Source organism: Hyla sarda, chromosome 10, assembly GCF_029499605.1.
Source record: "Hyla sarda isolate aHylSar1 chromosome 10, aHylSar1.hap1, whole genome shotgun sequence".
In the NCBI taxonomy this organism is placed as follows: domain Eukaryota; kingdom Metazoa; phylum Chordata; class Amphibia; order Anura; family Hylidae; genus Hyla; species Hyla sarda.
The window spans coordinates 13,629,176-13,745,437 of NC_079198.1; the positions used below are offsets into that span (position 1 = coordinate 13,629,176).

A 116,262-nucleotide genomic window follows, 5' to 3' on the forward strand; every position below is an offset into this window, starting at 1 on the left:
TCCCCAAAGTCAGAGTCCCTAGGTGTAGGTGGGGTCCTCATCCTTAGCTAGCCCCTTGTCACCCCTTTTGTAATTAAAATTATTTAAATTTAATGTGTATATATTTGTATAGTAAGTGTACTTACCTAGTTAGTGTCGCAGGACCTGCGGGTCACGTGATGCGTTGTAAAGACTCTATGGTTTCTGTGTATAGGACCTTTGGAGGAAGTCAGGTGTTCACCCATCAGGCTATGTAACGGTGACAGCTGACCATGGACCAATCCAAAAAGGCCCCGCCCCTGCCCATATAAGGGCGTGGTGGCCATGGCTCGCTCTCTTGTTCCTGGGCTGTTGACAGGGAAGGAACTGCGCTGCTGTCATCAGTGAGTTTAGGCCCGAGCCTTGCGGCGACAGCTGATCTTTACTAAACTGTGAGTGTAATCAATCCCTAAGCACTCTGCAAGATCACCGGACCATATCTAACCCCTAAATCCGGACGGATCTTCGCAAATTACCCTAAATTCTGAGACTTATATAAAAAGTCAAGGTCCGCAACAACTGTCAGTCACTGAGGTGTATGGAGACTGTATGAATGAGACTGTTACTGTTCATTGGATGTACCGCAAGTCTTTAAGTAAAGTTCAAGTACCTTGTGGACCTTCAGTCATTATTTGCATGCACCTATCGTTACTGGGAAGGGCGGCGATAGGCCGGAGAATTACCTCAGCATAATAGCCCTCAGCCTGGCGTCACGAGTGATAGGGTTAACCTTAACCCCTGATATACTGAAGCAACACCCTGACTACACTACCCCTACCCCAGAGGCCTACCACAGGTCTATTACAGAGTCTGGGTGAAGCGGTTCCCCACTCCCTCCACAAACCACAAAAATACTTATTTCAGTCATCTGTATAATTGCTACTTGTAGATCGGAATGGGGAAGAAGGGACTATACGTATCAAATACATGGAAAAAGTCCTGTCATGGCAGTGCACGCACAATAACACACGTAGACAATGGACTCTATGTTTTATTTTATAATAATTGCTAAAAATAAAAGTTCATGGACGGTCTTCTGATCAGGGAATCTCATTGTCGGACTGGAAAGAGAAGGATAAAGAGTTATGTAGGTTCTGCTACAAATTTGTGGTTTCGATGAAACTTGGTACACATGTTACTTACATAAGAGCTAAAAATATAGTACAATAATACAACCCTAACTTTCTCTGAAGTCCCATGCAAGCCTACAGGACTTCTGGTACACTTGGGCGGCAGGGATTGCCCAGGACTTTTAAACATCCTGCTGCTGGACTGACGTGATGGTAAAGTATGATTTAACTGTCTGGCAGGCAGTTGCAGAGAATAGTAATGTCGAAGATGGGATATATGGACAATATATGAGGTTGGTATATGAGATCCGGATATAAGGATGGGATATGAGGAGGACAGGATATGAGGACGGGATATGAGGACAAGATATGAGGATGGGATATGAAGTTGAGATATAAGGTCGGGATATGAGGTCAGGATATGAAGTTGTGATATGAGGACAGGATATGAGATTGCAATATGAGGTCAGGATATGAGGATGAGATATGAGGTCGGGATATGAACACATGATATGAGAACGGGATATGAGGATAGAATATGAGGACAAGATATGAGCTTGCCATATGAGGATGGGATATGAGTTCAGGATATGAGGTCGGGCGGGATATGAGGACAATATATGAGGTCGGGATATGAGGACAATATATGAGGACGGGATATGAGGTCAGGATATGAGTTCGGGATGTGAGGTCGGGCGGGATATGAGGACATGATATGAGAATGGGATATTAGGTCAGGATACAAGTTCGGGATATGAGGTCAGGAAACGAGTTCGGGATATGAGGTCAGGATATGAATTTGGGATATGAGGAGGGGATATGAGGTCAGGATACGAGTTTGGGATATGAGGAGGAGAGAATCATTGCTGCTATTTCTCACCCACAATGTTTAGGAAGGAAGACCGGGAAACGCCTGGTACTCTGCTAGTAAATCATATAACACACCTCTCTATACAGTATAACTTACCTGAAGGCGGTGGTACACCCAGTCTAGGAGAGTGGTGAGATTGGTGTAGACTCCTGGCCGATTGGGTCTCCCACAACCTTCTCCCCAGCTCACAATGCCAACCTGCCACCATAAGCCGCCTTCCTGGCAGACAAGAGGACCCCCACTGTCTCCCTGTGTAGAAGAAAAATAACATCATAGCAGAAAATCTGCAACATTCAGATAAATCACATTACTTTGGCATTAAAGTATTTGAAGAATTGAATCTCAATACGAAACAAAATATATAAAATCTTTCTATAGAGGGTGCTCCAGACTGCTGTTATAGGGGCAATCCAGACTACACAGATTATATCCCATTACTCCTCTATACGCTTTGTCTGTTTTAAGAAATAGGAATTAATATTTTTAGTTTATATAGTGCAGCATAGCCTCTTATTAGAGAACAATGTAGATGTTCGTGTATGTGGGTTTTGCTTTCCTGTTTTACCTAATGTGGCATGCATGGGTTTTAAGCCATTTCTAATTGCAAATCATCACTGAAATGACTTAGAATGATGCCTACATTTCCCATTAATCCTCTGGATGGGGGTGTGGTGTTTGATCTCTGCACCTGGTCATCTAATCAGACTGATGGTGCTGGAGAGGTTACCCAGTTGAACTCATTAGACTCATAAATATGTTGGTGTCAGTTCACATTACATGCAGTTTTGAAGGGTTTTCTTATTTAAATTGTGTTTTTTACAGAATTATAATTATAGTTTTTTAATGAAGATTTAAAGTCTTTAGGCTATATCTGCACTTTTCTTCCTTTTTTGTATGTATTTGAAGAATTTTTACTCCGGTTTGCACAATTAGGGTAAAATTTTGCCTTTTTTTATGCAATTTTGGGAAAATCATGGAAGAAAACAGAAAAAAACAGGAAATGCAATGTGTAAACACAACTATATATCTTGATCCCATAGAGATAGCAGCAGCAGTATACAGATAGAGCTGGTAGGGCAGGTGTATATATGATATATATCCAAATCCCCTAGAAATATCAGAAGCAGTATACAGATAGAGCTGGAGGAGAGGTGTATAACTACAATATTTCCAGATCCCATAGAGATAGCAGCAGTTTACAGATAGAGGTAGAGGGGAGATATATAACTACTATATATATCCTGATCGCATAGAGAAAGCAACAGTATACAAAGAGAGCTGGTAGGGTAGGTGCATACGGTATGTGCTATGTATCCTGATCCCATAGAGATAGCAGCCGCAGTATACAGAAAGAGGTGGAGGAGAGGTGTAAAACTACTATATATATATATATGCCCGGTTCTGATGCCGGTCCTGGTCAGTCACCTCATGTCTCCCAATCTCATGCACTTGCAGATATAACTCAACATACAAGTATCATAACCTTTCTGTATACATAGTTTATACCTATAGCTGATGAACATTATTTTACTATAATATAACAAAATCGCTGGAAATTATAATCCATGAATTGGCCCCTATTTCTCCTGTTGTTAAAGAGGTACTCTGACCCTAGACATCTTACCCCCTATCCAAAGGATAAGATATCTGATAGCGGGGGTCCTGCCGCTGGGGACCTCCGCAATCTCGGCTGCGGTACCCCAGACATCCGGTGCATGGAGCGAACTTCGCTCTGTGCCGGATGACTGGCGACACGGGACAGAGGCTCGTGACGCCACGGTCACGCCCCACTCGTGACGTCACAGCCATGCCCCCTCAATGCAAGTCTATGGGAGGGGGCGTGACGGCCGTCACGCCCCCTCCCATAGACTTGCATTGAGGGGGCATGGCCGTGACGTCACGAGCGGGGCGTGACCATGACGTCACGAGCCTCCGGCGCTGAACCCGACGCTTTAAACGAATGTCGGGTGCAGCACGGAGTTCGCGGGGGTCCCCAGCGACAGGACCCCAGTTATCAGACATCTTATCCCCTATGCTTTGGATAGGGGATAAGATGTCTAGGGGTGGAGTACCCTTTAAAAAAAAATCTATATAGCTGTATCTATTTCTAGGAAAGCTGGGTGCGTCCTTATATAGTCACCGGTACAACGCACCCAAAGGTTGTCATCCAGGTTACTGTCACGATGCCGGCTGGCAGGTAGTGGATCCTCTGTGCCAGAGAGGGATTGGCGTGGACCGTGCTAGAGGATCGGTTCTAAGTCACTACTGGTTTTCACCAGAGCCCGCCGCAAAGCGGGATGGTCTTGCTGCGGCGGTAGTGACCAGGTCGTATCCCCTAGCAACGGCTCAACCTCTCTGGCTGCTGAAGATAGGCGCGGTACAAGGGAGTAGACAGAAGCAAGGTCGGACGTAGCAGAAGGTCGGGGCAGGCAGCAAGGATCGTAGTCAGGGGCAACGGCAGAAGGTCTGGAATCACAGGCAAGGAACACACAAGGAACGCTTTCACTGGCACTAGGGCAACAAGATCCGGCGAGGGAGTGAAGGGGAAGTGAGGTGATATAGGGAAGTGCACAGGTGTAAACACTAATTGGAACCACTGCACCAATCAGCGGTGCAGTGGCCCTTTAAATCGCAAAGACCCGGCGCGCGCGCGCCCTAGGGAGCGGGGCCGCGCGCGCCGGGACAGAACTGACGGGGAGCGAGTAAGGTACGGGAGCCGGGGTGCGCATCGCGAGCGGGCGCTACCCGCATCGCGAATCGCATCCCGGCCGGAGGTGGTAACGCAGCGCCCCGGGTCCGTGGAACCGACCGGGGCGCTGCAGTGAGGGAAGTGTAGCGAGCGCTCCGGGGAGGAGCGGGGACCCGGAGCGCTCGGCGTAACAGTACCCCCCCCCTTGGGTCTCCCCCTCTTCTTGGGGCCTGAGAACCTGAGGATCAGACTTTTGTCCAGGATATTGTCCTCAGGTTCCCAGGACCTCTCTTCTGGACCACAACCCTCCCAATCCACTAAAAAAAAAGTTCTTCCCCTGACCTTTTTAGAGGCCAAAATCTCTTTGACAGAGAAGATGTCCGAGGAGCCGGAAACAGGAGTGGGAGGAACAGATTTAGGAGAAAAACGGTTGAGGATGAGAGGTTTAAGAAGAGAGACGTGAAAGGCATTAGGGATACGAAGAGAAGGAGGAAGAAGAAGTTTGTAAGAGACAGGATTAATTTGACACAAAACTTTAAAAGGACCAAGATAGCGTGGTCCCAACTTATAGCTCGGGACACGGAAACGGACATATTTAGCGGAGAGCCATACCTTGTCTCCAGGGGAAAAAATGGGAGGAGCTCTTCTTTTCTTATCTGCGAATCTCTTCATGCGAGAAGAAGCCTGTAAGAGAGAATTTTGGGTCTCTTTCCATATGGTGGAAAGATCACGAGAAATCTCATCCACAGCGGGCAGACCAGAGGGCAAGGGGGTAGGGAGGGGGGGAAGAGGGTGACGGCCGTACACCACGAAAAACGGAGATTTGGAGGAAGATTCAGAGATTCTGAAATTATACGAGAATTCGGCCCAAGGTAGAAGATCTGCCCAGTCATCCTGGCGGGAGGAAACAAAATGTCGTAAATAGTCACCCAAGATCTGGTTAATTCTCTCTACTTGTCCATTGGATTGAGGATGGTATGCAGAAGAAAAATTTAATTTAATCTTGAGTTGTTTACAGAGAGCCCTCCAGAATTTAGACACAAATTGGACGCCTCTATCCGAGACGATCTGTGTAGGCAACCCGTGAAGACGAAAAATGTGTACAAAAAATTGTTTAGCCAACTGAGGCGCTGAAGGAAGACCAGGAAGAGGGATGAAATGTGCCATTTTGGAGAATCGATCAACGACCACCCAAATAACAGTGTTGCCATGGGATGGGGGTAAGTCAGTAATAAAATCCATACCAATCAGAGACCAAGGTTGTTCGGGGACAGGTAGAGGATGAAGAAAACCAGCGGGCTTCTGGCGAGGAGTCTTATCCCGGGCACAGATAGTGCAGGCTCGCACAAAGTCCACCACATCAGTCTCTAGAGTCGGCCACCAATAGAAGCGAGAGATGAGTTGCACAGATTTCTTGATGCCCGCATGACCTGCGAGATGGGAGGAGTGACCCCATTTGAGGATCCCAAGGCGTTGGCGTGGAGAAACAAAGGTCTTTCCTGGAGGAGTTTGCCTGATGGAGGCTGGAGAAGTGGAAATCAGGCAGTCAGGAGGAATGATGTGTTGAGGAGAGAGTTCAATTTCAGAGGCATCTGAGGAACGAGAGAGAGCATCGGCCCTAATGTTTTTATCAGCAGGCCGAAAGTGAATTTCAAAATTAAATCGGGCAAAGAACAGAGACCACCTGGCCTGACGAGGATTCAGCCGTTGGGCAGACTGGAGGTAGGAGAGGTTCTTGTGATCGGTGTAAATAATAACTGGAAATCTTGATCCCTCCAGCAGATGCCTCCATTCCTCAAGTGCTAATTTAATGGCTAGAAGCTCTCGATCCCCGATGGAGTAGTTCCTCTCCGCCGGAGAGAAGGTCCTGGAAAAAAAACCACAAGTAACAGCATGCCCGGAAGAGTTTTTTTGTAGAAGGACAGCTCCAGCTCCCACTGAGGAGGCATCAACCTCCAATAGGAAGGGTTTAGATGGGTCAGGTCTGGAGAGCACGGGAGCCGAAGAAAAGGCAGACTTGAGTCGTTTAAAGGCGTCTTCCGCTTGAGGAGGCCAAGACTTGGGATCGGCATTTTTTTTTGTTAAAGCCACAATAGGAGCCACAATGGTAGAAAAATGTGGAATAAATTGCCTGTAATAATTGGCGAACCCCAAAAAACGTTGGATGGCACGGAGTCCGGAGGGGCGTGGCCAATCTAAGACGGCAGAGAGTTTATCTGGGTCCATTTGTAGTCCCTGGCCAGAGACCAAGTATCCTAGAAAAGGAAGAGATTGGCATTCAAACAGACATTTCTCTATTTTGGCATAGAGTTGATTATCACGAAGTCTCTGAAGAACCATACGGACATGCTGGCGGTGTTCTTCAAGATTGGCAGAAAAAATCAGGATATCGTCCAGATATACAACAACACAGGAGTATAGTAGATCACGAAAAATTTCATTAACAAAGTCTTGGAAGACGGCAGGGGCGTTGCATAGACCAAAGGGCATGACCAGATACTCAAAGTGTCCATCTCTGGTGTTAAATGCCGTTTTCCATTCAACCCCCTCTCTGATGCGGATGAGATTATAAGCACCTCTTAAGTCCAGTTTGGTAAAAATATGGGCACCTTGGAGACGATCAAAGAGTTCAGAGATGAGGGGTAGGGGGTAGCGGTTCTTAACCGTGATTTTATTAAGACCGCGGTAGTCAATGCAAGGACGTAGAGAGCCATCTTTTTTGGACACAAAGAAAAATCCGGCTCCGGCAGGAGAGGAGGATTTACGGATAAAGCCCTTTTTTAAATTTTCTTGGACGTATTCAGACATGGCAAGAGTCTCTGGGACGGACAGAGGATAGATTCTGCCCCGGGGTGGAGTAGTGCCCGGGAGGAGGTCAATGGGACAATCATAAGGCCTGTGAGGAGGTAGAGTCTCAGCTTGTTTTTTGCAAAAAACGTCCGCAAAGTCCATATAGGCCTTAGGGAGACCGGTTACATGAGGAAGCACAGGGACACGGCAAGGTTTACTGGGAACCGGTTTTAAGCAGTCCTTGGAACAAGAGGGCCCCCAACTCTTGATCTCCCCAGTGGACCAATCCAGGATTGGGGAATGGAGTTGAAGCCAGGGAAGTCCAAGAAGGATTTCAGAAGTGCAATTGGGGAGGACCAACAGTTCAATCCTCTCGTGATGAGATCCGATGCACATTAGAAGGGGCTCCGTGCGGAAACGTATAGTACAGTCCAATCTTTCATTGTTTACACAATTGATGTAGAGGGGTCTGGCGAGACTGGTCACCGGGATGTTGAACCTGTTGACGAGAGAGGCTAAGATGAAATTTCCTGCAGATCCAGAGTCCAGGAAGGCCACAGCAGAGAAGGAGAAGGCAGAGGCAGACATCCGCACAGGCACAGTAAGACGTGGAGAAGCAGAGTAGACATCAAGGACTGTCTCACCTTTGTGCGGAGTCAGCGGACGTCTTTCCAGGCGGGGAGGACGGATAGGACAATCCTTCAGGAAGTGTTCGGTACTAGCACAGTACAGGCAGAGATTCTCCATGCGGCGTCGTGTCCTCTCTTGGGGTGTCAGGCGAGACCGGTCGACCTGCATAGCCTCCACGGCGGGAGGCACAGGAACAGATTGCAGGGGACCAGAGGAGAGAGGAGCCGGGGAGAAGAAACGCCTCGTGCGAACAGAGTCCATATCCTGGCGGAGCTCCTGACGCCGTTCGGAAAAACGCATGTCAATGCGAGTGGCAAGATGGATGAGTTCATGTAGGTTAGCAGGGATTTCTCGTGCGGCCAGAACATCTTTAATGTTGCTGGATAGGCCTTTTTTAAAGGTCGCGCAGAGTGCCTCATTATTCCAGGATAATTCTGAAGCAAGGGTACGGAACTGTACGGCATACTCGCCAACGGAAGAATTACCCTGGACCAGGTTCAACAGGGCAGTCTCAGCAGAAGAGGCTCGGGCAGGTTCCTCAAAGACACTTCGAATTTCCGAGAAGAAGGAGTGTACAGAGGCAGTGACGGGGTCATTGCGGTCCCAGAGCGGTGTGGCCCAAGCCAGGGCTTTTCCAGACAGCAGGCTGACTACGAAAGCCACCTTAGACCTTTCAGTGGGGAACTGGTCCGACATCATCTCCAAGTGTAATGAACATTGGGAAAGAAAGCCACGGCAAAACTTAGAGTCCCCATCAAATTTATCCGGCAAGGATAGTCGTATTCCAGAAGCGGCCACTCGCTGCGGAGGAGGTACAGGAGCTGGCGGAGGAGATGATTGCTGGAGCTGTGGTAGTAACTGTTGTAGCATAACAGTCAGTTGAGACAGCTGTTGGCCTTGTTGCGCAATCTGTTGTGACTGCTGGGCGACCACCGTGGTGAGGTCAGCGACAACTGGCAGAGGAACTTCAGCGGGATCCATGGCCGGATCTACTGTCACGATGCCGGCTGGCAGGTAGTGGATCCTCTGTGCCAGAGAGGGATTGGCGTGGACCGTGCTAGAGGATCGGTTCTAAGTCACTACTGGTTTTCACCAGAGCCCGCCGCAAAGCGGGATGGTCTTGCTGCGGCGGTAGTGACCAGGTCGTATCCCCTAGCAACGGCTCAACCTCTCTGGCTGCTGAAGATAGGCGCGGTACAAGGGAGTAGACAGAAGCAAGGTCGGACGTAGCAGAAGGTCGGGGCAGGCAGCAAGGATCGTAGTCAGGGGCAACGGCAGAAGGTCTGGAATCACAGGCAAGGAACACACAAGGAACGCTTTCACTGGCACTAGGGCAACAAGATCCGGCGAGGGAGTGAAGGGGAAGTGAGGTGATATAGGGAAGTGCACAGGTGTAAACACTAATTGGAACCACTGCACCAATCAGCGGTGCAGTGGCCCTTTAAATCGCAAAGACCCGGCGCGCGCGCGCCCTAGGGAGCGGGGCCGCGCGCGCCGGGACAGAACTGACGGGGAGCGAGTAAGGTACGGGAGCCGGGGTGCGCATCGCGAGCGGGCGCTACCCGCATCGCGAATCGCATCCCGGCCGGAGGTGGTAACGCAGCGCCCCGGGTCCGTGGAACCGACCGGGGCGCTGCAGTGAGGGAAGTGTAGCGAGCGCTCCGGGGAGGAGCGGGGACCCGGAGCGCTCGGCGTAACAGTTACCTATAGCCCTAAATGACAAATGCGGCTAGGTATCACTAGATATCATAATTGATATTTTCCTTTAAGCCCATGTTCACACTGCAAACACATCTGCAGCATCAGTTCCAATACTTAGGGTATGATGCAGAATCATTGTCTGGAGCGGGCATCAGCAAAAAAATTGCAAATTCTTTATTAATGGGAGGCTGCTGCACAGTGTTTTCCAAGCGAAATTCCGGAGCTGAATTTCACTCGGAATATATGTATTGCGAATTGCCAATATCTGCCAATCACCGATCTACAGGATACTAGCTAAATTTACTTTGCCTTTCAAAGCACTTCTGCATGGGGATATAAGCGGCACCATTACAGCGACGCTTATCCCTGTATTATCATCAGGTTCAGACATAAGAACGTGATGTTTATACAAATCTTATTAATTGAATGGGCACTCTCATTAAAACTAATTTTTGGTATTACACTGCTTATGGTAAATAAAAAATCTTTCTAATGTACTTAGTTTAACATTTTTTTGTTTTCTATGTTTTATTTGTGTTTAAAAAATCTGCCCCTTCTTGTCCAAAATACATTTCCCTCCATCTTTTTCACAGACTTTGGACTCCTGCTGGCCTGGCAGAAGTCCAAAATCAGGAAATGTAGTCTGGAGTGCTGAGGGGAGGGGGGGGGTTGCACAGCCTTAGCCAATCATAGCTCATCTCACACTGAACTGCTCTGGGCTGTGTGTAGCAGAGTGAGGGAGGAAGTTCTCCCCTGTATGGCTTCAGATGATGTCATGCCTGCTGGGGAACGCCCCTTCCCAGTCTGTGAATCTGACTGAGCAGAAAATACAGAGTAGAAATCTAAAAAAATATAAAAATAAAGGCAGGGGGTAGTTTATCATGATGGGGGCAGTGAACTGGGAGGATTATAAAATGTAATAAGATAATGAGAGGTACTCTTTAAAGGGGTACTCCGGAGGAAAACGTTTCTTTTTTAAATCAACTGGTGCCAGAAAGTTAAACAGATTTGTAAATAATTTCTATTAAAAATTCTTAATCCTTCCAGAACTTATTAGCTGCTGAATACTACAGAGGAAATTATTTTCTTTTTGGAACACAGAGCTCTCTGCTGACATCACGAGCACAGTGCTCTCTGCTGACATCTCTGTCCATTTTAAGAACTGTCCAGAGTAGGATAAAATCCCCATAGCAAACATATGCTGCTCTGGTCAGTTCCTAAAATGGACAGAGATGTCAGCAGAGAGCACTGTGCTCTTGATGTCATCAGTGTTCCAAAAAGAAAGGAATTTCCTCTGTAGCATTCAGCAGCTAATAAGTACTGGAAGGATTAAAAAATTTTAATAGAAGTAATTTACAAATCCGTTTAACTTTCTGGCACCAGTTGATTTAAAAAAAAAAAAAAGTTTTCCACCGGAGTCCCCCTTTAAGTGATGTGTCTGTAGAGAAATCGTGCATATATACCTGACACGAGTCAACTTTTCCATCCAGGTAACCGGCACATAACATTCGAGCACTGATCAGTCCCGGATAATACGAGGACTGGTTACAGAGCTGGTTGCTGATCAGATGGACCTTGGCTTCTCGGAGAACTGGAGACAATTGTCCTGGGAACAGATAACAAATATAGAAGAAAGAGATAAATATTCTGTTAGTGTTTACGTATGTAATTTATGTAATATACCATTTATACGGTACAGTTAAATATATATTTATTGATATAAAATTAAAAAAGAAATGAAATAAGTAAAAAATGTATAAATTAATGGCTTCAGGGCCTTGAGAAAAGATGGAAATGACCATCATAGACATGAGCATTTGTGTAGGTATAAATATTACAATCTGTGGTTTACCAGTCGGTCATTCCCATAATGCCCTGGTCACCTCACCTCCTTCACTCACGTGTCCCCAGCCGCTGATCCAACAGTTGCCCCGTGTTTGGAACTGCTGACGTGTCCTGGGTAGACATACGGGCCGCAGGGTCTCTGCAAAAAGTCTAAGAAAGTGACTGCAAGCCACAAGAAATAGAAAATAATACCCATTGATGCAGTAAAGGAGTACTGTGGCGTAGGACAACCTATCCACAGGATAGGGGATAAGTGTCTGATCGTGGGTGGCCCGACAGCTGAGATCTCCTGCCTAGCACCCCAGCTGTCCCCATAAATGGAGCGTTGGCTGTCATGCCTCTCCATGCATCTCTATGGGAGAGCCGGATATACAGCGCTCATGTATCTCTGGCTCTCCCACAGAGATACATGGAGGGGGTGTGTTGACCACCATTTTGTGCAGGGGTCAACAGTCTCTTTGCATGGAGCAGACATGACTGAGTGCGCAAGAAGAGCTGGGGGCCGGGGAAGCGATTGCAGGGGGGTCCCATCATTCCGACCCCCTGGGATCGGATAGGGGATAAGTTGTCCTAAGCCACAATACAACATACAACCCATGGATTAGTGCACAACTGTTTTTGGAAGGAATCAGCCATTTTTCTGTGAACCTGGACAACCCCCTATAATGTTGGATTTGGAGGGGATGGCTATGAGCCGAATGGCTATAACTATCATGTGCCTATGTCTGTCTTAAAGGAGTACTCAGAATTGAAAAACCTATCCCTACCCTAAGGATAAATTAATGGTCTGGCAATATGGTGTATAAAAAAAATCAGATCTGAATCTAAGAGAAATTCTGGACAAAAATCCACAATCGCAATAATCCAGACCTTGACTACTCAATCTTCCTAGTTTTTTTCTTAATCCTTCCTTCTGGTGCAGATCAGGGGATCAGGTAACACTATATTGTAAATATAGAAAATGCAGAGGTAGCAGTCACACCAGGACCTATGTGCCTAAGAGGGCCCAAAAGCACATCTGCTCCATATGAGACCAGTATTAATAATGGCACATGGCAGATATAAGGCCCTGTTGCAGATTTTGCACTGGGGCCCAAATGCTACAAGTTACGCCTCTGTATTGCACTACATACCATAGTCGGGCTTCACCTCACCTGAAAAGCCCATGGGCTGGCTAGTTTTAAGCAGGGCAACATCGTAGTCATTGGTTTCGGGGTTGTATAGTCCATTGTAGTAGATGCTCTGGACAGAGTGAGAGGTTGATGGGTTTGGGGAGGTAGAGCCGGCATGGACCTTCCACCTGGCCACAGTTAGAAAGTTAGACCTGTGAGATAAGATAAAGAATCACTCTCCATACTGATGATCATCACATAGTAAGAAAACTCTACCACACATAAATGTGCAACAACTCACAGGACAAAGCAGTGGGCCGCACTCATCACCCATTGGGACGAAATAATGGACCCTCCACAGACATGCCGTCCATCCCAATGCAGGCTGACTTGCCATGGCCAACGTCCCCAGGCTGAAGGAGATCCTCCAACTATACGCTGACTTTCCGCAGAGGAACGACCACAGTCTACAACGGGAAGAAAATATCTGGTCGGCAAGACCACAACTTCCAAACACAGGAAACCATAACCAGATTTCCAAATGTTGTCTGGATAAGGCCTTTTTGACACTGTTGTTTAGCTGCGTTATATGGAGCTCTGTCGCCAAGTCCGTCGGAATGACTAGAGTTTAGTTGAAAAAAAATAGCGCATGCACTATGTTTTTTTCCCTGGTAAACTCCCGGATGCCCAATGGACCCAATTCAAGTTACTGGGGCTGTGACCCGGTGGTGTCAGTTGTGCTCCGACCCATTTTGAGGCTGTTCAGCGCAAAAAAAAAGAAGAAGAGCCAAATGGAGTCAGAACAGGACGGAGCACAATGGCAATGTGAACCTAGCCGTACATTTCAAATTTGTGGGTGAAATAGAGCGCATTACAACGTTTTGCTTTCCATATAAGGCCCAATCTAAAACATAAAGGAGCCCCCCAGAAAGAACATGTACTATGCTGTGCCTGGTGCGGGCTCCGCAGGGGTGGGCATAATGCATAGCTTCTCTTTATTATTGGTAGTAACAATCGTGAGAACAGGTCTGTGGAAGAAGGGGAGGCCCGCTGCATACTTAATGGGTTCACAAAAAGGAATAATTTGGGTAAGACAGTGTAGTGCTGCCAACACCAGCCATTAAAGCATGGGCCCCAGATTCCTGGACATGCACAACATTGCACTATTGCCATGTTGTTTAAAGGAAGAACAGAGAACTATTGACACCCTGCCCTACTACATACTTTTATAAATCAGAAGCTAGATTATCAGTGTATGGCACCGGCCATGGCATGCCGTAAGTAGTAGACACAAGGTGGTGGTCAAGCCGCTCATCATGGGAACAGGGTGAGGTGAGTCTCTGTTTTTTTCTTTTTAACTGGTGCAAAGGGGACACTATTAAAGGGGTTATCATGTTTGTGATGCCACGTTACGTCATAATTGCTTTATTTGCCCTACATGTGTGGGGTGGATTTACCCCTTTTTTTGTGATTTTATAGACCCCCAGGTATAGCATTCCTCTGGTCTGTGTTGTCACCAGCCTTTCCCAGGATCCTGTTTGGCTCGAGACAACAGCTGATCACAGGGGGCTTGGCTTTATCTTGTCTTCCCTGAGAAGCCAGCCCCCTGATGATGTGTGTGGTCCAACTGTACGTGCTGCAGTGCCGACAGTGCGTCCCCAGTTTTTGGCAGATTCTAAGACCACGTAACAGCGGGGGACACATTAAACTCCGACGAGGCGGCACGTAGAGCTAGACCGCACACGTCATCAGGGGGATGATGAGAAAAAGCCAAACTGTTTTCTCAAGTCGCACATGATCCTGGGATCGGCTTGAGACAACACTCATACACAGACCAGATGAATGCTGAACCTGAGGGGACCATGAAATTACAGATAAAGGGCTCAATCCACCCCACACAGGTAAATCAAGTGTGGCAAGTCATGGGATGTGAAGTGAGTTGTATGGGGCAGATGTTGTAGCCCAGGGGCAGATGGTATTAACCTCTAAATGTTTGTGACGCCAGGGCGCGGTTTTACCGATAACCATCCGAACAGTAGCACCGCTAGTCCTAGTTAGGCAGGACAAATAATAGTCCAAGGCCAGGTCAGGGTTAACGGTAACTTTACTGAGGTAGACAGATGGTACAGTCTTTACAGCTAGGCCAGGATCCCAGAGAGGTGGCTAGTAACACAGGGGACCTCGCAGCTTGCTGGGACTTGTAGTGACTTTGACAGACTTTAGGACAGCCACGCTGACTATAATAGACTTGACTTGACTGTAGATAGTGACAGCAGACAGAGATGGCTTGACTTATTGACTTGTGGCTGTAGGTTAGGCTGGAGGCCTCCAGATGTGCTGGACACTGGCTCTGAGACGTCTGGACTGGACTTGACCTCAGCAGAAAGTGTGGTGAGGGTGCGTTGTCCGCAGCAGATTTTCTACTGAGGAATTTACGCTGCGGAAAATCCGCTGCAAGCCCCATTGAAGTCAGTAGGGACTGCGGCGGATTTTCCGCAGCGTAAATTCCGCCACGGAAAATCTGCTCTGGACAGCCGAGAAGAGCTCGCCCCTTTCAAATACGCAGCGGAAAACCCGCAAAAACAAAGAGCGTGTGAACGCACCCTGGAAAAGCAAAAAAGAGAGATTGCAGCTCCTCCCTTCCTTATAAAGGGGGGCTGTGCAAGGAGCCCATACGCTAGCTGTGGGTCATCTGCTCACCTGGTGCTCTCTGGGTAACAAAACTTGAGACTTTAACATGTGACAACAGTATCATGTGATCAACTCAAAAGGTCCTTTACACATAATACATATAACACTATGGGGGAGACGCTGCAGGAGACCCCCTAGGACACAGAGGGACTCAACCTGACAGGGCCTAAGTACTTTATGGGACTATATCCCGTACTGGGACATCACACAAGTAAAGCCCTTAAAACATCACCTGGCATCACAGACATGATAGTGAAAAGTTAATAAAGCCTGTATAACCTCATTAATGTAGGTATCAATGAACATTAGTGATGAGCGGCATTGCCCATATTCGAATTTGCGATATTTAGCGAATAGACGAATATTCCCCTTCTATTCGCGAATTTCGCGTATTCGTTATATTCGCATATTCGCGTATTTGAGGAAGAAAACAGTGAGGGGGTGGGGGGGCAACTTTACTATTGGTTGCTAGGGATGTTGTTGATAACCTCTGACAAGTGTATTTGCATCATTCTAATTGGCCCACAAGGGAAAAGAAGGAACATGCGAATATTCACATATGCGGAAAAAAGTGAATATTCGTCATTTCGAATATGTAGCGAATATATTCGCAAAATATTCGCGATTTTGCTATATTCGGGATAAAAATTCAAAATGCGAATATTCGGGCCCAACACTAAACATTACTTCATGGGGTCACAAAAGACGAATACTACTGTGCAGATGCACAAAGAGGGGCACTACTACTGTGTGGGGACACCATTACTATGTTAGGCACTAATATGGGGGGAGATTTATCCCAACCTGTCCAGAGGAAAAGTTGCTGAGTTGCCCATAGCAACCAATCAGATTGCTTCTTTCATTTTAGAAAAGGCCTCTGCAAAATGAAAGCAGCGATCTGATTGGTTGCTAGGGGCAACTGGGCAACTTTTCCCTTGGACAGGTTTTGGTAAATCTACCCCTATCACTGTGGTTCACTATGGATGGACAATTTGGGTAGAAATGGTGAATAAAGTGGTGAAAAAGTGGGAAGCCGAAGATGATTTATTAAGTGGATACGCCACGGTATATGTCTGCATACCTTTTCACTTGTATCCTGGTGTATACTGGTGACCTACCTGAAAATATCACGTGAACGGGGCCTAAATAAGGCCGTACATCTCTTTAGGCGGAAACAAGGAGACATTAGAAGCTAAAATTCATTACAGCGCTATTGCTCCTATGAGGTTATTTCCCCATAAATGATTCATAATAAATGATCAGCTGTTTGAATGTTATTAAACCCATCCTAATGTGTTATCGGGAGCCGAGCATCTGTCTCCTGATGATAATAGTGATGATGGTAATAAGAATGTTACTTGTGCAGAATGTTAAAGGCAGCGTTTCCCAGAACCAGGGTGCCTCCAGCTGTTGCAAAACTACAACTCCCAGCATGCCCGGACAGCCGTTGGCTGTCCGGGCATGCTGGGAATTGTAGTTTTGCAACAGCTGGAGGCACTCTGGTCCTGGGAGACAGCAATTAAAGGAAACGTAAGACCAAAAACGTGTGCGCTTGTATGTGTGTATAGAAAAGCTCTGTGCGGGTTTTGTGCATATTTTGTGTGTATGAAGAAACTATTGAACATTATTTTGGTTCAGAATCTTGGGTTGATTGCTTTCTTGAAAAATAAATATATATATATATATATATATATATATATATATATAATTGTAAAGTGTTGCGGAATCTAATTTTATTTATATAGCGCCAACAGATTCCACAATACTTCACAAATATATAAATATGTATATATATATATATATATATATGTGTATATATATATATATATATGTTATTTTTTATAAATTATATATATATATATATATATATATATATATATATATATATATATATATAAAAACCAGATACAGGCGCAGCACTCCAACAAAATAAGTGATTTAATATCTCATGTCAGCATTACAACGTTTCAGCTCCTCCTGGAGCCTTTTTCAAGCATCATGCTTGAAAAAGGCTCCAGGAGGAGCTGAAACGTTGTAATGCTGACATGAGATATTAAATCACTTATTTTGTTTGAGTGCTGCGCCTGTATCTGGTTTTTATCTTGGATGGACTCTGATCAAGTCTTTTGGGACGCTGGCACCAATTTTTTGGTTGGACTGGATAAGTAGTGCTGCTTTATTTTGGGATTATATATATATATATATATATATATATATATATATATATAACATTAATAGGGGAATATGCAAAGCAGCTCATTACACAACCTTTTCAGGTAATGTTCCCTGGTATCAGCTTAGCTCCTGTTAAGGAATATAAAAAGCTGAACGGGATTTATGCCAAACCAGACTACTCCCCAAAAGGGAAGTTTCGACCCATCTGCAGACAGCTGTTTCGGGGTGTTTGCCCCTCGTCAGTACAGAGCAGGGTGATCTGGCTTGGCTGTTCCCCTACCCAGAATGCCTGCGGAGTGCTAATTGGCCTAACCTGAATCTCTGTTACACCTGAAGAGGTGTCCTCTCCCTGAGGAAAGTACTGACCCCGTGTGTGTATATATATATATATATATATATATATATATATATATACCATATATATTACATTAATAAAAAAAATAAATGAAAGTATATAGAAATATAATATATATTGAAAGTAATCAACCCAAAATTCTGAACAAAAATTATATATATATATATATATATATATATATATATATACATATATTAACTATTTAGTGTGTGTGTGAAGAAATCCTTAAACAGCATCTTGGTTTCAAATTTAGTGATGATTAATTTCCTTTAAAAAAAAAAAATGATATATATATATATATATATATATATATATATATATATATGTATGCATACACACACAAAATAGTTTGTATAAATAAATATATTTATTTACTTATAAATTATTTTGTGTGTATGAAGAAACCCCTGAACACCATTTTGGTTCAGAATTTTGTGTTGATTCATTTATTATACTACAGATATATATACATGCCCCAATTTTCTGATACACAGCTCCAAATCCCCTACATAGACATAGAGTAAGAGTTGACATATTACCGTATCTACCTGCAGCTCCCCCTAGAGGATTAGTGCTTGCGATTTGGCGACAGCGCTGGACCGTTTTTTATATTTCAATATATAGTAATCAACCTAAAATTCGGAACCAAAATAATATATATGAACTGTTTAGTGTGTGTGAACAAATCCTTGAACAGCATTTTGGTTACAAATTTTGTGATGAATAATTTCTTAAAATTTATATATACATATATATATATATATACATACACACAAAAAATTGTTCATAAAAATAAATAAGTATATTTATTTATTTATAAATTAGTTTTTGTATGTGAAGAAACCCCTGAACACCATTTTGGTTCAGAATTTTGTGCTGATTAATTTATTATACTACTTATTAATTTATATATATATATATATATATATATATATATATATATATGTATACCCCAATTTTCATAGATTAAGAGTTGACACATTACCGTATCTGCCTGCAGCTCCCCCTAGAGGACTAGTGCTTGCGATTTGGCAACAGCGCTGGACCCTGTTTTTTATATTTCTAGAGCAGGACCCTCTTCTCACCTGTGCACTGCAGCGATACCCCTTCTTCATTCGGACAGTTCTCCCTGCAAAAATAAAAGCAATATAAAAATATAGAACAATACTAATATCAACTATAATGCATTCAGAAATTGAGCCCAAAAATCTCCCAATCCCATAACTGCATAATGTTCTTTTATGGATAACACTCACCAGGTACATTTTGTTACTGTATAATTTCTGGAAGCAGAGCGCCCCCTGGTGTCAGGTTATTAAATGCATTACTGTACTTACACAGGATTTAGGAATCCATCAAGGCTACTGGGAGATGAACTGGTTTTATTCATCACAGCGAAGGATTCCAGGCAGGCGGGCTCTGTGGTGCTGAGGGGCAGCGGGGAGGATAATACTGCGTGGCTGGTGAGGGGTAAAGAAAGAGGGTTTTCTTTTACGGAAAAGATTGTAAGCTCATCAGGCCAGGCCCTCTCTACCTCTATATCAGTTTGCCATTTACGATATATCACATTTAGACTGGGTTCACACTGCAGAATTTCTGGGCAGAATTTCTGCCGGAGAATGAGCAGGCGGCGCTAGGACCGAGCACACTGCATTGCTGCCCCCATAGACGGCAATGCATTTCTGGGTGGATCTTTTGGGAGATCTGCTCAGAAATGCATTGCCATCTATGGGGACGGCAATGTAGTCCACGCGGTCCTAGTGCTGCCAACTCGATCTCCGGCAGAAATTAGGCCCAGAAATTCCACAGTGTGAACCTAGTCTAAGGGTCTATTCACACGGCAGAATTTCCACTTCCGAAATTCCACCTCAAATTAAAGGCCGTAGACTTCTATGGGATTCCGCACTCCCATTCACACTTCTGAATTTCCGCTTGCGGAATTCCGCTAGCGGAATTCCGCAAGCGGAAATTCAGAAGTGTGAATGGGAGTGCGGAATCCCATAGAAGTATATGGGCTTTAATTTGAGGCGGAATTCCGTAAGCGGAAATTCAGAAGTGTGAATAGACCCTTTTACTCTACCTGCGTTTGTGTTATGTATTTTAACTCCTAATCAAATGTAACCAATTGCGCTATATATATATATATATATATATATAATATATATATATATAGTATCTTCCATGGTGTGTATATATATATATAGTATCTTCCATGGTGTGTATATATATATAGTATCTTCCATGGTGTGTGTATATATATATAAAAATCCCATAATAATGCAGTAATGCAGTCCATGCAGTAGTTTTGGTATCAGTATGTGCTTGCCAACTTATCCTTGTTTATATATATATATATATATATATATATATATATATATATATACATTTACTCTACCTGCGTTTGTGTTATGTATTTTAACTCCTAATCAAATGTAACCAATGGCGCTATATATATATATATATATATATATATATATATATATATAAAAATATATATTAAAAAAATCCCATAATAATGCAGTAATGCAGTCCATGCAGTAGTTTCGGTATCAGTATGTGCTTGCCAACTTATGCTTGTTTATATATATATATATATATATATATATATATATATATACATATACAAAACCAAGTAGAAGCGGCACACCAGAATTTCAGTAAAAGCGTGGGTTTATTTACACAACTGTGCAGAAAAGCTACGTTTCGGCTCGACAATAGAGCCTTTCTCATGCTTGAGAAAGGCTCTATTGTCGAGCCGAAACGTAGCTTTTCTGCACAGTTGTGTGAATAAACCCACGCTTTTACTGAAATTCTGGTGTGCCGCTTCTACTTGGTTTTGGATACAATTTGGGAATCGGTCTGTTCCTGAACCACCCGGGCGGATCTCGAATCCTTGTGCACGGTGCTCCCCTTGATCTACTATTGCTATAAATATATATATATATCCCATAATAATAATAATAATAAAAATCATACAGGTGCTGATAAGCAGGTTTTTATGAAGGTTGCGCCAGTTAGGGTAGGGTTACGTATAGCAGGGTATTTGTTGTGGCAGCTAAATGTATAAATAGAAGGCTACCAAGTATCTAACTAGAAGTATATGGGATTCCATTTGGCTTTTTTTTGGGGGGGGGGAACACTAAAAATAATTACACTCGCTGTATAGTGTTTTGGGCCAAAAACACTGCTTGAAAATGCCATTTTTTATTTTTTTGCATTTTTTTTTCACCCCCTTTGTGGTGTTTTTAGGCTCGGCGCTCGCACCATGTTGAGGCTGTAAATCTTGGCGTTTTTCCTTCCATAAGCTTCTATAGGGAGAAAGCAATGGAGATTTCAAATTGGCATTTTTCCTGGAATTTCCAACCCCCCCCCGGCCAATTCTTCAATAGAATTCTGTAGAGTCACATGACGAGTCACATGACTTGCAATGATAGCAACGCAGTAGATGAAATGTCCAAGAAATACATCTATACTAAAGCCCACTAATTAAAAAAAAATAAATGCCACGAGAACTGTATCTTATGAGTACAAAATAAGGGGCAGGTCTTTTGTGTGTTTTTTTTTTTTTTTTTTAAAGTAAAAAAGCCACATAAAAGTTGGATGGAATTACTGCCTAAGACTATGTTCACACGGCGAAATTTCAGAACGGTCTCCAGCATAAAAATACAGCTTGGAAATTCCATTCTCCTATTTTTCCTCCGCCATATTGATGTCCTTATGGGGGGGCAGAGGCTTCAGTTACTTTCAGATTCTGGTTCCTCAGGGGGCCCAGTACTATTAATAATATGTTATGGTCAGATTACAAATGGTCCATCCAGATGGTATATATAGAGGCAAACAAAGCTACAACCAGACAAGATGAAGGAGGAATAATGTAGAAAGTGAGAGTGCAGGAGTTATGGAGGTAGAGCCCCCCTTTATTACCTATTGAAGCCCAGTTCTCTGCACACTGTCCAGCTATGCGCGGTCTGCCATCCCTGGTGGCACACGGTGTAGTATTTGCCGCTGTTCACACTGTATACCTGGAGCAGTGAGCGGCCGGTCAGCAGCAGGACAGGATTCTTGTATTCTGATAATACAACCGCACAATACAATGGTCATTATTTAATGCTGTATATGGGTTTACACGCACACACTAAAAGGAAAACACTAAATAAAAATATATATAAATAAAGATCAAAATGTATCCCTAATTTTAGGTTTTAGTATGTATGCTTAAAGTTATATTTTTTTACACCGCTCAGTATTATCATGCGTTGCTCTGTAATGGGGGTTTTACCATATATGACCAATACAACAGACAGGTATCTGGTTAGTAAAGGCCCAAGTTGTAGGACCGCCACTGATCAGATGGGCATCACCTATCCTGATCAGATGGGTATCACCTATCCTGGTTAGATGGGTATCATCTATCCTGATCAGATGGGCATCACCTATGCTGGTCAGATGGGCATCCCCTATCCTGGTTAGATGGGCATCACCTATCCTGATCAGATGGGCATCACCTATCCTGGTCAGATGGGCATCACCTATCCTGGTCAGATGGGCATCACCTATCCTGATCAGATGGGTGTCACCTATCCTGGTCAGATGGGCATCACCTATCCTGGTTAGATGGGCATCACCTATCCTGATCAGATGGGTATCACCTTTCCTGATCAGATGGGTATCACCTATCCTAATCAGATGGGTATCACCTATCCTGATCAGATGGGCATCACCTATCCTAATCAGATGGGTATCGCCTTTCCTGATCAGATGGGTATCACCTTTCCTGATCAGATGGGTATCACTTATTCTGATCAGATGGGTATCACTTATCCTGAACAGATGGGTATCACCTATCCTGATCAGATGGGCATCACCTATCCTGGTCAGATGGGCATCACCTATCCTGGTTAGATGGGCATCACCTATCCTGATCAGATGGGTATCACCTATCCTGGTCAGATGGGCATCACCTATCCTGGTTAGATGGGCATCACCTATCCTGATCAGATGGGTATCACCTTTCCTGATCAGATGGGTATCGCCTTTCCTGATCAGATGGGTATCACCTTTCCTGATCAGATGGGCATCACCTATCCTAATCAGATGGGTATCGCCTTTCCTGATCAGATGGGTATCACCTTTCCTGATCAGATGGGTATCACTTATCCTGATCAGATGGATTGGGTATCACTTATCCTGAACAGATGGGTATCACCTATCCTAATCAGATGGGTATCACCTATCCTAATCAGATGGGTATCACCTATCCTGATCAGATGGGTATCACCTCTCCAGATCAGATGGGTATCACTTATCCTAACCAGATGGGTATCACCTATCCTAATCAGATGGGTATCACCTATCCTAATCAGATGGGTATCACCTATCCTAATCAGATGGGTATCGCCTTTCCTGATCAGATGGGTATCACCTCTCCAGATCAGATGGGTATCACTTATCCTAACCGGATGGTTATCACCTATCCTCGGGTATCACCTATCCTGATCATATGTGTAGCACCTATCTTGGGTTAACCCATTTATGAAATGGCGTTCATTACAAAAACAAGGGTCCCTTAAACAACCCCAAGTGTGAGTAGAGCAGTGGACAAGTGGGGACACAGGGCCCCCATGCTTGTAATCAATGGGGTCCCAGCGGTTGAATCCTACCAATCATAATGATACGTGATAATCTTGGAATAACGCCTTTAGTTGATAACCCCTGCTGGTTCAGTGTCTGTACACACCATGCTCCACTGTGGTGCACCAGGACGTAATGCTTACCTGTAGATGTATAGGTGAGAATAGAGAAGAGAAAACAATGTAACGCACCATGTGATCACCACCACACTACATAGAGAAGACATGCATTGGGAAATACCACAAGCTACCAGCGCCAATCATTACACCCCCTCTCACCACTGGCCAGGGTCCGATTGCTTGGCTGTCTGCTAGGTGGGCAGAGGTTGGCACCATCTGCTTGAGAACAGTTTAACAAGGGAGCACATGCCTCCAAATAGTCAGGACAGGCTCGCTGCACCGCGGGATGTAGGAAATACCGCACTGCGAGAAAGGCCGGCACAAAGAGTTAAAAAAGGAGAAAATGTAGTCAAAGTACAAAATATAAGGACACGTTCCCCTATATTCAATACAATGTGGAAATCACTGCTGAGAAAGGTTCATGGATTCTCCTTAAAGGGGAACTTCACTGGAAAACATTTTTATTTTATTTTATTTTTTTAAATCAACTGGTGCCAGAAAGTTAAAAAGATTTGTAAATTATTTATATTAAAAAAAATCTTAATCCTTCCTGTACATATCAGCTGCTGTTATGATCCACAGGAAGTTCTTTTCTTTTTTGAATTTCCTTTCTGCCGGACCACAGTGCTCTCTGCTGACACCTCTGTCCATTTTAGGAACTGTCCAGAGAAGGAGCAAATCCCCAGCGAAAACCTATCCTGCTCTGGACAGTTCCCAAAATGGACAGAGGTGTCAGCAGAGAGCACTGTGGTCAGGCAGAAAGGAAATTAAAAAAGAAAAGAACTTCCTGTGGATCATAACAGCAGCGGATAAGTACTGGAAGGATTAAGATTTTTTTTTTTTAATAGAAGTAATGTACAAATCTTTTTAACTTTGTGGCACCCGTTGATTATAAAATTTTTTTTTTTCAAGTGGAGTACCCCTTTAAAGCGTACCTGTCCATAGTACAGAAAAAAATAATGCTTCTATATGTTACTCACTAGGTCAGTGTTTCTCAACCAGGGTGCCTCCAGCTGTTGCAAAAATACAACTCCCAGCATGCCCGGACAGCCTTCGGCTGTCCGGGCATGCTGGGAGTTGTAGTTTTCAACAGCTGGAGGCACCCTGGTTGGGAAACAGTGCACTAGGTTATGCAGATACTTTACATGTATTTTTATGTGTCTAGCTTCTGTATTCGGCTCACAAATCCCTCCCTGTTCTGCTGCTCACTCATTCTGACATCCACTGCTCATAAAGGGGCGTGTCCCAGGCAATGAGGCAAGCACTGAGCCCGCCCTCACTCACCATGCATTCACTTCCTCCCTGAGTCAGCTGTGCTGTGCTGGGTCTCTTCATCCAATCACTGCAGGCTGCTCTGTTTTCATCCTACAGTCTGATAGGACAGGAGTGAGCACAGAGAAGTGCTAGCCCCGCCATGACTTCCTGGACTTTGTCCCAGCCTGTGCTTCAGCTGAGACAAAGATCATGCTGCAGCCAGACAGGATTATGTTCTAGATGGTATGTGGACCCCTAGTGGCCATTTTATATATAAGCCATGATTTTATGACATATATTAGGAAAGTTATTGTTTTGCCAAGATGTGCAGCATAAAATAAGGTTTTTGATTCTGACAGGGCCCATTTAAAACAATACCGCTTCTCTCTTAGCTCTCACTTCCCTACTGCTCGCTGCTGTAGCCCATCTGCCCCGCAACGAACGTAAATCGTCCGCCCAAACATTATTTCTGCAAAGTTCCCTGTTCTTCCCCTGATTAACCCTTTCAACCAAATGCTACGAGTAAGATAATAAATCCATTTCTCTTACTTACAGATCAGAAGGACAGACAGAACCGCTGCCACAATGGACAGGACGATGGAGACGTGGACGAGGATTTTGGACATACGATGCAGGAGACACAGGGGCGATTTCTCCTCTGAGCTGCATAAAGTTTCGGATCCAGGGACATCTACTCCGGGAAACAATGACAAGTGTTATTCCACTTACTGCCACTAGGGCGGCGCCAGCACCAGGCAAACCTGTATAGAACCCTTAGGGCTTTATCTAAGAAAACATTAAGCTTGACAAACTATTGGTGGGGCTTATTGTATCATCCATACACTCCTAAAATGTGGCCACTAGATCAGTGTTTCTTAACCAGTGTGCCTCCAGCTGTTGCGAAACTACAACCCCCAGCATGCTGTACGCCCAAGATGAAGTCATGTAGTCTTTCCAGTCAGACACAGTACTTTCTGCTGCCATCTCTGTCTGTATCAGGTATTGTCCAGAGAAGTGTTTCCCAACCAGTGTGCCTCCAGCTGTTGCGAAACTACAACCCCCAGCATGCTGTACGCCCAAGATGAAGTCATGTAGTCTTTCCAGTCAGACACAGTACTTTCTGCTGCCATCTCTGTCTGTATCAGGTATTATCTAGAGAAGTGTTTCCCAACCAGTGTGCCTCCAGCTGTTACAAAACTACAACTCCCAGCATGCTGTATGCCCAAGATGATGTCATGTAGTCTTTCCAGTCAGACACAGAGCTCTCTGCTGCCACCTCTGTCTGTATCAGGTATTGTCCAGAGAAGTATTTCCCAACCAGTGTGCCTCCAGCTGTTGCAAAACTACAACTCCCATCCAGGTACTACCACTCCCTTTCTTATATGACTACTTCCACATCCTTGCTCTACTCGTAGATGCCGGTCCAGCACCAGGCACTGTGGGCACATGCTAAGGTCTAGTAAAGAAGGGCCACTAATAGCCGAAACCAAGATGGCGGCTTCTTCTCAAGTGCTGTACAAGGGCCTTGATGCCCGCAATATCCCACCAACCCCTGGCGATGCCAGGCTGTGTCCTCACTTTGGTTCTGTAGATCGGAGACTGCGGAAATGATGATGGCGTCCTCATCCACCGGCTGCACCGCGCCGGTCTGCCCCGAGGAGTCTTCTCCGAAAGCACCTGAGGGGGTCACATCCTGACAGAGGGGAAAGGAAGAAAAGAGGTTGAGTCAGGATATGTCCCTGTGGAAACTACCACTGAGAAAATAGTTGTGGCAGAGCCTGCTCCGTCCGCTCAGGGGAAACCCACAACTGACCTCAGGCTTCTGACAAAACAAAATTAAGAATTTAAGGGATTTACCGCAGTATATATATATTTTATTTTTATACAGATAAAAAGGGCAACCTAAAAAATAAACGAAAAAAGGAATTATTCATGCGATATATGTACACAGTGCCCCACCAGCAGAATAGTGAGTACAGCTCTGGAGTATAATACAGGATATAACTCGGGATCAGTACAGGATAAGTAATGAAATGTATGTACACAGTGACCCCACCAGCAGAATAGTAAGTACAGCTCTGGGGTATAATACAGGATATAACTCAGGATCAGTACAGGATAAGTAATGTAATGTATGTACACAGTGACCCCACCAGGAGAATAGTGAGTACAGCTCTGGGGTATAATACAGGATATAACTCAGGATCAGTACAGGATAAGTAATGTAATGTATGTACACAGTGACCTCACCAGCAGAATAGTGAGTACAGCTCTGGGGTATAATACAGGATATAACTCAGGATCAGTACAGGATAAGTAATGTATGTACACAGTGACCTCACCAGCAGAATAGTGAGTACAGCTCTGGAGTATAATACAGGATATAACTCAGGATCAGTACAAGATAAGTAATGTAATGTATGTACACAGTGACCTCACCAGCAGAATAGTTAGTACAGCTCTGGGGTATATTACAGGATATAACTCAGGATCAGTACAGGATAAGTAATGTAATGTATGTACACAGTGATCCCACCAGCAGAATAGTGAGTGCAGCTCTGGTGTATAATACAGGATATAACTCAGGATCAGTACAGGATAAGTAATGTATGTACACAGTGACCCCACCAGCAGAATAGTGAGTACAGCTCTGGAGTATAATACAGGATATAACTCAGGATCAGTACAGGATAAGTAATGTAATGTATGTACACAGTAACCCCACCAGCAGAATTGTGAGTACAGCTCTGGAGTATAATACAGGATATAACTCAGGATCAGTACAGTACAATTAATGTAATGTATGTACACAGTGCCCCACCAGCAGAATAGTGAGTACAGCTCTGGAGTATAATACAGGATATAACTCAGGATCAGTACAGGATAAGTAATGTATGTACACAGTGACCCCACCAGCAGAATAGTGAGTACAGCTCTGGGGTATAATACAGGATATTACTCAGGATCAGTACAGGATAAGTAATGTATGTACACAGTGACCCCACCAGCAGAATAGTGAGTATAGCTCTGGGGTATAATACAGGATATAACTCAGGATCAGTACAGGATAAGTAATGTAATGTATGTACACAGTGACCCCACCAGCAGAATAGTGAGTGCAGCTCTGGAGTATAATACAGGATATAACTCAGGATCAGTACAGGATAAGTAATATAATATGTATACAGTGACCCCACCAGCAGAATAGTGAGTACAGCTCTGGGGTATAATACAGGATATAACTCAGGATCAGTACAGGATAAGTAATGTAATGTATGTACACAGTGACCTCACCAGCAGAATAGTGAGTACAGCTCTGGAGTATAATACAGGATATAACTCAGGGTCAGTACAGGATAAGTAATGTAATGTATGTACACAGTGACCCCACCAGCAGAATAGTGAGTACAGCTGTGGAGTATAATACAGGATATAACTCAGGATCAGTACAGGATAAGTAATGTAATGTATGTACACAGTGACCCCACCAGCAGAATAGTGAGTACAGCTCTGGAGTATAATACACGATATAACTCAGGATCAGTACAGGATAAGCAATATAATATGTATACAGTGAACTCACCAGCAGAATAGTGAGTACAGCTCTGGAGTATAATACAGGATATAACTCAGGATCAGTACAGGATAAGTAATGTAATGTATGTACACAGTGACCTCACCAGCAGAATAGTGAGTACAGCTCTGGAGTATAATACTGGCCATAACATAGGATCAGTAAAGAATATGTAAAAGTGATTGAATGTAGATGAAAAGGAGCTCACATTTTTACATTTAACTATATTTTTTTTACATTTTGTAGACTATTTTTTTGTCTCCATAGGGGACTCTTACATTCAGTCATTAGATTGCATATATTGAACAATGCTACAATGATCAGTGTTATCGGTGCTCGATTGTTCTAGCCTGCCATGGCTGACTGGAGCATGGAGACACGGATCAGACGCAGGTAAGGGCCCTCCCGCTCTCCTCCCAGCTGATCGGGACATCGCGGTCTGGACAAGAGTTGAATATTCAGGGATTTTTTTTATATGGCACATTTGGAGTCGGGAAGGAGTTGTTCTCCCTAAAATGAGTGCAATTAATTTCAACCTCGTGGGGTTTTGGGCCTTTCTCTGGATCAACACTATAGGGTGATATGCTGAATCGGATGGACGTCTTTTTTCAGCCTTACAATCTACGTAACAATGTAAAGGGTTATTCCGAGTTATTACTTAATAAATTGAGATTTCGGATGTATTTGAGCACGGTCTATCTCAATATTTTTCATTATACTTGATGGTTATTATGTTCTTGAGTTAAGCCCAAATTGTCATGCACTGGTTCATTTTATGACCTAGTGATTACTTAGAGGACTGGAACCCTATTAATCCAATTTTATTCCGAGTTCTATCACTAATCCCCACAGGATAGGAGATAAGTGTCAGATTAATTGTTCGACACTCATCCCACTTATTGTCTCAGCACCGGAGATAGTCAAGTACTGTACTCGCTGTTCTCCAGTACGTGCACAACTCGCGGCTCCTTTTGAAAAAAAAAACATGGGGCCCCCATTTTGGGGGTCTGGACCAGTGCTTTGGTTTTGCCCAGTTCAATGATCATTAATAGAGTTGCTATGTTTCTCCATCTTAAAGGGGTACTCAGCTGTCCAGCGTTCGGAACATTTAGTTCCGAACTCTGTGTGCGCGCTGTGGGAGTCGACCACGCCCCCTCGTGCCATCATGCCACACCCCCTCAATGCAAGTCTATGGAAGGGGGCGTGACATCCGTCACGCCCCCTTCCATAGACTTGCATTGAGGGGGCGTGGTCGACTCCCACAGCGCACACACAGCTTTGGAAACTTAATGTTCCGAACGCTGGCCAGTGGAGTACCCCTTTAAAGGGGTTATCCAGGGGAAAAAAATATGTTATATATATATATCAACTGGCTCCAGAAAGTTAAACAGGTTTGTAAATTACTTCTATTCATTTTTTTTTTTATCCTTTCAGTACTTATGAGCTGCTGAAGTTGAGTTGTTCTTTTCTGTCTAAGTGCACTCCGGTGACACGTGTCTCGGGAACTGTCCAGAGTAGAAGCAAATCCCCATAGCAAACCTCTTCTACTCTGTGCAGTTCCCGAGACAGACAGAGGTGTCAGCAGAGAGCACTGTAGCCAGACAGAAAAGAACAACTCAACTTCAGCAGCTGATAATTATTGAAAGGATTAAGATTTTTTTTAATAGAAGTAATTTACAAATCTGTTTAACTTTCTGGAGCCAGTTGATATATATATAAAATAAAAAAAAATAAAAAAAAGTTTTTTCCTGGAATACCCCTTTAACCTTCCCTCTGTATATTAAGTACATTGATTTACCTGTGTTCTGTCGTCTTCTGGGAAAATATCAAATACGGATATTCTTTTTGATACCTAGAAAAACGTAACAGAAGAAGAATGTAAGTTACATTAAGGGGGTATTCAGGCATAAGGGGGTATTCTGGAAGCGGTTTAGGCCGTGTTCACACCTCCGAAGTTCCGTGCTTGGAATTCCGCTTGGAATTCTGCACTGAGATTCCGCTGCAGCAGAGTCCTGTTGAATTCAATGGCATTCTGCTGCTCTGTGAACATGGTGGAATTTCCGTGCCAGATGTTTCCGGCATGGAAATTCCGAATTCCGTGTCCGCAGAAAGAACGAACCCGTTCATTCTTTCTGCAGACTCCGCACAGAATGCATAGCCGGCTATGAGATGGCGCATTCCTGTGTGGCCTTAGTGCCGGCATGCCATGCCGGCACCCGCAGTCTCCAGAATGTCTGCAGTGTGAACCCTTTAGGCTGGGTCCACACTGTAGAATTTCTGGGCAGAATTTCCGCAGGAGATATGGCGGGCGACACTAGGACCGAGCAGACTGTATTTCTGCCCCCATAGACGGCAATGCATTTCCTGGTGAATCTTTTGCGAAATCTGCTCAGAAATGCATTGCCATCTATGGGGACGGCACTACAGTCCGTGTGGTCCTATAGTGCTGCCGGCTCGATCTCCAGCATAAATTCTGCCCGGAGATTCTGCAGTGTGAACCCAGCCTTAAAGGGGTACTCTACTCTACTTTAAAACTTTATTTTATTTTATTTTTATTTTTTAAATCAACTGGTGCCAGAAAGTTAAACAGATTTGTAAATTACTTCTATTAAAAAATCTTATTCCTTCCAGTACTTATTAGCAGCTGAATGCTACAGAGGAAATTCTTTTCTTTTTGGAACACAGAGCTCTCTGCTGACATCATGAGCACAGTGCTCTCTGCTGACATCTCTGTCCATTTTAGGAACTGTCCAGAGCAGCATATGTTTGCTATGGGGATTTTCTCCTACTCTGAACAGTTCTTAAAATGGACAGTGCTCTCTGGAGATGTCAGCAGAGAGCACTGTGCTCATGATGTCAGCAGAGAGCTCTGTGTTCCAAAAAGAAAAGAATTTCCTCTGTAGTATTCAGCTGCTAATAAGTATTGGAAGGATTAAGATTGTTTAATACAAGTAATTTACAAATCTGTTTAACTTTCTGACACAAATTGATTTAAAAAAAAAAAAAATTTATAGTTTTCCACCAGAGTGCCCCTTTAAGGCTGGGTTCACACTGCAGAATCTCCGGGCAGAATTTCTTTCTTTTATTTTATTTTATTTATTTTTTAAATCAACTGGTGCCAGAAAGTTAAACAGATTTGTAAATTACTTATATTAAAAAAAATAATCTTAATCCTTCCAGTACTTATTAGCTGCTGAATACTACAGAGGAAATTATTTTCTTTTTGAATTTCTTTATTGTCTTGTCCAAAGTGCTCTCCAGAACTGTCCCGAGCAGCATAGGTTTGCTATAGGGATTTTCTTCCTGCTCTGGACAGTTCCTGATACGGGCATCAGGTGTCAGCAGAGAGCACTGTGGACAAGACAAAAAAGAAATTCAATAAGAAAATTATTTCCTCTGTAGCATACAGCTGCTAATAAGTACTGGAAGGACAGTTTTTGTTTTTTAAATTAAGAAGTAATTTACAAATCTGTTTAAAGGGGTACTCCGCCCCTAGACATCTTATCCCCTATCTAAAGGATAGGGGATAAGATGTCAGATCGCTGGGGTCCCGCTGCTGGGGACCCCGGGGATCGCTGCTGCAGCACCTCCGCTATCATTACTGCACAGAGCGAGATCGCTCTGCACGTAATGACGGGCGATACAGGGGCCGGAGCATCATTATGTCACGGCTCCGCCCCTCGTGACGTCACGGCCCGCCCCGTCAATACAAGTCTATGGGAGGGGGCGTGGCGCCCCCTGCCATAGACTTGCATTAAGGGGACGGGCCGTGATGTCATGAGGGGCGGAGCCATGACGTCACGCTGCTCCGGCCCCTGTATCGCCCGTCATTACCCACAGAGCGAACTCGCTCTGTGCAGTAATGATGGCGGGGTGCCGCAGCGGCGATCCCTGGGGTCCCCAGCAGCGGGACCGCGGCGATATAACATCTTATCCCCTATCCTTTGGATAGGGGATAAGATGCCAGGGGCGGAGTACCCCTTTAACTTTCTGGCACCAGTGGATTAAAAAAAAGTACCCCCTTTAAGGAATGGTTTCCCAACCAGGATGCCTCCAGCTGTTGCAAAACTACAACTCCCAGCATGCCCGGACAGCCGGAGGCTGTCCGGGCATGCTGGGAGTTGTAGTTTTGCAACAGCTGGAGGCACATTGGTTACTAAATACTGACTGATGGATCCTATTACATCCCATATAGCATCCTATAACATTGCCAGCTTTATGTATAGTAGTCCTGTAAGTAATCGGACTTACCTTTGTCATGATGAGGGGCCATTCCACTGTCAATTGCCGTGTTTCTGTGGGGGGCCACACTTTGTAAGCCCTCTAGTATTGGTGTAACCCGTTCCTGGCAGCCACATTGCTCACATGCTAAAAAAAAAAAATAATAATAATTCTAAGAACCGTAATAATAGATTTATTGGAGAACCGCAGCTCTGAAGCTTCCTATAGAAAATCCCCTTGGCTGATGTATAAGACAACACAAAGCGGCGAGATCTTCCCTGTGCATGCTGGCCACATCCCGAGAAGACGAGCCATGGGTTATATCAGGTGTCTTCTATGGGTGTTGAGTTACAGGTAGGGCCATGATATACAGCTGTCTGTGTGGTACATTGATACTATTGTAGTGCGGCCGGAGAGGAGGGCTGATAGAAACTACCTGGTAGGATGATGGCTTCACCCGAAAGGACATCTTACAGTCTGACAATTGTGGTGTCCCGGTACCGTATAGTATACCGTACCTTGTATGGTGGTCCCCAAAGCCAGAGTTACTCCGTTCCGGTAGGGTCCCCCTGATGGGATAGCCCCTAGTCACTTCTTCCTTCTTTAATTTTGTGATGTTTTTATGTATATTAAATTGTGTATATAGTGTCGCAGGACCTTCGGTCATGTGACTAATGTTAAAGGGGTTCTCCACCATAAGGTGATTTTAGTACGTACCTAGCAGACAGTAATGGACATGCTTAGGAAGGATCTGCGCTTGTCTTGTGGCTAAATGGCTATGCTGTGAGATTACCATAACACTGTGGCTAGCTTTTTGTGAACTTGTATTTCCTGTTTGACTTATGTTTTTTTTTACTACAAATCCCACAATGCCATCTTCCTCCCTCTCACACATCAGCCACCCCACCCATTGTAACAAAAGACCTGTAGTTTTCAATCAGGGTGCCTACAGCTGTTGCATTAGTTGCAGATTGATCGCTCCACCCATTGAAGCAGACAGGCTCCCTGTCATCTGCTGACTAGTGATGTCAGGTCTTGGCCGCATTGCAAGCTGGGAAAAATCTGAGACAACAGTCATTTTGTATGCTGGTAAAAATAAATATTGGGGTGAAAATCACAGAAGAATTGTAAGAAAACCGTCACACACAGGTACAGACACTATATTATGGACTACACTAACTTTACAGCCCCTGTAGCATAGTCAAATAAAATATATTCCTGGAATACCCCTTTAATTCTCTTAGGGTATGTTAAAGGACCTTCCTAGGTCACATGTGTGGTCACATGTTTAGACCATAATTCCTTGTGTAAGGTGATTGACAGATGGTATGGACCAATGAGCTCAAGGCCAGCCCCTGCCCATATAAGGGAGCTGCCAGCCAATCCTCGCTCTCTTGGGTTCCGGACTAGCAGAGAGAAGAGATCTGTGCAACTTTCAAAGACAAGACCAGGCCGAAGCCTGATAATACCGCAACTTACCAAATCGTGAGTTACAATACAACTCCCCGCTAAAGTCCACGTGACTGCTGAACCTAAACTGAATCCCCTAAATCCAGCGGAACAGCGCATATAAATCTCCTGAGCTTAAAACTCACAAGGTCCCAACCAACTGTCAGGATCCTAATAGACTCTTCTTGTACAAAGACTGTTCTTGTTTAACTCTGCATAAAACCTGCAGTAAAAGTTCTGACAGTTTTCTGAAACCTCCGGTTGTGGACAATCATTTATTAATTCTCCCTATCGCTCTTGGGACGGGTGGCGATAGGACAAGTATATACAGAGGAGCCCTCACCCTGGCGTCACGACAGTTAAGGGTTAAACCAGCACCCTTTAATCACTGCACAGCTACACCCCATATACCCTCTACCCCCCAAGCTTACCACACAATGGGGGAGATTTATCAAAACCTGTGCAAAGGAAAAGTTGCCCAGTTGCCCATAGCAACCAATCAGATCGCTTCTTTCATTTTTAACAAGCCCACTGCAAAATGAAAGAAGCGATCTGATTGGTTGCTATGGGCAACTGGGCAACTTTTCCTTTGCACAGGTTTTGATAAATCTCCCCCAATGTTCCTTACGTCTAAGGAGGTTTTGAAGGTTTGTCTGCAGAGGATGTACGCCAGTCACCCATCACATCGAAATCACCTGCCTAATATTGTGTAAACCCAGGGCCGGCTCTGCCTATAGGCAAAATAGGCAGCCGCCTAGAGCGCCCTCTTGATGGGGGCGCCGCTATACCTACTGCAATAAAGTTGGCCAGCATACAAAGCACCCATCCAAAGCACCCGCCCATCAAGCAAAACCCCACTACGCTACCCCCACCCCACCCGTACTATAATAATCAGCATTTTTCAGACAGGGGCGATCACTAAGGCCAGGTCCGTCCAAAATCCTGACATTGCGCGCGCCTCAATACATCGGGAGGAGCCAAGGGGCGGGGTCAAGGAGCGGCAGGCCTGTGCCACCAGAACAGCTTAGACCCGCCAAGGCCTAGACCACAGGTATCTGAAGCGCCCTGTGGTACCTACACAGGGTTATTTAGTTTAGATAAAAGAAGATTTAGGGGCGACCTAATAACTATGTATAAATATATCAGGGGACAGTACAGAGATCTCTCCATGATCTATTTATACCCAGGACTGTATATATAACAAGGGGGCATCATCTACGTCTAGAGGAAATAATGTTTCTACACCAGCACAGACGGGGGTTCTTTACTGTAAGAGCAGTGAGACTGTGGAATTCTCTGCCTGAGGAGGTGAACTCTAAAAGACATCAAAAGGGGTCTGGATGCATTTTTGGAGAATAATAACATTGCTGGATATGTATATTAGATTTATAGGGACAGAACGTTGATCCAGGGATTTATTCTGATGCCATATTTGGAGTCGGGAAGGAATTTTTACCTCTAGTCTGAGGGTTTTTTGCCTTCCTCTGGATCAACTCAGTAGGGACTCATTAGGGATATGGGTTGAACTTGATGGACTCTGGTCTTTTTTCAACCTTAGTTACTATATTACACCAAAACATTAGCAGTAAGTTGTGAGGGGACATCTTGGGAATTTGGAGGCCAAGTCAACACCTTGATCTCATTGTCCTGTTTCTCATTCCTGAACAATTTTTTTAGTGTGGTCGGGACATTATCTTGCTGACAGATGCCACTGCCCTATTAGGGGTTTGTACAATGTGTAGGAAGGTTATATGTGCCACAGTAACATCCATATGATGCCAGGATCCAAGGTTTCCTAGCAGATCATTGCTAGTGCTGACAGGCATAGGCCATATTCGAATTCGCGATATTTCGCGAATATATGGACGAATATTCGTCATATATTCGCTAAATTCGCATATTTGTAATATTCGCGTTATATTTTCCCATATGCAAAAATTCGTGCACCAGTCTCACACAGTAGTATTAGAGCCTTCTTTACACCACACAAGCTGGAAGCAGAGAGGGATGATCACTGTGATGTGTACTGTGAAAAAAAAAAATATTCGTAATTACGAATATATAGTGCTATATTCGCGAATATGCGATATTCGCGAATAAAATTTGCATTGCGAATATTCGCGAGCAACACTAATTAGAGATGAGCGAATCGAAGTTGACGAACCCGAATTCGTTACGAATTTCATGAAAAATTCGATTCGCAACGAATACGAATATCGCCGCGATTCTATCGCGCGAATCGCTTCATTAAACTTCATTTTACAGCGTTCCAGGCTATTGGAGTCCTAAGATGGCGGATCCACATGTGAGTACATGGGGCAGGGGATTATGGGAGGGCGGGAAACAGCGGCAGGAATGAAGGTAGGCGGGCTGACCCTGAACCACATGTGAGATGCAACCTATCAGTGTTCACTGACCCCTGTGATGTCACAGCCCCTATATAATAAGCGGCCATCTTGCCTCCATTTCATCTATGCACTCAGATGGAGAGGACGGGACTGTGTGTGTGTGAATAGCTCATACCACAGCATTACACTGCAACTGCTAGTCACATCAGCATTAGGGACAGGCAGGAGTGCAGAGTGCTGTGCTGTTACACTGAGAAGGATCATTGATTGCTAAACCTCCTATTCACGTTATTGAGCATTGCAGCAGAGAGGGGCAGATAGCTGTCAGCTGCCTCATACAGATCTCCAAGCTGCCTGAATGTTATCAACCATCTTATCACCTCATTTTTCAGCCCAATTGAGTTTAATTTTATTTGCTCCACAAATCTTCTGCTGCTCAGAATTGTGTGACAGAGTGCAATTTATGGTTTAATCCCTGGATTTTTTTTGTGGTGCTGCACTGTTGGGTCCTGCTGCTGTTCAGAAATAAGTCATATTAGTGTGAACTTTAGTGCCTTTTTTACCATTTTTCACCTGTTACTCTGTCTCTGTGCTAAATTCAGTGTTATACCACACGTTATACACATGCCGGTGTATTACAGAAAAAAATAAGTTTTTCCTGCGTACAAATATGCTTAACAGTGGCCTTATCATTGCAAAGGGCATACATACAACAAAGGTGTGTACTATTTAGTAACTGTTATTCTGTCTAGGGCCTATATACTGTGTAAGGACAGCCGTAAGTAATCGGCTGCTGCTGTTCTATACCCTCATAAACGCACTAAGTATGTCAGGCAGGGAAGTGCCAGGACGTGCACAGAGAAGGGGCAGAGGCCTACATACGTCAGGCAGAGTTGGCAGCAGACTTGGGGCGAGCGGCAGCAGGAGTCGCAGCAATAGGCCTGAGCTCCCGTTAACACCCAGCTGTCGTGTCGTCGACCCATCTCTCCTCGTCAATTGGTTTGCACACTCATCCCCATCATCACAAGCGACATGTGACAACTCCAGTCAAGAGTCGGTGGGTTCCTCAGACACAACCCTCAGTTGGCATGGCCCGGGAGCAGTCCCCGTAATCCCATTGCCTTTGTCCTATGCTGTTCCCTCTCCCAAAGAAGTATCTCATGCTTTGGGTTCAGCTCCACTATTTAACGAGGACGATCCAATAGAGGGCAGTCAGCATCTAATGGGCAGCCAAGAATGTGAGGAGACATGCGTCCCTTGCTCCGCAAGGCAGCCAAGTAGTGATGCGGAGAGTGACGTGGGAGGCGGTGTTTCAATTGTTCAGAGTCCTGAGGCAGACACTGTTGTGGAACACGAGGAGGACATCAGTGACGTGCACACATCTTTTGATGATTCTGAAGCCGATTGCAATTGGGAGTCGGGTGCAGAAGCCGGGGCTTCATCATCATCAGGAGAAGAGATTTGCTCTTTGTCTATGAGGCAGCAAGGCGGTAGCACGGTTGCCAACAAGCGTGGTGGTGGCAGTAGTTTAAATTCAGGAGCCAAACGTGCCAGAGGGAGACCACCTGCTTTGCGGCAAGCTACCATTCAGGGAGGTAGTGGAACAGGGGTTCCTGGAGACTGCGCCAATAGCAGTGAAATAGTGCGGACTGCGGGTGGGAAAATCAGCTACTCTGCGGTGTGGTTGTTCTTCATAAAGAATCCGGAGGACCTTAGCGTAGTCACATGCAAAATCTGTTGGCAGAAAGTGAAGCGTGACCAGGGTCCCAATCTAGGCACCACGGCCCTGCGTCAAACACATGATTCGCCACCATAAAGCGGCCTGGGATAACTGTGGCTCCGATGTAGTGGTCCAGCCTGCCGCATCACCCAGTTGCCATCCGCTCCCTCCGTCATCCAGCCAAGGCTCCACCACCTCAGCCGAATGGAGCATTGTGTCAAACCCTACTTCTTGCGCTCCTGCTTCTTCCACTCGTAGTAAGCCATTCCGCCAACAATCGATCGGCGAAGCCATGTCCAAGAGACAACAGTATGCGCCCACTCATCCAACGGTGCAGAAGTTGAATGCGCTCCTGTCCAAGTTGCTGGTGTTGCAGTCCCTCCCTTTCCAACTGGTGGACTCTGCAGCTTTCAGGGAATTGATGGCTTGTGCCGAGCCGAGGTGGAGAGTCCCAAGCCTTCATTTCTTTGCGAAGAAGGCAGTACCAGCCCTGCATAAGTTTGTACAAGAGAAGGTGGGCCAGTCCTTGAGCTTGTCAGTGTTTTCAAAAGTGCACGGCAGCGCCGACGTGTGGAGCTGTAACTACGGGCAGGGACAATACTTGTCTTTTACGGCCCACTGGGTAAATGTGGCTGCTGCACAGCCACAACAGTAACTTGGACAGGTCACACTGCTTCCTCCTCCACGCTCTCGCTCCCAGGCAGTTGGTCCTTTTACAGTGTGCGCCGCCTCCTCCTCCCCCGTGTCCTTGGCCTCCACTGCACGTCCAAATCTCGGTGGCCCTTCATCGTACCATGTGTGTAGGGCACAGCGGTGTAAAGCCGTCCTTCACATGGTTTGCCTTGGCGAACGGAGTCACACAGGGGAGGAACTGCTGAAGTTCATTAGGGAAGAAATCCGAGTATGGCTTACTCCATGAAATCTGGAAATGGGAACCATGGTGACCGACAATGGGAAGAACATTGTGGCCGCGCTGCGACAATGAAGTGTGAACTATTCGCCCTGCATGGCACACGTGTTGAATCTGGTTATCAAGAAGTTCATCAAGTCTTCACCCCATTTGCAAGACGTCCTGACAATGGCAAGGAAACTGTGCATGCACTTCAGCCACTCGTACACCGCCAAGCACACTTTGCTTGAGCTGCAGCGTCAGAACGGTATCAAGAAAAGCCATCACGGATTTTTTGATGATACAAGCAGATAGGAGTACTCCCCTGTGTAACTTTAATGTGAACGAGTGGCAGCTCATAAGTGACACCTGCCGTTTGCTGAGGCCCTTTGAGGAAGCCACATTTTTTGTTAGTCGCTCGAATTAGGCCGTGAACGACGTAATTCCACTCCTACATTTACTCCAAAAAATTATTGAAAACATGGCTGGTCATGGCAATGGAGACGTTGCACCTACATCAGAAGGCTACATGAGTCCTGTGGGGGATGAACTGGAGGAGGATGATGAGGGGCAGAGCGGAGCACAGTTTACGGGGGATGAGATGGCCGGTGTTTCCGGTCATTGGACAGGAGAGGAGGAGCAGGAGCAGCCAGAGGAGCTGGAGGGTTATTACGAGGGAGGCGAGACAGAGGACCCAGACACACCGTGGCAGTATGCAGTGGAGATGGAGGCAGGTAGTCTCAGTGAGTCACTGTCACAAATGGCACGATGCATGCTGAGTTGCTTGCGTAGTGATTCCCGAATTGTCAAAATTCGTCAGCGCAATGACTTCTGGATCTCCACCTTATTAGAGCGCGGCTGCGGCCCCGGAAATCTAAGGGCATAACACACCTGGTATTGCTCGATCTCGCAATTGATCGTGCAAAGGTAGGGGGTTATTAAAGCCTCTTGGGTACTGCTGAGGCCTACTCCTGACTGCTCCTGGTGTAATGTATGGGGTAATTAAACACTCTTGGGTAGTGTTTTTTTATTTTATTTACTGATAATTTTATCGGTAATAAAATAGAATTTTCTAGAATGCTAATCGTTACACAACGGAACGCTTGTTGCGTTTGATTTTTTAACGAAAAAAAAAATACGGACAGGAATTAACTCTGCTTAATCATTTTGGGCGACAAAAGCCTTTGGTGGTCTGATCTTTTGGAGACAGATGCGCACACATATTGACTTAGTTTTTGTAAAAAAATTTTTAAACATTGTGTGGTTTATTATTTTTGAGAATGTCTTTGGGTGGTCCACCGTCCTGCATTATAGAGTCTTGTGAACTGTTGGATATGCGCTTGTTCTTACACAAAGGTATTTCTTTAAAACATTTCTAAAATGTTGTTGTTTTTTGGAGGGGATTGTGAAGCCCGGGTGTGTACTGGTGCATCAGCCAACTCCAGGCTGTGTCCTTCAGGCAATATATGGGTTACTGATGCCGCAGAGGTGGGGCCTGGGTCTGGAAATTTCAAATTTTTGGATAGCGGGTGCTACCTATGAGAAATCTTTGTCAAAAATGTCATATATTGTGTTGTTTTTTGGGGGGGGATTGTGAAGCCCTGGTGTGTAGTGTACTAGTGCATCAGCCAACTCTACGCTTTGCCATTCAGCCACTAAATGGTCTCCTCTTGCTGCCAACACCTCCACGCTATGTCATTCAGTCACTATATGGTGTCCTCATGCTGCCAACACCTCCACGCTGTGTCATTCAGCCACTATATGGTGTCCTCATGCTGCCAACACCTCCACGCTGTGTCATTCAGCCACTATATGGTGTCCTCATGCTGCCAACACCTCCACGCTATGTCATTCAGTCACTATATGGTGTCCTCAAGCTGCCAACACCTCCACGCTGTGTCATTCAGTCACTATATGGTGTCCTCATGCTGCCAACACCTCCACACTATGTCATTCATCCACTATATGGTCTCCTCATGCTGCCAACACCTCCACGCTGTGCCATTCAGTCCCTATATGGTGTCCTCATGCTGCCAACACTTCCACGCTATGTCATTCAGTCACTATATGGTCTCCTCTTGCTGCCAGCACCTCCACGCTGTGTCATTCAGCCACTATATGGTGTCTTCATGCTGCCAACACCTCCACGCTGTGTCATTCAGTCACTATATGGTGTCCTCATGCTGCCAACACCTCCACGCTATGTCATTCAGCCACTATATGATCTCCTGACACTGATGCCACCACCAGGCTCTGACATTGTGCTGCTGTGCGGCAGTGATTCTAAGAGCGTTGCCGGTAATCTGCATGCTATTCTGAATAACAGTATTATTTCACTACCCCAGCACACTCCCTATGTGTTTTAGGACACAGCAAAGTGTTCTATACCCCTATAGAGGCTGTATGTAGGCTAGAAATAGCCTTTTTTAATATCGATTCGCCGCAAACAAATTCGGATCGAAAAAAACTTTTCGGGAAAATTCGGCAAATCGGCCGAATCGAATTTTTGAAAAGTTCGCTCATCTCTAACACTAATCATTGCCCAGAGCATCACACTGCCTCTACCGGTTTGTCTTGTACCTTAAGTGTATCCTGGTGCCATCTCTTCCCCAGGTAAGTTACACACAGATATACAGACATCCACATTATGGAAAAGAAAATGTGATTTATCAGACCAGATCACCACCATCTCTTGCTCCATGGTCCAGTTCTGATGCTCATATGTCTACTGTAGGCAATTTTGGCAGTGGACATGGGTCAACATGGTCACTCTGACCAATTTTTGGATACAAAGCCCCAAACAAAGCAAGCTGTGATGCCCCGTGTGTTCTGACACCTTCAAGTAGCAGGAACTTTTTCCGTAGCCCTTCAATGAGATCAGATCAGACAGGCTAGATTTCTCTCCCCACACACATCAATGAGCCTCGGGCCCCCAATCAACATGTTCACACTGCAAGACCTACCATTTTGGTTCCAATCCAGTAGTCTAGACATCACAATTTGACCCATATCATAGGTTCTTGGATCCTTACCCTTGCCTATTTACCTGCTTCCAATGTAAACTTCAAGAACTGACTCTTACCTTGCCGACTGATATATTCATAATAACGCACCAAGAAGGAGTTGTTGGAATCACATAACCATATCACTTGATAATATCACGTGATCACAATATTAGTGAGAAAAAGATAGAATTATTGGGGAAAACTGTACAATTGTGAGGAGGCTCTTGTGCCCTGTTGGCTCCTCTAGCCCGGATACAAAAAGGTTCTGTATGGCATTCTGCAGAACATTTGTCCAAATTTGTTGTAGCTGGGCCTGAAATCCTGCACACTCATAAGTTGCCAAAACTGTCTTGCCATAAATGCTTGATTGGTGATAAATCTGGTGACCGGGCAGGCCAAGAAAGCATTACACTTGTGATGACCCGCGGTGATGATGGGACCACAGGGTGTAGCGGTGTAGGTGGTGGGGCAAGATGGTTTTAACCCCAGGGGCAAGGCATCATTAACCCCTAGTGTTCGTGACGCCAGAGTGGTTTTTGGATACCAGAACCACATGAAGGGTATCTCCGCTATTCCAATGGCTAGGCAGTGAAAGGAGAGTCTACAACCAAGTTATGGTTTAACGGAGGCTTTACTGAGTTAAGACAGGTGTTATTCTCTTCACAGCTAGGCCAGAATCCCAGAGAGGTGGCCAGGAACCCAGAAGAACCTTGCAGCTTGCTGGGACCAATTAAACTTGTAATAGACTTCAAATCTTGACTTTAGGCTGGACTTGACTATAGGTGGTAGTGACAGCAGACATAGACTTGGGCTTACTGGAATGACGGTAGATTTGGACACTACACTAACAGACACAGCAAACCTTCTTGCCACAGCTCACATTGATATTGATGTGCCATCCTGGATGAGCTGCACAACCTGAGCCACTTGTGTGGGTTGTAGACTCTGTCTCAAGCTACCACTAGAGTGAAAGCACTGCCAGCATTCAAAAGTGACCAAAACATCAGCCAGGAAGCATAGGAACTGAGAAGTGGTCTGTGGTCACCACCTGCAGAACCACTCCTTTATTGGGGTGTCTTGCTAATTGCCTATCATTTCCACCTGTTGTCTGTTCCATTTGCACAACAGCATGTGAAATTGATTGTCAATCAGTGTTCTTCCTGAGTGGACAGTGGGATTTCACAGAAGTGTCATTGACTTGGAGTTACATTGTGTTCCCTATATGTTTTTGGAGCAGTGTATCCTGTAGATGTCGCGGTGGATAATATAGACAATGCAGGTACTAAAAAAAAAAAAATCTTGCAATTCAGGTTTTGCTCTTTTCCTGTGTTTATTGCCTAACAAAACAAAACCAGCCCTGAAGTGGATCCATAACATGCTATAAATTCAGCAGCCGCAGAGGACAAAAGGGGCTGGGTGCTCTCTCGCTGCTTCTCAAATAACATTGACTTATTTATATAGGCAGCATTTACGCGTCGCGCTCACCTTTGTAACAGCTAACCCTTCGCCATTCACGTCCAAAGCCGGTGGGGTGTGCACAATGCGGTGTCTGCTGTAACCGTGATCCTCGCTCTACCTTTCCTCATTCAGTCCTCAGATATTATTATATTTCCATCATTATCCCTGTAGGAAGAGAACAATTCTATGTAAAAACAAAAAAATAATCATAGCAAAAAACAAAACAAAAAAAGACCTCTTCCTGGTCCTAATACTAACACCTTTTAGTTAGAGAAAGCGACAGCCTTAAAGGGGTACTCTCGTGGAAAACTTTTTTTTTTTTTTTTTTAATCAACTGGTGCCAGAAAGTTAAACAGATTTGTAAATCACGTCTATTAAGAAATCTTAATCCTTCCAGTACTTTTTAGGGGCTGTATACTAAAGAGAAATCCAAAAAGAAATGCATTTCCTGTGATGTCCTGACCACAGTGCTCTCTGCTGACCTCCGCTGTCCATTTTAGGAACTGTCCAGAGCAGCATATGTTTGCTATGGGTATTTTCTCCAGTTCCTAAAATGGACAGCGGAGGTCAGCAGAGAGCACTGTGGTCAGGACATCAGAGGAAATGCATTTCTTTTTTGGATTTCTCTTTAGTATACAGCCCCTAAAAAGTACTGGAAGGATAAAGATTTTTTAATAGAAGTGATTTACAAATCTGTTTAACTTTCTGGCACCAGTTGATTTAAAAAAAAATAATAATAATTCCACGGGAGTACCCCTTTAATAAACCCCACAAATGGCCTCTGGTTGTTACATTCAGCACCCAAAATGTTAGGGTTGGAATAGGCCTTGTTGCCTCTCTTCTATGGGAGGAAAAAAATGCAATAAAAAGCGCAATGTGAGTTTAAACCATTTCTGCTTTATGATGTACACCTACATCATGGGCGGGACTACGTTAACGCAAAATGATGAACATTTACGTAATTTTTTGCATTATCGGTCTTTGAAACAAGCGCAGGAGCTGAGATGATGAGAAATGGCTTCTATAAGCAGCCAGGACTCTCCTCTAGTGCCGAGAAGTAGCAATCGTGCTGATGCCCGGCATTAAAGGGGTACTCCACCCCTTGATATCTTATCCCCTAAGATGTCTGATCGCTGGGGTTCCGCCGCTGGGGACCCTCGCTATCTCCCTGCTGCACCCGGCGTTCATTTTGAGCGTTGGGTGCTGCGCCAGAGCATCGGAGGCTTGTGCAGTCACAGCTGCGCCCCGCTCATGACGTCACGACCACACCTTCTCAATGCAAGTCTATGGGAGGGGGGCGTGACAGCCGTCACGCCCCCTCCCATAGACTTGCATTGAGGGGGCATGACGTTGCATCACAAGCCGGGCGTGACTGTGACTGGGGCAGGGAGATAGCGAGGGTCCCCAACGGCGGAATTAAAAAAAATCTTAATCCTTCCAGTACTTATTAGCTGCTGAATACTACAGAGGAAATTATTTTCTTTTTTGAACACAGAGCTCTCTGCTGACATCATGACCACAGTGCTCTCTGCTGACATCTCTGTCCATTTTAGGAACTGACTAGAGCAGCATAATGTTTTCTATGGGGATTTTCTCCTACTCTGGACAGTTCTTAAAATGGACAGAGATGTCAGCAGAGAGCACTGTGCTCGTGATGTCAGCAGAGAGCTCTGTGTTTGTTACGCCTAGCGCTCCGGGTCCCCGCTCCTCCCCGGAGCGCTCACGGCGTCTTTCTCCCTGCAGTGCCCCGGTCAGTCCCGCTGACCGGGAGCGCTGCACTGTCTTGGCCGTTGGGGATGCGATTCGCACAGCGGGACGCGCCCGCTCGCGAATCGCATCCCAGGTCACTTACCCGTCCCGGTCCCCTGCTGTCATGTGCTGGCGCGCGCGGCTCCGCTCTCTAGGGCGCGCGCGCGCCAGCTCTCTGAGACTTAAAGGGCCAGTGCACCAATGATTGGTGCCTGGCCCAATTAGCTTAATTGGCTTCCACCTGCTCCCTGCCTTTATCTGACCTCCTCCCATGCACTCCCTTGCCGGATCTTGTTGCCTTGTGCCAGTGAAAGCGTTTAGTGTGTCCAAAGCCTGTGTACCTGAACTTCTGCTACCCATCCTGACTACGAACCTTGCCGCCTGCCCCCGACCTTCTGCTACGTCTGACCTTGCCTCTGCCTAGTCCTTCTGTCCCACGCCTTCTCAGCAGTCAGCGAGGTAGAGCCGTTGCTAGTGGATACGACCTGGTTGCTACTGCCGCAGCAAGACCATCCCGCTTTGCGGCGGGCTCTGGTGAATACCAGTAGCCTCTTAGAACCGGTCCACTAGCACGGTCCACGCCAATCCCTCGCTGACACAGAGGATCCACTACCTGGAAGCCGAATCGTGACAGTAGATCCGGCCATGGATCCCGCTGAGGTGCCGCTGCCAAGTCTCGCTGATCTTCCCACGGTGGTCGCTCAGCAATCGCAGCAGATTGCCCAACAAGGACAGCAGCTGTCGCAGTTGACCGCCATGTTACAGCAACTTCTGCCTCTGCTACAGCAGCAACCATCTCCTCCGCCAGCTCCTGCACCTCCTCCGCAGCGAGTGGCCGCTCCTAACCTCCGCTTGTCCCTGCCGGACAAATTTGATGGGGACTCTAGACTCTGCCGTGGATTTTTGTCTCAGTGTTCCCTGCATATGGAGATGTTGTCGGACTTGTTTCCTTCAGAACGGTCTAAGGTGGCGTTCGCAGTAAGCCTTCTTTCAGGAAAGGCCTTGTCTTGGGCCACACCGCTCTGGGACCGCAATGATCCTGCCACAGCCACAGTCCAGGCCTTCTTCGCTGAACTCCGGAGTGTCTTCGAGGAGCCAGCCCGAGCTTCTTCTGCCGAGACTGCCCTGTTGAACCTGGTCCAGGGTAATTCTTCAGTGGGCGAGTACGCCATCCAATTTCGTACTCTTGCCTCCGAGTTATCATGGAATAACGAGGCTCTCTGCGCGACCTTTAAAAAAGGCCTATCCAGTCGCATCAAGGATGTGCTGGCCGCACGAGAGATTCCTGCCAATCTGCAAGAACTCATCCATCTAGCTACCCGCATTGACATGCGTTTTTCTGAGCGACACCAAGAGCTCCGCCAGGAAAAAGACTTAGATCTCTGGGCACCTCTCCCACAGCATCCTTTGCAGTCTTCGCCTGGGCCTCCCGCCGAGGAGGCCATGCAAGTGGATAAGTCTCGCCTGACCCAGGAAGAGAGGAATCGCCGTAGGGAAGAAAATCTCTGTCTTTACTGTGCCAGTACCGAGCATTTCTTGGTGGATTGCCCTATCCGTCCTCCACGCCTGGGAAACGCACGCACGCACCCAGCTCACGTGGGTGTGGCGTCTCTTGGTTCCAAGTCTGCTCCTCCACGTCTCACGGTACCCGTGCGGATTTCTTCTTCAGCCAACTCCTCCCTCTCAGCCGTGGCCTGCTTGGACTCCGGTGCCTCTGGAAATTTTATTTTGGAGTCGTTTGTTAATAAATTCAGCATCCCGGTGACCCGTCTCATCAAGCCGCTCTACATTTCCGCGGTCAACGGAGCCAGATTGGACTGCACCGTGCGTTACCGCACAGAGCCCCTCCTCATGTCTATTGGACCCCACCTTGAGAGGATTGAGTTCTTCATTCTCCCCAACTGTACCTCTGAGGTCCTCCTCGGTCTGCCTTGGCTCCGGCTTCATTCCCCCACCATTGATTGGACCACCGGGGAGATCAGGAACTGGGACTCTGCCTGCCACAGGAAGTGCCTCTCCCCCCCTCCCAGTCCCGTCAGGCAAGCCTCTGTGCCTCCCCATGGCCCCCGTCCTGGTGTCACACTGCCCCGTGCCAGGCCTCGCCCTCTGCCCTCCCTCCCCATTCCCACTCCTGCTGTACTGCCTGCCGTTGAGGAAACCCTCCATTCTTTCCCGGTGTCCTCATCCCAGGGGAGGCAGTTACCGGACAAAGAGAAGGGGAGACCTAAGGGGGGGGGTACTGTTACGCCTAGCGCTCCGGGTCCCCGCTCCTCCCCGGAGCGCTCACGGCGTCTTTCTCCCTGCAGCGCCCCGGTCAGTCCCGCTGACCGGGAGCGCTGCACTGTCTTGGCCGTTGGGGATGCGATTCGCACAGCGGGACGCGCCCGCTCGCGAATCGCATCCCAGGTCACTTACCCGTCCCGGTCCCCTGCTGTCATGTGCTGGCGCGCGCGGCTCCGCTCTCTAGGGCGCGCGCGCGCCAGCTCTCTGAGACTTAAAGGGCCAGTGCACCAATGATTGGTGCCTGGCCCAATTAGCTTAATTGGCTTCCACCTGCTCCCTGCCTTTATCTGACCTCCTCCCATGCACTCCCTTGCCGGATCTTGTTGCCTTGTGCCAGTGAAAGCGTTTAGTGTTGTCCAAAGCCTGTGTACCTGAACTTCTGCTACCCATCCTGACTACGAACCTTGCCGCCTGCCCCCGACCTTCTGCTACGTCTGACCTTGCCTCTGCCTAGTCCTTCTGTCCCACGCCTTCTCAGCAGTCAGCGAGGTAGAGCCGTTGCTAGTGGATACGACCTGGTTGCTACTGCCGCAGCAAGACCATCCTGCTTTGCGGTGGGCTCTGGTGAATACCAGTAGCCTCTTAGAACCGGTCCACTAGCACGGTCCACGCCAATCCCTCGCTGACACAGAGGATCCACTACCTGGAAGCCGAATCGTGACAGTGTTCCAAAAAGAAAAGAATTTCCTCTGTAGTATTCAGCAGCTAAGAAGTACTGGAAGGATTAAGATTTTTTAATAGAAGTGATTTACAAATCTGTTTAACTTTCTGGCACCAGTTGATTTAAAAAAATATATATAATTTTCTACCGGAGTTCCCCTTTAATGCATTAGGGCCAATTTAAAAGAAAATAAAATAGCATCTACAACACTTTTTCCAACACATCTAAGAGTGTTTACACGTTCAGGTTTTTAATTGCAGTTACTGAATACTAAGTCAGAAACAGATGATAAATGGAGGACAGGTATAAAGGAAAGACTGAAGCTTCTCTTTTCTGGCTTTGTATTTAATAATTACAAATAAAAACCTGAACGTGTGAACACACCCTGAATGCGCCATAAAAAACTGGACTGAGCTTCAAAGTACAAGATGACATTCTGGTTGTTTCATACTATTTGTCAGCCATTTATTGACCGAAAGGAGGTCTACTATTTAACTCTGTGCGTATGTTCTGTGATTACTTGGAAGAGAAAAAATAAATAATTAAAAACAACTGGTACCAGACAGTTATGCAAATTTGTTAATTACTTTTATTTGCAAATCTTCATCCTTCCAGTACTTATCAGCTGCTGTATATTCTAGAGGAATTGTGTAGTTCTTTCCATTCTGAACACAGTGCTCTCTGCTGCCACCCCTGTCCGTGTTGGGAACTGTCCGGAGCAGGAGAGGTTGGCCATGGGGATTTGCTTCTACTCTAGACAGTTCCTGACATGGACAGAGGTGTCAGCAGAGAGCACTGTGGTCGGACTGGAAAGAACTACACAATTTGGCGAATGAGGTTCAATGTGGATAAATGTAAAGTTATGTATCTGGGTACTAAAAACCTGCAGCATCCTATGTCTTAGGGGGGTTAAACTGGGAGAGTCACTGGTAGAGAAGGATCTGGTAAACTTGTAGATCATAGACTACAGAACTGCACAATGTCAGGCAGCCGCTTCTAAGGCCGGCAGGATATTGTCATGTATCATAGAATATGCTGTATGAATGGCCCATTCAAAAAATATGGGGAAAAACTGTTCCAGATTAAACCCCCTCAAAGGACGAGGGGGCACTCCCTCCATCTGGCGAAGAAAAGGTTTGGTCTCAAGGGGCGACACGCCTTCTTTACCATAAGAACTGTGAATTTATGGAACAGTCTACCTCAGGAACTGGTCACAGCAGGAACAGTTGAAATACATTTCTAGAACAAAATAACATTAATGCTCATGCAGAAATATAATCACATCCCTTCGCTTCACTTCCTTGGTTGAACTTGATGGCCGTATGTCTTTTTTCGACCGTAATAACTATGGGGGAGATTTATCAAAACCTGTCCATAAGAAAAGTTGCAGAGTTTCCCATAGCAACCAATCAGGTCGCTTCTTTAAAGGGGGTTATCCAGGAAAAAAAATTATTTTTTATATATCAACTGGCTCCAGAAAGTTAAACAGATTTGTAAATTACTTCTATTAAAAAATCTTAATCCTTTCAGTACTTATGAGCTTCTGAAGTTAAGGTTGTTCTTTTCTGTCTAAGTGCTCTCTGATGACACCTGTCTCGGGAAACGCCCAGTTTAGAAGCAAATCCCCATAGCAAACCTCTTCTAAACTGGGTGGTTCCCCAGACAGGTGTCATCAGAGAGCACATGGGGTCACAGATGGGGTGCTTGTAAATGTCATGGCTGCAGAGTTCTTCCAGGGCCTTCTTCAGGTTACCACAGACTTCTCCTCAATCCTCTCCACACTGTACCTCAACTCACACTAAACTGACTAACACCTCCCCCCTGCACTACATAAGGACTAGGCCAGGGAGCATTCCATTGGGGCATCAGGATCACATGGTTTACTCTGGATGACTTCCCTTAAAGATACAGTAACAATGATGAACAGTCACACAAATTTGAATCACAAAATAACATAACACAATATACCCTGGAGTAATGGGCCCAGAACAGGCAAGGTTTACCAGACAGGACAACATCCTGTACTGGGTCACCACAACACCATCTCCTGCAGGTTGGTAGGTCACGCATTGACTGAGGTCAGGTACACCCTTTGCTACCCCACCTCTCCGACAGCCCCACATCCTTGTGCATTCAGGAGGTAGCACAGGAGCCTCTAAATGAGAGAAGGTGCAGGAAGAGCTACTGCCGCCATCCACCGGGGGCAGTACGGAGGTGGATCAGCGCTAGATTAAAGGGGTACTTCGGTTCTCCAGAGTTCTGAGTATTTTGTTCAGAACACTCGAAGCCAGAGGCCGTGATCGTGATGTCACAGTCAAGCCCATTGTGCCACCACGCCCCCTCCATTCATGTCTATGGGAGGGGCGTGTCTGTCGACACGCCCCTCCCATAGTCATGAATGGAGGGGGCATGGCATGACGGCACAATGGGCGTGACCGTGATGTCACGACCACTGGCACAGGAACCCGGTGTTTGTCTAGAACACCGAGTGCTGCGGGAGATCGCAGGGGGCCCCAGTAGTGGGACCACCGCGATCAGACATCTTATCCCCTATACTTTGGGTAGGGGATAAGATGTCTAGCAGCGGAGTACTCCTTTAAGAGGGGATACATCAGCTGCTGGGTGTATCTGATTGCTAAATGTTGCTGACATGGGTGCTGAGGCTGACAAACACCCAGGCCCCAGGAAGAAATTCTCAGGCAGTATGGGACCAGCCAAAGGCTGACCAGACATGCTGGGAGTTGTAGTTTTGCAACAGCTGGAGGCACCCTGGTTGAGAAACTGGTGTCTGCTAATAGATGCACTAAAAATAAAAACCTACACAAGTTTTTCCCTGCCCCATTTCTCACAATGAGCCCATGTTCACACATAGGCCAGCATTTATCATTGTGTTTACACTTTTTTTTCCGTCTATATTTGGCGCTATTTTGGCGCAAGTGTCCTTTTTCTGCGCCTTTTGATTTACACATTTCTGTATGGAAACTTCGCCTGGATAAGGCTAGGTTCACACTGCATTAGGGCTTCGGTCAGATGTATCAGTCAGCTTCCTGACGAAAGCGGGGTGCCAACGTATACTGTAAACGGATGCCATTCACTTCAATAGAACCAATCACCATTTGGGCTGTGTGCGCCATTTCCAGCAGACTTAAAGGGGTTATCCAGGAAAAAACTTTTTTTTTTTTTTTATATATATATATCAACTGGCACCAGAAAGTTAAACAGATTTGTAAATTACTTCTATTAAAAAATCTGTACTTATGAGCTTTTGAAGCTGAGTTGTTCTTTTCTAAGTGCTCTCTGATGACACGTGTCTCGGGAACTGCCCAGTGTCACGATGCCGGCTGGCAGGTAGTGGATCCTCTGTGCCAGAGAGGGATTGGCGTGGACCGTGCTAGTGGACCGGTTCTAAGCCACTACTGGTTTTCACCAGAGCCCGCCGCAAAGCGGGATGGTCTTGCTGCGGCGGTAGTGACCAGGTCGTATCCACTAGCAACGGCTCACCTCTCTGGCTGCTGAAGATAGGCGCGGTACAAGGGAGTAGGCAGAAGCAAGGTCGGACGTAGCAGAAGGTCGGGGCAGGCAGCAAGGATCGTAGTCAGGGGCAACGGCAGAAGGTCTGGAAACACAGGCAAGGAACACACAAGGAACGCTTTCACTGGCACTAAGGCAACAAGATCCGGCAAGGGAGTGCAAGGGAAGTGAGGTAATATAGGGAAGTGCACAGGTGATTACCCTAATTGGAACCACTGCGCCAATCAGCGGCGCAGTGGCCCTTTAAATCGCAGAGACCCGGCGCGCGCGCGCCCTAGGGAGCGGGGCCGCGCGCGCCGGGACAGAACAGACGGGGAGTGAGTCAGGTAGGGGAGCCGGGGTGCGCATCGCGAGCGGGCGCTACCCGCATCGCGAATCGCATCCCGGCTGGCAGCGGGATCGCAGCGCCCCGGGTCAGAGGACGTGACCGGAGCGCTGCAGCGGAGAGAGTGAAGCGAGCGCTCCGGGGAGGAGCGGGGACCCGGAGCGCTCGGCGTAACAGTACCCCCCCCCTTGGGTCTCCCCCTCTTCTTGGAGCCTGAGAACCTGAGGAGCAGACTTTTGTCAAGGATGTTGTCCTCAGGTTCCCAGGATCTCTCTTCAGGACCACAACCCTCCCAGTCTACTAAAAAAAAATTTTTCCCTCTGACCTTTTTGGCAGCCAAAATTTCCTTGACCGAGAAGACGTCCGAGGAGCCGGAAACAGGAGTGGGAGGAACAGATTTGGGAGAAAAACGGTTGAGGATGAGTGGTTTGAGAAGAGAGACGTGAAAGGCATTAGGGATACGAAGAGAAGGAGGAAGAAGAAGTTTATAAGAGACAGGATTAATTTGACACAAAATTTTGAAAGGACCAAGATAGCGTGGTCCCAACTTGTAGCTAGGGACACGGAAGCGGACATATTTAGCGGAGAGCCATACCTTGTCTCCAGGGGAAAAAACGGGGGGAGCTCTTCTTTTCTTATCCGCGAACCTCTTCATGCGTGAAGAAGCCTGTAAGAGAGAATTTTGGGTCTCTCTCCATATAATGGAAAGGTCACGAGAAATTTCATCCACAGCGGGCAGACCAGAGGGCAAGGGGGTAGGGAGGGGGGGAAGAGGGTGACGGCCGTACACCACGAAAAATGGGGATTTGGAGGAAGATTCAGAGACCCTGAAGTTATACGAGAATTCGGCCCATGGAAGGAGATCTGCCCAGTCATCCTGGCGGGAGGAAACAAAATGTCGCAAATAATCACCCAAGATCTGGTTAATTCTTTCTACTTGTCCATTGGACTGGGGATGATATGCAGAGGAAAAATTTAATTTAATCTTGAGTTGTTTACAGAGAGCCCTCCAGAATTTAGACACGAATTGGACACCTCTATCCGAGACAATCTGCGTAGGCAACCCGTGAAGACGAAAAATGTGTACAAAAAATTGTTTAGCCAACTGAGGCGCAGAAGGAAGACCAGGAAGAGGGATGAAATGTGCCATTTTGGAGAATCGATCAACGACCACCCAAATAACAGTGTTGCCACGGGAAGGGGGTAAATCAGTAATGAAATCCATACCAATCAGAGACCAAGGCTGTTCGGGGACAGGCAGAGGATGAAGAAAACCAGCGGGCTTCTGGCGAGGAGTCTTATCCCGGGCACAGATAGTGCAGGCTCGCACAAAGTCCCCAACATCCGTCTCCAGAGTCGGCCACCAATAGAAGCGGGAGATGAGTTGCACAGATTTCTTGATGCCCGCATGACCTGCGAGATGGGAGGAGTGACCCCATTTGAGGATTCCGAGGCGTTGGCGTGGAGAAACAAAGGTCTTCCCTGGAGGAGTCTGCCTGATGGAGGCAGGAGAAGTGGAGATCAGGCAGTCAGGTGGAATGATGTGTTGCGGAGGGAGATCAACTTCTGAGGCATCCGAGGAACGAGAGAGAGCATCGGCCCTAATGTTCTTATCGGCAGGACGAAAGTGAATCTCAAAATTAAATCGGGCAAAGAACAGAGACCACCGGGCCTGGCGAGGATTCAGCCGTTGGGCAGACTGGAGGTAGGAGAGGTTCTTGTGGTCGGTGTAGATAATAACAGGAGAACTTGATCCCTCCAGCAGATGCCTCCATTCCTCAAGTGCTAATTTAATGGCTAGAAGCTCTCGATCCCCGATGGAGTAGTTCCTCTCCGCTGGAGAGAAGGTCCTAGAGAAAAAACCACAAGTGACAGCATGCCCGGAAGAATTTTTTTGTAGAAGAACAGCTCCAGCTCCCACTGAGGAGGCATCAACCTCCAATAGGAAGGGTTTGGAAGGGTCAGGTCTGGAGAGGACGGGAGCCGAAGAAAAGGCAGACTTGAGTCGTTTAAAGGCGTCTTCTGCTTGAGGAGGCCAGGACTTGGGATCAGCACTTTTTTTGGTTAAAGCCACGATAGGAGCCACAATGGTAGAAAAATGTGGAATAAATTGCCTGTAATAATTGGCGAACCCCAAAAAGCGTTGGATAGCACGGAGTCCGGAGGGGCGTGGCCAATCTAAGACGGCAGAGAGTTTGTCTGGATCCATCTGTAGTCCCTGGCCAGAGACCAAATATCCTAGAAAAGGAAGAGATTGGCATTCAAACAGACATTTCTCAATTTTGGCATAGAGTTGGTTGTCACGAAGTCTCTGAAGAACCATACGGACATGCTGGCGGTGTTCTTCTAGATTGGCAGAAAAAATTAGGATATCGTCCAGATATACAACAACACAGGAGTATAACAGATCACGAAAAATTTCATTGACAAAGTCTTGGAAGACGGCAGGGGCGTTGCACAGTCCAAAGGGCATGACCAGATACTCAAAGTGTCCATCTCTGGTGTTAAATGCCGTTTTCCACTCGTCCCCCTCTCTGATGCGGATGAGGTTATAGGCGCCTCTTAAGTCCAATTTAGTGAAGATGTGGGCACCTTGGAGGCGATCAAAGAGTTCAGAGATGAGGGGTAAGGGGTAGCGGTTCTTAACCGTGATTTTATTAAGACCGCGGTAGTCAATGCAAGGACGTAGGGAGCCATCTTTTTTGGACACAAAGAAAAATCCGGCTCCGGCAGGAGAGGAGGATTTACGGATAAAGCCCTTCTTTAGATTCTCCTGGACGTATTCGGACATGGCAAGAGTCTCTGGGGCAGAGAGAGGATAAATTCTGCCCCGGGGTGGAGTAGTGCCCGGGAGGAGGTCGATAGGGCAATCATAAGGCCTGTGAGGAGGTAGTGTCTCAGCTTGTTTTTTGCAGAAAACATCCGCGAAGTCCATATAGGCCTTAGGGAGACCGGTTACTGGAGGAACCACAGAGTTACGGCAAGGGTTACTGGGAACCGGTTTTAGACAGTTCTTGGAACAAGAGGACCCCCAACTCTTGATCTCCCCAGTGGACCAATCCAGGGTAGGGGAATGAAGTTGAAGCCAGGGAAGTCCAAGGAGAATTTCCGAGGTGCAATTGGGGAGGACCAAAAGTTCAATCCTCTCATGATGAGATCCGATGCTCATAAGAAGGGGCTCCGTGCGGAAACGTATGGTACAGTCCAATCTTTCATTATTTACACAATTGATGTAGAGGGGTCTGGCGAGACTGGTCACCGGGATGTTGAACCTGTTGACGAGAGAGGCCAAAATAAAATTTCCTGCAGATCCAGAGTCCAAGAAGGCCACAGCAGGGAAGGAGAAGGCAGAGGCAGACATCCGCACAGGCACAGTAAGACGTGGAGAAGCAGAGTAGACATCAAGGACTGTCTCACCTTTGTGCGGAGTCAGCGTACGTCTTTCCAGGCGGGGAGGACGGATAGGACAATCCCTCAGGAAGTGTTCGGTACTAGCACAGTACAGGCAGAGGTTCTCCATACGGCGTCGTGTCCTCTCTTGAGGTGTCAGGCGAGACCGGTCGACCTGCATAGCCTCCACGGCGGGAGGCACAGGAACAGATTGCAGGGGACCAGAGGAGAGAGGAGCCGAGGAGACGAAACGCCTCGTGCGAACAGAGTCCATATCTTGGCGGAGTTCCTGGCGCCTTTCAGAAAAACGCATGTCAATGCGAGTGGCTAGGTGAATGAGTTCATGTAGATTAGCAGGGATTTCTCGTGCGGCCAGAACATCTTTAATGTTGCTGGATAGGCCTTTTTTGAAGGTCGCGCAGAGGGCCTCATTATTCCAGGACAATTCTGAAGCAAGTGTACGGAATTGTACGGCATACTCGCCAACGGAAGAATTACCCTGGACCAGGTTCAACAGGGCAGTCTCAGCAGAAGAGGCTCGGGCAGGTTCCTCAAAGACACTTCGGATTTCCGAGAAGAAGGAGTGTACAGAGGCAGTGACGGGGTCATTGCGGTCCCAGAGCGGTGTGGCCCATGACAGGGCTTTTCCGGACAGAAGACTGACTACGAAAGCCACCTTAGACCTTTCAGTGGGAAACAGGTCCGACATCATCTCCAGATGCAGGGAACATTGGGAAAGAAAGCCACGGCAAAACTTAGAGTCCCCATCAAATTTATCCGGCAAGGATAAGCGTATCCCAGGAGCGGCCACTCGCTGCGGAGGAGGTGCAGGAGCTGGCGGAGGAGATGACTGCTGAAGCTGTGGTAGTAACTGTTGTAGCATAACGGTCAGTTGAGACAGCTGTTGGCCTTGTTGCGCTATCTGTTGTGACTGCTGGGCGACCACCGTGGTGAGGTCAGCGACAACTGGCAGAGGAACTTCAGCGGGATCCATGGCCGGATCTACTGTCACGATGCCGGCTGGCAGGTAGTGGATCCTCTGTGCCAGAGAGGGATTGGCGTGGACCGTGCTAGTGGACCGGTTCTAAGCCACTACTGGTTTTCACCAGAGCCCGCCGCAAAGCGGGATGGTCTTGCTGCGGCGGTAGTGACCAGGTCGTATCCACTAGCAACGGCTCACCTCTCTGGCTGCTGAAGATAGGCGCGGTACAAGGGAGTAGGCAGAAGCAAGGTCGGACGTAGCAGAAGGTCGGGGCAGGCAGCAAGGATCGTAGTCAGGGGCAACGGCAGAAGGTCTGGAAACACAGGCAAGGAACACACAAGGAACGCTTTCACTGGCACTAAGGCAACAAGATCCGGCAAGGGAGTGCAAGGGAAGTGAGGTAATATAGGGAAGTGCACAGGTGATTACCCTAATTGGAACCACTGCGCCAATCAGCGGCGCAGTGGCCCTTTAAATCGCAGAGACCCGGCGCGCGCGCGCCCTAGGGAGCGGGGCCGCGCGCGCCGGGACAGAACAGACGGGGAGTGAGTCAGGTAGGGGAGCCGGGGTGCGCATCGCGAGCGGGCGCTACCCGCATCGCGAATCGCATCCCGGCTGGCAGCGGGATCGCAGCGCCCCGGGTCAGAGGACGTGACCGGAGCGCTGCAGCGGAGAGAGTGAAGCGAGCGCTCCGGGGAGGAGCGGGGACCCGGAGCGCTCGGCGTAACACCCAGTTTAGAAGAGTTTGCTATGGGGATTTTCTTCTAAACTGGGCGGTTCCCGAGACACGTGTCATCAGAGAGCACTTAGACAGAAAAGAACAACTCAACTTCAGAAGCTCCTAAGTACTAAAGGATTAAGATTTTTTTTAATAGAAGTAATTTACAAATCTGTTTAACTTTCTGGAGCCAGTTGATATATAAAAAAACAGTTTTTTCCTGGAATACCCCTTTAATTATTATCCCAGCGCTGCTCTGTCCCCATCGGGGTACTACTCACATATCACCCGCAAGCGCTGCCCTCCTCGTCCTACTGTTTGTTGCGGCCGCCGGCGCTGACACTCTATACCAGTGGTCTTCAACCTCCAGATGTTGCAAAACTATAACTCCCAGCATGCCCGGACAGCCGTTGGCTGTCCGGGCATGCTGGGAGTTGTAGTTTTGCAACATCTGGAGGTCCGCAGGTTGAAGACCACTGTACTATACTGTATCCCTATGCCTGGGCTGCAAAAGGTAAACAGAATAAACTTTAACTCACCTTCCCTGTCGGTCCGGACCAGCTTCCTAGTGAATGGAACGTCGGAAAGCAGTCAGCCTAAGAGAGCACTTAGACAGAAGAAAACAACTCAACTTCAGAAGCTCCTAAGTACTAAAGGATTAAGATTTTTTTAATAGAAGTAATTTACAAATCTGCTTAACTTTCCGGTGCCAGTTGATATATATAAAAAAAAAGTTTTTTGTTTTTTTTCCTGGATAACCCCTTTAACCCCTTAAGGACTCAGGGTTTTTCGGTTTTTGCACTTTCGTTTTTTCCTCCTTACCTTTTAAAAATCATAACCCTTTCAATTTTCCACCTAAAAATCCATATTATGGCTTATTTTTTGCGTCGCCAATTCTACTTTGCAGTGACATTAGTCATTTTACCCAAAAATGCACGGCGAAACGGAAAAAAAAATCATTGTGTGACAAAATCGAAGAGAAAACGCCATTTTGTAACTTTTGGGGGCTTCAGTTTCTACGCAGTGCATATTTCGGTAAAAATGACACCTTCTCTTTATTCTGTAGGTCCATACGGTTAAAATGATCCTCTACTTATATAGGTTGGATATTGTCGCACTTCTGGAAAAAATCATGACTACATGCAGGAAAATGTATACGTTTAAAAATGTCATCTTCTGACCCCTATAACTTTTTTTCGCGGCGCGATCCCGCTTCATATCGCGGGAGCCGGCGCAGGACGTAAATATATACGTCCTGCGTCGTTAAGGGGTTAAAAGCGCAGCCTGCAGTCCATTAAAATAAATTACATCCGTGGCCCCCCATTACAGTGTATGTCGGTGTCCCTTTTTTGTCAGGATTCCAATAGATACCTCTGACTGGCTGCTAATACGCACAATGGGGGAGATTTATCAAAACCCGTGCAAAGAAAAAGTGGTGCAGTTGCCCATAGCATGCCTCTGTCCCGTCCGATCAGCGTTCCATCACTGTAGGCAGCCTGTAGTAATGGAACGCCGATAACACTGATCAATGCTGTTCATTGTCCAGTGTATGTGATCAAAAGTTGCTATGGGGACTACAATCAAAAGTCCTCTATGGGGACTACTAAGTAGTAAAAAATTATAATAATAATAAGTTACTGCATGTTAAAGGGGTTATCCAGGAAAAAAACTTTTTTATATATATCAACTGGCTCCAGAAAGTTAAACAGATTTGTAAATTATTTCTATTAAAAAATCTTAATCCTCTCAGTACTTATGAGCTTCTGAAGTTTAGGTTGTTCTTTTCTGTCTAAATCCTCTCTGATGACACGTGTCTCGGGAACCGCCCAGTTTAGAAGAGGTTTGCTATGGGAATTTGCTTCTAAACTGGGCGTTTCCCGAGACACGTGTCACCAGAGAGGACTTAGACAGAAAAGAACAACCTTAACTTCAGAAGCTCATAAGTACTGAAAGGATTAAGATTTTTTAATAGAAGTTATTTACAAATCTGTTTAACTTTCTGGAACCAGTTGATATATATAAAAAAAAAAAAGTATTTTCCTGGAATACCCCTTTAACTCATAAATAGTGTATCACCCTCCTTTTCCCATTTTTCAAATAAAATATTGTAAGCAAAAATAAACATAAACCTATGTGGCTGCGTGCGCACATGTCCGAACCATTGCCGATTTTTGGTCACTTCTAGAGATGAGTGAACTTACAGTAAATTCGATTCGTCACGAACTTCTCGGCTCGGCAGTTGATGACTTTTCCTGCATAGATTAGTTCAGCTTTCCGGTGCTCCGGTGGGCTGGAAAAGGTGGATACAGTCCTAGGAGACTCTTTCCTAGGACTGTATCCACCTTTTCCAGCCCACGGGAGCACCTGAAGGCTGAACTAATTTACACAGGAAAAGTCATCAACTGCCGAGCCGAGAAGTTCGTGACGAATCGAATTTCCTGTAAGTTCGCTCATCTCTAGTCACTTCCTATAGCAGATAAAAATAATAAAAAGAAATCAAAAAGTCCCATAAAAAAAAGAAAATAAATCGTACCGAATAAACCTACAGATCACGGCAAAGAAAAAGAAAAAATGAGCCCTCACGTATACGGGGATAAAAAAGTTATAGGGGTCCAAAAAAAGGACAATTTTATTTGTTCTCATGCAAAAAGTAAAAAAAAATATTTTTAAGTCGTAAAATAAAATGAAACCTTATAAATTGGGTATCGTTGTAATCCTATGGACCCCCAACAAAAAGCTAATGTGCCACTTGTACCGAAAACTACACTGCGTCGAAACGGCAGTCCCCAATATTTACAAAATTGCATTTTTTCTGTTTTTTATTAATTAAGTTAATGAATTAATACGTTTCGCTGTAGATTTTGTGGTAAATGTAATGATGTCCTTACAAAGTACAATCGGTGGTGTAAAAACATTTTTTAACAAAACTAAAAAAATCCCCCAAAAAAACAGACAAACAAACAAGCCCTCGAATCGAAAGCATTATGGCTACTAGAAAGCCAGGAGGAAAATTAAAAAACGAAAGTACAAAAGAACTTAAAAAAAAGAAAATGAAAGAAGCCAGCTCATCGGTTGCTATGGGAAACAGTATCTTTATTTTAAGTCACATCTATTGGGGGGGAGATTTATCAAAACCTGTCGAGAGGAAACGTTGCTGGGTTGCCGTAGCAACCAATCATAGTTTCATAGTTACATAGTTAGTACGGTCGAAAAAATACATATGTCCATCAAGTTCAACCAGGGAATTAAGGGGTAGGGGTGCGGCGCGACATTGGGGAAGGGATGGGATTTTATATTTCTTCATAAGCATTAATGTTATTTTGTTCCAGGAATGTATCTAATCCTGTTTTAAAGCTGTTAATTTTTCCTGCTGTTACCAGTTCCTGAGGTAGACCGTTCCATAAGTTCACAGTTCTCATGGTAAAGAAGGCGTGTCGCCCCTTGAGACTAAACTTTTTCTTCTCCAGACGGAGGGAGTGCCCCCTCGTCCTTTGGGGGGGGGGGGGGGGGGGGGTTAGCCTGGAACAGTTTTTCTCCATATTTTTTGTATGGATCGCTTCTTTCATTTTTTCCCCGAGGCCTTTTCAAAAATGAAAGAAGCGATCTGAATGGTTGCTATGGGCAACGGTTTCTTTATTTTTAGTCACATCTATTGGGAGGGAGATTTATCAAAACCTGTCCATAGGAAACGTTGCCCGTAGCAACCAATCAGAATGGTTCTTTCTTTTTTCAGAGACCTTTTTAAATATGAAAGAAGCGCTCTGATCGGTTGCTATGGGCAACAGTTTCTTTATATTTGGTCACATCTAATGGGGGGGGGGAGATTTATTAAAACCTGTCACGAGGAAACGTTGCCGGGTTGCCGTAGCAACCAATCAGATTGCTTCTTTCATATTTCAGAGGACTTGTTAATAATGAAAGAAACGATCTGATTGGTTGCTATGGGCAACGGTTTCTTTATAATTAGTCACGTCTATTGGGGGGGGGGGGAGATTTATCAAAACCTGTCCAGAGGAAACGTTGCCGGGTTGCCCGTAGCAACCAATCAGATCGCTTCTTTCATTTTTTTTTTTTCAGAGGCCCTTTTCAAAAATGAAAGAAGCGATCTGATTGGTTGCTATGGGCAACTCGGCAACTTTATCCTCTGGTCAGGGTTTTGATAAATCTCCTCCAAGAGAGAGCAGGAGGAAATACGCGTTTCGAGTCAGTTTGTCCCACTCCGGCCTCCGTAGACATTGTACGGCAGTTCCGTCGCCTTCCCCCCCCCCTCCCTCCCCTGCACATCAGTGTCTCTCCTCCTCCCCCCTGCACAAAGCATCCTGTGTCTACTCCCCCCAATGTCCGCTGCCCTCCTGCCGCCCAGCTGACCCCCGCACACCCCTCTCCCAGCACCCAGGTGAGTATGAGCCGGGTCCGTACTCCTCCCCCTCCCCCCTCCTCCGCTCCAGGGCGACATTCGCTCCGTTTAACCCGTTGGGTGCTGTGCAGAGCCGCTGGCCATCCCGGGGTTCACGGCGGTGAATGCAGCGGACCCCCAGAGCTGCACTCCTGGCAGCGGAGATCCCAGGGAAGGTGACAGCCGCCTGGCAGTAATTCATTGTATGCATGCTGCATCTGTAAGTTTTTTTGTTTTTTTGGGGGCTGGCGGGGGGGTGCCCAATTGCATTGGAATGTCACCGTGTAATGGGGGGTGGGAATTGCAATGGCGGAAGGTGCTGGGGACGCAGAAATGCAAAATTGGGCGCAGTTCGCACTTGGATCATGCATCCGTTTTTTTATTAGAACGCCGTATGCGCAGATAGCATGGGGCTCCTTTTAATATGGTGCCCCCTGCCGAGCCCTTGTGTGTCCAGCGGCTGCAGAACCACAACTCCTAGCATGCCCTGACAGCCGAAGGCTGTCAGGGCATGCTGGGAGTTGTGGTTCTACAACCGTCAGCGACACTCTTGTTTAGGGGGAACATTAAAGCGTAGAAGCGAAGGCTGTCAGGGCATGCTGGGAGTTGTGGTTCTGCAACCGCCAGCGACACTCTTGTTTAGGGGGAACACTAAAGCGTAGAAGCAAAGGCTGTCAGGGCATGCTGGGAGTTGTGGTTCTGCAGCCGCCGGTGACACGCTTGTTTAGGGGGAACACTAAAGCGTAGAAGCGAAGGCTGTTAGGGCATGCTGGGAGTTGTGGTTCTGCAACCGCCAGCGACACTCTTGTTTAGGGGGAACACTAAAGCGTGGAAGCGAAGGCTGTTGGGGCATGCTGGGAGTTGTGGTTCTGCAGCTGCCAGAGACACGCTTGTTTAGGCAGGACATTAAAGCGTGGAAGCAAAGGCTGTTAGGGCATGCTGGGAGTTGTGTTTCTGCAGCAGCCGGTGACACGCTTGTTTAGGGGGAACTCTAAAGCGTGTCAGGGCATGCTGGGAGTTGTGGTTCTGCAGCTGCAGGAGATGCTCTTGTTTAGGGGGAACACTAAAGCGTGGAAGCGAAGGCTGTCAGGGCATGCTGGGAGTTGTGGTTCTGTAGCCGCCGGAGACACGCTTGTTTAGGGGGAACACTAAATGTGGAAGCGAAGGCCGACAGGGCATGCTGGGAGTTGTGGTTCTGCAGCGGCCGGAGACACGTTTGTTTTAGTGGGAACACTAAAGCATAGAAGCGAAGGCTGTCAGGGCATGCTGGTGTTTGTAGTTATGCAACAGTTGGGATGGCAGCCTTATTAGCTGATTGAATCGTTATATTAATCTTAGTACTGTCTCTCTATATGTGCACACTCATCTCGGTTGAGCTTGCATATGTTCTCTAGGCGCAAAAGTCCTGGTCTGACCGCAACAGTTGGAAGATCACTGCCTTATTAGATCGCATGGTCGTTAGCGATTCTTGATAACCCCTATGTACACATGTATGCTCATCTTGGTTGAGCATGCATATGTCATCTATAGTGAAAAGGGGCAAAAGTCTTGGCCTGCTACAGTTGGAGAGAACTACCGTATTAGCTCATTTGTTGTTGAAGGTTCTTTAACACCTCTATATACATGCATGCTCATCTCGGCTGAGCATGCATATGTTCTCTGTAATGATAAGGGCAAAAGTTACTGTCCAGACTGCCACAGTTGGAGAGCCACAGGTTGAACGTCACTACCTTTTTTAGCTCTTTTTTTTTGTGTTGTTGTTGGAGATTGTTTATAACTCCGCCATACACATGGACACTCATCTTGGTGGAGCGTGCATATGTTATCTGGTCCTATTTCACAGACAAGACCCCTAAAGCATGGAAAACAATAAGAAACAGAGCTCCGATTAAACTTTCCTCAGCTGAAGGCTGTCAGGGCATGATGGTAGTTGTAGTTCTGCAACAGTTTACTGCCTCATTAGCTGAAATGGTTGTTGGCGATTCTTTATTACCCTTCTATATACGTGCACACTCGTCTTGGTTGAGCTTGCGTATGTTCTCTGTAGTGAAAAGGGGCAAAAGTCCTGGCCATACCACAACAGTTAGAGATTACTGCCTTATTAGGTCATTTGGTGGTTAGCGATTCTTTTTAACCTTTCTATACACGTGGATGCTCATCTCGGTGGAGTGTGCATGTGTTCTTTTTATAGGGAAAACAGGGAACAAACCTTGCTTAGGCATCTTTTATAGTTACGCCCGAAAACATGTCTCAGGAGTCAAAATGCAGCATTTAGAAATTTCTAGATCGGGGTTTCCCAACCATTGTGCCTCCAGCTGTTGCAAAACTAGTTTTGAAACAGCTGGAGTATCTCTGCTCTCCCCCCACAGACTATTTATGGAGAAATAAAAGTATATGCCGAATTGCATCTTCAATTCCTTTTTGTTTTAAGATGAGACACACAAGGTGTCTGGCAGCGGCATAGTACTTCTTATTTTTTATTTTGTTTCTTCTTCTTAGAAAACATTTGCATGCTTAACTCGGCTGAACGTGCGCATGTGTATAAAGGACTCGGAAGGAATTGCTTACAATTAAAATGAGCTCTTAAAGGGGTACTCCAGTGGAATTATTTTTTATTTTATTTTTTTATAATCAGCTGGTGCCAGAAAGTTAAACAGATTTGTAAATGTACTTCTATTTAAAAAATCTTAATTCTTCCAGTACTTATCAGCTGCTGTATAATACAGAGAAAGTTTTTTCTTTTTTAATTTCCTTTCTGTCTGACCTCAGTGCTCTCTGCTGACATCTCTGTCCATGTCAGGAACTGTCCAGAGCAGGAGAGGTTTTCTATGGGGATTTGCTCCTGCTCTGGACAGTTCCTGACATGGACAAAGATGTCAGCAGCGAGCTGAGGTCAGACAGAAAGGAAATAAAAAAACAAACAAAAAAAAAACCGTTCTCTGTATTATACAGCAGCTGATAAGTACTGGAAGGATTAAGATTTTTTTTTTTACATAGTAGTAATTTATAAATCTGTTTTTACTTCTTTGCACCAGTTGATTTAAAATAAATAAATAAAAATTTCCACCAGAGTACCCCTTTAAAGGGGTACACTGCCCCTAATACATCTTATACTCTATTCAAAGGATAGAGGATAAGATGTATGATCACGGGGGTCCTGCTGCTGGGGACCCTCGCAATCTGTCATTGCGCACCACCTTTGTGAGCTGCCTCGCCCCGTGATGTCACATAGGGGCGGAGTCATGACATCACGATACTCCTGCCCTGTGGTCGTTACGCTACACACTCGGAGCCTCCAGCGTTGCGGCGAGCTCACAAAGATGGGTATGGAACGACAGATTGCGGGGGTCCCCAACAATCTTACATCTTATCCCCCTATCCTTTGGATAAGGGATAAGATGTATTAGGGCCAGATTACCCCTTTAAAGGGGTACTCCGGTGAAAAACAATATTTTTATTTTATTTAAAAATATAAACCCTTCCAGTACTTTTCAGCTGCTGTATGCTCCAGAGGAAGTTGTGTAGTTCTTTCCAGTCTGACCACAGTGCTCTCTGCTGACACCTATCCATGTCAGGAACTGCCCATAGCAAACCTCAGTTCCTGACATGGACGGAAGTGTCAGCAGAGAACACTGAGGTCAGACTGGAAATAATTACACAACTTCCTCTGGAGCATACAGCAGCTGATAGGTACTGGAAGGATTAAGATTTTTAAATAGAAGTAATTTTGAAATCTGTGTAACTTTTTGGCACCGGTTGATTTAAGAAAACATTTTTCACTGGAGTACCCCTTTAAGGGTGCGTTCACACGCTTTTTTGTTTCTGCGGGTTTTCAGCTGCATATTTGAAAGGGGGCGGGCTCTTCTCGGCTGTCCGCCGCAGATTTTCCACGGAGGAATCTACGCTACTGAAAATCTGCCGCAAGCCCCATTGAAGTCAGCAGGGACTGCGGCGGATTTTCCGCAGCGTAAATTCCGCCGCGGAAAACCTGCTTCGGACAGCCGAGAAGAGCCCGCCCCCTTTCAAATAGGCAGCGGAAAACCCGCAAAAACAAAGAGTGTGAACGACCCCTAAGGCAGCGGTCTCCAACCCTTGCAGAACTACAACTCCCATAATGCCCTGACAGCCTTCAGCTGTGGGGAGTCTGATCAGTGTTATGCGTCTTGGCGGCATCCACACTTTAGACTGCGTTCACAAGTTGAGGTTTTTGTAATTGCAGTTAAAGGGGTACTCCGGTGAAAAATCAACTGTAAATCACTCAATCTCTCAACTGTAAATCACTTCTATTAAAAAATCTTAATCCTTCCTGTACTTATTAGCTGCTGAATACTACGGCGGAAATTCGTTTCTTTTTGGAACACAGAGCTCTCTGCTGACATCTCTGTCCATTTTAGGAACTGTCCAGAACAGCATATGTTTGTTATGGGGATTTTCTCCTACTCTGGACAGTTCCTAAAAATGGACAGAGGTGTCAGCAGAGAGCACTGTGCTCGTGATGTCAGCAGAGAGCTCTGTGTTTCAAACGGAAAAGAATTTCCACTGTAGTATTCAGCAGCTAATAAGTAGAGATGAGCGAACTTACAGTAAATTCGATTCGTCACGAACTTCTCGGCTCGGCAGTTGATGTCTTATCCTGCATAAATGAGTTCAGCTTTCCGGTGCTCCGGTGGGCTGGAAAAGGTGGATACAGTCCTAGGAGACTCTTTCCTAGGACTGTATCCACCTTTTCCAGCCCACCGGAGGACCGGAAAGCTGAACTCATTTATGCAGGAAAAGTCATCAACTGCCGAGCCGAGAAGTTCGTGACTAATCCAATTTACTGTAAGTTCGCTCATCTCTACTAATAAGTACTGGAAGGATTAAGATTTTTTTAATAGAAGTAATTTACAAATCTGTTTAACTTTCTGGCACCAGTTGATTTAAAAAAAAAATAATAATAATAATAAAGGTTTTCTCCGGAGTTCCCCTTTAATGAAAACAAAGCCAGAAATAGATTTTCTTTTCTACATCTCCGCTAGTTATGATTTATTCTGGCTTTGCATTCATTATTTTGCAATTTAAAAACCTGAAGGTGTGAACACGGCCTTAGGGCAGTGATTCTCTATCCGTGTCTCTTCAGTTGTTTCCACGTCGATGTTGCAGATTTTCAGCAAATATCACCCTTTTCTATGTCGGTCTCTAAACTTAGGACCTTCAGCTGTTGCAAAACTACAACTCCCAGCATGCCCGGACAGCCGTTGGCTGTCCGGGCATGCTGGGAATTGTAGTTTTGCAACAGCTGAACACCACTGTTGTAGGGGGCAAACTTTCCGGTTAATGGACCCCTATATCTACTGTGGATTTGCCGCAGGTTTGAGGTGGGAAAAGTCCCAGTTAGCGATTCTTTATAACCCCTCTATACACATGTACGCTCATTTCAGTTGAGTGTGCGTATGTTCCCTATAGGGAAAAGGGCAAAAGTCTTGACCAGACTGCCTTATTAGCTGACTTATTCACCAGCGATTCTTTATTACCCCCTCTATATTGAAAAGGGATAAAGCCCTGTCTGGGAACCCCCTAAAAAAACTAAATCTAAAGTCCAATACACTTAGATCTCTCCTTAAAGGGGTTATCCAGGAAAAAACTTTATATATATAATATATATATAATATATATATATATATATATATTATCAACTGGCTCCAGAAAGTTAAACAGATTTGTAAATTACTTCTATTAAAAAATCTTAATCCTTTCAGTACTTATGAGCTTCTGAAGTTAAGGTTGTTCTTTTCTGTCTAAGTGCTCTCTGATGACACCTGTCTCGGGAACCGCCCAGTTTAGAAGCAAATCCCCATAGCAAACCTCTTCTAATCTGTGCAGTTCCCGAGACACGTGTCATCAGAGAGCACTTAGACAGAAAAGAACAACCTTAACTTCAGAAGCTCATAAGTACTGAAAGGATTAAGATTTTTTAATAGAAGTAATTTACAAATCTGTTTAACTTTCTGGAGCCAGTTGAGATATATTATAGTTCACCCTACGGAATTTCCAAGTGTGACCGGCGGCGACTAATTCAGTTGGTGCCAGGACCGCACTGACATTGCCTTAGACAGTAATGGATTCCGCTTGAATTCCGCCGAAAGAATGACCACAAAGTTTTTTATATATATATATATATATATATATATATATATATATATATATATATATATATATTTGCTCAGCTCTTCTTGCTCTATAACATGGTGCCAATAGATTTGATCAGTGTTTCCCCAACCAGGGTGCCTCCAGCTGTTGCAAAACTTTCCAGCATGCCCGGACAGCCATATTCAGAATACATGAACATTCAGCCGAGCTGAGCGCGCACGTTTATCGGAGAGATAACTGTCGTTTACTGCGGGTTCAGCCGTGTGCTTGTCCAGTTTTCGGGCCCGTCGCACAATTCTGCTTGCAGCAGAGCCCCAGTGTTTTCGGCGGGATTCTGCTGCATTGTTCACACTGCCGGATTTCTGTGGCAGAAAATTCTGCAGCGGAGGAGGTCGAGAGCTGGATGTCCTCCCGTATAGTCACCGAATGGCCTCCTAGGCCTCCAGCATAGATTTAAGGTACGTTCACACGCGCAAATTTTTTAACGGGTTCTTCTCGGCTGTCCGTAGCCGATTTTCCGCAGCGGAATGTACACTGCGGAAAATCCGCCGCAAGCCCCGTTGAAGTCAGTAGGGACTGTTGCGGATTTTCCTCAGCGTAAATTCCGCCGTGGAAATTCTACTGCGGACAGCCGAGAAGAGCCCGCCCACTTTCAAATACGCAGCGGAAAACCCGCAAAAAAATCAGCGCGTGTGAATGTACCCTTACACTGTATTTCTGTATGTGCCCAGAAATAATGTGTGTCATGGCCGTAAATGTTGGCACCCCTCACATTTTTTAGAAAATGCAGTATTTCTCACAGGAAAGGATTGCAGTAACACATGTTTTGCTATACACATGTTTATTCCATTTGTGTGTATTGGAACTAAACCAAAAAAGGGAGGAAAAAAACCAAATTGGACATAATGTCACCAAACTCCAAAAATGGGCTGGACAAAATTATTGGCACCCTTTCAAAATTGTGGAAAAAATAAGATTGTTTCAAGCATGTGATGCTCTTTTATACTCACCTGGGGCAAGTAACAGGTGAGGGCAATATAAAAATCACACCTGAAAGCAGATAAAAAGGAGAGAAGTTCACTTAGTCTTTGCATTGTGTGTCTATGTGTGCCAAACTAAGCATGGACAACAGAAAGAGGAGAAGAGAACTGTCTGAGGACTTGAGAACCAAAATTGTGGAAAGATATCAACAATCTCAAGGTTACAAGTCCATCTCCAGAGATCTAGATTTGTCTTTCTCCACAGTGGGCAACATTATCAAGAAGCTTACAACCCATGGCACTGTAGCTAATCTCCCTGGGCGTGGACGGAAGAGAAAAATTGATGAAAGGTGTCAACGCAGGATAGTCCGGATGGTGGATAAGCAGCCCCAAACAAGTTCCAAAGATATTCAAGCTGTCCTGCAGGCTCAGGGAGCATCAGTGTCAGCGCGAACTATCCGTCGCCATTTAAATTAAATGAAACGCTATGGAGGAGACCCAGGAGGACCCCACTATGGAGGAGACCCAGGAGGACCCCACTATGGAGGAGACCCAGGAGGACCCCACTATGGAGGAGACCCAGGAGGACCCCACTCCTGACACAGAGACATAAAAAAGCAAGACGAAATTTTGCCAAAATGAACTTGAGTAACCAAAATCCTTCTGGGAAAACGTCTTGTGGACAGATGAGACCAAGATAGAGCTTTTTGGTAAAGCAAATCATTCTACTGTTTACCGAAAACGGAATGAGGCCTACAAAGAAAAGAACACAGAACCTACAGTGACATATGGGGGAGGTCAATGATGTTTTGGGGTTGTTTTGGTGCCTCTGGCACTGGGGGCCTTGAATGTGAACAAGACATCATGAAATCTGAGGATTACCAATGGATTTTGGGTCGCACTGTACAGCCCAGTGTCAGAAAGCTGGGTTTGTGTCCGAGATCTTGGGTCTTCAAGTAGGACAATGACCCCAAACATACGTCATAAAGCCTCCAGAAATGGATGACAACAAAGCGCTGGAGAGTTCTGAAGTGTCAGCAATGAGTCCAGATCTAAATCCCATTGATCACCTGTGGAGAGATCTTAAAATTGCTGTTGAGAAAAGGCGCCTTCCAATAAGAGAGACCTGGAGCAGTTTGTAAAGGAAGAGCGGTCCAACATTCCGGCTGAGAGGTGTAAGAAGCTTATTGATGGTTATAGGAAGACACTGATTTCAGTTTTTTTTTTTTTCCAAAAGGGTGTGCAACCAAATATTAAGTTAAGGGTGCCAATAATTTTGTCCAGACCATTTTTGGAGTTTGGTGACATTATGTCCAATTTGCTTTTTTTTCCCTCCCTTTTTGGTTTAGTTCCAATACACACAAAGGGAATAAACATGTGTTACTGCAATCCTTTTCTGTGAGAGATACTTCATTCTCCTGAAAAATATCAGGGGTGCCAACATTTACGGCCATGACTGTGTGTGTATATATAATATATACATTTAGTTTTTTGTTTTTTTTCCCCCTTAAGGGACGAATTCTAGGAAAAGTTCCTGGAATGGCTTTGTTGAGATACCACATTGTTGTTCCAATGCGAAAAATCCACATTACAGATACCCGTGTACAGTTTGCTTTAAATTCTGTTTCCTTCATATTAAAATCAATGGAGAAAAATACTGCACCACAGCCTTGAGGAGTCTCTTAAAATAGTACCCACTCATATATAATGTCTTACCCCTTTTAGGCACCATTCCCTCTTCCAATATACCCCTAGATCAGGGTTACCCAACCAATGTGCCTCCAGCTGTGGCAAAACTACAACTCCCAGCATGCTTTATGCTCCAGAGGAAGTCAGTAGTCTTTCCAGTCACACAGTGCTCCCTGCTGCCACCTCTGTCTGTATAGGGTATTGTCAAGAGTAGTGTTTCTAAACCAGTGTGCCTCCAGCATGCCCGAACAGCAAAAAGCATGCCGAGAGTTGTAGTTTTGCATCAGCATGAAACATTGACTCTGAATATAGCAGTACAGCACTTCCAACGTACATGGCAAGCGCGGTGTGAAGTGGCCCTAAGGGTATGTTCACACAGTTTTTAAATGAGTGAGATGTTTTTAGCAAAAAATAAAAAAAATCCATGTCTGAATTCTACATGGAAACTTTAGACATGGATTTAAAATAATTTAAATAAATACATTTTAAATAAATTTTATGCATTTTTGCCTTGGAAATAAAAAAAACAAGCAAAAAAAAAAAACACCCACTGGACCTAACACAATGTTTACACGGCAGAATTTCCAAGCAGAATCCGGTGGAAATTCCATTGCAGCAGAGTCCCATTGTTTTCAATGTGATACTGCTGCACCGTGCACAGTGTGTTTTTTCACAAGGAAATTCCGAACGGAATCCGCTTACAGAAGACTCCTAACTTTTGTCAACGGGATTCCGCTGGACGGTTCACACGTCGGCAGTTCCCTAGCGGAACTTCTGGCGTATAATTGGATTACGCCGAAATAATAAACATGCTCATTCAGCGGTACACAACTGGAACTGCAATGCAAACGGGACGGCGCTTAATGTTCGCACAGACATTAAGCGCTAATTCAGACTGAATTTCCTTAGTCCGAGCATACCCTAACTCGCCAAACATACATAGCAGCGACATTTCCTCTCCAAATCCCTAACTTTTCCCCTATTGTAGTTCGTACTAAATACACATTAAAGGGGTACTCCGGTGGAAAAACATTTTTTTTTTTAATCAACTGGTGCCAGAAAGTTAAACAGATTTGTAAATTACTTCTATTAAAAAATCTTAATCCTTCTAGTACTTATTAGCTGCTGAATACTTCAGAAAAAATTCTTTTCTTTTTGGAACACAGAGCTCTCAAGCACAGCACAGTGCTCTCCGCTGACATCTCTGTCCATTTTAAGAACTGTGCAGAGTAGGAGAAAATCCCCATAGCAAACATATGCTGCTATGGACAGAGATCTCAGCAGAGAGCACTGTGCTCGTGATGTCAGCAGAGAGCTCTGTGTTCCAAAAAGATAAGAATTTGTAGTATTCAGCAGCTAATAAGTACTGGAAGGATTAAGATTTTTTTAATAGAAGTAATTTACAAATCTGTTTAACTTTCTGGCACCAGTTGATTAAAAAAAAATGTTTTTCCACCGGAGTACCCCTTTAATGTGTATTTAGTACGAACTACAATAGGGGAAAAGTTAAGGATTTGGAGAGGAAATGTCGCTGCTATGTATGTTTGGCGAGTTAGGGTATGTTCGGACTAAGGAAATTGAGTCTGAATTAGCGCTTAATGTCTGTGCGAACATTAAGCGCCGTCCCGTTTGCAGTGCAGTTCCAGTTGTGTACCGCTGAATGAGCATGTTTATTATTTCGGCGTAATCCAATTATACGCCAGAAGTTCCGCTAGGGAACTGCCGACGTGTGAACCGTCCAGCGGAATCCCGTTGACAAAAGTTAGGAGTCTTCTGTAAGCGGATTCCGTTCGGAATTTCCTTGTGAAAAAACACACTGTGCACGGTGCAGCAGTATCACATTGAAAACAATGGGACTCTGCTGCAATGGAATTTCCACCAGATTCTGCTTGGAAATTCTGCCGTGTAAACGTTTGAGCTTTCACACGTTTTCCATTGAAATCGATTTGCATGTGGATTTCATACAGATTTTGCTGCAGAATCCATGTAAAAATTATCAGTGTGCACAAGGCCGTATAGGGGCTATGCTAAGATTAAAGTACATATGTCACTTTACTTAACCTTACAAAATGGCCCACACAGTATGGCAGAGCTTAGTATCTGACGGAAACGCCGCAATCCCCATTGGAGGTGCATGCGGGGGCCGGCAAGCGGCCCCCATTAGTATCAGGACACTAACCCCCGCTATACTGTGTGAGGGTCTATTCACACAGCAGAATTTCCGCTTGCGGAATTCCACCTCAAATTAAAGCCCATTGACTTCTATGGGATTCCGCACACCCATTCACACTTCTGAATTTCCGCTTGCGGAAATTCAGAAGTGTGAATGGGAGTGCGGAATCCCATAGAAGTCTATGGGCTTTAATTTGAGGCGGAATTCCGAAAGCAGAAATTCTTCCGTGTTAATAGACCCTTAAAGGGGTACTCCGGTGCTTCGACATCTTATCCCCTATCCAAAGGATAGGGGATAAGATGCCTGATTGCGGGAGTCCCGCCGCTGGGGACCCCCGTGATTTTGCACGCGGCACCCCGTTTGTAATCAGTCCCCGGAGCGTGTTCGCTCCGGGTCTGATTACCGGCGACCACACGGCCGGCGGCGTATGACGTCACGCCACCGCTCGCGTGTGACGTCACGTCACGCCTCGCCCTACAATGCAAGCCTGCGGGAGGGGGGCGTGTTAGCTGTCACGCCCCCTCCCGTAGGCTTGCATTGAGCGAACACGCTCCGGGGACTGATTACAAACGGGGTCCCACGTGCAAGATCCCGGGGGTCCCCAGCGGCGGGACTCCTGCCATCAGGCATCTTATCCCCTATCCTTTTGGATAGGGGATAAGATGTCGAAGCACCGGAGTACCCCTTTAAGGTACGTTCACACGAGCTGATTTTTTTTTGCGGGTTTTCCGCTGCATTTTTGAAAGTGGGCGGGCTCTTCTCGGCTGTCCGCAGCAGATTTTCCGCGGTGGAATTTACGCTGCGGAAAATCCGCCACAGTCCCTACTGACTTCAATGGGGCTTGCGGCGGATTTTCCGCAGCGTAAATCCCGCCGTGGAAAATCTGCTGCGGACAGCCGAGAAGAGCCCGCCCACTTTCAAATATGCAGCGGAAAACCCGCAAAAAAAATCTGCTCGTGTGAACGTACCCTTAGGCTGGGTTCACACTGCGGAATCTCCAGGCAGAATTTCTGCCGGAGATGGAGGCGGCGGCACTAGGACCGCGCGGACTGCATTGCCGTCCCCATAGACAGCAATGCATTTCTGGGTGGATCTTTTGGGAGATCTGCTCAGAAATGCATTGCCATCTATGGGGACGGCAATGCAGTCTGCGCGGTCCTAGTGCCGCCGGCTCGATCTGCAGAGATTCCGCAGTGTGAACCCAGCCTTACTGGTGCACTTTGAGTCATTCCCTATCCCTAAATAGTTGGTTGGGACCCCAGTGTGAAAATGGAGGTCCAGTGTCCTCCGAGTGAACGGAACAGCAGTAATCGTACTCGGAGGACATGGGACCTCCATTCTCAAGGAAAATGGGGTCTGACCAATCGGGGGTCCTACCAATCGGGGGGGGGGGGGTCCAACCAACCCTATTTTTGCCCTCTGTTCCTGTGGGGTCACGTGGGGTTCTTAACTTTTAATCCAGGTATAGCCCCTTTAACACAGTTAAAACCATAAAAATATTTTTTAAGCCTTTTTTTTTTGAGCGCTATTAAGGTTTATGTAGAAAATGTTCATAAAAAAAACATCTACAGCAATATACATATCATTTTTATTTTTATTAAATTTTTTTACAAAAAATGACGTCAATGTGGATGAAAAACTGCCAAGCTGTCCGCACCGAGGAAAAAATAGCAGCGTGCTATAAAATCAGCTGAATAATGCTAAAAAGAAAAAAAAACCAAAAGAAATAAAAGCCGTGGGTGAGCGGAAAATCATATTTTCCCATTCGCTCACACCGACCATCTGGACGCTGCAGCTTGAAGCATTAAAAAAGGAAAATAAAAAAAAAAAAACATTGGTGGGGGATGGGGGGATTGGTTAGGACTCGTGTAAACCAGACTGTACCTCTGTTGTGTCAGAAAAATGGTGTCTATAAAGGTTTTTTTTTTCTTCTTCGTATGTCGCAATGGATAAAAAGACAAAATGCCGTGGAAAACTGTGCCGCTTTATATCCCTCTCGGCGTAACCTCTCTAGGCTGCGACGGAATACCACATTGCCAAAAATGGTGTGTGAACAGCATCTGATACTGCCCCGGAAAAAAATAAATAAATTCTGCATGTAACATGTGGAGCGCGTCCTCTCCATATGCTGCCCATAACGTCTAGTTTGCGAACTTCCTGCTCGCACTTTATTTGTTTTCCTAGCATTAAAACCATTGTTTTCTTATGGTCACGTGACCTCCCCGTTGCCATGGCAGCCTCAGACGGGACTGAGCTCTCACAGGGAATCCATTTTGACCTCTGGGACCTTTTAATATTTTACTTTCTGAGCTCCCTGACTACCACAAAGGCTTCCATTTTGCGAGGGGAATCTGCAAACATAAGATTTGGGGGGGGGGAGAGAGAGTTAGAGTGCTGAAGAGGTTAACACGAGAGCGCCAGAGGTTTGGCAGTGGAACGGTTAATGGCTGTGGGGCGTTCTATGTGGTATTGTGTGGAAGCGTTATTTTTATATTGCGGCTGTAAATATTCCTCTCAGAGCCTCAGCCTGTAGCTCCGCCGCCACTCGCCTGGTTTATTCTTGTGCTGCTAATAACATTTTTTATTTCGGTCATTTTCTTTCCTTTTTATTCCTCAGAAATTAGTTTTTACGCTGCCCAATAAAAAAAAAAAAAAAAAACTGGCGCCTGCAGGGCCAGGGAAATAGAGAAATTTTATTTTAAACAATGGACGCCGATGGTTGACGCCCTGACTGAATTATTATAACGCTTGGTAGAAAACAAGATGGCGTTACCACAGTGAAGTGTGGTGAATAAGGCTGTGAACGACGGAGGTTCTCCGTACAATAAAGTTCTATCACTTTGAAAAGAAAATACAGATAGGCCAGCAACAATATAAATGTGTTTCTTATGGCAACCAATCAAATCACTGCTTTCACTTATTTAAATACTTTTTCTGGAAGAGAAATGAAAGCTGAGCCCGGATTGGTTGCTATGAGCAACAAGTACAGTCATTCAGCGTGTCACTCTCCAGCTGTTGGGGAACTACAACTCTGAATGCTGGGAATTGTAGTCACAACAGACGAGGGGACGGGGGTGAAGAGACAGACGAGGGGACGGGGGTGAAGAGACAGACGAGGGGACGGGGGTGAAGAGACAGACGAGGGGACGGGGGTGAAGAGACAGACGAGGGGACGGGGGTGAAGAGACAGACGAGGGGACGGGGGTGAAGAGACAGACGAGGGGACGGGGTGAAGACCTCTGGGAAGGAGGAGTTTGTACAGAGTTTGAGGAGCATTAGTGCCAGTGAACACTCCCTACCTGCTTCTATATTCATTGGGACCCATTGTTCACCACATGCTAAATAATTTATTGCTAAAGGTACTGGATTACTGATCCTGACATACATATTCTACTCCAGAGCTGTACTCACTATTCTGCTGGTGAGGTCACTGTGTACATACATTACATTACTTATCCTCTACTGATCCTGAGTTATATCCTGTATTATACCCCAGAGCTGTACTCACTATTCTGCTGGTGAGGTCACTGTGTACATACATTACATTACTTATCCTCTACTGATCCTGAGTTATATCCTGTATTATACCCCAGAGCTGTACTCACTATTCTGCTGGTGAGGTCACTGTGTACATACATTACATTACATATCCTGTACTGATCCTGAGTTATATCCTGTATTATACTCCAAAACTGTACTCACTATTCTGCTGGTGAGGTCACTGTGTATTATACTCCAGAGCTGAACACAGTATTCTGCTGGTGAGGTCACTGTGTACATACATTACATTACTTATCCTGTACTGATCCTGAGTTATATCCTGTATTATACTCCAGAGCTGTACTCACTATTCTGCTGGTGAGGTCACTGTGTACATACATTACATTACTTATCCTGTACTGATCCTGAGTTATATCCTGTATTATACTCCAGAGCTGTACTCACTATTCTGCTGGTGAGGTCACTGTGTACATACATTACATTACTTATCCTGTACTGATCCTGAGTTATATCCTGTATTATACTCCAGAGCTGTACTCACTATTCTGCTGACTTCAAATACACGATCAGTAGAGGATAAGTAATGTATGTTCAAGTAGAGAGAAAAAACAGACCTGGTCGCACATCTACAACATGCACCTTGATCTAATGCCTCTCAGCTAAATTAAAACTAACAGGTGGTTAGTATACTTTATGATCATGAATTACAAGCCCGCTAGCCACATCACAGCCACCTGTAAGTAGTGGGTCCCTAAAATCCCTAGCATAAAATGGCGCAGCACTGAGCGGCGACTACCACCTCTACTTGAATTCACATTGTTTTTACTTGGTCAGCACTCTGCCCCTCCCCCTCGGCCTATATAATTTTTCAGGAAGCTGCAAAGGGCCCTATTCTTTCTGGCAGTCTTCCAGTCTTTGACTGGGAGCACATGGTAAGTGAGCTTTTACACCTGTGCCATGTCCATTGCTGCCACAGCACTGTTTCTTTGGGGAGGCGGGGCCCAGGGACTGGTTTGGGCGCATTGGGGCAGTTCTACCCCTGTGGATACTGGTATTGCGGCCGTGGTGGTCGCCGCTCAGTGGTGCGCCATTTTATGCTAGGGTTGTCAGGGACCAGCTACTTATAGGTGGCCATGACGTGGCTGGCGGGCTTGCACTTCATGATCATAAAGTACACTAACAACCTGTTAGTTTAATAAATTTTGCTGAGAAGCAATAAGTAATGTGTGTAAACAGTGACCAGCAGAATAGTGAGTACAACTCTGGAGTATAATACAGGATATAACTCAGGATCAGTACAGGATAAGTAATGTAATGTATATACACAGTGACCTCACCAGCAGAATAGTGAGTGCAGCTCTGGAGTATTATGCAGGATATAACTCAGGATCAGTACAGGATAAGTAATGTAATGTATGTACACAGTGACCTCACCAGCAGAATAGTGAGTACAGCTCTGGAGTATAATACAGGATATAACTCAGGATCAGTACAGGATAAGTAATGTATGTACACAGTGACTAGAGATGAGCGAATCGAAGTTGACGAACCCGAATTCGTTACGAATTTCATGAAAAATTTGATTTGCAACGAATACCGCCGTTTTATCGCGCAAATTGCTTCATTAAACTCCATTTTACAGCGTTCCAGGTTATTGGAGACCTAAGATGGCGGATCCACATGTGAGTACATGGGGCAGGGGATTATGGGAGGGCGGGAAACAGCAGCGGGAATTAAGGTAGGCGGGCTGACCCTGAATCACTTGTGAGATGCAGCCTATCAGTGATCACTGACCCCTGTGATGTCACAGCCCCTATATAATCGGCGGCCATCTTGCCTCTCCATTTCATCTATGCACTCAGATGGAGAGGACGGGACTGCGTGTGTGTGAATAGCTCATACCACAGCGTTACACTGCAACTGCTCTTTGTCTATGAGGCAGCAAGGCGTTAGCATGGTTGGCAATCAGCGTGGTGGTGGCAGTAGTGGAAATTCAGGAGCCAAACGTGCCAGGGGGAGACCACCTACTTCGCGGCAAGCTACCATTCAGGGAGGTAGTGGAACAGGGGCTCCTGGAAACGGTGCCAATAGCAGTGAAATAGTGCGGACTGCGGGTGGGAAAATCAGCTACTCTGCGGTGTGGTTGTTCTTCTTAAAGAATCCAGAGGACCTTAGCATAGTCACATGCAATATCTGACGGCAGAAAGTGAAGCGTGGCCAGGGTCCCAATCTCGGCACCACGGCCCTGCGTCAACACATGATTCGCCACCATAAAGCGGCCTGGAATAACCGTGGCTCCGATGTAGTGGTCCAGCCTGCCGCATCACCCAGTGGCTATCCGCTCCCTCCGTCATCCAGCCAAGGCTCCACCACCTCAGCCGAAGGGAGCATTGTGTCGAACCCTCCTTCTTGCGCTCCTGCTTCTTCCGCTCGTAGTCAGCCATTCCGCCAACAATCGATCGGCGAAGCCATGTCCAAGAGACAACAGTATGCGCTCACTCATCCAACGGCGCAGAAGTTGAATGTGCTCCTGTCCAAGTTGCTGGTGTTGCAGTCCCTCCCTTTCCAACTGGTGGACTCTGCAGCTTTCAGGGAATTGATGGCTTGTGCCGAGCCGAGGTGGAGAGTCCCAAGCCGTCATTTCTTTGCGAAGAAGGCAGTACCAGCCCTGCATAAGTTTGTACAAGAGAAGGTGGGCCAGTCCTTGAGCCTGTCGGTCTGTTCAAAAGTGCACGGCAGCGCCGACGTGTGGAGCTGTAACTACGGGCAGGGACAATACATGTCTTTTACGGCCCACTGGGTAAATGTTGTTCCTGCACAGCCACAACAGCAACTTGGACAGGTCACACCGCTTCCTCCTCCACGCTCTCGCTCCCAGGCAGTTGGTCCTTTTACAGTGTGCGCCTCCTCCTCCCCCGTGTCCTCGGCCCCCACTGCACGTCCAAATCTCGGTGGCCCTTCATCGTACCACGTGTGTAGGGCACAGCGGTGTCAAGCCGTCCTTCACATGGTTTGCCTTGGCGAATGGAGTCACACAGGGGAGGAACTGCTGAAGTTCATTAGGGAAGAAATCCGAGTATGGCTTACTCCACGAAATCTGGAAATGGGAACCATGGGCACCGACAATGGGAAGAACATTGTGGCCGCACTGCGACAAGGAAGTGTGAACCATTCGCCCTGCATGGCACACGAGTTGAATCTGGTTGTCAAGAAGTTCATCAAGTCTTCACCCCATTTGCAAGACGTCCTGACAATGGCAAGGAAACTGCATGCACTTCAGCCACTCGTACACCGCCAAGCACACTTTGCTTGAGCTGCAGCGTCAGAACGGTATCCCACAACATAGTCTCATTTGTGACGTTGCCACGCGCTGGATTTCCACTCTCCATATGTTGGACAGACTATACGAACAAAGAAAAGCCATCACAAATTTTTTGATGATACAAGCAGATAGGAGTACGCCCCTGTGTAACTTCAATGTGAACGAGTGGCAGCTCATACGTGACACCTGCAATTTGCTGAGGCCCTTTGAGGAAGCCACATTTTTTGTTAGTCACTCGAATTACGCCATGAACGACGTAATTCCACTCCTACATTTACTCAAAAAAATGATTGAAAACATGGCTGGTCACGGCAATGGAGACGTTGCGCCTACATCAGAAGGCTACATGAGTCCTGTGGGGGATGAACTGGAGGAGGATGATGAGGGGCAGAGCGGAGCACAGTTTACGGTGGATGAGATGGCCGGTGTTTCTGGTCATTGGACAGGAGAGGAGGAGCAGGAGCAGCCAGAGGAGCTGGAGGGTTATTACGAGGGAGGCGAGACAGAGGACCCAGACACACCGTGGCAGTATGCAGTGGAGATGGAGGCAGGTAGTCCCAGCGAGTCACTGTCACAAATGGCACGATGCATGCTGAGTTGCTTGCGTAGTGACCCCCGAATTGTCAAAATTCGTCAGCGCAATGACTTGTAGATCTCCACCTTATTAGACCCTCGCTACCGGCCCAGAATGGGGGCCTTTTTTACACCCACTGAGAGGGAGGACAAACTGACCTACTTCAGGGAGCTTCTATGTAGTCGGTTGGCCGATCCTATCTGCCACATAGTCCATCCACTTGCAGGTCTGACTCGGGGCCCTCTGCGTTCACCTTCCACTGCCACGGCTGCTGGGGAGGGGAGGGGTGGCAGGAGCAGTACCGGCTCAATCAGCAGCAGCCGGAGTCTACAGTTGCTGATGAGTAGCTTCCTTCAGTCGCATAGTGAAGCTACTCATCAGCAGCAGGTGGACATGGAGCAGGAACTGAACCAGCAGGTGGTGGCTTACCTCGACATGACCCTGCCAACAACCTTTGAAGATCCGCTGGACTTCTGGGCAGCCAAACTCGATTTATGGCCGCAACTAGCGGAGTTTGCCCTGGAAAAGCTGTCCTGCCCGGCCAGTAGTGTGCCATCAGAGCGGGTGTTTAGTGCGGCCGGGGCCATAGTCGCCCCAAGGCGAACTCGTCTGTCCACTAAAAATGTGGAGAGACTGACGTTTGTCAAGATGAATGAGGGATGGATCAGCCAGGATTTCCAGCCACCAATGACAGATGGGTCTGAGTAGATTCACCATGCTCCTACAACAAAATTTTCTCTATTGTGGTTGGTTATGAAACCCTCTGGGGCAGACCTGGGCATTGTACGGCCCGCTAGACACATACGGCCCTTTGATTGGCTCTGACCAGCCCGCGCTGATTGGGGGACAACTATGCTGCCTAATCTGGGGGACAACTATGCTGCCTAATCTGGGGGACAACTAAGATCCTAATCTGGTGGACATCTATGCTGCCTAATCTGGGGGACATGTATGCTGCCTAATCTGGGGGACATGTATGCTGCCTAATCTGGGGGACAACTATGCTCCTAATATGGGGAAAACTGATGCTTCTGGCCTTGGGCCTATCATTTTTTGAAGTTTAGCAGTAGCTAAATACATGCTTAATGCAAATGTCAACATTGATCTTTAAATGTAAGGGGTTACGAAACCCTCTTGGGTACTGCGAATGACTGCTCCAGACTCATTCTGTGCCTTTCACAAACTACTTGCCTCCCTGGTCTCTCAGGCCTTGGGCCTTACATTTTTGGATGTTTAGCAGTAGCTAAATACATGCTTAATGCAAATTTCAACAATGATCGTTAAATTCTCGGTAAATGCAGAAATAGCGTTCGGCACAGCACTGGTTATTGTGGCTTTTGGCAAGTTCATATGCACCTGTGTTGGAGATAGCAACTGCAGTAAATCCGAACTGGGGTGCTCAATTTATATGAAAACAGTCCATATGAATGCAGCAATGAAAGAAGGTAAATGGCACTCACCAGTGTCGTGGTATAACAAACTTGTTTATTCCATAAAGTGCAGCATAATGACAGACAAGGCAAGGGAGGACTTGGACGCCGTCCACGTAGCGGTGATAGCTATTTCGTGTGCGAGGCACACTTCCTCAGACCACTCCCCTACTACCGCCGGAACTCAGGTTAAATACCTGTGCTCCGGTGCAGATGGGCGTATCTTACAACTGTGCAAAGGGACATAGAAAAAGAAACCCAAAGTGAAACACAGACAAGTTAAAAACAAATACACCTTTGCGAAGAACCAGAAGGGGATGCAGGTAAAACCTTTTAAATAAAAATTGCTAGGTCTACCTTATCATTTCACCCTAAAGTGCCTTGTGCCTTAGTGCGCAAAATCAATCTTGTTTCGCTCTGGAGCAATGTTTTTCTCCTATCACCGCCGTCTTTGATGTTAACTCTTTCTATTCGTTAAATTCTCGGCGCTCTGCCAGGGCCTTCTCCTACCCCGCCTGGGCCGATCCGAGGACCTCACTAACCAACTCACTAACTAATCCAATCGCTTATAGCGACAGGCGGTGTGTACAAAGAGCAGGGACTTAAAGGAGTACACCGCCCCTGGCATCTTATCTCCTATCCAAAGGATAGGGGATAAGATGTTTGATCTCCGCGGTCCCGCTGCTGGGGACCCCGGGGATCGCCGCTGCGACACCCCGCCATCATTACTGCACAGAGCGAATTCGCTCTGTGTGTTATGGCGGGCGATACAGGGGCCGGAGCAGCGTGACGTCATGGCTCCGCTCCTCATGACATCACAGCCCGTCCCCTTAATGCAAGTCTATGGCAGGGGGCGTGACGACCGCCACGCCCCCTTCCCATAGACTTGTATTGACTTTGGTGGAGCCGTGACGTAACGATGCTCCGGCCCCTGTATTGCCCGTCATTACGTGCAGAGCGATCTCGCTCTGCGCAGTAATGATAGCGGGGTGCTGCAGCAGCGATCCCTGGGGTCCCCAGCAGCGGGACCCCGGCGATCTGACATCTTATCCCCTATCCTTTGGATAAAGTACCCCTTTAATCAACGCCAGCTTATGACCCTCACTTACTGGTAATTCCTCGTTTTAAGGTTAAATAATTGCAATCACAGATCCCTATCACGAACTGGTTTCAGCGTGCAACACGCACCTGTCCTTGAAAGATAGAGGCACGCTAATCCGTTCAGTGGAGCGCGGCTGCGGCCCCGGAAATCTGAGGGCATAACACACCTGGTATTGCTCGATCTTGCAATTGATCGTGCAACGGTAGGGGGTTATTAAAGCCTCTTGGGTACTGCTGAGGCCTACTCCTGACTGCTCCTGGTGTAATGTATGGGGTAATTAAACACTCTTGGGTAGTGTGTTTTTTTTTTTTTTTTATTTACTGATAATTTTATCGGTAATAAAATTGAATTTTCCAGAATGCTAATCATTACACAACGGAACGCTTGTTGCCTGTGATTTTTTTTTTTTTTAAATGAAAATAAAAAAAAATAAAAAATACGGACAGGGATTAACTCTGCTTCATCATTTTGGGCGAAAAAAGTCCTTTGGTGATCTGATCTTTTGGAGACAGATGCGCTTACATACATATTGAATTAGTTTTTGTAAAAAAAATTCAAACATTGTGTGGTTTATTATTTTTGAGAAGAATGTCTTTGGGTGGTCCACCGTCCTGCATTATAGAGTCTTGTGAACTGTTGGATATGCGCTTGTTCTTACACAAAGGTATTTCTTGAAAAAATTTCTAAAATGTTGTTTTTTGGAGGGGATTGTGAAGCCCTGGTGTGTACTGGGGTATCAGCCAACTCCAGGCTGTGTCCTTCAGGCAATATGTGGGTTCCTGATGCCGCAGAGGTGGGGCCGGGTCTGGAAATTTCTAATTTTTGGATAGCGGGTGCTACCTATGAGAAATCTTTGTCAAAAATTTCATATATTGTGTTGTTGTTTTTTTTTTTTTTGGGGGGGGGGGGGGGGGATTGTGAAGCCCTGGTGTGTAGTGTACTAATGCATCAGCCAACTCTACGCTGTGTCATACAGCCACTATATGGTGTCCTCATGCTGCCAACACCTCCACGCTGTGCCATTCATCCACTATATGGTGTCCTGACACTGATGCCACCACCAGGCTCTGTCATTGTGCTGCTGTGCGGCAGTGATTCTAAAAGCGATGACGGTAATCTGCATGTTATTCTGAATAACAGTATTATTTCACTACCCCAGCACACTCCATATGCGTTTTAGGACACAGCAAAGTGTTCTATACCCCTATAGAGGCTGTATGTAGGCTAGAAATAGCCTTTTTTAATATTGATCCGCCGCGAACAAATTCGTATTGAAACAAACTTTTCGGGAAAATTCTGTGAATCGGCCGAATCGAATTTTTGAAAAGTTCGCTCATCTCGAACAGTGACCTCACCAGCAGAATAGTGAGTACAGCTCTGGAGTATAATACAGGATATAACTCGGGATCAGTACAAGGTAAGTAATGTAATGTATGTACTCAGTGACCTCACCAGCAGAATAGTGAGTACAGCTCTGGGGTATAATACAGGTTATAACTCAGGATCAGTACAGGATAAGTAATGTAATGTATATACACAGTGACCTATCCAGCAGAATAGTGAGTACAGCTCTGGGGTATAATACAGGATATAACTCAGGATCAGTACAGGATAAATAATGTAATGTATGTACACAGTGACCTCACCAGCAGAATAGTGAGTACAGCTCTGGGGTATAATACAGGATATAACTCAGGATCAGTACAGGATAAGTAATGTAATGTATGTACACAGTGACCTCACCAGCAGAATAGTGAGTCCAGCTCTGGAGTATAATACAGGATATAACTCAGGATCAGTACAGGATAAGTAATGTAATGTATGTACACAGTGATCTCACCAGCAGAATAGTGAGTACAGCTCTGGAGTATAATACAGGATATAACTCAGGATCAGTACAGGATAAGTAATGTAATGTATGTACACAGTGATCTCACCAGCAGAATAGTGAGTACAGCTCTGGAGTATAATACAGGATATAACTCAGGATCAGTACAGGATAAGTAATGTAATGTATGTACACAGTGATCTCACCAGCAGAATAGTGAGTACAGCTCTGGGGTATAATACAGGATATAACTCAGGATCAGTACAGGTCTGTCAGGTAGCGTGACTGATCTGGCACTGCTTCATGGATTCCATTTTTCATGGCAGTAACTCGGAACAAACCTTATGTGAGAGATCTACCCACACAGAGGGGGAGATTTATTGAAACTTGTCCAGAGGAAAAGTTGCCCAGTTGCCCATAGCAACCAATCAGATCGCTTCTTTCATTTTTAACAAGGCCTCTGCAAAATGAAAGTAATCTGATTGGTTGCTATGGGCAACTGGGCAATTTTTCCTTTGCACAGGTTTTGATCTCCCCCAGAATGTCTATGGGAACTGTACAATGGTGTTCCGAGGAGAAATGTAAAAAACCCCGTAAATCTGTGGTCTCTCACTGTGGCCCTCCAGATGTTGCAACACTTCAACTCCGGGCATGCTGGGAGTTGATGTTTCGCAACATCTGGAGGGCCACAGTGTGAGACCACTGCCGTAAATCCTCAGTGTTGTTTCCTGCACATCAGGTGTATATAATATATTCAGGTCTTGTAGCTTTAATCCATTGTTAGTTCTGTCAGTAATAAAAAAAAAAAAATCCATAAATGGAAACCTGAGAAGCGAAACTCATTTCGGGTTTGTGTTTTTAGGAGCCTCCAGTTGAAGGGATATTCTATAGGACGCGGTTAATTGCAAACATATGCTCCCAATCTTTGATCCCGCTGTCTAAATGTGGCTTTAATTCGTCCTGAAGTCTGTTTGTTTCCCTTATAAATCTGTTCTATATCCAAGAGATGTAATTTAGAATGTATTGAAGGAGGCGATTTCGGGTGACGACATCAGTTATGCGCATGGAAGAAACCGCCATGCTTGGTCGTCTCCGTTCCTGTTCAATACAGAAGTGTATTGGGTTGTCCCTTATTCATAGTATAGGGCAGTGGTCTCCAACCTGCGGACCTCCAGATGTTGCAAAACTACAGCTCCCAGCATGCCCGGACAGCCAACGGCTGTCCGGGCATGCTGGGAGCTGTAGTTTTGCAACATCTGGAGGTCCGCAGGTTGAAGACCACCGGTATAGGGGATTATTGGGAATCCTCCACTAATCCCCTGATCGCAATTTCCCCGGCAATAAAGGGAGTGGACTACGTATACCGGGCCGGGGGCTCCATTCATTACCTGGGAAGCAACGCTTGGCCAATCACAGTTCTATACACCATGAATAGAGTGGACTCATAGGCACAGTGAACCCCTTTTATTGTAGGGGACATTTTATCTATGTTCTGGGGATTTTTTTTTTTTTTTTTTTGGGTGGGGAGGGGACACATTGGTGGTCAATAGAGATTTCCTTATATCGGCAAATGTCCCTGATGCCCGCAAACCATAAATAATAATAAAAAAAAATAAATCCCTCTCTCACCTTCCCTCCGCTCCCATGCTGAGGCCTCTTTTTATCATTTGCTCGGTTATCCGGAATGATCCCCTAACGGAGCGAAGGATGCAGAGGCCTCTATAAGGGAGCGGAGGGAAGGTGAGTAGGATTATTATTTTTTTCCCCCTAAAGGTAAGGGTCCCCCCCACCCCTCTACCTCCCTCCCTATTGGAGGCTTTTATCTAAAAGGAAGGATTCTCTACCTACTGGGCACGAAAATCTCAGAGAGGCAAAAGCGGTCTTATGAGGCGCTGCTTAGGGGATCACAAAACGAAGAGACTCAAGCCAGCACAGGACAAGTGGTTTTTATTTGCAAAAAAGGACAACGCTTTTCGGCACAAAGTGCCTTCCTCAGGTCCAAACGTCTTATCAGCACTCGTCAATTGCAAAACTGCACAAGTTCGAATCAATGCAGTTTGGCAATGTGCTTATTGGCATGTTCCACTTGTAAAAACTGCATGACCAATATCCACATTGCAACGTAATGTGTCAATCCGGCCTCAACATTTAATATTCCGTTTGGCTGTTTACTTAAAGGGGTACTCCACCCCTAGACATCTTATCCCCTATCCGCCGCTGGGGACCAACCCCCGCAATATAGCACGCAGCACCCACCTGTTACTGCTCCGGAAGCGCTGGACGGTCTGGCTCCCGACCACGGGGACGAAAGATCTTGACGTCATGACTCCGCCCTGTGTGACATCACACCCCGCCCCCTCAATGCAAGTCTATGGGAGGGGCATCACGCCCCCTCCCATAGACTTGTATTGAGAGGGTGGGGCGTGACTTCACTCGGGGGCGGAGTCGTGATGTCAAGATCTTCCATCCCTGTGGTTGGGAGCCAGACCCTCCAGCGTTTCCGGAGCAGTAACAGGTGGGTGCTGCGTGCTAGATTGCGGGGGTCCCCAATGGCGGGACCCCCGCGATCAGACATCTTATCCCCTATCCAAAGGATAGGGGATAAGATGCCTGATCGCGGGAGTCCCGCAGCTGGGGACACCCGTGATCATGCACGCGGCACCCCGTTTGAAATCAGTCCCTGGAGCGTGTTCGGGTCACGCCTCCGCCCCCATGTGACGTCACGCTCCGCCCCTCAATGCAAGCCTACGGGAGGGGGCGTGATAGCTATCACTGATTACAAATGGGGTGCCGCGTGCATGATCACGGGCGTCCCCAGCTGTGGGACCCCCGCGATCAGGCATCTTATCCCCTATCCTTTGGATAGGGAATAAGAAATGTAAGCACCGGAGTACCCCTTTAAAACTTGAGTAGCAGGAAGATGTTATAATCTTCCAGTCTCCTGAATATTAGTCTGGGTGATAGGTTGCTCCAGCTCCAAAGTAGATTTGGCATTAGGAGTCCAGACAACCTGGGTGGCCTCTTCTATGGAAGCTGTGATAATGAAAATGTTGTCACTTTTTTATAGAGACTGATGTAACAGGACAAGTCCCAGGAGCCGGGAAGACCTAGGTAGTTACTGTGTTCTGAAAAATTACAATCTGTTGCCTGTACAGCAATTTACTTTAAAACTTAAAGGGGTACTCTGCTGCAAAGCGTATTTTTTTTTTTTTTTTATTATTAACTGGTTCCAGAACGTTAAACAGATTTGTAAATTACTTCTATTTAAAAATCTTATAGGGTACCTCTCATCAAAAAAAATGTTGATATATTATATATTAATGTATGCAGAATAACTTTACAATTGCATGTTATTAAACAATATGCTTCTTTCTATTTAATTTTCCACTTTGAAGAAATGACCACTAGGGGTCTCCCTACCAGTCCTGGCAGCAAGCATTTCAGACTCATGCTGGAGTCCTAAACACTACGAGCTGCCAGTCTGCTTTGTTCACAAAGGAGAACACTCAGAGCTGCCAGTCTGCTTTGTTCACAGCCTGTTTGGCTGTGAACAAAGCAGGCTGGCAGCTCTGAGTGTTTAGGACTCCAGCATGAGTCAGAAATGCTTGCTGACAGGACTGATCGGGAAAAATACAATAGAAAGAAGCCTATTTTTCATTAACATGCTATTGGAAAGTTATTCAACATTCATTAATCTAAAATATATCAAAAGTTTATTTGATGATAGGTACCCTTTAATCCTTCCAGTACTTATCAGATGCTGTATACTACAGAGGAAGTTATTTTCTTTCTGAATTTCCTTTGTCTGACCACAGTGCTTTCTGCTGACACCTCTGCCCATTTTAGGAATTGTCCAGAGTAGAAGAAAATCCCCATAGCAAACCTATCCTGCTCTGGACAGTACCTCACATGGACAGAGGTGTCAGCAGAGAGCATTGTGGTCTGACAGAAAGAAAATTCAAAGAGAAAAGGACTTCCTGTGAAACATACAGCAGCTAAGTACTGGAAGGATTAAGATTTTTAAATAGAAGTAATTTACAAATCTGTTTAACTTTCTGGCACCTATTGATTTACAAAATTTTTGTTTCCCAGCGGAGTACGCCTTTAAAACAGGAGCCCCCCCACCCTTTAAAAAAAAAAAAAGTGAATTAATTTAGCCCCTAGCCCCTGATGAAGCATGTTCAAGTGAAACACGTTGGGGGGGAGGGGGGCAAGTTTTTAGTGGCAGACTGCAGCTACCATTGGGTACAATAAAGTTATTTCTGAATTTCTGAGAGATTGTTGGATAAGCAACATCAGATTTAAAGTTTTAACACATCTTTCATAACTTAGTAGTTTCACAATATAGTTTTTGTGATTTGAAAAAGAAAAGTGATCAGTTGGGCCTTTTTCTTTATTGTCAGCTAATTACCTTATATTACCTCAAACGTCTGACCACTTTTTATTTTATTTAACATTTTTATTTTTTTATATATATATATTTTACAACTTTTTCTTGCTGTCTATGGTTAGACTAAGGAAATTTTAATTTTTCTTTAGTGGATCTGCACCATTTAAAATGTTCTGGAGTTTGCACTTGTGTCTGCAGACATTGGTTCTGTCCCATTGCGTTGACATAAGCGCAGTCCCGGTTCTGCTATGGAACTTCGAAAGTGGGAACTGAGCAGGGGAATTGCCACTGAAAACCATGAGAGGCTGCTGCATAATTGTCAGTAGTGTGAACAAGGCCTAAAGGTTCAGGAATAGAATTCAGCACAGACAGGTTATTTGGGGACCTATCTTCTTTAAGTAAAGATACCTTTTTTTAAATATTGTTTTTATTTATTTTTTATTTTCTAGATGTCCAAACCGGATGTTTTATCAATAATGGAAAGTGCCGAAGAGCCGTTTGGTCAGGAAAACAATCAGGCCAGGGCCAGTCGAGTGGAAAGTAAGGACTAATCTAAGATATGCTACGCTTGAAGTAGTTTTTTGCCATATATGCTGGGAAAGCTTCCAGCATGTATTTTAAACATAGTGTCCAATTCACCCAACAGGGGCCAAAAGTGTTTTGTTTTGTTTTTTAATTTTTTTGGGCCTGTTTTCAGCTTGGTATGTGTTGATATACCTTTTAGTTCTGCTATGTGAATGAAATAGTGTAGGTGGCTGACATATTCAACACATAGGCTTCTAGGGGGAAAAAGGAATACAATAATAAACCACTGGATCCCCGACCTTGGAGACCCTATTAAAGTCAAAGGGATCCATCGGGACCCGGGGGTGACCAATTAGATTCAGTTGTACTCAGACCTGTTTTGGAGGTCATATGGCACAAAAAACGAGCTGAACCGACCCAGAACGGGATGGAGCACAACGACAATGAGAACTTAGCCTAACCCCTTTAGGAAACGGGTTTTGACATTGAGGACAGGTTTTATTTTAGCATTTTTTTTTTCCTCCTCGCCTTCTAAGAGCCATGACCCTTACATTTCCCCATCCACAGACCCATACGAGGGCTTGTTTTTGCACAACCAACTGTAATTTGTCAACAATGTGGACAGTAGAAAATATGGAGCACTCGCTCAAATCACTCAATGCTTTATTTTGTCCTAGGATACATTTATACAGGGGAGCGGACAGGATTGGTGGCGCGGGGGGGGGGGGGGTAGGTGGCAATGGACAGTAAGGTGCGATATAAAAAACATAGCCAGCACAACTGCCTAATACACGGGTGCACTGTGGCAAATACAGAGTATACAAAAAAAGAAGGTTGCAGCAGCGCTCTTGGTCAAAAAATGGAGGCTCTTAGCGCACTTTTTGATCAAAACGTGTCCCCCATCCACCATGCGGAGGTGGCCTCATTTCGGATGGGACCCTAACACTAATTTCACTCACCTCTGCTGGGCATATGGCCTCTGAATGGGTGACATGCTGGATCCACTATCAATTTAACCCCTTAAGGACTGAGGGGTTTTCGGTTTTTGCACTTTCGTTTTCGCCTCCTCACATTTTAAAAATCATAACCCTTTCAATTTTGCACCTAAAAATCCATATTATGGCTTATTTTTTGTGCCACCAATTCTACTTTGCAGTGACAACAGTCATTTTACCCAAAAATCTATAGCGAAACGGAAAAAAAAAAATCATTGTGCGACGAAATTGAAGAAAAAATGCCATTTTATAACTTTTGGGGGGCTTCCGTTTTTATGCAGTACATTTTTCAGTAAAAATGACACCTTATCTTCTGTAGATCCATACGATTAAAATGATACCCTACTTATATAGGTTTGATTTTGTCGCACTTCTGGAAAAAATCATAACTACATGCACGGACATTTACACGTTTAAAATTGTCATCTTCTGACCCCTATAACTTTTTTTTATTTTTCTGCGTATGGGGCGGTATGAGGGCTCATTTTTTGCACCGTGATCTGAAGTTTTTAGCGGTACAATTTTTGTATTGATTGGACTTTTTGATCGCTTTCTATTCATTTTTTCATGATATAAAAAGCAACCAAAAATACGTTATTTTGGACTGTGAGGTTTAATTAATGATATATTTTTATAGTTCGGACATTTACGCACGCGGCGATACCACATGTTTATTTTTATTTACAGTTCTTTTTTTTATTATTTATGGGAAAAGGGGGGTGATTTTAACTTTTATTAGGGAAGGGGTTAAATGACCTTTGTTAACTTTTTTTTTTTTGCAGTGCTATAGCTCCTATAGGGACCTATAACACTGCACACACTGATCTCTTATACTGATCATTGTTATCCCATAAGGAGCTATAGCACTGCACACACTGATCTCCTATGCTGATCCCTGCAGAGCCATAGCTCTGCGCGGATCAGCAAGATAGGGGCTCGATTGCTCAAGCCTGTAGTTCAGGCTTGGAGCAATCAAACCCCGATCGGACGCCGCGGACACAGGTAAGGAGACCTCCGCCTGCGTCCCAGCTGATCGGAACATCACGATTTTATTGCGATGTCCTGATCAGCCCGACTGAGCTGCCGGGAAGCGTTTACTTTCGTTTTCAGACGCGGCAGTCATCTTTGATTGCCGTTTCTGAAGGGTTAACAGCGCGCGGCACAACTATCGGTGCCGCACGCTGTTAACCCAGGGTCTCTGCTATGATTAGCAGCCGGGACCGACCCCGTTTTTAACACCGGGAGCAGGCTCAGGACGTACAGGTAAGTCCTGAGTCCTTAAGGTGTTAAAAACCTCCTGTGAAAAAGGGGAGGGGTGCACGGCTAGAGAGGGTTCCACTCCCCCTAAATTGCACAGCAAAAACAAAAAGAAACATAGGCAGCACAACTACCTAATACACAAGTGCGCGCTGCTGTGGCAAATACAGAGTATACAAAAAAGAAGGTTGCAGCAGCGCTCTTGGTCAAAAAATGGCGGTTCTTAGAATAAGGCGCGATGTGGTCGATTGCCCACCCACCCCCCACGCCCCAACTCCTGTCCGCTCCCCTATACGAATGTATCCTAAGATGAAATAAAGCATCAAGTTATCTAAACAAGTAACCGGGTGAGTGCTCCGTATTTCTACTGTCTACATTGTTGCAGATGATCTGCCTTTCACATGAGCATCCAGTAAAGGTTATTTAGTGTTGGATAAACAGCCAGACAGGACACTGTGGGTCCGGAAATGGTAGCTACAGCGGTGCCCATGTATCGATTTGGTCTAGTTCAACTGTAATTTGTAATGACACCATAAAATGTACGGTAAAACGGACATCAATATTATTTTTGGGGTGGAATTGAAAAAAACAAACGCAATTTTGCAACTTTGGAGTGGAGGGGGGTGTTCTGCTTTTTTACACAGTGCACTTTACATTAATATTGATATGTCTTCTTTAGTCTTAGGGTCAATACAATTAAACGATAGCCATGGTTACATGTTTTTGTATTATTGTACTACTAAAAAAGTCCAAACTTTTTTTTTTTTTTTTTTTTTTTTAGAAAATAAGAATCCTTAAGTGCCCTATTTTGAGATTCTCTAACTTTGAAAAAAAAATCTTCTGTATGAGGGTGCCTTTTTTTTTTTTTTTTTTTGTGCCGTGATCTCTAGTTTAATATTGGTACAATTTTTTTAATCGGTCAGGGTCTCAGGACTGCTGATAGAGCTGGGAGAAGTGCTTGCTTGGCTGAGTGCTTTACTCCCTGACTTGCTGCGATCTCCTTCTTACTGCAGAAGACGGACTGACTCCATTATAATTAACATAGAATGTGTCGGCAGATGAGAACCATTTGGCCCATCTAGTCTGCCTAATATTCTAAATACTATGGGTAGTCCTTGTCCCTATCTTATATAAAGGAAAGCCTTATGCCTTAAAGGGGTATTCTGCCGAAAAACATCTTATGATAGAAGATGACTGAGAAGATGTCTGACTGGGATACCGCATCGGAGATCGCGGTACCCCTTTGGATAGGGGATACGATGTTTCTCGGCGGAGTACCCCTTTAAGTCAATGGAAACCATCTCCTGCAGTGAGACGAACATTGCAGCAAGTGAGGAGAAAAGCTCAGCCAAGCCCTCCTACCGGCAGTCTCAAACCATCAATGGGGGCCTCGGCACTGACACTGTTTCAGAAAATCCACATTGCTATGTAGTTTTTCACTCTATACTTTAAAGTAAGTTTATACCGTTTATTAATTATTTTTTTTCATTAGTTTCAGAGTGTTGGAGCAGCGGTGCAACGGAAGAACCCAGGTCATTTGCTCCACTGGTTGGAAAGCTGCCCGCAGACCAGTTGTCTTCACAAAACTCTCAAGGCACTCTTATCGTCAATGAAATCGAGAACCCTGATAATAGTTGGAGGGAAAAAAATGTCCATCCCATGATGCCGACTGAACCAGGGTGCCAGTCCAGCAGTGGCCCAGTTGAATATAACTTTCCAGCAGGCCAAAGCTCACCATCAACATTGCCTCTAATGGAGAAGGGAAGACACAGAGAAGATGACATTGTGGACCAAGCAACTGTTGGCACCAAGATGACAGGAACTGCTGAGGACACGTCAGCACAGTCAGCATTACATGGGGTGACGCCTATGCCAACTAACTTTGGCAAACTTGAGAAGGATAATATAGTAATATGTAGACCACATGGATGGTCTAATGTTGGACAGCCATCTAAAACTATGGAGACAAACAGAAGAAAAGATTCCAGCTCTACAGAACAGCCAAGCCAGAGGTTTTGGGGTCTATTTCAGTGCTCATTCTGTAATTTTGTCTTTCAAGATCTCTCTGAACTTCTGCAGCATCAAGAATCCCACAACCAGGAAAAATTCCAAGGTATTGGGAATGAACAGACAAGTCCTGAACAGCAACCACCTCAGCAGCAGTCTTCAACTCCAATCTTGGAATGGAGGCGATACCGCTGTATAGTGTGTGATAAGACCTTCTGCAAGCAGTCTTCATTGGTGACACATCTGCGAATACACACTGGCGAGAAACCATTCTCTTGTCATGTATGTCGGAGAAAATTTAACCAGCGTACTAGTCTCACTGTCCATCTACGAACTCACACTGGAGAAGCACCATTCCCTTGCAACAAATGTAACAGGAGCTTCCGACAACAGTCCAATCTTACTCATCATATGAAGAGTCATCAAAGAGCCGAGGAACTTGATAGGGTAGAGTGGAGTGAAGAGAACACAGCCCCAAGCATTCCTTTCATGTATCTGATATCAGAAGGGGATGAACCCAGCAGTGAAGTTTGGGGCAACAAAGTCCCATTTGTGAAAGATGACAAAGGAGAAGATCCAGGATCATGTAAAAGACCCTATGTCTGTGGTCACTGTTTTAAGCGCTTCACTCATCAGTCCAACCTCATGGTTCATCAGCGCATTCATACTGGGGATCGATCGTATCGTTGCCAAGAGTGTGGCAAGCATTTCACTAGAAGGACCAGCCTGATGGTTCACTTACGAGGTCACACTGGAGAAATGCCGTACTCTTGCCTTCAGTGTGGGAAGAGTTTTCGCCAGCAGTCAAATCTTCTGTACCATATGAAAAGCCATTCCTCACCAACTGAGCCAAAAGCCAATGTGAGCACAGAAAGCGAGCAGACCCCAAAGATGTCTGGGCAGCTGATCGGACCTTCTGGTCAATATGTTGAGCGAGATAACTCACAGATGATAAATATTGGTGGAGGGCGAATCGAAGAAAGCCAGGTTAGGGCTTACCAATGTAACCAGTGTTCTAAATGGTTCCCTAGCTCTCATAGCCTCCTGTTGCATCAAAAGCTTCATATGGAGCAGTCCAGTGCCATCATGCATTGTAGAGAAATTCAGGTCTCCTACCCTATTAATAGAGGCCTTCCACACGCGTATCCTGAGAACATGCTGTCTCCACGTCAGGAACATGATGGTTATCCTCCTCAGCATTTTAAGCTACCTGCACGAGTCGAAGGCAACGTATCTGGGATGCTAAACAGTCTGGAATCCAATGTTATTCCACAGCCAGGACACAGCATTTCCTATCAAAGAATTGGCAGTCAATTGGGAGAGGGAGGACCTCCTAAGGGTCCTTTCCATGTTCTTGGAAGAGGAAGACCAAGAAAAATTACCTGGTTTGGTCAAGGGCAAGGACCAGCCGGGACCTCCACGGCAGGAAAAGCTGTACATAAGTGTTGGAAATGTCCAAGGCACTTCAACAACAAGTCAAACTTAATTGTTCACTTGCGTATACACACCGGAGAAAAGCCTTTCCAATGTTGGCTCTGTGAAAAGCGTTTCAGACAGCAGTCAAATCTGATCCAGCATCTCAAGAATCACGAAGATGTTCTTGGTGATGAGCTCATAACTCGTCCACGGAAGCATGTAAGTAAACAGCAAAATGGAAAAAACATTCAGAATATAGGAATCCCTCAATCTCCAAACAGTGTCCAGGTTCGGTCAGGTTTTCTTCCCTTCGATGGAAACCAAATGCATCACAATGGGCAGCTGTTTCAAGGACCTCACACTATCCATTTGGGTGATATCGCCTCCAGTAGTGAGTGCGTTCCTGATAATTTAGAAGTAAATGGAACCCAGTCGTCATCAGGTGAGAGTACATACAAGTGCAGCAGTTGCTTTAAGACATTTACTCATAAATCCAACCTCTTGGTCCATGAACGTATTCACTCAGGAGATAAGACCTATCGCTGCCTCGAGTGTGGGAAACAATTCAGTCAACGCACTAGCCTGATGGTGCACCTAAGGACTCACACTGGGGAGATGCCGTATTCTTGTTTGCAGTGTAGGAGACGTTTCAGACAGCAGTCCAACCTACTTTATCATATAAAGACAAATACTGTGCAAGGGCAGTTAAACTGTACTGCGGAGAACTCCCCAAGCTCTCCATTGCTTCCTAGATTAGACCCGGGCATTGAGCCTAGTATGAGTTCTGATATGGAGGCTTCCCCCGGGCAAGCCCATTCTTGGGTCCCCCTGGAAACAAATTCTAAGAACGAACCCACATCTGCTTCAACACAAGAGGGAGCAAAAGGAGAGTTCCACTGTCCTGCCTGTGACAAAATATTTACCCACCAATCCAACCTGTTGGTCCACCAACGAATCCATTCTGGCGAGCGGACATACCACTGCCATGAGTGCAACCGTCAATTCAGTCAACGCACAAGTCTGATGATCCACTTACGCACTCATACTGGAGAGATGCCCTATGCCTGCCAATGCTGCGGCAAACGATTTCGCCAGCAGTCAAACCTGTTGTACCATTTGAAGAGTCACGTAGGACAAGAGATCACAGTCGATGCTAGCCAAAGTGCAGAATATGCCGCACCTAGATCTAGGGGCCGTCCTCGGAAATCAGATTCCAACGACGAAGCAAAGGCAAAACGAGTAATTCCTCGAGGCAAACGTACTTACAAGTGCACAGAATGCCCGAGGCGTTACAACCTCATGTCTAATCTGGTGGCACACCAGAAGTCTCATGACCTCCAACCCCTGTATAGTTGCTTAGAGTGTGGAGACAGCTTCCTTCACCAAGGGTACCTTGCTGTCCACAAGAAGCAGCACAGCAAGATAACCCCTCCTAATCATGGTGTACAGTTCTGTTGGAGACCAAACCAAGAGTTGATGGACACCAGAAATAGGGGCTCAGGAGAAGAAAGGAATCTTGTATACACACCGCATGAAAAATAATCATTCTGAAGTCCTACAATGTGTCCAGTTCAATGGGATTAGGTAGAGTAGTGGTTATAATTTAGGTCTCTATAAAGCCTGTACCAAGTATGAAACTTCATATCTGTATTTCAGATAGTACCTGAAATTGGCTACTGCTTTGCTAGGTGGGGTTTACTTCTGATATATTATCCTAATAATAGACTGATTTCTTTTGGAAAACAAAATCCTGAGAAGATCCAACATGGGAATAAAAAAATCTGGTGCTGGTTCTCCAGAGGGTTCTCAGTGCTTTATCAGTAATAGCTGGTAAAGCATCATGACTTCTGAGATGAATAAGTATTGACCGGATTGATCTTTCGAATACTCTAAATGAACGGGTTTGTCCAAGACTAGGAAAAAAACATGGTTGCTTTCTTCTTCCAGAAACGGCTTCGTACCTAAGTTATGTTAGTGTAGAAAGTGACAGTGACTAAGCTGCAGTACCACGCAGAACCATGGGCAGCAAAGGTGGCGCTGTTTTTCGAGGAAAGCAGCTATATTTTTCTAATCCTGCACAACTCTTAAGTGTATCAAATGACATGGGAAGCACTTATCAATAGCCCACTAAGTAACCACTGGGTGGAATATATAAAACTATATACCTAAAAGGCAGTTAGTTTACCATTTTTTTTGCCTGTACCATTACTATTTATGTATAGAATATGAGGTGTGGCATGTTGATTTAGCCCACACACTGGCCGCTTCCATGGTTCATGGATGATTGGCCTATTTTTATTTTTTTTTTCTGAATATTACCCTTTTACTTTATATTTATTTTTATATCAATGTTATGTTTTTTTTGTTTTTATGAAGTAGGTGTTGCATTCCTTTTGTATCGTAGGGATACGTCGGCAGCTACTTCTATGCCATTTCAGTTTTCCTTTAGTAGTTATAGGAGCGTACTCCTCACCACGTAGTCTTTAGTTGCTGTACGTAACGAGTTATTTACGTGCGTATCGTGTAAATACAAGCCTTCTTATTTATGCATTTATTATATATGCGTTTTAGTTTATGCATTTTATATCGGAGTTAATTTTGTATGTTGCCTACTTCCTCTGCCTCACCTCAGATTCCTAACCACAGTTAAACCAGAGCGCACCGTGTGAGCACCTGCTCTACCTCTGTCGAGATGTACATGCCTAGTGATAAAGGCCTTAGAAAGATTGTAGCAGACGGCTATCCTACGGTTTCTGAACATAGAACTTGACCTAAGAAATTGGCTCCATTAATCATTTGGAGAATTTTTCCTTATATACTTGAGAAGGCCCCGGAGCCCTGTTTATTTATTACAGCGCAAAAATGGATGTAAAATTTGCGGTTTGTTGCCACCACTAGGTGGCGATCTGTATGTAGCCGTACATGGGTCATGGATCCAACACAATTTCCTCCAATATGGGCAGAGTCAGAGAGGCGCTTGAAACCAAGGTGAAGATAAAACTTATACTTTATTCCCATAACGTAACGCGTTTCACGGAGGTTCCGCTTCATCATTGCCTGATGAAGCGGAACCTCTGCGAAACTCGTTGCATTATGGGAATAAAGTTGAAGTTTTATCTTCACCTTGGTTTCAAGCGCCTCTCTGACTCTGCCCATATTGGAGGAAATTGTATTGGATCTTTGTCTGTGAAAGGTGGAGCGGCTGCTGGAATTTCATACTATTTGCATTCTGATCCATGGTTGTACTTGGACGTAGTACAACCCCTCTTGGTAAGCGCATATTCACATTCTGCGTTACCGATATACCTTGCAATATCACACTACGGAGCGCATCCTGCTCTGTTTTTTTATTCTAGTACATGGGTCATGACTTTAATATGTACTACATAAGGACTGGTCCCCTAGTTGTGGCACAGAGAGCAGCCTAAAGCAGCAGTCACCAAAGGTTGAACCTCCAGATGTTGCAAAACTACAGCTCCCATCGTGCTTGCTTAAAGTTGTAGTTTTTCAACATCTGGGTTAGTGGTCTCCAAACTGTGGTCCTCCAAAGTATCGGTCTGCGCTCTTTAAGATGCATATGTCAGCTGAAGGGTAACAGGGAAAAATAAAGAATAGGACCCTCCCATCTTGCTACCTGTACTGAATAATAATGTAACTTAATTACTTATAATAATAATTAAATAAATAATTAATTATTAGGGTTTTAAAGATCTAAGTGGATTTGAAAACCCAAAAATTACTTCATTTTCAAGGTTGTTTTTAAAGGAAATCTAACAAAATCAATAATATTTAAAGGGGATTTCTGTAAGTATTAATATTGATTTACCTATCCTTTAGGATAGGCCCAATAATATCAGATTGTGGGGGTCTGACTCCCACCCTCCCCTATCAATTACCACAGATGGAAGGGCGAGCTCTGCAGCTTTTTCATTACCAGGCACAGCGCTCTACATCTGTTAATGGCTGTGCCTGGTACTGCACGTAGCTTAGCCCTGTTCATTTGACCGGTACTGACCTGCGGTAAGTTGAAATACCAGGCACAGCCAGGAGAGGCCACAGCTTTTGGGCCTAAGCCAGTGTTTCCCAACCAGGATGCCTTCAGAACTTGCAAAACTATACTGTTTCAAGCTGTTTGGACCTTTTCGATAGAGGTGCTGCAACTCAGACCCTCCTAATGATTCTCTTTCCTAAAATAAAAAAAATGTAATATATATATTATTATTATTTTTCTAGCGTGCTGGAACCCCCTTGTTTTTTTTTTTTTTTATGCTCTTCGAATCAGTCCCTTAGCTCTAAGAATCTGCTCACAACATTTATCAGGGGTTCTGTCACTTTGTACGAAATGAACAATAGGGCAATACCGCGCTGTTGGTGACATCAAAATGATGCAAATCTGAGCAGAACTCATGATGGATCCATAAGTCATTACACCAGGCACTCTTTATGGCAGTCATTCTATACATGTGGCCGTCATGGCTTCCGCTGTAGACGTGAGCGATTTCTCATAGGCTTTATGTAGACACCTTTTATCATAGGAACTTTTTTTCGTTTTTTTGTCTATTTCAGCTGCATTTGTGGACTGTCACTAAGTTTCATCCTTAACCCAAAACTAGAAAAAAAAAAAAAAGCCCAGGTCCTATTCTGTATGTGAGCCTGGTCATGTTTCTTTTACATCACTAAACCACATAAGTGCTTCCCATTTCAGCAGTATTAGGACTATTACTATTAGTCATGTCTATATTATACCTCTTGTCTACAGACTGTTTAGGCAGCCATTTTTTCACATAACTGTCATCCTCATGCCTTCATGTCATCACTAGCTTCTTTTGATGGACTGTATGGTATGGCTGGCAAAATAATAATAAAAAAAAATGGCTGCCTGCGTGATTTTTTTTTTTCAGATAGCAGTTAACTCACATAACTGCAAGAGAAAGAAAGAAAAAAAACAAACTTGGGTCATTTTGTGAGTGAATAATAGAAGTGCAAGGTTCATAAAAAATAAAGGGAACACTAAGATAACACATCCTAGATCTGAATGAATGAACTAATCGTATGAAATACTTTCGTCTTTACATAGTTGAATGTGACAACACAATCACACAAAAATTATCAATGGAAATCAAATGTATCAACCCATGGAGGTCTGGATATGGAGTCACACTCAAAATCACAGTGGAAAACCGCACTACAGGCTGATCCAACTTTATGTAATGTCCTTAAAGGGGTACTCCGCTGCTCAGCGTTTGGAACAAACTGTTCCGAACGCTGGAGCCGTCGCTAGGTGGGGCTATGTCACAAGCTCCTAATGCCGTCTTCAGCGTTTGGAACAGTTTGTTCCAAACACTGAGCAGCAGAATACCCCTTTAATACAAGTCAAAATGAGGCTCAGTAGTGTGTGTGGCCTCCACGTGCCCGTATGACCTCCCTACAACGCCTGGGCATGCTCCTGATGAGGTGGAGGATGGTCTCCTGAGGGATGTCCTCCCAGACCTGGACTAAAGCATCCGCCAACTCCTGGACAGTCTATGGTGCAACGTGGCATTGGTGGATGGAGTGAGACATGATGTCTCAGATGTGCTTAATGGGATTCAGGTCTGGGGAACGGGCGGGCCAGTCCATTGCATCAATGCCTTCCTCCTGCAGGAACTGTTGACACACTCCAGCCACATGAGGTCTGGTATTGTCTTGCATTAGAAGGAACCCAGGGCCAACCGCACCAGCATATGGTCTCACAAGGGGTCTGTGGATCTCATCTCGGTACCTTAATGGCAGGCAAGCTACCTCTGGCAAGCACATGGAGGGCTGTATGGCCCCCCAAAGAAATGCCACCCCACATCATTACTGACCCACTGCCAAACCGGTCATGCTGGAGGATGTTGCAGGCAGCAGAACGTTCTCCACAGCGTCTCCAGACTCTGTCACCTGCTCAGTGTGAACCTGCTTTAATCAGAAGAGCACAGGGCGCCAGTAGCTAATTTGCCAATCTTGGTATTCTCTGGCAAATACCAAACGTCCTGCACGGTGTTGGGCTGTAAGCACAACCCCCACCTGTGGACGTCGGGCCCTCATACCACCCTCATGGAGTCTGTTTTTGGCCGGTTCAGTGGACACATGCACATTTGTGGTCTGCTGGAGGTCATTGTGCAGGGCTCTGGCAGTGCTCCTTCTGCTCCTCCTTGCACAAAGGCGGAGGTAGCGGTCCTGCTGCTGGGTTGTTGCCTTTCTACGGCCTCCACCATGTCTCCTGATGTACTGGCCTGTCTCCTGGTAGCGCCTCCATGCTCTAGACACTACACTGACACACAGAAAACCTCATCCTGGATGAGCTGCACTACCTGAGCCACTTGTGTGGGTTGTAGACTCCGTCTTATGCTACCACTAGAGTGAAAGCACCGCCAGCATTCAAAAGTGACCAAAACATCAGCCAGGAAGCATAGGAACTGAGAAGTGGTTTGTGGTCACCACCTGCAGAACCACCCCTTTATTGTGGGTTTCTTGCTAATTGCCTATAATTTCTACCTGTTGTCTGTTCCATTTGCACAACAGCATGTGAAATTGATTGTCAGTGTTGCTTCCTGAGTGAACAGTGTGATTTCACAGAAGTGTCAGTGACTTGGAGTTGCCTTGTGTTGTCTAAGTGTCCCCTTTATTATTTGTGAGCAGTGTATGGGTGTATATTTTATTAATACATAGTGTACATAGGACTTGTTTAACCTGTTTTCCTTTTTAATGGCAAATAAAACATGCCGCATAAATCTAATGTATTAGGAAGGAAGAATCCATTTGGGTTGCCAAAGGCGAGAAGCACCTTTGCACTTGCCACATTTTTTGTCTTTGCACTTATGATACCAGATTTATGTAAAAAAAAAAAAATGACGGTCGGCCAAATGTTTCTTAATTTTACCAGTTATCTGGAGATCCAGAATGTCCGTTATTCTGATAATGGAGGGAATGGAGAAGGAGGACGACGGGGCTTGGGTGTTCCTTATCTACTGAGGAAACGTCAGCATAAGACGGAAGACTCAGAGCTGTGGCCTAGTGACTGGCAGTCCACACTTATCATTTTTGAAATTTTTTTTTTTTTTTTGGGTGGTGGTGGTGGTAGAGGAGCTAAGACCAGGATAGGTTAGTACCCATTCTTGTGTTTTCAAGTCAAGGGACACTTTATATTGTTGACGGACCATGATTACCTCCACCAACAAATTTATATGGACAGCCGTACAGAATGAAAGGGGTAGTCTGGCAAAAAAAATTCTACAGGATAGTCGACAAGTGTCTGATCACGGGGGGGATCCGACCACTGGGACCCCCCCCCCACAATGTCCTGCCCGGCTCTGGGACTCTCTGAGAGTAGCACACGCTAAAGACGACTCCCCCCACCATTTATTTCTATAGGAATGCCGGAGATGCCTGAGTACAACACTCGGGTCTCCTGGTGCTCCCATTGAAATGAATGGAGTGCACGGTGGTGGGGTAGGGGATCATGGGGGGGTTGAAACTCCTGTGGATAGGGGATGAGTTGTATTTCGCTGTACTACCCCTTTAATGGACGTATACCCTAAGGCAGTGTTCGTTAAAGGAATATTCCAGGAAATTATTATTTTTTTTTTTTTTTTTATATCAACTGGCTCCAGAAAGTTTAAACAGATTTGTAAATTACCACAAAACAAGGAAAGAAAATGGGGAGAGTACTCAAGGGGCTATATGACCTTATACTGCGGGCAACAAGGTCCTCGGTGACCTTTCGTCAAAGTCTCCTATGGGGTGCACGACTATGGAACAACATCGACTAAAGCATCGACTTAGGAACAACCGAAGAACAAGTAGGTGCACTCACCGCAAAGCAGAGACTGTGGGGGTCTGGAAGTCAGATGACGGGACGCCGGATCACGGCATGAGCGCTGGTGAAGTGTGGCGCTCGGAGCGCCACACTTCACCAGCGCCCATGCCGTGATCCGTCATCCCGTCATCTGACATCCAGACCCAACAGTCTCTGCTTTGCGGTGAGTGCACCTACGTATTCTTTGGTTGTTCCAGATTTGTAAATTACTTCTATTTAAAAAAAATAATAAAAATAATCTTAATCCTTCCAGTAGTTATAACCTGCTGAAGTTGAGTTGTTCTTTTTTGTCTGACAACAGTGCTCTCGGCTGACACTTCTGCTGGTCTCCGGAACTGGCCGAAGCATTAGAGCTTTGCTATGGGGGATTTACTCCTACTCTGGACAGTTCCTGAGACAAGCAGAGAGCACGGTTGTCAGACAGGAAAGAACAACTGAACTTCAGCAGCTGACAACTACTGGAAGGATTAATATTTTTTAATAGAAGTTTATTTACAAATCTGTTTTAACTTTCTGGAGCCAGTTGATTTTATTAATTTATATATATATATATATATAATTTTTTTTTTTTTTTGGGCCTGGAATACCCCTTTAACGTGGTTCGACCGCTGTTGCAATACAGATAAGGAAATGCTGCCCTAAGGACGCATTCACAATGTGTTTTTGCTTTCGTTTCACAGTTTGTTATTATGTATAACTTAGTCAACTGCGCTATTGTATATGGCAAAAAAAAAGTGTTACGGTCCACTTTGTTTCAGTTTTTGTAATGTAAGTCAATGGGAAATGAATGGTATACAGAAGAATCCATTTAATGTATAATTTTGTTTAATGTTTAATCTGTTAAACTGAAACAAAAACGCAGTGTGATCGCACCTTTGAGGAAATGTCACCCATTCCACTCCGTTATCCTTACATGATTCCCATGTAGAACAGGCTTCAAAACAATAATCTCTTATTCTGCATTAATTTGTATGAATTCCCTCCCCCGCCCCCCCCCCCCCCCCCAAAACCCAACTTACAGCGCCTGTTTCGCACCAATGTGTCGCTGTATATTTTATATAGCACGGTTAGACTATGGAGCAACACATTGACTTCCAATCTCTGCAAATGCGAGAAGAATGACCCATTTTATGCATAGTCCATGCACTTGTTACTAAATTAAGAATCGCATAGATTTATTATTATTAGGAACTGAATGAACATTTCGTAACCTCAGATCTAAATAAAGCGGTTATGACATACATCTTGAGGGGAAACTTATTATCTGTACAGTGCCCTAGTTATATGCAAATGCTTAAAGGGGTACTCTGCTGCTCAGCGGTTTGAACAAACTGTTCAGAACGCTGGAGCCGCCAGCTCGTGACATCATAGCCCCACCCCCTCATGACGTCACACCCTGCCCCCTCAATGCAAGTCTATGGGAGGGGGTGTGATGGCGTTCAGAACAGTTTGTTCCAAAGCCTGAGCAGCGGAGTACCCCTTTTAAAGGCTATGGACAACTTTTTGAATGCTTTTTATTATGGGTTTTGTACTTTTATAGTACAAAATACTAAAATTTTCTATTTTTATTTTGTTTCTTTTCTATAGCCTACATCTTCTCGCATATTGTGCTATAATACTCTGTCTGCTTTTAAAGCGAAATCCCCTGAGATGCCTCCACTGAACATAAACTGGCTTATTCAGGAGAGAGGAGACAGGGGCTGGAGACTTGGCCATTAGGACGCTCCTGTGATGGATATGCAGGAAACATTCAGGCTGTAGAAGAAAAACTGAGCAAAATTTTTATAGACGCATGGAGCGTGTTCTTTCGTGTGTTTGCACTTTATAAACCCAACACAATAATAAACCAAAAAAAATCTAAAGGGGTCCATAGCCTTTGATCCATATTACAGTGTTCCGCTACATATAGCTACCCAGCAATTGGAGAACTACTACTCCCACCATGCTCTACTACTCCCAGGGAATGATAGAATGGAGAGCTACTGGTTGGGAACAACAGCCCCGATTTACCAATCTGAATGAAACTGTCTGGTTTTCCCATATCAACCAATCAGAGGACAGCTTCTATTTGTACTAGAGCTCAGTAAAGAATAAAACGTGAGCTGTCATTGGTTGCTGTGAGAAAACCAGACCCTTTGGCTGTCCAGGAATATTGGGAGTTGTAGTTCTCCAACAACTGAAGGCACACTGGCTGGGAAACGCTGTCCTTATGGATGCGGTCACCATAAAGTGGGTTTTTTTACCAAAAAAAAAGAAATATATATTTTGCAGGTTCCATATTAATCACCAGAGGGCGCCATAATGAGTTCATAAGGAAAAGTATCTCCTTTTACTGCTTGCTGTGAAACAGAATCATTAGCAGTTATGTTTTTGTTAGAAATACGGTTAAATTGTACGTCCCGAGCAAAGATAATCGGCTCTCTCGATGTCACTAGGGCAGCAGCTAAGGGGTTATTCCTTTGGGCCTGATGTCAGTACAGTCGGTCAGAGAATAGTTCCATTTAAGATATAGTAGTCAATATATGACCAATGATAAAAGTTGCTTTGGAAGCTGAGGCACAAAGTGTATGTGCCTTTTTTTTTTTATGTCGTTGCATTAAAGAAATGCTATATATTGTTTTTGTTATGTATAAAAGATCTTAATTCACACGGATATCGCTTACTATACCATCAAAGACTGGATTCAGATGGCCATTATACATTAACACCCACACCGACCGTGGGTCAGCTTAAAGGGGTACCATGCTGCCCCCGCGTTCAGAATATTTTGTTACGAACGTTTGACACTGGGGTCGTGACGTCACTGTCATGCCACACCCACTCAATGCAAGTCTATGGGAGGGGGTGTGGCACCCGCCACGCCCCCTCCCATAGACTTGCATTTAGTGGGTGTGATGTCAGAAGAGGTGTGCCCGTGATGTCACGACCCCCACTGCCTGCACCCAGAGTTCTAAACGAATGCCGGGTGCTGCACAGAGATCGTGGGGATCCCAGCTGTGGGACCCCCGCGATCAGACATCTTATCCCCTATCGTTTGGCTAGGGGCGGAGTACTCCTTTAACCAAAAACAGAGCTTTTATAGTAACCTACATTCAGTAGATCGCTATGGAACCTCGGACATTAAAGGGGTACTCTAGAAAACTTTTTTTTATCAACTGGTGCCAGAAAGTTAAACAGATTTGTAAATCACTTCTATTAAAAAAATCTTAATCCTTCCAGTACTTTTTTAGGGGCTGTATACTAAAGAGAAATCCAAAAAAAGAAATGCATTTCCTCTGATGTCACGACCACCGTGCTCTCTGCTGACCTCTGCTGTCCATTTTAGGAACTGTCCAGAGCAGCATATGTTTGCTATGGGAATTTTCTCCTGCTCTGGACAGTTCCTAAAATGGACAGCAGAGGTCAGCAGAGAGCACTGTGGTCATGACATTACAGGAAATACATTTCTTTTTTGGATTTCTCTTTAGTATACAGCCCCTAAAAAGTACTGGAAGGATTAAGATTTTTTTTTATAGAAGTGATTTACAAATCTGTTTAACTTTCTGGCACTAGTTGATTTAAAAAAAAAAAAGTTTTCCACGGGAGTACCCCTTTTAAGGCCTCCAATACGGTCATCTGAAACCAGCCGAACATGTCTTCTTACGGTTTCAGTTCATAAAATAGGATTTGAAGCCCATGATTATAATATATGGCCAAAAAAAAAGGCCATTACGGTAGACCAATCTCCATATAGCAGTGTGGGATCCCATGACTGGTGCTAGAGTTTTCCGGCCAGGGGCAGGTGGACCTCTGTAGTTGTTAATTCATGTCTCCACACTATAATTGACTATATAAATTTGACTTTATAAACTATATATTCTAGCAGTGAGATTCATCCTATGGCAGGAAAACTACAGCTCTCAACATGGTTCATAAAGGCTTGAGTGCACCAAGTCTATAGGTTATCGTCTACAAGCCTTCCACCATCCTTGGGCTCCATTTCCCTTGTTTGTCCTTTTTGTACATGAGAGGAAAATTACTGTCTGCCTTTTTTGTTTCTATGGAACCGAATTATCCGTATTACTGAGCTGACAGCCACATCGTTACAAAAGACTCATCTAGCGCAGGCTTCTATTTATCGCATGCAATTTTCTATTCAATGAGAGGGCGCCGGTGACTGCAGCGAGGCATGAAGCATTTTATGCCTCGATATTGTTTTCCATGGGTTCAGACGAAAACAGAGGCCAATACTCCTGAGTGTAGTAAATCCACTGCACGTAGCACGTTACTACAATGATATTAGCGCAGAAGGAAAATACGAGAGCATCTGCCAAAAGGAGGCGCTCTTACAATTTATTTCCGAACCTCTGTCCTCAGGGTGAAAAGTGCAGTGTCTGTATGTATTTTTGCAATAATCAGATGTCGTCATCTTGTAGAAAACCCTTCTCCACCCGGATACTGATGTATATGTTCTCTCAGTTGTGCATATTTTACCCATTCGTGATTGTTCTTTCCTTTTTTCGAGAACCTACTTTTGTCTTCCACGGAAACGGACATTTTTGATTGTGTAGAGTGGGCAAATAGTGGTCTCTCCTCGTGACAAGGCGTTACCTCACTCCTTAACCGTTCTTGTTGATCTGTTTTGCAAGAACAACCTTCCTTTTCGTATATCCTTCCGCGCTAGATCGATCGGTGGGATCTGTAGAAGACTTTCAGCACCTGAAAGCCCCTGCGAGATGGAGACATACTCAGTGTGGACTGATGGACATTATTATGTTGACCTGTCATAGGAGCGGCATATTCTGACCGGAGCGTAATGTTGCGGATACTAGGAGCTTATTCTATCTCAAGGATGATTCTCTGTGAGATAAGACCACGTTTTATGTTGACTTTAGAACCTCATAGGACTTGGAAAAAGTCCTTGACAAGAAAACGAACTGTCCTCCATGGAAAGAAAGTCTACTGGAGTATCGACTCCACATCCGGAGGGTGATGAAGCTATCCTCAAAGCTAGAGCTACACCATCTGTTACTTACCCAACCAAAGGGAAGCGTCTTCATGGGTGGCTATATCATTGGTAATCCAAAACAGATGGGTGAACCCACACACCCTGGTGCAATGTGCCATCTGTCTGTGTGGTTGAGGACAATACTTGCCAACGAATAGACTATAAACCTTGTAAAAGTTCTGTCTCGCTCAACCAACCTTCCAAATGTACTCTCTGCTGTAACACTTCACCAGGCTCTTTTGTAATAAAGCCTTCTGTAGTTGCTCCTGTTAGATTAACTATCCATGTGGTATTACTAACAATGCATTAGCAAAAGAGAATAAAAAGAAAAAGTTTGGATGAGTTGATGTGGGACACGGCTTCATTATTACTTCATTATTAGCCGCACGGGTTGAATTTAGGTGAAATATGGCACCAAGGTTCGATTGAGGAGGATAGCTGTAATTTCCACCTATTCCTGAAGGTGGCAGTGGTCTCACGTTACCTCTGCAATGGGTCGTCCATTTATTTCCTAGGAATACGCCACCAAATGTATTTCATGATCCAGGGTAAAGTCGTTCAATGTGGGGAGATTATGGATTTACAAGGTGCTGCATTTATAATACTTTTTTATGTAAATCAAATTAAATTTAAATTGAAGTGTTTTTCCCCCTGAGACTGAGCTCTCACAATGTGTTTTTTTTTTTAACTTAATGGAGTACTCCAGGATTGGAAAACATATCCCCTATCCTAAGAAAAGGGGATAAGTTTCAGATTGTGGTGGGTCCGACCGCTGGAACCCCCCGGGATCTCCCGTTTGGGCCCTGGCAGTTCATGGGAAGGGGGCATGTCGGTCACCGCATCAAGTGGCGGCTGACATGCCCCCTCAATAAAAGTCTGGGAGAGCTGGAGCGCCGCATTCTCTGGCTCTGCCATAGCGCTGTATTGAGGGGGCGTGTCGGTGGCGCTTTGTGCAGTCTGGCCGGAGAGCCAGAGCACTGTACGGGAGATTGAGGGGGAAGGGGGGTCTCAGCGGTCAGATCCCCCGCGACCTGAAACTTATCCCCTGTCCTTAGGATAGGGGATACGTTTTCCGATACTGGAATACTTTTAAAGGGGTACTCCAGTGGAAAACATTTTTTTTTTTTTTTTTTATCAACTGGTGCCAATTACTTCTATTAAAAATCTTAACTCTTCCAGTACTTATCAGCTGCTGAATACTACAAAGGAAGTTCTTTTAGAATTTCCTTTGTCTGACCACAGTGCTCTCTGCTGACACCTCTGTCCAGGTCAGGAACTGTCCAGAGTAGGAGCAAATCCCCATAGAAAAACTCTCCTGCTCTGGACAGTTCCTGATATGGACAGAGGTGTCAGCAGAGAGCACTGTGGTCAGATAGAAAGGAAATTCTAAAAGAAAAGAACTATAAAACTTCTCCAGTAGTATACAGCATCCGATAAGTACTGAAAGAATTAAGATTTTAAAATAGAAGTCATTTACAAATCTGTTTAACTTTCTGCCCCCCCCCCCCCCCCCAATTGGGGGGGGGGGGGGGGATCTGTAGATTCCCCTTAGTAGCAATCAACACTACCAAGTAAATAATACAAAGGGTTGTGGGTGGCTCACACTATAAAAAACATTGTATACAGAGGTCGCTATGTTGCACGATACCGTTCGTGCCAAAAAACAAACTGAGAATTTACACGACTGGATACAGCCCTCTAAAGTATGTATATACTACTAAATGTACTACTAAAATAAAAAATAATTTTAAAAAAAAAATTAGTTTAGTAGTACATTTAGTAGTATATGCATACTTTAGAGGGCTGTATCCAGTCGTGTAAATACAATTGTCTGTGTCTGCAAATACAATTTGTATATATCATAGTATAGGGGCCATTCACACGGATAGATTTTAATTGAGATAGCAGCATGTTGTCTGATGCAAGTTTGAACCAGAACGGGCTCTCTGCCGCAGATTACATTGACTTTAATGGGGTCTGCTGCGGAATTTGTTGAATTCAATGTAATCTGCTGCAGCGAGCCCACCCTGGTTCAAACTTGCATCAGAAAATACGCTGCGATGTCCTAATAAAATGGACCGTTAGAGCAGGGTCACACATGGCACATTTGCTGCATATTTTACGCTGTTGCTGCGCCCGTCACACACAGTGCATCCGCATCGTATTTCACACTGCAGATGCGTCCGCTGTTGGCACTCACAGAGCGACTGCAGAGTGAGCTCTAAGCTGCAGTCCAGTAGCTCTGTGTGTCCGGTTGTGACTGCCGGTGGGAAATCTGCTGCTACGAGCGGATACACAGAGCTCCCCGGCCGCAGCTGGAAGCTCACTCTGCAGTCGCTCTGTGAGTGCCGACAGCGGACGCATCTGCAGTGTGAAATACGCTGCGGATACACTGTGTGTGACCCTACCATAAAGGAGGAATTTTGAATGGTTTTCAGCTTCTCAGTATTTTGGGGATTCCTTGCATGCAGAGCCGTCTGCTAGTCGTGTCACGGCATCTCTATAGGATGTCAGGTCTTTTTCTTTACTTGATTTACTGTTGTGCTTTGGTTTGTTATATTGCCTGATAGCTTGAGGTCATGGACTGCTGCCCCCACATTGTAAAATGTTTTCATACGCCTTTGAAGTGATTGTATCCTTCAATGATCGCAAGGCATCTAGGCCCTAAAGCAGCGTAAGCAGTGACAAACTATGACACCCCCTCCCCGTGCCTCACATCTGAGATGAGGTTTTTGTATTGGTGTGCAGTGTTTTGCTGTATTCCAAATCTATAGGGGGATTTCTCAAGAATGAATCCCCCAGCAGCTCGCATGCACGTGGGGTTTAAGTCGGAGGAGCACGTCTCTCCATGAATCACTGCGCCTCTGAGACTGCCCTTGCTTAAACGTAGCTAATATGGCTGCATGATATATCGCATGGCCCCTGGCACCATATCAAGCCCGCAAGGTCTGGGACTGGGCCACCACTGCCAAAATTAAAATGCTAAGTCAGTGCTTTCCAACCAGGGTGCCTCCAGCTGTTGCAAACTGAACTCCCTGCCATGTTGTAAGCAATAATAGGGGTGCGGGGAAAATCTAAAAAAATTCAACCCTGATTTTCACATAGCCCGGTCCCCCCGTAGGTTTGCCGCAGATCCCATTCTCCTCTGTGCAGTCCCGGTATCTTTTCTCTTTGCTCCAGACAATCGGCTGCTTCCAGAACCTTTCCCGCTCAGCCAATCAGTGCCCACAGCAGTGTCATGTGTCAGGCCAGTACTTGGCTGGGCAGAAAGGTCCTGTAAGGGAAGGCACTGCATGGAGTAGAACGGGATCTGTGGCAGACCTACGGTGGGGGCCAGGGCTAGGTGAGCATCAGATTTTTTTTAATACTTGTTTCTCCTTTGCCCTGGCACAACATTAATGGGGAGATGTGACATGGGGGTGTGGACATGAAATAGGGGAGATGTGACATTGGGGGATTGACGTGAAATGGGGGTGTGGACATGGGGGGGGTAACGTAAAATGGGGATGGACGTGAAATGTGGGAGATTGGACATGAAATTGGGGGATTTCACCATTTGTTTATCTTATTGAACTGGTAATATTTACCTCCATGATCACAATCGCACAATTTCCCCAATCTAGCAGCTCTGCACTCAGTTTCTTTCTTTGCCCAAATCCTGCAAAAAATGGATGCCAGATGACCCCAATAAAAGTCAATAGAATTAATCTGGACCCGTTTCCCTTCTAACTTCTTTTTCAAATAGCCCCTTATGCTCAGAGTGGATCTTAAAGGGGTTGTCTCACCTCCCCTGATTAGCTCTGTCAGCTACTGCTGTCCAGTCACACTCCAGGGATTGCTAGTGGAGGGGCTGTGGTCAAAGGCAGGTAATCTGCTTCTGCTCCCAAACTAAAGCACTATCCCTGCAGCTGTCAGATGGGATAAATGAGCTAAGGTAAGCCAGTGCAGAGAGCCTCATGTGCGCTCAGGAGCACTGTCCATTCTACACAGGGAGTGATGTCACAACTTCTGAAGAAGAGCTGGTGGATGGGAACTATGACTACCAGCTGTGAACAAGAGGAAGAGATATCTATAGAACCAGGCAAGTTTGCTAAATGAAGCCAACTGCAAACATGTTTGTGCTGCCATGCTCTACACCTAGAGACATGATAAGGGAGGTGGGAATACCTCTTTAACAAAATATTTAGCAATGCTTTTCCATAATTGCACAACTTCCCCAATCTTGCGGCTCTGCACTGTTTGTTTCTTTGCCCAAATACTGCAAAAAATGGACACCAGATGACCCCCAATAAGTCAAGGGGATTCACCTGGACCCGTTTCCTTTCTAACTTTTTCAAATAGCCCCTTATGCTCTCAGAGTGGATCTTAAAAGGGGTTGTCTCACCTCCCCTGATTAGCTCCCTCAACTACTGCTGTCCAGCTCAAGGGAATTACTCCTTTTATTAAGATTTTGCAAATCACAGTACAATGTCCTTTTTACAGCACTTTCGGTCATTTGCAGTAAAGCTTGGCAAGAACACATGCGGTTGCAGTGCCTCTAAATAGCCACAATGTGTGAACAGAACCTGAACCCCACACTGCGTATTATCATCTTTGGAAGTAGCCATCAACACGGGTTCACTTACTTTTTCTCCCTGTGGATGTTTGCTCAACAAAAAATGATAGAAAATCAATCCAACTTAAAGTAGCGCAGTTTAGGCAGTGCTAATCCTCAGAAAGACGTACACACCTGGGTCAATTAGTCCAAGCAGCGAACACTGCTATTACTGTAGGGGGTGCGCACCTAAATCAGAAGCATTAAAGGGGTATTCCAGGCAAAAACTTTTTTTATATATCATCTGGCTCCGGAAAGTTAAACAGATTTGTAAATTACTTCTATTAAAAAAATCTTAATCCTTCCAATAGTTATTAGCTTCTGAAGTCGAGTTGTTGTTTTCTGTCTAACTGCTCTCTGATGACTCACGTCCCGGGAGCTGTCCTGCTCCTATGGGGATATTTTCCCATCATGCAAGGGATATTCTCCCATCATGCACAGCTCCCGGGACGTGACATCAACATTGAGCAGTTAGACAGAAAACTTCAGAAGCTAATAACTATTGGAAGGATTAAGATTTTTTAATAATTAGCTTCTGAAGTTTTCTGTCTAACTGCTCAATGTTGATGTCACGTCCCGGGAGCTGTGCATGATGGGAGAATATCCCTTGCATGATGGGAAAATATCCCCATAGGAATAGGACAGCTCCCGGGACGTGAGTCATCAGAGAGCAGTTAGACAGAAAACAACAACTCGACTTCAGAAGCTAATAACTATTGGAAGGATTACGATTTTTTTAATAGAAGTAATTTACAAATCTGTTTAACTTTCCGGAGCCAGTTGATATATAAAAAAAAGTTTTTGCCTGGAATACCCCTTTAAATGTAACTACATCAAGTGGACAAATGATAGTAGCACTCACCCTTCTGTAAAAATCTCCGTATCCTTATTACAAAATGTGCAGGAACAAAAACAGTGCAACAGGGAGACCTAAAACGAACGGGAGCGCTACCTGGTGGCAATAGCCGTTCCTTGCGTCAAAACGCAGTTCTTCGGGCCGGTTGGCCCGAAGAAGTGCGTTTTGACTCAAGGAACGGCTGTTGCCACCAGGTAGCACTCCAGTTTGTTTTAGGACTCCCTGTTACACTGTTTTTGTTCCTGCAGTGTTGCTGCAAGAATCAGTTGTTGCCGCAAGAAACAGCTGTTGTCACCAGGTTTTACGTCATTTTGTAATAATGATACGAAGATTTCTACAGCAGTCGCACACACCCTTCTGTAGAAATCTTTGTATCCTTATTAAAAAAAACATGCAGGTACAAAAACAGTGCCACAGGGAGACCTAAAACAAATGGGAGCACCACCTGGTGGGAACAGCCATTTTTAGCGTCAAAGCGCATTTCTTCGGGGCGTTGGCCCGAAGAAGTGCGTGATGGCGCAAGAAACGGCTGTTGCCTCAAGAAACAGCTGTTATCGCCAGGTTGTGTTCCTGTTTGTTTTAGGTCTCCTCGTTGCACTGTTTTTGCACCTGTTTTTATGTCGTTTTGTAATAAAGATACAAAGATTTCTGAAGCAGGGTGTCATCTCTCTACTTGATGTAGTTACAAAAAAACAAAACAAAAAACTGGGTTACTGGTTAAGTTTGTGTTAGAGAACAACTGGATGTTTTTTTTTATCAATGCAGAAATTAAAGGGGTTCCAAAGGGTGTAGCGTAGATATTGTAGAAAGCAGTTCAGATCTTTCCATGTGTGCTATGATAACCCCAGCATACCAGAGAAAATGATGCTTTCGTCAGTCACATGCCATGCGGTAATAAAGTAATAAAGCATTAAAGGGGTACTCCGGTGGAAAACCTTTTTTTTTTTTTAATCAACTGGTGCCAGAAAGCTAAACAGATTTGTAAATTATTTCCTTCCAGTACTTATTAGCTGCTGAATACTACAGAGGAAATTATTTTCTTTTTTGGAACACAGAGCTCTCTGCTGAATCACGAGCACAGTGCTCTCTGCTGACATCTCTGTCCATTTTAAGAACTGAGGAGAAAATACCCATAGCAAACATATGCTGCTCTGGACAGTTCCTAAAATGGACAGCAGAGGTCAGCAGAGAGCTCTGTGCTCGTGATGTCAGCAGAGAGCTCTGTGTTCCAAAAAGAAAATAATTTCCTCTTTAATAATCAGCAGCTAATAAGTACTGGAAGGATTAAGATTTTTTTTAATAAAAGTAATTTTCAAATCTGTTTAACTTTCTGGTACCAGTTCATTTAAAAAAATAAAAAGTTTTCCACCGGAGTACCCCTTTAAAGGAGATCTGCAGTGGTATATAACTTCCCCCCTATACGCAGTATAGGAGATAAAATGTTTGATCCCAGGGGGTCTGAACGCTGGGACCCCCGCGATCTCCCGTACGCGGCACCGGCCCCCTCCATGTATCTCTGTAAGAGAGGCGGAGATGTAGCGTTCGTGCCTCTACCATAGAGCTGAATGGAGGGGGCGCCAGTGAGCCCGAGCAAGAGCTGGGACCCGGTATGGGAGATGGCCGGGGTCCCAGCGGTCGGACCCCCCGCAATCAAACCTGTGGATAGGGGATAAGTTATATACCGCTGCAGATCTCCTTTAACCTATGTTTCTATACTTTTTTTTTGCCTGTAAAAACTTTTGATTCAAAAATAAAATACCGATATGTTAAACATATAGGAACGTAAAGCTTTAGGTTTCCATGTGTTTCCCATTGACTTGTGTTACAAGTTTCATTTACAGTTTGCAGTATGCAATTCCATCCAACAACATTAAAAACAAATAGACGTAAAAAAGGCAAAACGTAACCAAAAGTATACACCTTCGGGCTAATTTTACCAATTCAAGTCTAGGGATAAATCAAGTACTGCAGTTCAATGACTATTTTAATTGGGATATTTACTCCAAACAAAATGGCAACCAATTTGAGAAGTTGGGCTAAAAATGCCTACATACACCAAAGAAGGAAACTAGAGATGAGTGAACTTACAGTAAATTCGATTCGTCACAAACTTCTCGGCTCGGCAGTTGATGACTTTTCCTGCATAAATTAGTTCAGCTTTCAGGTGCTCCAGTGGGCTGGAAAAGGTGGATACAGTCCTAGGAAAGAGTCTCCTAGGACTGTATCCACCTTTTCCAGCCCACGGGAGCACCGGAAAGCTGAACTAATTTATGCAGGAAAAGTCATCAACTGCCGAGCTGAGAAGTTTGTGACGAATCGAATTTACTGTAAGTTCGCTCATCTCTAAAGGAAACCCAACAATGAAAATCATATCAAAATATTATCAAATATTATTAGTACAAAATGAAAAATAAAAATATTAAAAGACCTGAGACAAATTTCAATGTGCGATTCTGTGCCATGATATTCTCCTCATGCTTTTAAAAATACATTTTATATACATATGTTTTCTGTACTAAAATTATATATTTTATATATATTTTTTCTAATATAATTTTTTTAATGTATTTTTTCTACTAATATATTTATATTAGTAGAAAAAATATATTAAAATTATTATATTTTGCTAATAAAATTTGATTACATTTTGATATAATTTTCGTTGTGGAGTCTTTTTTTTGGTGTTTTATATGTCTTAATATAGCAAAAAAATGTAAATAAGGTGATGTAAATGAGCCCCATATGGGGTTTGGGGGATGTAGCATTTATCAGCTTTTTGACCATTAGAAAATACAAAGCAACTCGTTTTTAGGATAAAAAATATATTTACTACAATTTAGTCTCACTACAAAGAAAACGGGAAGAAACGACATCACGAAACATGAAGACGTGTCATGTGGACACTTGACTGAAATACCTCTCTTTGCGGGTTACATTTTTTTCCCCCATTCAACGCATCAAGAATAAATTTTGAGAATTTTTTTTTTTTTTTCATTATTATTATTATTTTTTTTTTT

General features: G+C 45.2%; 2 protein-coding genes across 11 annotated transcripts; one reads left to right on the forward strand and one right to left on the reverse strand.

The window, feature by feature from the left end:
* Positions 1-993: 993 nt before the first annotated feature.
* Positions 994-61,823, reverse strand: LOC130293910 (transmembrane protease serine 3-like). Of its 8 annotated transcripts, none has more exons than XM_056543167.1 (18): positions 61,259-61,275; positions 57,794-57,850; positions 43,643-43,780; positions 32,777-32,893; positions 30,324-30,377; positions 26,530-26,644; positions 25,505-25,642; positions 23,857-24,000; positions 23,608-23,721; positions 21,872-22,016; positions 19,285-19,407; positions 19,033-19,076; positions 13,028-13,193; positions 12,769-12,938; positions 11,658-11,753; positions 11,233-11,375; positions 2,056-2,208; positions 994-1,079 (listed from the first exon to the last, which is right to left on the reverse strand). In XM_056543167.1, the coding sequence occupies exons 4-18, from the start codon at positions 32,783-32,785 to the stop codon at positions 1,059-1,061; spliced, it is 1,635 nt and encodes a 544-aa protein (XP_056399142.1). In that variant the 5' UTR covers positions 32,786-32,893; positions 43,643-43,780; positions 57,794-57,850; positions 61,259-61,275; the 3' UTR covers positions 994-1,058. The 8 variants fall into 8 exon arrangements, with proteins under 8 accessions (XP_056399142.1, XP_056399141.1, XP_056399145.1 ...); XM_056543166.1 differs by lacking the exon at positions 61,259-61,275 and adding an exon at positions 61,090-61,123 and having other exon boundaries at positions 57,794-57,861; XM_056543170.1 differs by lacking the exons at positions 57,794-57,850; positions 61,259-61,275 and adding an exon at positions 61,725-61,823.
* On the forward strand, positions 61,522-97,929 carry LOC130293908 (zinc finger protein 585A-like). Of its 3 annotated transcripts, none has more exons than XM_056543160.1 (3): positions 61,522-61,650; positions 89,218-89,308; positions 93,038-97,929. In XM_056543160.1, the coding sequence occupies exons 2-3, from the start codon at positions 89,218-89,220 to the stop codon at positions 96,508-96,510; spliced, it is 3,564 nt and encodes a 1,187-aa protein (XP_056399135.1). In that variant the 5' UTR covers positions 61,522-61,650; the 3' UTR covers positions 96,511-97,929. The 3 variants fall into 3 exon arrangements, with proteins under 3 accessions (XP_056399135.1, XP_056399134.1, XP_056399136.1); XM_056543159.1 differs by lacking the exon at positions 61,522-61,650 and adding an exon at positions 61,750-61,870; XM_056543161.1 differs by lacking the exons at positions 61,522-61,650; positions 89,218-89,308 and adding an exon at positions 61,750-61,870.
* The last annotated feature ends 18,333 nt before the right edge of the window (positions 97,930-116,262 follow it).

What these genes read in the sequence shown, in the direction of transcription:
- LOC130293910 (XM_056543170.1), bottom strand. An exon ending in TCTGTCTGTCCTTCTGATCT is followed by an intron (nt 24,001 to 25,504) that starts GTAAGTAAGAGA and finishes CCTTTCTCGCAG; the next exon opens with TGCGGTATTTCCTACATCCC. An exon ending in GGGACACGTGAGTGAAGGAG is followed by an intron (nt 11,376 to 11,657) that starts GTGAGGTGACCA and finishes ATCTGTTCCCAG; the next exon opens with GACAATTGTCTCCAGTTCTC.
- LOC130293908 (XM_056543159.1), top strand. An exon ending in CAGGGCCAGTCGAGTGGAAA is followed by an intron (nt 89,309 to 93,037) that starts GTAAGGACTAAT and finishes TTTTTTCATTAG; the next exon opens with TTTCAGAGTGTTGGAGCAGC.